Source organism: Capra hircus, chromosome 12 (genome assembly GCF_001704415.2).
Source record: "Capra hircus breed San Clemente chromosome 12, ASM170441v1, whole genome shotgun sequence".
Classification (NCBI taxonomy): Eukaryota; Metazoa; Chordata; class Mammalia; order Artiodactyla; family Bovidae; genus Capra; species Capra hircus.
The window spans coordinates 33,096,692-33,220,407 of NC_030819.1; the positions used below are offsets into that span (position 1 = coordinate 33,096,692).

General features: G+C 41.0%; 1 protein-coding gene across 2 annotated transcripts; it reads right to left on the reverse strand.

The window, feature by feature from the left end:
• Window positions 68,927-121,230, reverse strand: SLAIN1 (SLAIN motif family member 1). Of its 2 annotated transcripts, none has more exons than XM_018056478.1 (7): window positions 120,322-121,230; window positions 106,286-106,425; window positions 82,335-82,484; window positions 79,680-80,024; window positions 74,981-75,136; window positions 71,307-71,589; window positions 68,927-70,023 (listed from the first exon to the last, which is right to left on the reverse strand). In XM_018056478.1, exons 1-7 carry the CDS (start codon window positions 120,933-120,935, stop codon window positions 69,948-69,950), a joined length of 1,764 nt encoding a protein of 587 aa, XP_017911967.1. In that variant the 5' UTR covers window positions 120,936-121,230; the 3' UTR covers window positions 68,927-69,947. The 2 variants fall into 2 exon arrangements, with proteins under 2 accessions (XP_017911967.1, XP_017911968.1); XM_018056479.1 differs by lacking the exon at window positions 120,322-121,230 and adding an exon at window positions 83,737-83,886 and having other exon boundaries at window positions 106,286-106,417.

The window sequence follows — 123,716 nt, forward strand, 5'->3', positions numbered from 1 at the left end:
TACCCATACTGAAGCATGGAGACAGCACCAAGATGCTAGTGGCTATAATATGATATCAATTCAAACAGAATATTCTCCCCCCACCCCCAATGGAATTTCATTTTGTCTTCCAATGGCAGAATGCAGATTAAAAATCTAGTTGTCTTCCTGCATCTCGTTACTGACTTTAGTCACAGAAAAACCAGCTCTCCTGAAAATCACTGAATGTGATCAACAAGGACTCAAGCATGTGGGAGATAGTATTCTGCGTGACAGAATACAGAGTATTTTTCCTTAAGCTAAAGAACTTTACCAAACATCATTTCCAGGTTAAAACAGCATACATTTTGATAGAAGCTGCAAAGAACATATTTTGTTTGCAATCTGGCTGGCAGAAAGGGGGTACCGACTGCCCATCACTGGGAAGAAAATGACGGGAAAGTTTTCATTAAGACTGAACCTGCAAACAGCTGTCAACCAGGAGGTGAAGCAGAACAGTCATAAATTATGAGGAAGATGGAATTACTGGGCCCCAGCTAATCCTTAAAGAAGATATACTTGTTTTAAAAAGGAAACAGTAATTAATAGGAATCAAAATTATTACCCAAAAGAAAGCTTAATTCCAAAAGGAAAATAGCTTTTTATCATGAATCCAATATTCTAATAGTTAAAACATATATTAAACTAGCATTTGTCTACAAATGCCTCTCGCTCAATACTCCCGTATCATCCCCCACATAAGCCCGTCACCAGACTTACACATACATCAGCAACCAAAAACCTGTTATTCTTTCTGTCTTCCTCATTTTTCATGATGGACAAATGGAATGTGGAGAGTTTGAAATGCTGATGGTTTATCCAATGGAAGTGTTTAGAGGTAGAGAGAGACATGGATTTGTTGTTCTGGCTCTCTGTAGGTCCCTGAGATGGATCAACAGGTATCTTCATCCAGATCCTTGGTTGGTCATTGTTCCCAGATTCTGAGCCATCAGTGGCCTAGATTTAACTTTTTCTGTTTCTGTAGATTCTGGTCGACATCCTCACGTACTTTGTCCACAGCCTGTGTCTGTTTTCTCCCAGCATGTATAAGCCAGAGCCATTTAGAATGCCCTCAACTATAAGGATTTCTAAATTTCTCAGGAATCTACAGAGAAGTTTCTAGGATTTTGGAAAAGATGTTTTGGGAGTGGACTATACTTTGCTGCACACTGTAGTAGTTCATTATCCCTAAAGGAAATTATTCTTTGTGATTTATGAACAGAACCAAGATGTCATCATTTCACTACTGACCCTTCAACTAAGCTATTATCTTGTCCATGGAACGATACCCAGGCCTGTGGTTATACAGAAATAGCTTATCCGTTTCTTCTTAGAGTCAACATTCAGCAAATATTGATAGCAGCTGTTGCTGCTGATGTTTAGTTGCTCAGGCCTGTCAAACTCTTTTGTGACCCCCATGGACTGTGGCCCGCCAGGCTCCTCTGTCCATGGGATTTCCCAGGCAAGAACACGAGTGGGTTGCCATTACCTTCTCCAGGGGATGCTTCCAACCCAGGCACTGAACCAATGAATCCTACATTGGCAGGTGGATTCTTTACTGCTGAGCCATCAGGAAAGCCCATTGGCCAGGCTATTTGGGTTTAACTTTCCTAATCTCCCTTACAGAAAAGATCCCTTCCCAGAATTCAAATTTCTTATAATTAAAAAGATACTAAACAAACTGTCAAACAAAAATAGGAGTTTTTCAGATAATTGTGCAAAGAGTTTTTCTTTGACTTGTATAGGACAAACATCAGTAGCTGTTATTCTGTATTTCTAAACACAGCCAGCATTTCCTGTCTTTCAGACAGTTCAGACCACAGTACTGAGTGGTTTGACTATAGCTCGAGTAGAAGGCTTTTCTGATTTAGAAAACTGCTACTCGTATTTGAATATTCACTTGTCCATCCTCACCTGATTCATTTATTTACTTGATCTATCCCCACCGGCTTCCCTAGAGCAATTCTGGTGGCTAGGTGATTTTTTTAATTTAAATAAAAAACAGAATGAGCTAGCCACGCATCTTCTCTTGTTTTCATTTACAAGATGTGCTTGCTTAATAAAGTAGAAATGCTAGGAGAGATGACAAGTTCAAACTGGGTGGCAATTTGGCCAAACCTGAACTGCAGGGGGAAGGTGTAAAATGGTGGATGAATGAATAAAGTGGACGGGCAATTTGGGGTGAGTGCTTTGGGGACACCACCTGCTAAACACTGAAACCTTTAGAAACATTGCTCATGTGGAGAATGAAGGGTAACTGTGGGCAAGAATTAAGAATTGTAGATGAGTCCACTGGATGGAGACCGTTAACAGGGGGAATACACTGAAGTTACCAAAGTGAGGACAACTGTCTTGTTAGCACTTAATTAGGATGATAGGTGTATCCCTGGTACCCTATCAGGCCTCTTTCTTACTTTTAAATTGTAAGAGTTGGGTTATTAGGCATGGTCTCTTTAATTACCTTTATATTCACTTGTCCAATAAAACTGATAACAGTCATAGTGTCCTTCAGACTCAAAACATTAACTCTACCAGCAGTGCAGATGAATAAGAGAGAGAGGACCCTGTCCACCTCTAATGGGGCTTTTCAACCAGCCCTCTAATCAAGCTTATTGCTGTGAGCCCTGAAGATCCATACAATTACATGAATATTGGAAGGAAGGCTTTACTCTTTCCCTCTAGCGTCCATATGAAAGCTCAATCTCACCCAACACAGCACATGTAAACTACTCAAGAGACTTCTAGGAAAAGAACACCTGGCTGGACTTGGATTCAGTACCCAACATCCAGTCTATGCGATAATATGTACCTGACATCAAAGTCATTGGTTATTTTAGGAAATCCGCATTTTGGGGCTTCACTGTGAAAGTGTTAGCTGCTCAGTCATGTCCAACTCTTTGCAACCCTTTGGACTGTAGCCCACCAGACTCTTCTGTCCATGGGGATTCTCCAGGCAAGAATACTGGGGTGGGTTGCCATTCCCTCCTCCAGGGGATCTCCCTGACCCAGGGATTGAACCCAGGTCTCCCACATTGCAGGGGGATTCTTTACCATCTGAGCCACTAGGGAAGCCCAGATGCTCTTGAGCGCTTCATTATATTAATGCACAGAATTCAGAACATTATTCCACAATGGTTATTATAAAAAATTTATTCATCTTACTTGATCTAATAAAATGTTTCCTCCATAGAATTACAGACAGGAGCCTAACTGACTGAATTTCCACATTGGCACTTATTTGGGCTTTACTGAAATTTGACATATGTGAATGACTGGAGGAAGAAGTGAACACAGCCCCTCTGGGCTGGCCAGAACTAGGAAATGTTTGGCTTGCCTTTTCAACACAAAAGAAGCCTGAATTCTAACTCAGGCAAGATGGTTTTTTGGGTTCAAAATCTTCTCAGTCTGCTGGCTTTCCAAATAAAATCGCTATTCCTTGTCCCAATAACTCATCTCGACTTATTGGCTTGTTGCTTATTGTGCAGTGAACAGTAAAAGCTTGGACTCAGAACAAATATTCTAATAAAGTGAAAGTCTCTCAGTTGTGTCCAACTGTTTGTGACCCCATGGACTATACAGTCCATGAAATTCTCCAGGCCAGAATACTGGAGTGGATAGCTGTTGCCTTCTCCAAGGGATCTTCTCAACCCCGGGATCAAACCTAGATGCCCCATATTGCTTTACCAGCTAGGCCACGAGGGAAGCCCAAGAATACTGGAGTGGGTAGTCTTTCCCTTCTCCAGCAGATCTTCCCAGCCCAGGAATCACACTATGGTCTCCTGCATTGCAGGCAGATTCTTTACCAACTGAGCTATCAGGGAAGCCTATTCGAATAAAAGGATTTTAATAAAGGGAATAACTACAGGGGTGAGTGCTGGGTTAAAGGAACCAACAAGAGATACCAAGGCACGGAGATATTAACAACAAAAGGAAGTCAAGGCTATCACTTTGGTTAAAGAAGCAAGGAGAGGAAATAGTGTCATCAGAGCACAATGAAGTCTGGAGCCACAGAGGAGGATCTGCCAGGGAAGAGCTGTAGTACTCAGCTACTCCCAAAGACAATCAAAGAAGAAAGAGAGAGGACATGAAATACACTGATTATCTTTCTTCTAGCCCTTTCATCTTCTGTCAGTGTTTCCCTTTGGCTGAGACCAATCAGAATTCAGAAAGGGAGCAATCTTCTGGGGCACAAAGCAGAGAGGATAATAGATTGCAGAGAGGGCAACAGAAAAACCATAACCACCAAGACTCAGGAAAACACAAGAGAAGGCATAAAAAAAAAAAAAAAAAAACCCACAAAACTGTATAGAGTCTTCTAATCATCTCCTCAAATTCCTAGAATCTTCTGAGTAAGTTCCTAAAAAAAACATTAACACCTACAGTTTTTATCAGAAAATTCATGTGCCTGTGCCAAATGGCTCTGGTTTGTACATGCTGGGAGAAAACAGCCACAAACTGGGGACAGAGTACTTGAGGATGTTGTCCAGAACCCACAGAAACAGAAAAAGCCAATGCATTTGGTGGCTCAGAATCCACCCTTGAGTCCTCTTCCAGTCACTACCAGCCTCCTCAAGGACAACCACGCTCATGAATTCTATAAACAAACATTAGATTTAAGTGATTCAAACTGTATACAAGTGGAAAAAGACATTTTGTGTGTCTGCTTTCTTTCATTCAATATTCTGTTTCTAAAATTCTCCTATGTTGTTGCATGTAGATGGAGCATATTCATTCTCACTGAAAGAAGTAGGGACTTCCCTGGTGGTCGAGTGGTTAAGAACTCGCTTAAGAACCCACCTTCCAATGCAGGGAAACATGCCCACAGGGAGACTAAGCCCATGTGCCACAACTACTGAGCCGATTTACAGCAATGAATGTTCTGAGTGCCCGCAGCTAATACCTGATGCAGTCAAACAAAATAAATATTTCTTTAAAGAAAGAAGTATACGAAGTATATGAAGATACTTCAACTTATTATTGATTCTACTATTGAGCAGGCTTCCCTGGTGGTTCAGATGGTTAAGAATCTGCCTACAATGCAAAAGACCTGGGTTTAACCCCTGGGTCAGGAAGATCCCCTGGAGAAGGGAATGGCTACCCACTCCAGTATTCTTAGCTGGAGAATCCCATGGTCAGAGGAGCCTGGTGGGCTACACTCCATGGGGTGGCAAAGAGTCAAACAGAACTGAGCGACTAACATTTTCTCTTTACTTGCTTTCTTTTCATGAACAATTTTGTACATATGAATTTTGAATATGTATTTGCATTTCTTTAGGGAATGTAAGCAGGGGTAGAATTATGGGGACATAGATATACATATTAATATGTCAAACATTTCCCCCAGATAGTCCAGTGATTGTTCCTATTTATAGTCCAACTAACAGTGCACAAGCATTCTGATTACTTTACTTCCTTACCAGTATTTTGCATTTTTTTTTCTTTTTTTATTTTAGCCACTCTAGTAGATATATATTCAGTCACATTGCGGATTTAACTTGCATTTTTCTGATGACTAATAAAAGTAAACCATGTTTTATATACATATTGATCACTTGGATGTTCTCTTCTTAGGCATTCCGAAAGTAATTAACAGAATCAATTATTACAGAATTAAAGATAACTAATACTGGCATAATTACCAGTGAAGTGTCTATTCCAATATTTTGTCCATTTTTTCTATTGATTTTTATATTTGTTTCCTTTTAACTGGTAAAAGTTCTTAGCACGTGATTGCAAATATTTTCACCCACTCTGTGAGTTGTATTTTTTTACTACCTTGGTGATATCGTCTGATGAACAGAAGTTCTCAATTTTAATATCCAATTTACCATTTTCTCTTTCGTGTTTTAGAGGGTTTTTGTCCCTGTCTAAGACATTTTCACCTGCTCTGGGATCGAAGATGTAGTTCTAAAAATTTTGTTTTTGTTTCTTTCATATTTACACCTTGATGTGGATGTTGATTTTTGTGAGGTAGAGTCAAGTTAACTTATTTTTCATATCAATATCATATTGACTCTGAAATATTTATTCAAAAGATCATTCTTTGTCTATTATATGGCAGTGTCAACTTTGTCAAATCAGATAAGCATTTACAGGCAGATCTGTTTATAAACTTTATCTTGTTTCATTGTTCCTTTTCTTTTCATACTTAAGCCAGTATTGCATGCATGCATGCTAAGTCACCTCAGTCATGTCCTGCTCTTTGCAACCCTGTGAACTGTAGCCCACCAGGGTCCTCAGTCCATGGGATCCTCCAGGCAAGAATACTAGAGTGGGTTGCTATGCCCTCCTCCAGGGGCTCTTCCAGACCCAGGGATGGAACCTGTGTCTCTTATGTCTCTTGTATTGGCAGGCAGGTTCTTTACCACTAGTGCCATGCCCTTTAATTAATGCTGTAGTTATTAATTATTAATTCTGTTAATTACTTTTGGAAAGAGGTAGGTAGGTAGAATAGGGAAAAGGAGTCCAAAATGGCGGTGGCTAAAAGACAAGGAAGGGAAAAGCCCGCAAAAAATAGGACAAAAGAAGGTCCGAGGAGTGAGGACCTCAGGTAAAACAAACAACACTCCTGCCTGGCCCAATTTACATAGGACAGGCCCAGGGAGAGATAAACATATAAATAGAGGAGCCAAAGCTAGCTCTCTCCCTCTCTCCCCTGGGCGCTGGGGCGCTCTTCTCCTCCTGTCTTTGGACGACGTGCCCTCACACCTCGAAGATGGATTTTCCTGCTCTCTTCTAAATATAATAGAGCTGTAACACTGATTTGTCTAAGAGCTATAACACGGTCTATCCAAGAACTGAGAGCTATGACCCGCCGAGGGGACTTTAATGTCTGTCACTCCAAATCTTTGTTGTGACAAGACCAAGAACCAAGGAACATATACTCGCGTGACAGAAAGCCTGAATATTTTCATCTGGAGTGGGGACTGCTCAACCTACTACTGGTGCCCTGAAACTATTTGTTGAATTATCAGGTAGATATTTTATATTTTTATTTCAACAGATAGAGTTTAGTAATTTTAAAAGTTTGAGAAAAGTTGAGAAATACATGGTGTGCCTGTTTTTTATACAGACTGTAAGAGTATATGAAATTTCTACATGAAGATGACCCCCACTAACACTAGATAACACGTTCCTATTTTTTTTGTTTTTCCACAAGGACTTTTTATGGAACAAAGATGGGGGAAATGGCATTATAAAAGTTTCAGAAAAATTAATTTGGTAAAGTTCAATACTCATTAGTGATAAAAATTAACCAAACTAAAAAGAAAAGGAAAATTCTTCAACCTAATAAAGGTCACTTATGAAAACCCTAGACCTAATGTCATATTTAAAAAAAACAATGTTTTCCCCCTAGGATCTGGAACAAGGCATGGATTCCGCTCTCTTTACTTCTATTCAACAATGTTCTAGCCAGAGAAATGAGACAAGAAAACAAAAGGAAAGGAAAAAATAAAACTGTATTTTTCCACAAAAACACTGCTATAGGTAGGTAGAAAAAACTACAGACAGAATCTATAATAAAAAATACACAAGAACTAATAAATGAAGTTAGGAAAGCTGCAGGATAAAGATCAACATATAAAAACCCATTGTATTTCTGTATATGTATATTATGATATTGTATAGTCACTTCAGAAAATAATAAACACTTAGAAAATTTTAAAAATTTAAATACCACTTTTAAAATTTTTCTGAAACATAAACTGCTTGGGGATAAGTTTTTAAAATATGTGTAAATTCTTTTCAATGAAAAGCATTGTTGAGAGAAACTGTGTGCTTAGTCACTCAGTGGTGTGCAACTTTGCAATGCCATGGACTGTAGCCCACCAGGCTCCTCTGTCCATGGAATTCTCCAGGCAAGAATACTGGGGTGGGTTGCCATGCCCTCCTCCAGGGGATCTTCCTAACCCAGGGATCGAACCCATGTCTCCTGTACTACAGGCGGATTCTTTACCAACTGAGCCACCAGGGAAGGCCTGAGAAAAACTGAGTTGGACCTAAATAAATGCAGAGTATACTCTATATATATGGATTGGAACATTCGATATGGTTAATGTCAATCCTTCTGGAAACTAGCTATAGACTTGATGGAATCAAAATCAAAATCCTAGCAGTTTCTTTTCTAAGAACTGACAACTTGATTCTAAAATATATATGGAAATACAAATAGCCAAAACAACTGTGATAGAAAGGAGAGCCAACTTGGAAGAGTTATCGTTCTGACTTCAAGATGTACTATAAAGTTATCAGACATGACAGTGTGGTATCCGCAGAAAAAAAGAAATTTAGAGCCATGGAACAGAAAAGAAAGTTCACAAATCCATATATATAAGGTCAATAATTTTTCAAAGAGATAGTAAAATAACTCAATGGAGAAGGACAGAATATTCTAACAAATAATTTTGGAATGATTGGATACTCATGAACAACAATTAAACTTGACTGTTAGCTCACAACATATGCAAAATTAAATTAACAGAATATGTACCTCTACGTAAAAGCAAAAGTTATAAAACTTCTAGAAGAAACATTGAGAGGGTAACAGGCAGGAAGGCCAGGGGTCTCCAAACGGAGGAAATAGCCTGCAAGTGTCAGACATTTTTATCTCTCTTATTAAGCCGCAGGAGGAAACAAACTAGCGATATATTTTTCCTTCTTTATACAAATTTAAAAGGAGGTTTCTCTTAACATACTGTGTTGCAATAATGACACCTGGTTTCACCTGAAGTTAACTATTCTCAAACCTAAAGATAACCAACGCCTTTTTCTTATGGAAATGTTTGTCTTAAGCTAAAAAGCAGAGACATTACTTTGCCGACTAAGGTCCGTCTAGTCAAGGCTATGGTTTTTCCTGTGGTCATGTATGGATGTGAGAGTTGGACTGTGAAGAAGGCTGAGTGCCGAAGAATTGATGCTTTTGAACTGTGGTGTTAGAGAAGACTCTTGAGAGTCCCTTGGACTGCAAGGAGATCCAACCAGTCCATTCTGAAGGAGATCAACCCTGGCATTTCTTTGGAAAGAATGATGCTAAAGCTGAAACTCCAGTACTTTGGCCACTTCATGCGAAGAGTTGTCTCATTGGAAAAGACTCTGATGCTGGGAGGGATTGGGGGCAGGAGGAGAAGGGGACGACAGAGGATGAGATGGCTGGATGGTATCACGGACTTGATGGACGTGGGTCTGAGTGAACTCCGGGAGATGGTCATGGACACGGAGGCCTGGGGTGCTGCGATTCATGGGGTCGCAAAGAGTCGGACACGACTGAGCGACTGAACTGAACTGAACTGATGCTAATGTACTATGCATTTACCCCAAACTCTGTCTTCAAGTCGGTTCTGCCTCTTGGCTCAGAACCTACTTGACCAACCAGTATGTTATACTCAGATACTGTTCCTCTAATCTATGTAAATGAAATTATTTGTATGGTGATCTGCCCTTCTTCAATATCAAGTTAATCATTTTATGGCCCAGGATGATCCATTTGGTGCCAAGATTATCCCAAAATGCATCTTATGGGTGAGGGGCCTGGTGCCATTCTGAGTTTCAAAACATTCCTTTCCTTCATTAACAGACTGCTAGTGACTAGATAACATCCAGCTGAAGACGAGCAGGGGGGTACTCTTTCTGCTCTCTTCTGATGCCTATGTCAGAAGCTTTCTCTATCTCCTTTATACTTTAATAAAACTTTATTACACAAAAGCTCTGAGTGATCAAGCCTCATCTCTGGCCCCGGATTGAATTCTTTTCCTCTGGGGGCCAAGAATCCCGGCATCTTTACTTAATTTAACAACAACCTTTCAACATGGGAGAAACATTGTTAACTTTAGGATGGGAAAAGATTTGTAAGAAATGACCCAAAAATGAACAATTAAAAATGATAATTAGGCACCATCAAAATAAAAAACTTCTCTTTGAGATCAAGAGAAAACAGATAAACCACCAACAGGGGGAACATATTATGCATTATATGTGAAAATGAATTTTAACAAGGTTTTGCACCTGAAATCCGAAATTTATATGACTATTTTCCTATTCTTCCAAGGTATTCTCCCAAGAATGGCACATAATTTATGCCATAATGAAGCAATGGACAGCAGATAATATATATAGTAGATGCCTTTGGGCATAAGTGGTTAATTCTTTCACAGAAATTCCACTGAGAAAGAATGTCAACTCAATAATAAGACAATTAACCTAATTGTAAAATAGTTTATGAGTCAAACACACTTCATGAAAGAATATATGTGAATCATCAATATTACTATGAGAAAATTTTCAACATCATTAATCATTAGAAAAAAGTACATTCAAACTACAGTGAGATCTCACACACAGCCATTAAGTGGATAAAATTGAAGACCCTGGCCATACCAAGTATTTGCAAGGAGGTTGAATGGTTCGAATTCTCATATATTGTTTTTATTTTATTTATTGATTTGGCTGTGCCAGGTCTTAGTTGTGGCCCACAGGATCTTTGATCTTCACTGCAGCATCTAGGATCTTCAGTTGCAGCATGCAGGATCTTTAGTTGAGGCGTGCAAATTCTTAGTTTTAGCATGTGGGATCTAGTTTCCTGCCCAAAAATCAAACCTGAACCCCTTGCATTGGGAGCACAGAGACTTAGCCACTGGGCCACCACGGAAATCCCTCTTATATATTGTTGATGGGAACATACATCAGTTTGGAAAGCAGTTTTTTATCAAGTTAAACATACTCCTACCATGTTACCAAGCATATCTATTCCTAGGTGTTTACCCAACAGAAATGAAAACACACATCTACATAAAGATTTGTACACAGATGTTCCCAACAGCTTGATTCATAAACAGCCAAAACACCAGAAACAAGCCAAATCCAATTACATGTTGACAGGAACACATAATCCTGGACACAACCAACTCAAAACCTAACCTGGAAACAACCCTTCTAAAGCTTCTGATTTAAAGTATCAATTTTAAGAGTTCCTTTTCTATCCTATTAGAATATGAAGATGAGAGTCCATAGAAAGTAAACACTTAAATGAATGAGTTTGCTCTTGGATTTGCTCTCACACTTCCCTCTGTGAAGCAGACAGAGCAGGGAAAGGAGACCATTCTTTGTGTCAGTGGTTCTCAATCTGGCCTGCTCATTGGCTCCATCAGCAGAACATTAAAAACAAAAACAAAAAAAAACCAGTATCTGGGTTGGGTTCTACCCCTACAGATTCTGATTCCATTGCGCTAAATATTGTCTAGGCAAAAGGATTTTTTTAAGTTCCTCTCAAATGCAGGCGATTCTCATACGTAGCCAAGGTTAAGTACTATTGCTGTTTTTGAGGATAGTCATTCTGACAAGCATGAGGTGATATCTCACTGTGGTTTTGATTTTCGTCACCCTGATGATTAATGATGTTCAGCATCTTTTCATGTGCCTGTTAGCCCTTGGATGCTTTCTTTGGAATACTTTAAGTCAGCTATAGCTCATGTTTGTTAAATAAAGAAGCATTGCTGTTGACAGCATCTCTAGCTCTTCTGCAGTGAGTGTGATGAATTAGAAGAATGCATGGGATTATTGTGACAACCAATTACGATCACACATATAACAGACTTGCACAGTACCTGGTATATGGGAGATGTCCAAAAATTTTTTCCCGCATTCCTACTTCCATTCCAGTTTCCCCTCTAAAACTGTATCTCTCAGGGAGGCCATATTCCTTTCAGATGACAGCTTCACTATCAAAATGGGCTTCCCTGCTGGCTCAGCAGTAAAGAATCTTCTTGCCAATCAATACAGCAAACAGGGGTTTGACCCCTGAGTTGGGAAGAGTCCCTGGAGTAGAAAAACAGCAACCCACTCCAGTATTCTTGCCTAGGAAATCCCATGGACAGAAATCCATGGGATCTCTGGAAATCCCAGAGGAGCCTGGCAGGCTATAGTCCAGGGGATCACAAAAGAGTCAGACATAACTTAACAACTAAACAACAGCAACAAGAATCAACCACCAGAATCATAAACCCTTTAGGAGTTAGGAAAAAAGCAACAGTAGGAATGAGAAGAGGGCTGTTCATAGGCAGGATGGATAGATATCCAAATGTGGTATTGCCTAATTAAGACTCTTACTGTCTGTCCCTCAAAGGAAGCCAAAACTGTGATAAACAGAGATCCTTCCTTGGTAGTCAATTTGTTTCTCAAAGATTCTAAAAAGAAAGTTAAAGTAAAGAAAGTAAAAGTAAAGTAAAATGATGGTGTGAAGTTATGATCTCTTTTTAAAATATAATTTAGGCAAATCACTTAGACTTGTTCCACCGTCCCTTAGCACTCTCTCCAGAGGGGATAATATGATGTCTCCTTACCAGACAGGTGCAATGGGAAGACTGGATAACTTTCCACAGGCCCCTGAAGATGAAAGTCATTCTGACAAACTGAGGAATGGACTTTTATAAACTTCAGAACAAAGTTATATTCTTTGTTAATCAAAGAGTGAGCTTGGTCAACAGATATGTTTGTCCTTTTGGGGATAAGTTTAAAAGTTGAGTAAATGTCAGCATCTCTATATAAGGTACATCCAGCATTGTTTAAAGATAAATAGCAGGTCATCCAGGGGGCAGTGTGGCTGTGTTATCCATACAGACCACTGAAGCAACCTGAAGCAATTTGCTTCTTACCGACTTGGACTATAGTTTAATAATGCCATATTTGCCTTTTAGAACATGTGTCAAGGAGGCAACTTCATTTTCCTTCACATAGGAAATGAACTGATGCTCCCACAAAATGACTTGCAGCAAAAGACATTAATGGCTCTTCTAGTCTATTTTATCAGAAGAAAGTAAAGGACCACATGAATACCACATGAGATCAGTCATTTCCTGACACACTGGCTTAGATTAATAAATAATAAAATGGGAAGTAACTATGTTGTCATTTAAGGGCTATAATAAGCTTATTTGTATAAAACAATGTTTTATTATATGATAGGTATTTACCATCCACCAGGAGCTTATTTCCTACCAAAAGGTGTGAAGGTTCTAATGGTCCTGCTTTCTACTTGTTGAAAACGGAGTGTTTCAACAACTAGATATTGCTATATATTCATTCCATATTTCTGAGACACACATTCTGTTTTCCCAAACAAACTTGGAAATTTTATATTGACTCCTAAAATCTTGTACTGATGTACCTTGCAGAAGGTATTAACTTTGGTGCTTTAAATGGCTGTATAGTCAATATGTCTGTATTATAACTTTTATGGAAGTCTTTACTGATTTCATAGAGAACTATAGTGTATTAGCAAATCATTATTTTGTGCTTACAAAGCGTTCTACTTTATCTGCACAATAGCCACATGTATTAGGTAATTATTCTTGTTTCACAGGTAAGGAAACTGAGGCACAAAGCAGTTAAGTAATGTGCTCAAAGTCCAAAAGTGAAAATTGTTGAAACTGATGTCTGAAACTAGGCAGTCTACCTCCCGAGTTTATGTCTTTTACTCCTATGCTATAGTGCCCCCGTATTCATTCTTTTATAACATCTTACTAACCTTATTTAAAGAAAGAAACAAATCTTTTTGTTGCCAATTCAGGATCCCAACCATAGCTCCAAATCAACTTAACTTGGTTTTGCATCCAAACCCACCTATCTTTACCTCTTCTTGCACACGCTTTAATTTTTAGAGCTCTTGTTTCCTCTGCATTTTAGTTGATTTTGGTGATTAAAGAGAACTGTTCATCTGAAACAAAAGCAAAGACATTTCTGCCGATAGCAAAAAATGACAGCTGAAACAGCATTTAAAGTACATCTTGAATAAATGTTCAAAAGCATGCCCTTAGGGCAATTTCCTGTTTTACTGGAAAATCTACTTTGCTAGTGTCTGATAAAATTGTATGAACAGTGGAAGCTTAATTCTCCAAGGCATGTTCTATGAAGCATTTGACAGCTTATCTGATGAAATCCACTCTCCTACCAGTTCAGAGACCATGAGCCCCTCATGGAGGAAGCCCAGTATGAATGGCTCTTGTAGCCTCAGGGCTGATGTTATTAGTTCCTAAATGAACTGATTAGTGTTTCGTTGACTTAGTTCCCAGCATCTCATATGCTTGACATGCCAAAGATTTCCCATTTTGTATAATCAAACCACTGTTGGAAATTACTTGCTTGTGTGTGGAAATCTTATTACATCTATTTAATATTTTGAGCCATCTAGGTGATTCAATAAATTTAGACAAAATTAAATAACAACTTACAAGAGATAAGATGAGGTGTCAGTCCAGAGCCACAATTAAATGTTTCACTTCCTAAAACTATGGCAAGAATAAGTAAGAACAAGCATTCAGAGTGTCGAGTGGATGCCCCAGTGCCTCAGAACTAACACTAGGTGGTAGAAAAGGGTATGACACAGAAATGTGCCTTATTAATAAAATACTCCCCATCACACAAGTCAAAAATACATCAACAACTCTTAAAATTCAAGTACATGTCCTTAAAATTTTCAACCACAGATCCAATGATCTATACCAAGGTGATTAGCCTATTCTGATCAGTAATTCTGAGCTTATGAGTACACACCTAACCAGTATCAGAGTCTTTGAACTCTAAGTATTTGCCAGAATTTACATATGTGTGTGTGGGCACGCATCTCCCACCCTCCTTGGATCAAGTGCTAATTAGTACTGATCAGCCTGCATAGAGAACAGTATTTATGACCTGATGTAAACCAAAGTGATCTAACATGTATCTTTCAGGAAGCCATCCCAGCAACAAGCTGGATAACCATTAGCATCATTTTGGGATCTCCACAGAATTATTTTGGGGGTCCTCATGGAACTGTTTTTACTTTGGTGTGCTGTCATAAAGGACTGGGCTGTGCTTAGTCACTCAGTCGTGTTTCGACTTCATGGACTGAAGCCTGCCAGGCTCCTCTGTCCATGAGGATTCTCCAGGCAAGAATACTGGAGTGGGTTACCATGCCCTCCTCCAGGGGATCTTCCCAAACAGGGATCAGATCCAGGTCTCCCACATTGCAGGCAGATTCTTTACCGACTGAGCCACCAGGGAGACAAACATGAGAATTTGGGGTTTATTTCCCATATAGATGCTGTAGAAGGAAATGGCACTCCACTCCAGTATTCTTGCCTGGAGAGTTACATGCACAGAGGAGCCTGGCGGGCTACAGTCCACTGAGTCACAAAGAGTCAGGCAAGACTGAGATACTAACATAAGCACACCATATAGATGCAACAGAGAAAGTTATTTCTCATGCTGTATTGCATCTTTTATGAGAAAAGCCCAGGATACTTTTCTGGGGTTTCAAAATTGCTCTACTTTAGAATAATTGGTTAATTTTTGCCTTATGAACACTGTAAAGAATGCTTTTCTTTTTCTCTTCTAGACAGTGTAAAACCAAAGTTGCAGCTCATTCAAGAATATGCACCAGTTTCTGATGAGCATTGCATGTATTTATCTGAGATTCATCCTACATTTTTTTATTGACCTACAGTGGAATTGACCTGCATTTTGTACTCCAAGGCCAAATTTGCCTGTTACTCCAGATATCTCTTGATTTCCTATTTTTGTATTCCAGTCCCCTATAATGAAAAGGATACCCTTTTGGGGTGTTATTTCTAGAAGGTCTTATAGGTCTTCATAGAACTGTTCAACTTCTTCTGCATTACTGGTCAGGACATAGACTTGGATTACTGCGATATTGAATGGTTTGCCTTGGAAATGAACAGAGATCATACTGTTGTTTTTGAGACTGCATCAAAGTACTGCATTTTGGACTCTTTTGTTGACTATGATAGTACTCCATTTCTTCTAAGGGATTCTTGTCCACAGAAGTAGATATAATGGTCATCTGAGTTAAATTCACCCATTCCAGTACATTTTAGTTCACTGGTTCCTAAAATGTCAGTGTTCACTCTTGCCATCTCCTGTTGGACGACTTCCGATTTGCCTTGATTCAAGCAAACACCCTCTTCCAACAACAGAAGAGAAGACTCTACACATGGACATCACCAGATGGTCAATACTGAAATCAGATTGATTATATACTTTGCAGCCTAAGATGGAAAAGCTTTATACAGTCAGCAAAAACAAGACCAAGAGCTGACTGTGGCTCAGATCATGAACTCCTTATTGCCAAATTCAGACTTAAATTGAAGAAAGTAGAGAAAACCACTAGACCATTCAGATATGACCTAAATCAAATCCCTTACAATTACACAGTGGAAGTGACAAATAGATTCAAGGGATTAGATCTGATAGGCAGAGTGCCTGAAGAACTATGGACAGAGGTTCGTGACATTGTATAGGAGACAGGGATCAAGACATCCCTAAGAAAAAGAAATGCAAAAAGGCAAAATGGTTGTCTGATGAGGCCTTACAAATAGCTGAGATAAGAAGAGAAGCTAAAGGCAAAAGAGAAAAGGAAAGATATACCCATTTGAATGCAGAGTTCCAAAGAACAGCAAAGAGAGATAAGATCAATGCAAAGAATGAGGAAAGATAAGATCAATGCAAAGAAATAGAGGTAAACAATAGAATGGGAAAGACTAGAGATCTCTTCAAGAAAATTAGAGCTACCAAGGGAACATTTCATGCAAACATGGGTACAATAAAGGGCAGAGATGGTATGGACCTAACAGAAGCAGAAGATATTAAGAAGAGGTGGCAAGAATACACAGAAGAACTAAACAAAAAAAGATATTCATGACCCAGATAACCACGACGGTGTGATCACTCACCTAGAGCCAGACATCCTGGAATGTGAAGTCAAGTGGTCCTTAGGAAGCAAAACTATGAACAAAGCTAGTGGAGGTGATGGAATTCCCATTGAGCTATTTCAAATCCTGAAAGATGATGCTGTGAAAGTGCTGTACTCAAAATGCCAGCAAATCTGGAAAACTCAGCAGGGGCCACAGGACTGACAAAGGTAAATTTTCATTCCAATCCCAGAAAAAAAAAAACAATGTCAAAGAATGTTCAAACTACCACACAATTGCACTCATCTCACAAGCTAGCAAAGTGATGCTAAAAATTCTCCAAGCCAGACTTCAACAGTACATGAACCATGAACTTCCATATGTTCAAGCTGGATTTAGAAAAGGCCAAGGAACCAGAGATCAAATTGCCAACATCTCCTGGATCATTGAAAAAATAAACATGTCTTTCTGCTTTATTGACTATGACAAAGCCTTTGACTGTGTGGATCACAACAAACAGTGAAAATTTCCTAAAGAGATGGGAATACCAGACCACATGACCTGCCTCCTGAGAAATGGATATACAGGTCAAGAAGCAACAGCTAGAACTAGACATGGAACACAGACTGGTTCCAAATCAGTAAAGGAGTACGTCAAGGCTGCATATTGTCATTCTGCTTATTTAATTTATATGCAGAGTACATCATGCAAAACGCTGGGCTGGATGAAGCACAAGCTGGAATCAAGATTGCCAGGAGAAATATCAATAACTTCAGATACATAGATGACACCACCTTTATGGCAGAAAGTGAAGAAGAACTAAAGATCCTCTTGATGAAAATGAAAGAGGAGAGTGAAAAAGTTGGCTTAAAATTCAACATTCAGAAAACTAAGATCATGGCATCTGGTCCCATCACTTCATGGCAAATAGATGGAGAAACAGTGGAAATAGTGAAACACTTTATTTTCTTGGGCTCCAAAATCACTGCAGATGGTGACTGCAGCCATGAAATTAAAAGATGTTTACTCCTTGGAAGGAAAGCTATGACCAACCTAGACAGTATATTAAAAAGCAGAGACATTACTTTGCCAACAAAGATCCATCTAGTCAAAGCTATGGTTTTTCCAGTAGTCATGTATGGATGTGAGAGTTGGACTATAAAGAAAGCTGAGCACTGAAGAACTGATGCTTTTGAGCTGTGGTTTTGGAGAAGACTCTTGAGAGTCCCTTGGACTGCAAGGAGATCAACCAATCAGTCCTAAAGGAAATAAGTCCTGAGTATCCATTGGAAGGACTGATGTTGAAGCTGAAACTCCAATACTTTGGCCATTTGATGTGAAGAACTTACTCACTGGGAAAGATCCTGATGCTGGGAAAGACTGAAGGCGGGAGGAGAAGGGGACAACAGAGGATGAGATGGTTGGATGGCATCACTGGCGCAATGGACATGAGTCTGAGTAAACTCTGGGAGTTGGTGATAGATAGGGAAGCCTGGAGTGCTGCAATCCGTCGGGTCGCAAAGAATCCGACACGACTAAGCAACTGAACTGAACTGAGAGTGGATTTACAGTGTTATGTTAGTTTCTGGTGTACAGCATAACATTTTTATGGATTATTCAGTCCATTAAAAGTTATTTAAAAAATAATCGCTATATTTCCCTGTGCTGTACAATATATCCTTATTGCTTATCTATTTTATACATAGTAATACACATTTCTTAATCTCATACCCCTATCTTGCAACTCCCCCTTCTGTCTCCCGACTAGTAACCTCTAGCTTGTTTTCTACATCTGTCAGGCTGTTTCTTCTTTGCTATATTAATTTATTTGTTGTAATTTTTAGATTCCATGCATAAATGATATCATATAGTATTTGTCATTGTCCGGCTTATTTCACCAAGCATAATATTCTCTAGGTCTAACAATGTTGGCACAAATGGAAAAATTGCATTCATTTTATGGCTGAGTAATATTCCATTGTGAAGAGGAACTAAAAAGCCTCTTGATGAAAGTGAATGTGGAGAGTGAAAAAGTTGGCTTAAAGCTCAACATTCAGAAAACGAAGATCATGGCATCTGGTCCCATCACTTCATGGGAAATAGATGGGGAAACAGTGGAAACAGTGTCAGACTTTATTTTGAGGGGCTCCAAAATCACTGCAGATGGTGATTGCAGCCATGAAATTAAAAGACCCTTACTCCTTGGAAGGAAAGTAATGACCAACCTAGATAGCATATTCAAAAACAGAGACATTACTTTGCCAACAAAGGTCCGTCTAGTCAAGGCTATGGTTTTTCCGGTAGTCATGTATGGATGTGAGAGTTAGACTGTGAAGAAGGCTGAGCGCCAAAGAATTGATGCTTTTGAACTGTGGTGTTGGAGAAGACTCTTGAGAGTCCTTTGGACTGCAAGGAGATCCAACCCCTGGGATTTCTTTGGAAGGAATGATGCTAAAGCTGAAACTCCAGTACTTTGGCCACCTCATGTGAAGAGCTGACTCATTGGAAAAGACTCTGATGCTGGGAGGGATTGGGGGCAGGAGGAGAAGGGGACGACAGAGGATGAGATGGCTGGATGGCATCACTGACTCCATGAATGTGAGTCTGAGTGAACTCCAGGAGTTGGTGATGGACAGGGAGGCCTGGCGTGCTGCGATTCATGGTGTCTCAAAGAGTCAGACACGACTGAGCGACTGAACTGAACTGAACTGGATATTCCATTGTATATGTACATACTACACATTCTTTAGCCATTCACCTGATGATAGATATCTGGGTTGCTTCCATATGTTGGCTATTTAAATAGTGCTGCTAAACAGTGCTGGGAAAACTGGACAAATACATAAAGAATGAGGTTATAACATTTGCTCGCACCATATACAAAAATAAGGAGGATTGAACACTTAAATATAAGACCTGAAACTATAGAACTCCTAGAGGAAAACATAGGCAGAACACTCTGACATAAATCATAGCAATATTTTTCTAGATCCGTCTCTTAAGGCAAGACCAAAACTAAGCAAATAAGACTAATTCAAATTAAAAGTTTTTAAACAGCAAAGGAAACCATTAACAAAACAAAAATACAACCTACTGAATGGGAAAATATTCACAAATGATATGAGCAGCAAGGGGTTAATATTCTAAAATATATAAACAGTGTATACAACTCAGTATCATGAAAACAACCCAGTCAAAAAATGGGCAAAATACTTGAACAGGCATTTTCTCAAAGACATGCAGATGGTTAACAGGCACTTGCAAAGATGTTTAATATTGCTAATCATTAGAAAAATGCAAATCAAAGCAACAGTGAGATATTATTTCATACCTGTCAGAATGGCTAGCAGGAAAAAGATTGCAAATAACAAATGTGGTGAAAATGTGGAGTAAAGGGAGCCCTTGTACACTGTTGATGGGAATGTAAATTGGTGCAGCCACTGTGAAAAATAAAACAGAAGTTCCTCAAAAAACTAAAAATAAAATATATGATCCAGGAATTCCACTCCTGGGTATAAAGCCAGAAAAAAATTAAAACACTATTTTAAAAAGATACATGCACCCCAATGTACATCCTACATTTTAAATCTCATCTATTCTTGGGATGTTTATCTTCTTGCACTGATTTGATCACAAACATCATCTAGATTCAGAGTGTGTATTCCGGTCACTTGAAATTTCACTGGAGTTTATCAAGGCATAAATAGATGAATGAATGTCCTGGGGTTAAGCACATTATTTACATTTCAAGGTGATTCTTGTGATTGTGTGACAAGGCTGAAAATGGGAACAAAGATACAGTTACTGATGATCATGAAAATCTGACAAATTCAGTAATAAAACATTCCATTTGCTGGCTCTACAATACCAAGATAATTACTTAATTTCCCCAAGTCTCATTTTTTCTTAATGAGAAAGGTGATATTTCATACAGTTGTTACAAACTATTATTCATTATCTAATCATGAGATCATTTATTCATTAATTCAACCAGTAGAGTAGGTTGTGTACATACTACAAAGTGCTCTGCATACTAGGAACAGAGCAGAAAATAAGACAGGCAAGGTTCCTTCTTTATTCTTATGAGAGGAGATGGAAAATAAGAATATAAGCCAATAAACAAGATCATTCCAATAGAGTAAGTGCGGTGAATGCTGACAGAGAAGTTGGTCATAGGAGTCTTCTTAAGAAAGTGACACTGAGCTGAGACCCAAGTGATGAGCAGCATCAGTTATACGAGACAGAGGGAGGAGCAGTTCAGGCCAAAGCATCAGCAGATTTAAAGGCCACGAGATAGAAACTCACTTGTTTCCATCAAAGAAAAGGAAGAAGGTCACCATGCTGATTATGGTGGGTGAGAACAGAAGGATTGGGAAGAACCGAGAACACATACACCACCTTCTCTGTACTTGGCATACAGTCAGTCTTATGTGGTAGGTGTCAATTACTGTGTTTCAATATGTTTAAACACAGACTGGAAAGCAAAGATTGTTTGAAGTTATTTTTGCCACTCTCAGGAGTAAAACAAACAAACAGAAAATACTTCATCTAGTTCTGCCACGAGCCAAGCCATAAAGCAGAAAGTAAGAAAGATGATGGGCAAAGTGGGACAACGTCAGTTCCCTGAAGAGGCACCCAGGATTTGTCTTCTGAGCATGGGCATAAAACAAGAGCTGTGTAAAGGTGTATAAAATGTCATCATCACACCTCCAGGGTCCTCACAAAGTCCTGACTCTTGATGAGGGTACAAAACAAGGACTGAGAGCCACGGTGGGTTAGTCCTCAGCCCCTCTCCTCCAGTAGCAGATACCCCAGAATGGAGCCTCCGTTTCCCCTCTAGAAAAGGTAAATTTAAAAAACCCATAATAGAGCCTCTGCTTTTCAGGTGCTTGATAACTACTAAGACAAGGTTATTTTGTTGTTGTTCAGTTGCTAAGTCATGTCTAACTCTATGCGACCCCATGGATTACAGCATGCCAGGCTTCCCTGTCCTTCACTATTTCCTGGAGTTTGCTGAGATTCATGTCCATTGAATCGGTGATGCTATCTAACCATCTCATCCTCTGTCACCCCCTTCTCCTCCTGCCTTCAGTCTTTCCCAGCATTAGGGTCCTTTCCAATGAGTTAGTTCTTCTTATCAGGTGGCCAAAGTACTATGCGCACACTCTGTGCACACAAGACTATACACACACATAAAGAGAGAAATGACTATGGTGCAATAGGAACAATTACTACTCTCTGCAAAAACTGACCACTAATACGCAGTATATGCCATGTTTTACCAACATTCCATCTTTGAGGATTTATGAAAAATACCCTGGAAATTTTTGTATAAAATCGTCCTTTAGAAAAACAATAGCTCTTTATTACATGAGTTAACACAATTGTATAGGAATTTTGGGAAAACATGAAGCCTTTTGATCATTTTAAACCTGTGACACTATAGCCAGCATCCTGAACAGCCTTAAACTCTCATATGGTTTGTTTTGTTAAAGAGATAAATCCAGAAGCCAAACTCATATAGCTGAATTATCTTCAGCATCTAGAATCAGGTAGAATTTTTTCTAACTTTTTTTTTTTTTTTTGCACGCCCAGTTGCTAAATCATGTCTAGCTCTTTGCAACCCAATGGACTATAGCCCGCCAGGCTCCTCTATTCATAGGATTTCCCAGGCAAGAATACTTCTCCAGGGTATCGTCCCAGACCAGGAATCAAACCCGTGTCTCATGCTTGGCAGGCAGATTCTTTACCACTGAACCACCAGGGAAGTCCCACCATCAACACAATGGGCTTTCACAATGGTGAACATGTTCCATGTAAGAAAACTTCTGATCTCAACCCAGAGAAACAAAGCAACTACTGAAGTGTCACTGCTCAAATGCAGTTCTGCAGGAGCTTGTATTTTCCCAAGGGCCCCAGGAACTTCACAGTAGAGAACATTCCAAACTCTGTGCCCTCCAGAGTGTCTTGGGGACCAAAGAGGCTGGTGTTTAGTTGAATCTGATGCCCTGCAACTGAGCACTTTTCATCAACCATCACAGTTCATAAACTCATGAGAAAAGATGGTAGGATCCCCCTTAATTCCTAAAGTAGATACCAAATGTAGAAGGAAGGATTCTATTTAATTCCCACTCTGGGGAAAATTTATAGATAAGATAACAAATGGTAGAAACACCACACAAAAACAAAAATACAGAAGATCTGATGTGACTTCTTGATATCTATGTGAGTTTTTATAAGAACCATCTGGCAGTTGTCTGCAGTTGGGGTTGGAATTTTGGTCTTGTTCCTCTGTCGCTGTTATTGTAGTTCATTTTATGTGGAAAAACAGCAGCTAGAGTGGCCTTTGAGATTTTACTTTTACCCTTCTCTTCTAAGATTTTAGAACTTTCACATGGTGGACATAAAGCTGATTTATGGGGTTCTGAAATCTGTCATAGGCTTGGGGCTTTCAAGCCTTTCCCAGATGATAAAGAATCTGCCTGCAATGCAGGAGACCCAGGTTCAATCCCCAAGTTGGGAAGATCCCCTGGAGAAGGGCATGGCAACCCACTCCAGTATTTTTGCCTGGAGAATTCCATGAACAGAGGAGTCTGGCAGGCTACAGTTCATGGACTCGCAAAAGAGTCAGACACAACTGAGTGACTTTCATTTTCTGAAAACAGTCAAGTCTTTGTAGATAAGCATTCTGTAGCAAGTTGGGTGAATTTGCTTTTGCTATTTAAAACTATTGATACTTCCTTAAAAAGAAAACCAAAACTAGCCTTGAAACATTTCCTGTAACCCAGTGATTCACCTAGAACAGCAAATACACTCATCTGGCTCTTTTATAAGATGTTGGGATATTAACACTCCAAGTTCAAGTTCATAAAAGACTGCAACTTTTCTAAAATGCAAAATATTTCCCTCAGTTATTGGCTGTGGGAATTTTTTCCAGTTTATTTTTTCCAAATGCATGGTTCAGTTTGTAAAGATGAATCTTTCTAAGAGGACTTGATTGAAATCATGAGACCCACATTTGACACTCTGCTTCTCAACCCACCTTGAGCTTCAAGATTCAGTAACGATGATGGGCCTCTGTGGTTTATGTAACAGACGCTTCTTTGTGAAGCATAAGTGCAAACTGAAATGTGGGTAGCAAGGCTTTTCAGAGTTCACACGGATTTCCCATCCCCATCTGTTCTTAGCCAAGAACCTCCACACTGGCTCTGAGTACATGTTTCTAGAAGTTCTTATTTACTCCATTTAAAAACAACTCAGAGCAGTTGCACCTCAACTTACATCATTTGGTTTTCAGGCAGCCTTCTCAGTGTCAGCTCAAAATGTCCCCCACAGTCTAAACCAAAAGTTCACTGTACAAACTTGGGCAAGATTCAAAATATAAATCACAGGTGCTTGTCAAGTTCATGTAAGCACTTGAAGGCTCCCCAAGGACACATGCACAGAAAATCTGACTACCTACAAGAGACAGAGAAAGGCCAGCTCGGGTCAGTGTGTGGGTCCCCTTTCCTCCTGCACCTCTCAATGAGTCCAGAGCAAAGCCTGCCTCGCCTTCCTCTTTGTGAGCAGCAGGGGAGTGTGACAGACACAACCTAGGCAAAAACCAGAGCTGTAACCTTGTTCCGGGGATGTCTTGGAGCACATCTTGTCTCTGCAGGCTCACTCACTTCCACGAAATAAACAAAAGAGGCAGCAGAACTCAAACTCTCCGGAGAGTAATCCCTTCCAGGACTCAGCTTTCTGAAATGCCATTATTTGTCACTCGGCACGAAAGTCTTCCATGTCCTGAGCAGTGACTGTGCAGGAACAGTCCTACCTACACAGGAGGACCAGGACCCGCTGCCAGAAAGCATCTCAGAGACAGGCAGGGAGGACTATGAGAGCAAAGGGACAGCCTGGTGAATCATGCACAGAGGGTAGGAATTCTGCAGCTCCACGAGCTGCTGAGGACGCAGATTCCCCAACTAAGAAGATACTTCACAGAAAGAGGAAAAGTCTGGGGAAAAGGGAGGAGTCTGAGACAGATCACAGATAAGATCCATAGAAGTTTCCACGGAGGTCTTCTGTGATGCTATGTGCAACACAAGAACAGGAATGGGTCCTCTCTGTCCTCAGCCACACGGAAGCAGAAGAGCCAGAGGAGAGTCGGGGAATCACCTGGTGGGAATTCCTAGAGAAAATGCCAGTGACGCGGCCATCACTGGTGTCAACCGTGTCTTTACAAATTAAGACCTCCCCTTCCCCCCAACACACATTTGTTGTTCAGTCACTAAGTCTTGTCTGACTCTTTGTGACCCCATGGACTGCAGCGCACCAGGCTCCCCTGTCCTTCACTACCTCCTGGAGTTTGCTCAGCCTGATGTCCCCTGAGTCGATGATGCCATCTAACCATTTCATCCTTTGTTTCCCCCATTTTCCTCCTGCCCTCCATCTTTCCCAGCATCTTCACATCATCTGTAAAATCAGAAAACCAAGTGAAGTAGACAGAAGAAAGTAGAAATGTACAGAAAAATTAAGAGAATGTTGAGAGAGATGAGAGATGGAGCAAGGTGAGAGGGAGAGAGAGAAGCATGGAGGTTGGGGGCAGGGCACAGAGACTGCTTCTCTTTTTTGTTGGAGTCTAGTTGACTTACAATGCTGTGTTTCTGCTGTGCAGCAAAGTGGTTCAGTTATGCATATATATTCTTCTCCATTATGGTTGATCACAGGATATGGAATATATTTCCCTGTGCTATACAGTAGGATCTTGTTGTTTATCCAGACATTGCTTCTCTTTAAAAAGAAAACAACAGGATCGCTTCTCCCAGGGAAAGTGTTCTAAGCATGGGGACTACTAACTTTACCCACACTTGGATGAAGCTAACATTTTCAATTGAACTATTTTTATTTCTCCAGAATAAGAGAAATCCAAGGAGATAGATGCCCCTTTTGACATAAGCTTCAGCACACAGTGGTGCAGGTGGTGTTTGTATGACTTTTCTAAAACTTCTTAGAAAGGGAAGGTAAAGGACTCTGCTACTAGACCCTTTGCATATGTTATTCCAGTAAATTCTAGTAGCAATTTCTTGATCTTGCCAATATTATTCCTACTTTGTGTAAAGAAATAAAAACTCAAGAGGTTGACTGAGTGAAGTTTGGACAGATGGAAATCAAGGATTTGAACTCAGACTGTTTGGCCCTGGAAATTATGTACAATCACTTTATCCCACACTGCCTGTGAGTCTGAGCACCTATCACTGAAGAACTCACCTCCTGTACTCATTTATTTTATGAAATCGAAGTTTCATGCACCTTCACAAAGACCTTGAACTCTGGCAACCGCAGCTATTTTAATCTTAACATTAATGTATTACTAAACAAAAACAATATTGCTTTATTTTTTAATTCAATGTATTTCTTGAAAGTCACTCTGTCGTGTCCAACTCTTTGATACAATCCATGGAATTCTCCAGGCCAGAATACTGTAGTGGGTAGCCTTTCCCTTCTCCAGGGGATCTTCCTAACCTAGGGATCAAACCCAGGTCTCCTGCATTACAGGAGGATTCTTAACCAGCTGAGCCACAAGGGAAGCCCAAGAATACTGGAGTGGGTAGCCTATCCCGTCTCCAGCGGATCTTCATGACCCAGGAATTGAACCGAGGTTTCCTGCATTGCAGGTGGATTTTTTACCAACTGAGCTATCAGGGAAGCCCAAGCCAGCTACTAAATTGCTGCTGCTGCTGCTGCTGCTGCTGCTGCTGCTGCTGCTGCTAAATCGCTTCAGCCGTGTCTGACTGTGCGACGCCGTAGACGGCAACCCACCAGGCTCCCCCATCCCTGGGATTCTCCAGGCAAGGACACTGGAGTGGGTTGCCATTTCCTTCTCCAATGCATGAAAGTGAAAAGTGAAAGTGAAGTTGCTTAGTCGTGTCCGACCCTTCGCAACCCCATGGACTGCAGCCTACCAGGCTCCTCCGTCCATGGGATTTTCCAGGCAAGAGTACTGGAGTGGGGTTGCCATCGCCCTCTCCATTAAATTGCTAAATAATATCAATTTGCTAAATTCCACCCCACTGCTGCACATCAGTGACTCTTGTCAAGGTGACCAGTGGTTCTCTCCTGCCAAATCCAGTTGTCCAGACAGTCCTCACCTCACAGGACCTGGTTGATAGGATTTGACACTGTTGATTATTTCCTCCATTTGAAAGTCTTTAGTAACTTAGTTTTCAGAAAATTACACAGTCCGGTTTTCCTTCTGCCTCAACTAATGGCCCTCTACAACCTCTCTTGCAGGCAATTTCTCCTCTTCTTCCCCCTTTTTTAGCCACATTAACTCCCTAATTTATTTTATCTGCTGTTTCAGTTTCAAATACCATCTGGATATCCCAGACACAAATTCTGCCATAAGCTTCAGATTTACATTTTGAATTGCCTAGACATCTTCCAATGAATCTCTAACAGGCAGCTCAGATTCCGTGTATCCAAAAAAAAAAACAACAAAATCCTTGCTTTCCCCTCAAATCATGATACTCTCTCAATCTTTCCACTTTTAGTAAATGGAGCCTTCACTAACCCAGTTGCTTCGGCTAAAACTGCAGGAGTCATCCTTAAATTCATTGACCTCTTACATAGTGTATCGAATCCAACAGTAATACTTTTGATGTAATCTTAAAAAAAACCGCTGAAACTGCTAAGAGAGGAGAATTTAAATGTTCTCACCCGAAACAAAACAAAATCCAGCAAATACATGAATTGATTAATGCATCAATAGTAATTAACTTTTTGAGGGGAATATTTTCACAGTGTATACAAATATAAAATCAGCACATTGTACATTTTTAAATCTTGCAATTTCTTTAATCATATCTCAATGAAAAAATGTATAAAATAAAATAATAAATTTTATGGTAAAAAGTCTAAAATCCAGACATTTCTTCACAATCTATTGCCATTTTCCTAATCCCAGATTCCATCATCTCTCACCTATACACTTCCCAGGTGGCACTAGGCATAATGAACCCACCTGCCAACAGAGGAGACATAAGAGATGCAGGTTTGAGCCCTGGACCAGAAAGATCGCCTGGAGAAGGGCATGGCAACCCACTCCAGTATTCTTGCCTGGAGAATCCCATGGACAGAAGAGCCTGGCGGTCTACACTCCATAGAGTCACAAAGATCAAACACGACTGGAGTGACTTAGCCTGCATGCACACTCACCTATACCATTGCAGTAACCCCCCCAACCCCCAACCCTAGCTTCTTCTCTTACGCTTTGAAAATATATTCCTAACACACTCAGAATAAAAGCCAGCTTTTCATCTACAAGTTCTTACGTGACCTGGTTCTGCCAGTCTCTATGAACTCGTAGCCCATTCTTCCCTCACTCATTCTTTTCCACCCCCTTCTCTTGGTTCATCGAACACCCAAACTTACTTCTACCTCAAGCCTTTGCATTCACTGTTTCCTCTGCCTAGAATGCTCTTTCTCCAAACCTCCTCATTCATCCATCCTCTCATTCCATTCACTTCTTTTAAAATGTTACCGTCTTAAAGAGGACTCCCTTACTACCCAACCAGAGATCTTCCTCCATCTTTGCCCTGAAGTGTACACTGTATTTTGGAAAAGGCAATGGCACCCCACTCCAGTACTCTTGCCTGGAAAATCCCATGGACGGAGGAGCCTGGTAGGCGACAGTCCATGGGGTCGCTAAGAGTCAGACACAACTGAGCGACTTCACTTTCACTTTTCACTTTTATGCATTGGAGAAGGAAATGGCAACCCACTCCAGTGTTCTTGCCTGGAGAATCCCAGGGGTGGGGGAGCCTGTTGGGGTCACAGAGTCAGACAAGACTGAAACGATTTAGCAGCAGCAGCAGTACACTGTATTTAGTTTCACTGGATGTCCTAACATTTAACATATTGTGTTTATTATTTGCCACCCAAGTTACTAATTCCATATGAGGAAAGACTGTTGCATTTGTTCTAAGTGGTATTTATAGTGTATAGAACAGTGTGCATGCATGCTCAGTCATAACTGACTCTTTGCAACACCATGGGTTATATAGCCCACCAAGCCCATGGGATTGTTCTGGCAAGAACACTGGAGTGGGTTGCCATTTCCTCCTCCAGGGGATCTTTCTGACCCAAGGATCGGACCCATATCTCCTGCATCGCCTGCACTGCACGCAGATTCTTTACCCCTGAGCCACCAGGAAGCCGCATATATCAGTACCTAACACATATTAGGCCCTCAAAAAATACTTGTCAAGTGAATAAATGAATCAATGAGTTAGTATTGGGGAATAAAGTGGAAGGAAATGGAGAAAAAAAATTGTGCAGAAGAGGCCTGGGTCAAGTGACATTGGGCCTCAAAGGCCACAGGAAGGAGTTTGGGTTCTGTTCTAAATACAGTAGAAAATCTACATTGTACCTTAATGAGAGATGAGGCATTATTTAAATAATGTTTTAAAAGATGACTGCTTTGTGGAGAATGACATGTATGATTTCATGCAATTTTTGAAAATGTATGTACAAACCAGATTTTGGTAAACTGAATAATATTCTCAAGGCATCACAGTAATCCTTAGTCTCATAAGATAAAGAATCCATGGCAACGGAACTACTGTTTATTTTATGGAAACAGATTTTCCTATGAAGGTGGAATAAGAGCAGAAACTACTTCAGATATGCCGTACATAGATGCAAAACATCTTAATTTAAAAGAAAAACAATTATTTCAAAATATCTTAATTTTATCCTCTACAACCTTATGGACCTAGACCTTTTTTTTATAGTCTATTTGAACAAGGAGAAAATTTATTCGCACTGTTAGACTTCTTAAAGTTACTTTTACTTTAATCAGGCAAAAATAACATATGGATATAGAAGAAAAGGCATAATGTGAAGAAAATGAAGACAAGGAATTATAAGGCGTGGAAAAATTTATCTTCACAAGTTAGACACATTTAAGCTTATTTTATCTCATCAGAACAATATAGCTTCCCCCAAACAAGAAAGGAGGCTTGCAACTGATTAATAAACTCAAAACAAACTTTGAACTACACAGAGGAAATATTAAACATTATACATCTTTGCTTTGTGCTGGGGCAATGGGAAGCCATATTTTTTGATATTCCAGTCTCAAAAGTGGTTTAAACAGAAAGTATGTTTCATGCCTGTTCATGAGAACTTTTTCTTATCAACAACATTCATGAAATAAACAGCCATTACTCTAAAGGCAATTCCCAGGATTGGGAAACCGAGGCAAAAAATGTGCCTGAACAGCATGGGAAATGCAGCCAATTAATAATAAAAAGAGGCCTCGAACTAAGGGTCCTAGTCTACCCTTGCACAATTCACATTTCCTTTTAAAATGTTTACATGTAGAAGATGGATTCAATTAAGATAATGGAAGAAACCAATTCTAATCTCATGAGTCGTGCACATAGAAATATGAAACAGATGAGAAGTTCGTTTGCAACCAGTTTTATTTCAGGAGAAGGGAAGGGGGACACCCCTCCCACAAAAAGGATGGGTGAGTTTGAGGCAGACTTCTTCATTAAGAACTAACAAATCCAAACCAAAGACACATCCTTCTGTGAAAAAACAATTGGGCAAATGTGGGTCACATGTGAGTTAACCATGCAAAATTGGAAGGCTTGCACATCATGTTGACAATGCATCTGCATAGACACAAAGTGTAGCAGAGAATGAGAATGAAGGTTTTTAAAATTTATTTATTTGTAATTGGAGGATAATTGCTTCACAATATTGTGTTGCTTCAGCCACACATTAACATGAATCATCCATAGGCATATGTATGTCCCCTCCCTCCTGAATCTCCCTCCCACTCCAACCCTATCCAACCCTCTAGATTGTCACAGAGCACCAGGTTAAAGAAAAAAGAAAATGGAAAATGAAAATCTGATTCTTTTTGGAATTTTATCTCCTCTTCTTAACTGAGGGCTTTCCAGGTGACTCAATGGTAAATAATCGACCTGTCAATGCAGGAGACATAGGTTTGATCCCTGGATTGGGAAGATCCCCTGGAGAAGGAAGTGGCAGACCATTCCATTCTTCTTGCCTGGAAAAACCCATGGACAGAGGAGCCTGGCCAGGTACAGTCCATGGAGTCACAAAAGAGTCAGACATGACTGAGCTCGTCTTAACTGAATACCAGTCCCAAAGTGCAATGTTCTTGTATTGATGGTAAGCTCCTTGAAGGCAAGAGATATGTCTTACTACTCTTTTTAATCTCCAATATCCACAACTCAATGAGTGTTGTGATGTGTTTGTGCTTAGTTGCTCAGTTGGGTTCAACTCTTTGCAACCCCATGGACTGTAGCCCACCAGGCTCCCCTGTCCACAGGATTTCCCAGGCAAGAATACTAGAGTGGATAGCCTATCCCTTCTCCATGGGATCCTCCCAACCAGGGATAGAACTGGGGTCTCTTGCATTACAGGCAGGTTCTTTACCAGTTGAGCTTCCAGGGAATGAATGTTAAATAATAATAATTGAAGAGAAGAAGCAGAGGAGGCAGAAGAAAAAGAAAGTGGAGGAAAATAAATGTGTTATTATCAGAAGGCTTTGAGCTTGCAATAAGAAGTATTAACAAAGAAGCCAAAACCAGGGCTTGCAGAATAGGGGACTATCTTCCTTTAAGTATTTAACTTTAATTGCTGTGTCAAAGGTGATGCTAAAGGTAAAGAATGCTTCTGGCAATGCAGGAGACATAAGAGGTGCAGGTTCGATTCCTGCATCGGGAATATCCCCTGGAGAAGGAAACGGCAATCAACTCCCATATTCTTGCCTGGAGAATCCCATGGACAGAGGAGCATGGGGTGCTATAGTCCATAGGGTCACAAAAGGTCATATACCAGTGAAGGGACTTCGCACACTTGCATGCACACTGTGTTAAAACCACTCTTCTAGCATTAGTAGAGAGCACTGTCTAAATCCAAGTACACATTCCAAATGCAGCTTTACAAATTGGCTCAGGATCATAATTCCTTCTGGATCTCAACAAAATTGAGATTGTGGTGGGGGATGGGAAAATGACCTCCCCGCACCCCTCATTCCACAGGCAAAACTTCCCAGGGTCTCTTCCAATGCCCTGGCTTCTTCTTTTGCTGGCTTCCCTCTCCACCAGCTCTACAAGGTGGACAGAGGGGAGCTATCATCACCTCTGGAAGCTTGCCACTCACTTATGTTTCACATACTAAAAATGACCAGAAGGAACCTTTGATCCCTATAAGAAAAGGACAACCCCTTTTACTGAACCTATTAATGGACACAGCTGAACTCGCAGAGCTGCTGTTTTCAAGCAGGATTTGACACTGTAAGCTTCCAGAAGGTAGAATTCTCCCGGTTTCTGCTTGTAAAGTACACATCAGTGTCTCTTCCACAGTGTGTCTTGATACTTCTGATGGTAATGATCACTCTGAGTGATTTGGTTAAGCTAGATAATAATTCTATCCAAGGAAGCATTACTTGTGTCTGGAGAGACTGTACTGATCAAAAGATTCTAAAAGTAGGAATCTGGTTCAGCAGGTGAGCCTGGCAAATACTGCAAGTCCAGGCGGGCATGGTTCAAAATATTCAGCCAGTTAATATAGGAGGAAGAAGGGTAGAGCCACACAAGACACCAGAAATGAGTCCTGTGAAAATAAAGGGAGGCAATGATCTGGGCTGACAGGCTCAAGCAGGGATTTTCAGCTAAAGGGATCGGATTAAACAAATGCGCTTATCTCTAGCTCCCTCTCAGCCCTAAAATTTGGAATGAAGGATAAAAATGATGCTAATTAATAAAAACAAAAAGCATTATAGATGGGATGATAGGAAACAATATATGTCAATATCATTTTGGAAGTTGGAAATTCCAAGAACTAATTATAATTGATTTAATGGAGCCAAAAACTGAAGTCAGTTCTCAAAAGAATGTGAGAGGGGGCTGATACAACAGAATTCATTCAAATCTTTGTAAGAAACAGACTTCCAAGTCCACTTCCTGGCTTTCACAGCTGGGTGACCAACACAGACATGAGGCATGAGATTTATTCTCTCTAAAACTGGACCAGAAAGGCTCTGCCAGAAGAGGGGCTGAGAGAGGTCAAGGGTGAAACATCTCACTTAAAACAGGGGATTGTATTACGTTTTGCATATTGAATAATGTCTTGCTGTGTGAGTGAACAAACATTCCCAGGTCTGGAACTGCAACCAGAAGGTTGGAGCTTGGGAGAATAATTTATGAGGATCAGTAGGTATAAATTATCATATGGGCAGAGGGCTCTGTCTCCCTGGAGATCTTATAATGAAGGCACCTCATTTTTCTTAGTCAATAATAAAATGAGAAAAAACAAAATGCGATAACCAAAACTCTTTGGCAAGCAACTGTTTTCATAAATACTTTACCTTGGAGAATTTCAAACATATACATAAGTAGAGGGAATGGTGAAACAAACCCATTACCCACATTCAACAATTATGAACCTCAGCAATTGTCAATTTATTTTCTATTGTATTTCTTATTTACTCCCTTCCTTCCCTGGCACTTCCTTCTTTCCCTTATTATTTTGAAGCAAGTCGCACACATCATGTCATTTCATCCACAAAGAGTTCAGTATTTCTATCTGAAAAAATACCTATTATAAAACTTCATAGATTTAGAACTAGAATATAGGTATGAACATTGATCAAAGATCATTTTGATTGGTTGAGTTTTCTATATTCAGTTCTTTTAAATTAAAATATAAGAAGACTAGACTTACCTGCTGGTCTGTTGGTTAAGCATCCGCCTGCCGATGTAAGGGACATGGGTTCAATCCCTAGTCCGGGAGGATCCCAGGGTAACCAAGCCGCTGCACCGCAGATACTGAGCCTGTTCTCTAGAGCCTGGGAGCCAGAACAAGAGAAGCCACAGCAATGAGAAGCCAGCACACCTCAAGGAAGAGTAGCCTGTGCTCACCACAACTAGAGCAGGCCTGCAGGCAGCAAGGAAGACCCAGTGCAGCCAAAAATAAACAAATCTTCAAAAGGAAAAGGTAGATCACAGAGTCAGGACATAATGGCATAAAAGCCAGTTATCGACATCATCAAAATGCCCTTAATTAGCCAGTGCAATATTTAAGTGACTTCCTAAAAGTGAGGCACTGCTTGGAAGTAAAGTGTAAATGAGGACCCAGAATGATATGGAATCAATGAGCTTCAAAGAAGTAGGCATTTATGACTGTGTGGATGGTAGGGTTTTATAAGATCTGCTACTTTCTACGGTGACTTGGGGTTGTGTAAGAGCAGCTAAGACAGGAACATTTTTCCTTGAATGATTCGAGCTGGAATTGGCTGAAAGAAAAATGCATTCAAGATTTAGAAGGTGAAAGGGCAGCAGCAGCCATGTTTACGCTGGGAAGACTGGTCATGAGTCAAGCGCTATTGTGCCTCCCATCATGCACATTGTCACAGATAGGCTGGCTCACCTTGGCAGTGTAGGGCAACATCCAGGCCTCAGTTCTTTCAGCTCCTTTCAGATCTTACCCTTCAGCTCCCACACAGTAAAGAGCAAAGAGCATCAGTTCTTTTGCAGTCACCCATACCATCAAAGTAGAAAGCATGGAAGCAATCAAGGAAGACCACCATGAGTTCCAGCAAGAGACCGACACAAGTACCCGCTAACCTTCACTGGGTTTCACTTTGTCCTTCATCTTCCACACTTCATGCCCTTCTTCCCTCCGGCTTCTCCCACCTGACCTAGGCCCAGTACTAACCATGAAGGCAGCGTTTTTACATAATGACTTAACAAGCTCCCATAATTACACAAAGTCAAATCTCTATAATATATCTTTTTTTTAACCACTTCTGCTTTTCTGATCAAATTCTTGCTGATACACCTGCATGAAATCGATTAAAAAATGTATGGTCTAAAGACATTTGAGGAATTGCTATTGGCTTCCATTTTGCATCTGGGCTCTTTTAAGATAGCACATCTCTCAAAATCAATAAGACATAATGTCTCTGAAATGCACGTGTAATCTTAATTGGCACAATATGTTAAACTTCCCACAGCCTGCTCAACTTCCATTATTTAATTTGATAAATTTATGAGAATATGTGAGCATTTAGCAGACGGGGTTTGGGGGCCTTCTTGTTAATAATTGTGGGTAGGCTTAATGGGGTGGAAGTCAAAGGAGCTACTGTTAACACTTTAGAAATAGAGATGTTCAGTTGAGTTTCCTATTTGTCTACAGGGATGAGGTAAACCTTGACTTCAAAGTCAGTTTAGGGGTTTCTAGAAGGTATTTGTGAAATATGGGGCCTGGTTGAGAGGATGCACATGAGAATTTCATGGAAATGAAACACTGGAAGAAGATAAATGATGCAAGAAGCAGAGAAAGCTACCCTGTTGCTTCATTTGTCCCTTTAATCCTTTGCCCAAAAATATTTACTAAGAACAGACTACTATTCTCTGAATATAAGCTGGACAACTGGACAAATGACATTCTGCCTACATGAAATTTCTTGAATGTGGACTTAAATGAATAAATGGATGAATGATAAAAAAAAAAGCAAGCAAAGAAAGTGACATAAACAATACAACATAAATCCATACAGTGATAAGTGCTATGAAGACGGTAAAATAGGGTAACTGGGGAAGAAAGTAAGAGGGAGGAAGAGTATCTATCTTGTTAGGGTAGTCAGGGAAGACTTCTCTGAGGAGGTGACATTCGTGCTAAGACAAGGTGATAATATTGAGGTGATCACACAAAGATCTTGGGGAAGAGCATTCCTGGCAGGGAAACTAGTAATCACAAAGGCTCTAAGGTTGAAATGAGCAGAGAAGTTGGACATGGCTTAAGCATGAGGAGGGTGAAGATTTGCAGGGCTTTGTGAGTCTTACTCATTTCTGTGGGAAACCATGAGAAATTTGAATCAGGGACGAAATCTAATCTGATTTATATGCTGAAGAATCTGTCTGCCTAGAGGGATGAGAGTAAAGGACCAGATCCCAAAGGATCATTAGTTTTATCTTAAGGTTACCCAAATAAAAGCAAGGTAACAATCTGTGAGCATCCGTAACAACTAGGTAGTGAATGGCTGGTGTGCTGCGGTCCATGGGGTTGCTAAGAGTCGAACACGACTTGGTAACTGAACAACAGCAGCAGTGAGTGGCAGCTGGGTCATCCCACCACCAAGTAATATCATATAGCAATTCGGTATTAATACTAAGTTTTGCTTAACTGACTCAGGAGGTTAAGTGGACATTCTCCAGTTCTGAGACTGGGGACCCTGATGAGAGCCTCTGAGGCCTCGAGTGGTACTGCAACCACAATCTCCACTGAGGATAGGAGTCATGGCTAGAGGGAATTATTCATCTCTGATCACTGTCAAGTTAGAGGGTTCAGACCTCACGCCAACTCTTCTGACCTGAAAGGGGTTGAAAAGGCTGTTAGGAATTCAACATGAAGAACTAGGCTTACAGGCAAGATGCTTAATCACTTGAGAAACATCTCAGTTGTGACTTATTTATCTCCTAAGTGACTTTGTTCTGTTGCCCTGTTTATTTCAAATATTTGAAGCTCGAATTTTACTGCTCAGGAAGACTGAAGACAAAACCCTTATGTTCTTATTTGCAAAGCATGCTCGGGCCTCCAAATGGGCTGTCAGAGGAGGGCAACAAGCATGGGTGTGCATGGAATGTGCCAGAGAGGCTAACCTAGTTCTGAGGCTAAGAACAGCCAGCAGCCCAAAGCATGGTGTCTAAGTTCAAGCAGAGATGCGGTTGTGATCCAGGCTCTTTAACTGAGAAGAGGTCTGAACCTGTGACTTATTAATAAATAAGGCATAGGTTCAGGGCTTCCCAGGTGGTACTAGTGGTAAAGAACCCTCCTGCCAATGCAGGAGATGTAAGAGATATGGGTTCAATCCCTGGATCAGGAAGATCCCTTGGAGGAGGGCATGGCAACCCACTCCAGTATTCTTGCCTGGAAAATCCCATGGACAGAGGAGGCTGGCAGGCTTCAGTCCATGGGTCACAAGAGTTGGACATGACTGAAGCAACTTAGCCTGTGCACAAGGCATTGATTCAGATCCTGTTGTGGAGACATGAGAATCCTGAAAAGTTTTGAGTGAGGAGGGAAGAAAACCATTTTTGTAGGTATAAGGGCAGGTAGGGGTTAAAATGGCACCCCACTCTAGTACTCTTACCTGGAGAATCCCATGGATGGAGGAGTAGGCTGTAGTCCATGGGGTTGCTAAGAGTCAAACACGACTGAACGACTTCACTTTCACTTTTCACTTTCATGCATTGGAGAAGGAAATGGCAACCCACTCCAGTGTTCTTGCCTAGAGAATCCCAGGGATGGGGGAGCCTGGTGGACTTCCGTCTATGGGATCGCACAGAGTCAGACACGACTGAAGCAACTTCGCAGAAGCAGCAGCAGGGGTTAAAATGTAGTTGCAACCCTAACTCAGTAGCTTGTGGCTGGGTTGCAACCCTAACTCAGTAGCTCATCCCAATGAGACCATAAACAGGAAAACTGAGCCCCAGGCAGAACAAATCCTAGAATTACTCCAGAAACAACCTGCTTGCTGAGGCCAAGCTGATCTGTACACTGACCAAGCACCAAGCAAGACTGAGCTTCCAGCTATAATTCTGTAGCTCCTGCAGCTGAGGAAGATGAGTGGAGGTGTGCTGGGGAGCCAGGTTGCAGGCAGGTAGATTAATCCTGGCTTTCATAGAAAGTATCCTTTGTTGTTCCTTGTTGTACATTTCTCTTTACTTTTTCTGTGCTAACACTTTTGCCTGCTCATCATAACCTGCTTTGCACAGAATAGGTTTATAAGATGCTAGGATTTTAGGTAATGAGATATCAAGTACTAATTAAAAAGTTGACTTCTGATTGTTGAGATGAGGCATTAGGTTTTAGCCACTTCTGTTAGGCTCTACTGTGCTTCCAGGTGGCACTAGTGGTAAAGAACCCGCCTGGCAATGCAGGAGATATAAGAGACGCGGGTTCGATCCCTGGATTGGGAAAATTCCCTGGAGGAGGGCATGGCAACCCACTCCAGTATTCGTGCTGGGAGAATTCCATGGACAGAAGAGCCTGGTGGGCTACAGCACATGGGGTCACAAAGAGTCAGACAGGACTAAGTTACACACACACCCATTACACTCCACTAATCTTCTAGGAAGGACAGTGATGGAAAATCAATTTATGTTTTGGGCAAAGCTTTTGCTTCAACCCTTATACTGTCTACTTCGACTGCACAAATCTGGGGGTGGCTAACATTTTCTGTAAAAGGCCACCTGGGAAACATTCTAGGCTTTGCAGGCCGTGTGGTCTGTTTCGCAACTACTTGACGCAGCTACAGACAATATGTAAACAAATGAACATGACTGTGATCCATTAAAACTTTATTTACAAAATCAGGTAGTGGGTTGGATTTGGTCCACGAGCTGTAATTTCTAACCCCTGGTCTATATCATCACTCGCCAAACATTTCTGATCACACATCATATGTATATATATAAGCAGACACAGGCATACATGCACACATACTTATATGTGTAAAAATAATGTACATAATATAGTATTTATATTATAACATGCACAGAGAGTAGTCATTTTAAAAACCCAAGATGAAAATGTAAATGAAAGTTCTAATATTTTCTTCCCATCCTTTCAGCTGATCAGCCTGTGTTACTGGGGGACACACACTCAGTTGTCACCTCTGTAAACACAATGTAAGCATATGAGTGAGTGAATGTGTGTGTTGTATTTGTGCACACAGATGCCTTCATTTGCATTACGATCCACTCCATGGTCCAAATAGTGAGTAATAAATAGAATAAATATGGCTTTGAAGTCAAGTACAAACCTAGACTTAAATTCCACCTCTCCCATTTGCTACATGACCTTGGAGAAGTAAATTTCTCTAAGCTTAGTTTTCTCTTCTGAAAAGATTAACCTAAAAAATATATAATTACGTTTGACACGTGGATTAAAATTTATTTTCAAGTGTTCAGTGAAGTGCCCAGAACACAGTAAGAACTCAAATCTGTGTCTTTCTCTTGCTTTTCCAGCAAAATCAGAAGTCAAGTCTAGCTGACATGTCACGTCTGAAGCCATAAGCAATACTAGAGTTTTCCCATCTTCCTCCTTCAAATCACACCTCTTCTTCCTTCCCATTATGACCCAACCTGTTACCTGACTCCACCCGTTCGAGTAGACACCACGCAGTGGTGTGCCCATGAGAAGAAGGGCTTCCCTGGTGGTCTAGAGGTGAAATCTACCTGCCAATGTGGGAGACATGGGTTCGATCCCTGGTCGGGAAGATCCCACATGTCTCAGAGTAACTAAGTCCGCACATCACAACGACTGAGCCTGTGCTCTAAAAACTGTGCTCTGCAAAAGGAGAAGTCCCCACCCCACCCTTGCTGCAGCTAGAGAAAAGCCTCCACAGCCACAAAGACACAGCACAGCCAAAAATTTAAAAATGAATTAAAAAATAAAATTATAAAATAAAAAAATTATTGATCAAATTTCCTTGTGAATAAAAATATAAAAATAAAATTTTTTAAAGGGCTCTGGGATTCCACACTTCACTTCTGCCTCCTTTGCCCTCACAGAGATCACTGCCTACATCATAATTTGCTACCTACCAACCCCCAAGAGATTGGCTGATGTCTTTACTTTCTCTGCATTCTTTAAAATCATTTTTCTTGGTGAGGCAGCTGGGCCTAGAGTGGAACCCACACCCACTTGACTGCGCTCACCAGCCTAAAGGAGCTATCAGACTTTCATTCTATTGTCCAGGGTTTTTTCTTAATCCTTTGGAAACAATCAAACCATCTTCTGTGAATCAAAAGAGCATTAACAGAAATTAGGATGTTAATGGCAGAAAGATTTCTGCAGAGTAACACACACACAGCATTCTGGTCCTCTCTGGCCGTCTCATGGCTAACCTGTGATATAAAAATCAGATCCAATGGACTGTGCCAAGCATGTCACCCTGTGTTCTCTTGCCTAGAGAGTGACTAACTTGGGCCCAGTAAGCACAGACATGTCATTTTCCTGAATCACCTTGATGTTACTCTTACTCGAAGGAGAAGGGGACGACAGAGGATGAGATGGTTGGATGGCATCACTGACTCAATGGACATGAGTTTGAGCAAACTCAGGGAGACAGTGAAAGGGAAGCCTGGCGTGCTGCAGTCCATGGAGTCTCGAAGAGTCAGACACGACTGAACAACAGCAACTCTTACTACATCTTTCATGCAGAGAATTTTCAAAATGCTGGTTTATACACAGAAACCATGAAAACTCTCAGAAAGTGTAAGGCAGGCACTGAGACAAGATGCTAAGGCTCTGTCACAGCCAGAAGAATTGGATGCAAGATCCTTTCAATAAAACCCAACAGAGAAACACACGGTCATTGTTCTGGACGTTTATCAGTCCTGTAACAAGACCAGCCAAACACAATCCAGACCAATTTATCTCAGCAGGATATCCCAGGTCATCTCTCTTAGAACAAAGCCCTCCTGATTCCATATTGGACAGGACAAGCCCGTCCTGATTAGACAGAGAAGCGCTGGTAATGTGATCTGAATCAGGTTCCCAGGACCCCAGTGAGGCAACAGGAGGGAATCCATGTGAACCTGCCCTGAATGCTCAGAAGCACAACCAGAAGCTTTGTTATTGATATTTTTAGCTGCCTTTGTGTTCCTAGCACTTGGCTGGATATACTGGATGGATATAGGAAGATCAAAGACTGTCCTTCCCTTCAAAGAGTCCCCATTTGGGAGAAAATAAAAACCTCCTGGCTGCTGAAGACTTGCTTCAGTTTGCATTTCCACACCCTCTGGAAGCCTCTCCTTTCCCCCAGTGGTTTCAGAGGCACAGCATCAGCTGGGCACAATGGAATGAAACGGAGTTTCTATCTCAAGAGGCTGGGAACAGATACACCAAGTCTTTTAACAGTAATTCTGAGACTTCCCTGGTGATACAGTGGCTAAGAATCTACCTGCCAGCGCACGGTACACGAGTTTGATCCCAGGTTGGGAAAGATCCCACCTGCTGAGGAGCCGCTAAAGTCGTGAACTGCAACTACTGAGCTTGTGCTCTAGAGCCCGGGAGAAACAAGAGAAGCCACCGCCCCTGCATCGTAACTAGAGAGTAGCCTTTGCTCACCGCAACTAGAGAGAGCCCGTGCTCAGCAGTGAAGACCCCGCACAACCAAAGATAAAGAAATAGAAAACCATAATCCCTATCTGAGGCTTACTTTTTAGATGCATCTCAATTTGATGACTGTAGTTCCAAACCACCAAAAAGAACAAAATATAATGCAAGATATAATACAATAGACATCTGTGTATCTATCCCCCCCAATTTAATACACTTTAACATGTTACCATTTTGGCTTCAGAAATTTATTTTAAAAAGTATGACAATTATAGTTTTAACTACAATCCCAATCCCCCATCTCCTTCCCCTCCTAGCCCCAGGACAATCAGAATCCTGAGTGTGGGATTTATCCTTCCTTGTGAGTAGTTGCAAGTTTAGTTATAAACATATACACATGATACAGCGTATCACTTTCAAATTAAAATTTTATCATTTTGCATAAATCCTTTGCCACTTTCTTTCTTCATTCAAAACTATGTTTTCATTCTATACTGATTGGATTTCAGTATAGTTGAAAAGATACATTTCCAAGATTTTTCCATGTTATTTCATAGACTACAGCCCATTCACTTTAGCTACCATAGTTCTCCAGTGTCCCAGGGCTTTTTTTAATCCACATTTCTACTGATGCTATTCTAGATTATTTCCTATTTTTTTATTATTATAAAAATTACCTCAGTGAGTGTTTTTCTCCTTGAATCTTTTTACTATATTAGGCATGCACGTTGCAAAGTTGCTTTAGTCGTGTCCGAATCTTTGCAGCCCTATGGACTGCCAGGTTCCTCTGTCCATGGGATTCTCCAGGCAAGGATACTGGAGTCAGTGCCATGCCCTCTTCCAAGGGATCTTCAGACTCAGGAGTCAAACCCACGCCTCTTATGTCTCTTGTATTGGTAGGCAGGTTCTTTACCACTAGCGCCACATGGGAAGCCCCATATCATACATCTGTCTTACCTTTTAGTTATTTTAACCATCTCCTCCTTTTGGGTATAGTTATGAAATAAATAAATAAAGGACAAATGTTCAACGTACCCCTTCACCTAATCTTTACATGTGCGTCTGTAACAACCTTATGTGCCTTCCCAGACATTTATTCTGAATTAAGAAAAACTAAGTTTGTTGACAGCAACTAAAAATATCTCTAATAGCAGCAAAGCACGTAGAAGGCAATGGCACCCCACTCCAGTACTCTTGCGATGGAGGAGCCTGGTAGGCTGCAGTCCATGGGGTCACGAAGAGTCGGACACGGCTGAGCGACTTCACTTTCACATTTCACTTTCATGCATTGGAGAAGGAAATGGCAACCCACTCCAGTGTTCTTGCCTGGAGAATCCCAGGGATGGGGGAGCCTGGTGGGCTGCTCTCTATGGGGTCGCACAGAGTCGGACACAACTGAAGCACCTTAGCAGCAGCAGCAGCAAAGCAATCAAGCATTCATTTATTAACTTTCTGAGGGTTGTTTTTTCCTAAGGGCTTGCCTTTCCATGACCAAACGGAGAAGATCTACATTCAGAAAAGCAATCTAATTTCCAAAATATGGTTCTTTCTAGGCCATAATAAGAGAGTTTTTTTCCAAGGTATCTTCAAACTGCGGTTTAAAATGGTTGATTCTGGAATTCCCTTACTATGGAAACATACACCATTCTATGTTCCTCACATGCCCGTCCTGAACTGCTCTCCTTCAAACAATTGCCCATTTCCATTTCAAGCACTGAAATGCCCGTCTTACCAGGGCGGTGACTCAGACACCCTGGGCCACAACAACCCTAGGGGCCAAGTTCACTTCCAGGAAAGAGAAGAAAATGAGCTCAGCATGGCTAGGCTGTTCCTGGAAACTGGTGTCTGAGCCTTTGAGGACATGAGTGTTGGTGATGTCTTTTTAGGTTCTAGGACTTGGGAGATGGGGAAGAGTGGGGTGGGATGATGAAGAATTACAGTAAGAGGTGTTTGCTTTCTTTTTTGTTTTTTAAGACTTTTTTCCGCTTTATTTCTCCTCAGCATTTTATTTATTTATTCATTATGTTGAGCTGCGCTGGGTCTTCCTTGCTGCATGCAGGCTTCTGCTAGTTGTGGCGATGGGGTCCCTCTCTGGTTGCGGTGTGCAGGCTTCTCCGTGGTGGCTTCCCTTGTTGCGGAGCACGGGCGCTGTGGCACAAGAGTTTCAGCAGCTGCAGCTCCCGGACTCTAGAGCACAGGCTCAATAGCTGTGGTTCCCGCGCCCAGCTGCCTGGTGGCACGTGGGATCGTCCCAGATCGGGGATCGAACCAGTGTCTCTGGCATGGGCAGGTGCATCCTTTGCCACTGAGCCACCAGAGAAGCCCCTATTTTATTTTTTGGGGAGGACTTGGAGTTTTATAATGAGATATTTAAAAGAATGATTAAAAAAAAAAAAAGGAGGCTGCATTTTGGAGCAAATCCAAAACCGGGAACGCCCAGCTCCAGCAATTTTGTAGTTTGGGGATTTTTCACTAGGCGGTGTGTTACTCCCCCTCTGCTCCAGAATATCAGGCTCCTACTATCCAAATGCCACTCAGGGTCCAGGTCAAGTGCCCAGAGTCCAGAGCGTGACCCTCTTCCAGTGCTGCCCATCTGAGAGATGCCTCCTGCCCAACCCCATGCAGCCAGTAGGCCTCCTGCATTGCCTACTGGTCCCAGCAGCCAAAAAAAAAAAAAAAAAAAAGGCCACCAAGCTGAAGGCCTGTTACCTGTCCCTTCCAGAACCAAAGCATTCAGCTGCATGTGTGACCCACACCCCCAGACCTCGTCAGACTCTTCATGTGTCCACCCTCATCAGCTTAGCTTTCCCATCTCCACAGTTTCTTGATCTCATCCCACCCCATGCTGGACACTTCTTCCATCCAAATACATCTAAGCCCCTGGACTCCTGGCCTGTCTACCTACAAGTTTGACTATGCACCAACCTATCTGTCAAGCACCTTGTCTATCACCTCAAGGTCAACCAGAGCATCAGCAGTTATTTTTCACTTCATTCATACAACAGGTTTTGTTGTGCACCTACTAGGTGCCTGGCACCACAACAGGTCTAGTAAGAGGGCATGGCCTTCTTCTTGGCGGGGGTGGGGGTGGGGGCTACCATCTATTGTGAGAGACCAAGAAGTCAACAGGCACCTATGATGCCAGCTGATGAAGGGCTATGAGATCCACCAGCCACAGGCCACCCCTCTCAAAAGTGGTTTCAGGTAACTCCTGAAGCAGGACGTGGAGATAAGGAGAGGGTTGAGGAATGTGAGCTAGAGCAGAGCAGCACAGAGGCAGAGGCTCAAAGGCAAGAGAAAGCAGAGCAAGTGAAAAACTTTCTACGTGACCCTGGTAAGAAGAAGGGAGATGAACTCTACACATGGGTGGCTGCTCTTGATGAGCTTCAGGCCCTTTAGAAACGTGGAAACAGGATCTGGTTAACCCAACCCCTCCCCAGACAGAAGGGTCAGGGTTAGCACCTGTGACGATACAGCCCTAAGTGAAACAAAAGGCAGGGAATTCATTCCACACCCAACTAGAATGTTCAGGCCCTCCTGCTTACTTCCTAGTGACGGAGCCACAGGGTCAGGTCAAATCCAACAACAATGTTAAATGGTCATGATGGGTCGCCACAAGATCGTAGTGTGTCCAGGGTAAAGACAAGAAGGGATTCAAAATACTACGGACCTTTCCCTATTCATCATTACCTTCAAGCCTTAAAAGGCCTACAGTCTAAGAATGTTTTTTACATGTGCTGACTCACTCCAGGCAGGACTCCACTCTTACACTAGTTAAGAGAGTGACATCGGTCCACCCAAGTGGTACCACAAGAGCCTCTGGTTATTAGCACATGTAGCGAGCCAGGTGATCGAGGTTCAAGTTCAGCTTGGAAACTCAGAATGGCACTTCACAAAGAATCTGAGTCAGCGTCTGGACTTGATGACTCCATTTCCTCAGGGCCCGTGGCAATTTGGCTTTCCATGGATCACCTGTGCAAGAACATAGGCCAGAGATGGACAGAAAGGACAAAAAAGAAAAGGAAAATGGAATAAGAGAAATCCAAGAGAAAAGAGAATTCCAACTGATTCTATTGGATCCGACCCCAAAATAAATGGCAGCTCTTTTGGTATTGATGGGATTGATTCTCAATAACCAAGCATAAACCACTTTTTACTTACACCACCAGTACACTATAAATAATTCACTTAACAGAATTACTGTTCTCTGCAAAACATCATGTTTACAGTTAATCCGAAAATATAACTAAAACAGATGTTGCCCTCCTGTGGACTGAACTGGTATTGCTAATTATCTTGTAAGAATTTTAAGTGAACTTCTGAGGATTACATGTTTGTAATCTGCACCTATAATTCAGTCTGTATTTATTCACTCAAAAATAATTATTTTTTTCATAAGTATATTTGTGTTTCTTTCTAACATGAAAATGTTTCCAGATGGCCTATTTAAACAAAATGTGTCCCTTCACAATGTTTTTCAAACCGTGGATCATGAAATCAATTTTTTGAAATTCATTTTGTGAGTCATGATAAATTTTTTTAAAGAGTTATAAAATGGAACAGAAAAGAATGAGTAGAAAATATTAGAAAGGATTGAAAAGATAAAAATCCTCAGCAAGACCAGGGCTCATTAAGAAACGGGCATTGTGAAGTGTAATTGGTGCAAGACTCAAGTGACGGAACAACGTAGCACATGCTATCTTAGCTGTTGCTGTCTAGTCTCTAAGTCATGTCCGATTCTTTGCCATCTTATGGACTACAGACCACCAGGCTCCTCTCTCCAGGCAAGAATACTGGAGTAGGTTGCCATTTCCTCCTCCAAGGGATCTTGCCCACCCAGCGATGAACCTGCCTCTCCTGCATAGCAGGCGGACTCTTGACCACTGAGCCACCAGGGAAGCCCATATCTTAGCTGGAGGAGGTCTTTTGCTCTTTTCTTCACTAGTATCTCACTCGATTTTCTGACACAGGGTGGTGAATTTGACCGTCAACCTAACAGCAAGGGACTGCCCTGGTGGTCCAGAGGCTGATTCCAAGCTCCCAATCCAGGAGGCCTGGATTCAATCCCTGGTCATGGAACTAGATCCCACAAGTCACAACTAAAGATCCCATATGAAGATTCCCTCCTGCTGCAACTAAAATCCAGCACAGCCAAATAAATATTTTTTTAGAAAAACGTAGCGGACCAATGGATGTGGAAGATAGAATTCTAAGGTGGCCCTAAGATTACTGCCCCCTCGTGGACAGTTTCGGTATAATCCCACTTGCGTGCGTTCCCTGCAGGAAACTAAGAGAATCCCTCCTCTGATTAGATTACTAACCTATTGACTTTTGAGCTAATCAAGAGAGATTATTCAGGTGGGCCAAATCTAATTAAGTCAGCCTTTAAGAGGACTGGAAAGTGAAAGTCGCTCAGCCGTGTCCGACTCTTTGCGACCCATGGAATTCTCCAGGCCAGAATACTGAAGTGGGTAGCCTTTCCCTTCTCCAGGGGATCTTCCCAACCCAGGGATGGAAGCCAGGTCTCCCTCATAGCAGACGGATTCTTTACCAGCTAACTCGCAAGGGAATCCCTAACAGGACTGGGCCTCCCATTAAAAGGACGGGAGCCATGTAGCCAGGTAGGACCTTTAGGAGCTGAGCCTAAGCCAGGCTGACGGCCACCAGAACAGGGCCCTTGGGGCCACCATTGTTAAGGACGTGAATTCAACCAACAGCACGAACGAGGATAAAGGAAGAACCCGAGCTTCAGAAAGCGAGGCATCCCGTGAGACGCCTCCATTTCAGCTCTGAGAAACCCTGAGCAGACAGCCCAGTTCAGCTGAACCTGGACTTCTGACCTATGCAAACCATAAGATAATAATCTTGTGCTGTTCTAAGCCACTAAGTTTATGACAGTTTGTCAGGTGCAGCAATAGAAAAATAATAGAGTTAATGTTCCACAATTTAATGTTATACTTGACAATCCATCGTGAAGCAAAATACAGCTAGTTTTATCCTTTGCAAAAATGTGGGGCCTTTTCACTGAGTATGAGTTAAGAACTTTCAGTGTTACTTCAGGGTGCTTGTCACGTGCTCTGAATTCTTAACCATAACTGTGTCATTACAGTAGTCCAGTTGTCCTTCAAATCGATGTTATTAGAAGGTAAAGAGAAATTCATGCAAAATTCAGAGATATGCTCAATTTTAGGTTTAACTACTGGATCTAAAAATGTGAACTGTATAAAAAATATTTCTCTAATCATCAAACTTTGATTTTATTTGCATCTCATTCTAAAAAGGACAGGATTTTATAATATCATCTTATGTTTGTTTAATTGTGCAATGAAAATAATAAACCAAACAGTATACTCTTTCAAATAGTCTTAAGAACAAAAGTTTACACACTTCAAAATTAATGAGACACCCAGAAACACAAAATGTGAATTTATTAATGTCCCTTGAATATTATTTAAGTAGTGAAGCAATTGGTAGTTTCTTAGCCATTCTACGACTATTAGCCTCATATTTGCTGTGTTTAGAAGTTTATCATGTAACAAAGGAAGAGATAGCAGCCAGCAAAATGAAATTCTTCCTACACATATAGATATGTTTTATGAGACTTTCATGCTAAATATGCTAATGTGTGAAAAGCTCTTTTTTGTTTGATTTTTAAACCTTTTGAACCCCTTCACTCATTTCTCTCACCCACATCCCCCCATTCCCATTTCTGGTAACCACCAGTCTCTAAGAGCTTGGTTATTATTTTTTTATTTCATGTATAAAAGAACATACATTATTTCTCTTTTTCTCTGACTTAGTTCACTTTACACAATAGCTTCCGGGTCTACCCATAATATATAATATTCTACTGTGCGTGGGTGTTTCCTTCGTGATATACACATGTCACATTTTTTTATCCATTTATACTTCCACGGACACTGAGGTTGTTTGCATATCTTAGCTTTTGTAACTAATGCTGCAATGAACATGGAGTGCATGGAACTTTTTGATTAGTGTTTTCATTTTCTTAGGATAAATATCCAGAAGTTGAATTGCTGGATCGTATGGTAGTTCTATTTGTAATATTTTGAGGAACTGCCATGAAAGTGAAATGTATTAGTCACTCAGTCATGTCCAATTCTTTGAGATTCCATCGACAATAGCCCACCAGGCTCCTCTGTCCATGGAATTCTCCAGGGAAGGATATTGGAATGGGTAGCCATCCCCTCCTCCAGGGGATATTCCCTACCCAGGGATTGGACCTGGGTATCCAGCATTGCAGGCAGGTTCTTTACAGTCTGAGCCACCAGAGAAACCACCATACTATTTCATATTAGCTGATATTCTCAACAATAGTGCACAAGGGTTTCCTTTTCAACACATCCTCACCAACACTTATTTCTTGTCTTTTTGCTAGTAGCCATTCCAGCAGGTGTGAGATACCTCACTGTGGCTGTGATTTGCATTTCCCTGATAATTAGTGATGTTGAGCCAGCTTTCATGTACCTGTCAACCATCTGTATGTCTTCTATGGAAAAATGTCTATGCAGATATTCTACCCATTATTAAATCAGATTGTTTGGGGTTTTGCTATTGAGTTGTATGAGCTCTTTATATATTTTGAATATTAACCCATTTATCAGATGAAAATGAAAGTGTTAGCCAATCGGTCATGCCTGACTCTGACCCCATGGACTGTAGCCTGCCAGGGTTCTCTGTCTGTAGAATTTTCCAGGCAAGAATACTGGGAGCAGTTTGCCATTTCCTTCTCCAGGGGATCTTCCCAACCCAGGGATTGAACCTGGTCTCCTGCCTTGCAGACAGATTCTTTACTATCTGAGCCACCAGGGAAGCCTGTTTATCAGACAATTTGAAAACGTTTTCTCCCAGCCAGTAGGTTGCCATTTTATTGATGGTTTCCATTGATGTGGTGCAGAAGTCTTTTCATTTGAGCTAGTCCCACTGATTTATTTTTGCTTTTGTTACTTTTCTGGTTGGATTCAAAAAATTCTTTGCCAAGATTGATGTCAAGGAGCTTACTTCCTCTAGGAGTTTTAGGATTTCAGATGTTATGTTCAAGTCTGTAATCCATTTTGAGTTAAAGTTAATTTTTGTGCTTGGGTAAGATAGTGATCCTCTTTCTTTTGCATGTAGCTCTCCAGTTTTCCAATACCACCTATTGAAGAAACTGTCCTTTCCCCCTTGTACGTTCTTAGTTTCTCTGTGCTAATGTATGTGAGTTTATTTCTGGGCTCTCTATTCTGCACCATTGATCTAGGTATTGTTTTCATGCCACTATCACACTGTTTGAATTGCTGTAGTTTTGTAGTAGAGTTTAAAATCAAGGAGTGTGCTGTTTCCAGCTTTGCTCTTCTTGCTCATGGCTCCATACAAATTTTGGAAGAGGAACTTAAAAGCCTCTTGATGAAGGTGAAAGAGGGGAATGAAAAAGCTGACTTAAAACTCAACATTCAAAATACTAAGATCATGGCATCCAGTCCCATCACTTCATGGCAAATAGATGGGGAAACAATGGAAGCCGTGACAGACTTTACTTTCCTGGGCTCCAAAATCATTGTGGATGGTGACCGCAGCCATGAAATTAAAAGATGCTTGCTCCTTGGAAGAAAAACTATGACAAACCTACACAGCTTATTAAAAAGCAGAGATGTTACTTTCCCAAAAAAGATCCATATAGTCAAAGCTATGATTTTTCCAGTAGTCATATATGAATGTGAGCGTTGGACCATAAAGAAGGCTGAGCGCCAAAGAGTTGATCCTTTTGAACTGTGGTACTGAAGAAGACTCTTGAGAGTCCCTTGAACTGCAAGGAGATCAAACCAGTCAATCCTAAAGGAAACCAACCTATTCATCCAATCAACCAATATTCATCAGAAGGACTGATGCTGAAATTGAAGCTCCAATACTCTGGCTACCTGATGTGAAGAGTCTACTCATTGGAAAAGACCCTGATGCTGGGAAAGACTGAAGGCAGGGGGAGAAAGGGATGACAGGACTATATGGTTGGATGGCATCACTGACTCAATGGACATGAGCAAGCTCCTGGATCTGGTGAAGGAGAGGGAAGCCTGGCGTGCTGCAGTCCATGGGGTTGCAAAGAGTTGGACACGACTGAGCGACTGAACAACAACAATACAAATTTGGGGATTGTTTGTGCCATTTCTATAACAAATACCACTGGAATTTTGATAGAGATTGCATTGAATCTATAGATTGCTTTGGATAGTGTGGACATTTTAACAATATTAATTCTTCCAACACATGAGCGCAGAATATATATTTCCATTTATTTGCGTCCTTTTCATTTTTTTTCTTTAATGTCTTATAGTTTCAGTGTACAGGTATTTAACCTCCTTGGTTAATTTTATTCCTGGGTATTTTATTCTTTTTGATGCAATTGTAAATGGGATTTTAAAAATTTATCTGACAGTTCATTATTAGTGTATAGAAATGCAGCAGATTATTAAGTATTGATTTTGCATCCTAAAACAAATTCACTTATTCTAACAATTTTGGATGGCATCTTAAAGGTTTTCTATGTGTAATATCATGTCATCTGCAAATAATGACAGTTTTACTTCTTCCTTTCCAATTTGACTGCCTTTTCTTTTTCTTGCCTAACTGCCATGGCTAGAGCTTCCAATACTTTGTTGAATAAAACTGTTGAAAGTGGGCATCTTTATCTTGTTCTTGATCTTAGAGGAAAAGCTTTCAGCTTTTCATTGTTGAGTATGATGTTAGCTGTGATCTTGTCATATACGGCTGTTATTATGTTGAGCATGTTTCCTTCATACCTGCTTTGTTGAAGAGTTTTTGTCATAAATGGATGCTGAATTTTGTCAAATATTTTCTCTGCATCTGTTGAGGTGATTATATGATTTTTACCCTTCATTATGTTAATGTAATGTTTCACATTGATTTGTAGATGTTGAACCAGCCCTGCATCACTGGAATAAATCCTACTTGACCTGGATATATGATGCTTTTAATGCACTGTTGAATTCAACTGGCTAATTTTTTCCCAATCTTATGAGAAATAATTGACATATATCACTGAATAAGTTTCAGGCACAGGGCATGATGGTTTGATTTACATATATTGTGAATGATTACCACAATAGATTCAGCTAACATCCATCTTCTCATATAGATATAATTTTAAAAAGGGAAAAAAATTTTTCCTGTGATAAGAACTCTTAAGATTTACTCTTAGCGTATCTATCTGTGTCAGTTTCTGTGTCAGTCATCGTGTTAAACATTACATCCCTAGTATGTATTTACTTTAAAACTTTCCTTTGTAACTCTGGACCAGCCCCCTCCAATTTTCCCTCCCCCACCCACACTGCAAGCCTGACCTATTTTCCTATGAGTTTGGTGTTTTGGGTTTTGTTTTTTTTTTTAATTCCACAGAGTAAGATCATACAGTATTTACCTTTCTCTAACTGACTTGTTCAATTTGCACAATGCCTTCAATGAGATTCATCAATGTTGTCACAAGTGGTGATATGTTCTCAATTTTATCACTGAATTACACACACACACACACACACACATATATATCGCAACTTCTTTTTCCATTCATCCATCTATGGACACTCAGGTTGTTTCCATGTACTGGCTACTATAAATAATGTTGCTATGAACATGGGGATACAGATATCTTCTCAAATTACTGTTTTTGTTTCCTTTGGATATATTCCCAGAAGTGGAATTGCTGGATCATATGGGAGTTCTAGTCATAATTTTTTAAAGCTCTTCCATAGTGTTTCCATAGTAGTTGTATCAATTTACAATCCCACCAACAGTGCATTACTTTCCCCCCATATTCATGCTAGCATTTGTTGTCTTTTTTCTTATGATGGTCATTCTAACAAGTGTGAGGTGATATCTCATTATGGTTTAATTTGCATTTCCCTAATGGCTAATGATGTTGAGATTCTCTTCATATACCTGTTTGCCTTTCATATATCATATTTGGAGAAATGTTTATTTGACTCTTTACTCATTTTTTAATTGGTTTGATTTTTTTTTGTTATTGAGTTGTGTGAGTTCTTTATATATTTTTGATATTAACTCCCTGTCAGATATGAGGTTTGCAAATACATCTTCTCATTCTGTAGGATGTCCCTGCCAAAAATATTTAGAGCATGTCTGCCCTGCAGACACCAGCAAGAATCAAGAAGACTAAGTTTGCAGAACCCCAGACCATAGAGGAGAAGGTGGGGAGGGAACAGAATCTGAAAACAGGAAGATTATTTAAAAGATGACAGACAAAGCAATTAATTTCTTAGGTCCTTACCTTCACTATATGCAATCAAGGGACTAACCGTAGCCTACACTTTTAAGAGATGGGGTGTTTACTTTTGGATAAAATGAATAATGATTCACCTCCAGGGCCACCAGACACAAAGGAGAGGGATGGTGAGAAGCTATCCTGAAGTCAGGGGATTCAAGAAGATTCAGCATCCTCCTCACACAATGGAGGACCTACCATCAAGCTTATTTCCCCAAAGCAAGAAGTCAGAGGGTCCCTCTTTGGAGATACTAAACCACCCTAGAGTTCTGACACTTGGGAGTCATCACAAGATCACAAAAAGCCACTGATCAAACATTCAGCATTCAAAGAATCCATTGATCAACAAGCCCCATAGACACGTCTGTCTTTCCATCAAGCTTAAGTGCCTCACTGCTAAATATCATCAGTCTCCACATGCCAGAGAAAGACCGAAAGAAACAAAAAGAAGCTTTGAAGGAACTGAGAAAATAAAAGAAATGGAAGAAAATTTCAAACAACTCTATTAACTTTCTCAGAAAGGGAAAAGAACATACTGCTTCCATGAAAAAATAAAACAGAATACTATGAAAAAGGAATAACAGAACACTAAAAGGAGGTCATAGGAATTCAAAATAGCCTAAATTAAAAAAAAAAAAAAACTGTTTGAAACATATTAGAGGAGATTCCAGGAGAGAAATGCAAAAGGATGGATAATGGAAGAGGAAAGATAGGAAAAGTCATAGTAGTAACAGCAGCTACAACACAAAAATAGAAAATAGGCATGAGTTTCATACAATAAAATTCACAGTCTATGGCAAGACCAAAAAAAATACAAACATAAATTTTTTTCTCTGCCCTTTGGCTTCTTCCTTCCTCTCTGTTGTGCACTGTGTATCTTGCAGTTAGGCATCAGCGAAACCTCCTTCATGGGAAGAAATACCTGCTCCGCTGTAAAGCACAGCATTCTCCTAGCGCCCATAAGACAGCTCCTTAAAAGAGAACATTCCTTCTTGATCTTGCCCACCACCTTGTACTTGCAAATCTGGATTTTGTAACTGTCAGTAATACTTCATTTAAAGTACAGTCCTGCTTAACACACACACACACACACACACACACACACACACACACACACGGAACTTTCCGAGATGGTGTTCCTCTGTCATAATCCTCAGTTTGGCTCCAGTAAAATTTTCCATTTCTTCTTAAATCAACTGAGTAATATTTCGCTGACAGTTTTCAGATTTCCAGACCCCTTTGGGCACCAAGTACAATGAAACTGGTACACCAAAGGGTCAGAAAATAAAAGGGGAAATATAAAGGACTGAGAAGAACAGCATGGGATTTCTGAGTACTGACACTGGGATCCAGACGACAATAAAATGCTGACATCAAAATTCTAAATGTAAATGATTTTCAAGTTGGAATTCTATGTGACCCGTCAAGTCACCTTAACAAAAGCATACTTAAACCTGATATGTCTTCAAAGCATTATATCTTCTGTACACCCTTTTTCAAGGAAGCTATTGTTGTTTTTCAGTTGCTAAGTCGTGTCCAACTCTGTGACCCCATGGACTGCAACACTCCAGGCTTTCCTGTCCTTCATTGCCCCCTGAAGTTTGCCCAAACTCATGTCTATTGAGTCAGTGATACCATCCAACCATCTCATTCTCTGTTGTCCCCTTCTCCTGCCCTCAGTCTTGGGTTGACCCAAAAGTTCACTCAGGTCTTTCTGTAACATCTCTAAAAAAATCCGAATGAACTTTTGGGCCAACCCAATACTAATAAGTGTGCTCCATGAAAATGTGGAATATACTGAGAGTGATCTGGTGTTAGGAAACAGGAGAGCCAGTCCAGGAGAGAAGCAAAGGAAACTCAGCTGTGCAGCAGGCTCAGGTAACAACAGAAGGGAAGAGGCTCCAGAGCAATGTCTGCAGGGAAAATAAAGAAAAATTGGGATTGATAAATCATTGACATTTTTTGACTATCAGAGCTGTGTGGAATGTACAGCAGTTTTTTTAATGAAATGGTTATTGCATAGCACAGGGAACTCTGCTCTATGTTAATGTAACAACCTGGCTGGGAGCGGAGTTTGGGGGAGAATGGATACAGGAATATGCATGGCTGAGTCCCTTTGCTGTCCACTTGAACCTATTAGTATCACAACACTGTCAATCAGCTATACTCTAATACAAAATAAAAAAGGTTAAAATAAAGAAATAGACATTATCTCCTGGAAAATATAGTATATGAAGTCAATATTGCTGAGGTTAAAAGCTTGTTTAATTATATTGGGGAAATGGAGGGAAGACGTGAAAGAACGTGGGTAGCCGTGAGCAGTGCTCACCAATATTCCAAATCGCTTCTGCTTCCTGGACACAGAAGATCATGTTTCCTACTTCCTGTGCAGCTAGAGAGGCCGTGTGGGCAGCTCTGGTTACATGCAGTGGAGATGGCCCACATCCCTCTCGCTTTGGGGTACTCGGGGCTTGGTCTCTGACTGTTTTCTCTGCTCTGATGGGCCCTGCCGCTCCCTGTTGAGAAAGTCCTGTTATTAGAAGGGGTAGCATGACTACTGTGTAGCAAAGCCTCCTCTGATTCCACTGGACCCCAGGCAGTGGTCCCCAACCTTTCTGGCACCAGGGACCAATTTCGTGGAAGACACTTTCTCCACAGAACTGGGCAAGGGGCATGGTTTGGGGATGATTTGAGTGCATTATATTTATTATGCACTTTATTTCTATCATTATTATTATTATCAGCTCCACCTCAGATCATCAGGCATTAGATCCTGGAGGTTCAGGACACCTGCCCTAGAGCACACAAGAGAAATGGCTGTTTTTAGCCTGAAATGTGGAGATTCCTTGTTACTGCAAGATAATCCACATCAGGGGTTAGGAAAACTTTTCTGTACAGGGTCACAAAGTAAACATTTTAGGCGTTGCAGGCCATGCATCGTCTCTCTCACATATGCGCTACACAATTCTATAAAAATGTAAAAATCACTATTAGCTTGTATGAAGATTGTGGGAAGATGGGCTGTGGGCCGGCATCAGTAGTGTGCACTGCCAGCCAGCCAGTTGTGTCTTTTTTGTTGTTGTTAATTAATTTTTATTCTAATTGGAGGCTAATTACTTTACAATATTGTAGTGGTTTTCGCCATACATTCACATGAATCAGCCAAGGGTGTCCATGTGTTCCCCATCCTGAATCCCCCCGTCCACTTCCCTCCCCATCCCGTCCCTCAGGGTCAACCCAGTGCACCAGCCCTGAGCGCCCTGTCTCATGCATCGAGCCTGGACTGGCGATCTATTTCACATATGATATACATGTTTCAATGCTATTCTCTCAAATCAACCCACCCTCGCCTTCTCCCACAGAGTCCAAAAGTCTGTTCTATACATCTGTGTCTCTTTCGCTGTCGCATACAGGGTCATCGTTACCATCTTTCTAAATTCCATATATATGTGTTAATATACTGTACTGGTGTTTTTCTTTCTGGCTTACTTCACTCTGTATAATAGGCTCCAGTTTCTTTGAAGCTGGAGAAGGCAAAGCTTTGTCACCCAACATAGCAGATGGGGAGATCTGGGGACTTAACACCCTTTTGTCTGCCAGAAGCCGCTGAACAAACATGTCAGCTCTGAGTGGGAGACCCTCTGGGGTGTGCTCACTCTTTCCCAGAGTATAGTTATGGGCTTCAGTTTTGGCAGGTGGCCGAATAAACCCCCTTGAGTGCCCCCTTTCCTGGTTCTCCCGATTCCCACTCACCTGTGGCACGTCCCACACCTCCCAGTTAAACTGCTGACCATTGTCTCAGAATCTGACTCTGTTGTCATTTTTCATTCACTCAGTCATGTCCAACTCTTTGCAGCCCCATGGACTGGAGCACACCAGGCTTCCCTGTCCTTCACCATTTCCCGGAGTTTGCTCAAACTAGTCCACTGAGTTGGTGATGCCATCTAACTGTGGCATCCTCTGTCCTTCTCTTCTCCTCCTGCCTTCAAACTTTCCCAGCATCAGGGTCTTTTCCAGTGAGTCGACTCTTTGCATCAGGTGGCCAAAGTACTGGAGCTTCAGGATCAGTCCTTCCAGTGAATATTCAGAGTTGACTGCCTCTGGGAAAAGTCAGATGAATAGATCTGTGCGTAGCAGCCCAGCTGTTAGTGCAGGAATGGAGCCCTTCTGTGCTACTGACTTAACTGTCAAGCGGTGAGAGATAAGGAAAACGACAACAGAGTGGTGACCCACGTCACGCCCCTGTCACAGCAACACACCTGTGATAGCTTCTCATCTGGGAGGCTGCGGAGAACGGACCACAGCCCCTACTCACATCTCATCACTGGACATGACGTTCACCGAAATGGCTCTGCCTAGCCCCTGTGTTAAACTGGCTTAGCTCTGGTTAAACACTCTTCTAGTAAGGGACCAAACTCTGCCTGTCTTATCTCCTCCAGGTCTCCTATGTCTTTCCCTTCCCTATCCACAGTCTGAAGGCAAGCACAGTCATCTCTGTGGTGGGTATGATGCGGTAGTCCAATGGGGGTGGCTCCCTCCCCTGCAGAGAATAGCTGAAACCCTTATCCCTCAGACTTTCTTGCTGTAAGGATTCCAGATGCATCCCAGGGTCCACTGGTCAGATGCTCTTGCAGGCGTGTAATTACCCTGGGCGTGTGCGTGCTCTGTCGTGTCTGACTCTTTAATGTTGTTCAGTCACTAAGTCGTGTCTGACTTTTTGGGTCCCCATGGAGTATAGACCTCCAGGCTCATCTGTCCGTGGAATTTTCCAAGCAAGAAATACCAGAGTGGGTGGCCAATTTCCTACTCTAGGGGATCTTCCCAGCCCAGGGATCGAACATGCGTCCTTGTGTCTCCTGGGTTGACAGTTGGACCCTTTACCAAACATCTGACGTTTTGTGGGCAAACATGGAGGCGCTGGCTTTATTCTGTGGCAACATCAGCAGGAGTCCCTTATCTGATCAGTGCTTTCATGGGTGGGACACGTGGGCACATGATCCATCTGCTTTTTGTTGCTGTAGATCTGGAGGGCACGGTGATGAAGCCTGGATGCAGCATGTCCTGGTCCCTGGACCAGAGCATGGACAGTGCATTAGTGGAGCCAAGGATTCCGGGGCAGCTTCTGATTCTGTCTGCCCCATCTCTCGTACCATTAGCCCGTCTCCTGGTCTGCAATGCGGCATAAGGAGCTGTTCTCAGAGGCCTACCTGTCTTTTCAGTGATCTTATAGGCGTTCATTTCCTACATCAAATTCCTTCTGCTTCAAAACAGCTAGTCTGTGGCCCCTGCACTGAACCCAAGCTGATGCCGTCTTAGATGGCATTCTTGCCTTCCAGTCTTCTCTCGGCAGGAGTTGGCTCCCTTCTGTACTCTGCATGGGTTCCAAGTCCCCCTAAATTAGCCCTTGCCCACGCCTTCAGCTGAGTCTCTTCCAGCGCTCCACTGCATGCAGCAGGCTGCTAAATGGGACAGCTCACCAGACTGACCAAGCATTTTAGCATCTGTTCTTGCACATGCCATTTCCCTGCTCATGTACTGGCCCCTCCACAAGGAATGACCACCCCACTCTGTGCTCACTTCCACACTTGGCTCTCTGTAGTCCCTTCTCCATGTAAAATGAATTTTAACTTCACATTTGTACAAGTTACTTTTTGGCTGAAAGCCAGGGTTCACATCTGAGCTCTGACACCCAATAGCTCTGTGACATTGTTTAAATTGTCTAATAGGTAACAGAAAGACACATGGCATATGAGCTCATGTATACGGTGACTCTAAACAGGAACAACAAGAATGAGCTCCTAAATTCAGAGAACAAACTGCTGGTTCCCAGAGGCTGGTGGAGAGTAGGTAAAAATGGGTGAAGAGGGTCAAAAAGTATCCATTTCCTGGTATAAAATTAATCCTAGGGATGTAGAAAAACAAAATAAAGTGGGGATGCTAATAGTATTTAGAGGCTTCCCCAGTGGCTCAGCAGTAAAGAATCCACTTGCAATGCAGGAGATGTCAGAGACTCTGGGTTCAGTTCCTGAGTCGGGAAGATCCCCTGGAGGAGGCAACCTACTCCAATATTCTTGCCTGAGAAATCCCATGGACAGAACAGCCTGGAGGGCTACTGTCCATGAAATCGAAAGAGTCATATAATACAACTGAGTATATGACTGAACATGCACACACACTCAATAGTATTTACATCAGTGGGTGTTTTAACTGTGCTTTCTTAGATTTGTTATGTCTGTGTGGCATCCGTTCATCACAGAGTCAAACTATCAACCAAGTGTTGACCTCTCTCCTGAGTGGGCAGACTGGCTGCTTCAAGGCCGGGTCCCCAACCCCTTCTTATCCAGTTCTCACACACCAAACCCATACTCCCCGGTCCTCATCAAACCAGGGCCAAGTACTAAGCAACTAGAAACACCTTATAGCAAGCCCCCGCCACCCTGCCCCTGGAACTATTTAGATCAGCCAGTTCTAGACTGTTTATTCTGCCTGGCTATTCTTCCTTGCAGAGAACCCAGCTAGAGACTCCAGCCTAGACTTCCACCTCCTGACCACAGCCTGGCTCTGCGTGCTGTGACCTGGCCCTTCCTCTCCGGAAATGTGAGTCATAAAAGTCTTCTTTCAGTGGATCAACCTCCTGATGTCATCACTCAGTCACTTCCACAAATTAAAATCGCACAGGTGTAATTTTAGAACAAACTGTGTGAAGATTAAATTAGGAGAAAACTTCTAAAGAGCTTCGTGGAGTGTCGGGCACATAGGAAGAAAAGTGTTAGTGTTACTATTAATAAATAGCTTCCCACTGAACTTGGAGTAAAATTCAAAGCGCTTCCTTATTTGAGGTTCCACCAGCTCACGCTCCTGCCTCTCTCCAGCCAGGGCTGCCTTTGTGGGCCGGGACCTGTGCAGTGGCACGTAGCCCGGTGCTCAGAAGGGCCCCGCGGTTGGTTTAATGCTGGACTGCTGCCATCCTGTAATTCTTAGTGTGTTTTCACACTGTTCATTGTGAACTGGGCCCACAAAAGACGGAGCCAGTTGGGCCATTAAGGTTCAGCCCCACCAGCGTTTTTTTGGCCCTGTATACACTCCCAAATTTTTCATCTTTACCAAAAATAACCATCCCGTTTGTCTTCATTTGATGAATTCATATGCACCCTCAGCTTAAATCTCTAAAGGCCTTTCTGGAGCATCCTCCCCACTCCTCCCATCCGTTATTCTGTATCTTAGCTCCTTGCTTGTCCCTTTATAGGAAAGACATGGTATTCGTTAGATTTGAATTTCTCTCTTACTAGAATCAAGAGTGTCACTTCCATGAAGGCAGAGACCACAACTGACTTGCTGTCTGGGTCACCCTGGGAGCCTCTCAGAACAAAACCTGACAGCCTCAGAGATTTGTTGGCTGAGTGAACTCAGAACCTGTTTTAAGATCAAACTGCTGACCTTACAGAAGCTGGTCATTCCCTTGGTCCGGTCACCACTCTTTCTCTAAATATCTTTTATCATACAGTATTGCACTGTTTACATGGCTAAGTCTGATTTCTCTGAATTTTAGGGAGTCCCCAAAATCTAAATATTGTCTCTTCTCCCTAGTCCCTGGCTGAATCATGAATTTCACATACAATTAAAGAGTTAGATGTAAGGTGATTTGGGGGTCCTTTTGTTACCTAGGAGGATGATAAAGGTAAATTATTATTTGATAGGTTAAGAGCGCAAATTGTCATTTTGGGGGTTAACCACTAAAAGAAGAGCAAAGGAGGATTAGGGTATAATTTTCAAACAGGAGACAAAGGTAGAATGAAAATACGATCTAAAGGAAGACAAAAATGGGGCAGAAGGAATAGATTTAACAAACAAAACTCATTAAGAAGGTGACAGATTTCTATCTAAATATGTCAGTAATATTTTATATACAATGGCTTAAATGATCAAGTTCAAGGACAAAGACTTTCATTATAGGTTTTAAAAAGTACTGAACCGTATGCTGTTTAACCTAATAATAGAAGTTTGAAAGCAAAGGTTTAAAAATATATGTCATACAAACACTAAAAGAAAGATGTAGTTATTTAAGATCTGAAAAGTAGATTTTTAAGACATTTTAAAAAAAAGATAAAGACTAGTTCAAAGATAACAGGTTCACTTTGCCAGGAAGATGAAAGATACTAAATATGTACACACCAAATCCTGTGGCATAAGAAGACATACAGCAAAATCTGACAAACTATAAAGAGTATATACGTAATCCACCGATAAAGTAAGAGGTTTAATCATGCTTTTGGAAGCAGAAAAAACACAACATCAGATTTTTAAAACATGACTTGACTGGACTCCAGGCCCCAGTCAGTGACTTTACCACTAAGATTTATCACATACATAAGGGAGAAATAACTCCAATATTAAATAAATCCTCCCAGCTACAAAAACACAAAATACTCCCCAATTCATTTTATGAGACTAACACCATCTTCATTCCAAAACCTAATAGGGACAGTTTGAGATGGAAAAAGTATAGAACTATTCCAAAAATTGGACAAAACTTCTAAATATTAGTAAATCAAATTAATCTATTTTTAAAAAGAATAATGCATTATGACCAAGTTGGATTTATCTCAATAATTCAAGGTTGATTCAACATTAGAAAAATCCATCACAAAGTCATCACATTAATAGATTAAATGAGATAATCAAAAAGCCAATGCTCTGTGGCAACCTAGAGGGGTGGGATGGGAAGGCAAGTGGGAGGGAGGTTCAGAAGGAAGAGGATGCGTGTAGCCCTGTGGCAGATTCATGCGTTATATAGCAGAAACCATTACAATATTGTAAGTTAATTATCCTCCAATTAAAAATAAAATTTTTTTAAATGAGAATCACATTTTAATAGATGCAGGAAATTTGTTAAAATTCACATTCTTTTATGATAAACAGCTCTTTAGCAAATTTGAAACCTAATGGTAAAACCAGAAAGCTTTTCAGTTAGCAGAAAGATGGGTATCTGTTATCATTTATATGTAATACTTCATTGAAGATCATAGGCAAGCTATAAGAAAGAAAGAAATATAACATTCATACATTTGACTGTGTATATGAAGATTCTAAATATAAATTAACATAACTTACATACATTTAAGGTGAATAAAACATTTGAAACCAACCATTAGGAATGAAATTTTTAAAATATCATAAGTATAACATCACATAAAGAAGTATCACAGACCTAGAAATTAATCTTGCAAAAGGCATTTCAGTCCTCTGGGGAGAACCTGCATATTTTTATTGAAAGAGAAATTAAAGAATACCTCAGTCCGTAAAAGAAGAGGTAGACCATATTTGAGGATTTTAAAATTTAGTATGTAAACAGTCAATTTCCAACATTGAATTATAACTTCAATGCAATCCCATCAAAATTCCAACAGGGTGTTTTTCTGGCTAGTTTATTTAAAAATACATATGGCATTTAATACCCCACTCACACCTATGGACAGATCAACTAAACAGAAAATTAACAAAGAAACGCAAACTTTAAATGATACATTAGATCAGTTAGACCTAATTGATATCTATAGGACATTTCACCCCAAAACAATGAATTTCACCTTTTTTTCAAGTGCTCATGGAACCTTCTCCAGGATAGATCACATCCTGGGCCATAAATCTAAACTTGATAAATTCAAAAAAATCGAAATCATTCCAAGCATCTTTTCTGACCATAATGCATTAAGATTAGATCTCAATTACAGGAGAAAAACTATTAAAAATTCCAACATATGGAGGTTGAACAACACACTTCTGAATAACCAACAAATCACAGAAGAAATCAAAAAAGAAATCAAAATATGCATAGAAACTAATGAAAATGAAAACACAACAACCCAAAACCTGTGGGACACTATAAAAGCAGTGCTAAGAGGAAAGTTCATAGCAATACAGGCATACCTCAAGAAACAAGAAAAAAGTCAAATAAATAACCTAACTCTACAACTAAAGCAATTAGAAAAGGAAGAGTTGGAGAACCCCAGAGTTAGTAGAAGGAAAGAAATCTTAAAAATTAGGGCAGAAATAAATGCAAAAGAAACAAAAGAGACCATAGCAAAAATCAACAAAGCCAAAAGCTGGTTCTTTGAAAGGATAAATAAAATTGACAAACCATTAGCCAGACTCATCAAGAAGCAAAGAGAGAAAAATCAAATCAATAAAATTAGAAATGAAAATGGAGAGATCACAACAGACAACACAGAAATACAAAGGATCATAAGAGACTACTATCAGCAATTGTATGCCAATAAAATGGACAACGTGGAAGAAATGGACAAATTCTTAGAAAAGTACAATTTTCCAAAACTGAACCAGGAAGAAATAGAAAATCTTAACAGACCCATCACAAGCACGGAAATTAAAACTGTAATCAGAAATCTTCCAGTAAACAAAAGCCCAGGTCCAGACGGCTTCACAGCTGAATTCTACCAAAAATTTCGAGAAGAGCTAACACCTATCCTCCTCAAACTCTTCCAGAAAATTGCAGAGGAAGGTAAACTTCCAAACTCATTCTATGAGGCCACCATCACCCTAATACCAAAACCTGACAAAGATGTCACAAAAAAAGAAAACTACAGGCCAATATCACTGATGAACATAGATGCAAAAATCCTCAACAAAATTCTAGCAATCAGAATCCAACAACACATTAAAAAGATCATACACCATGACCAAGTGGGCTTTATCCCAGGGATGCAAGGATTCTTCAATATCCGCAAATCAATCAATGTAATTCACCACATTAACAAATTGAAAAATAAAAACCATATGATTATCTCAATAGATGCAGAGAAGGCCTTTGACAAAATTCAACATCCATTTATGATAAAAAACTCTCCAGAAAGCAGGAATAGAAGGAACATACCTCAACATAATAAAAGCTATCTATGACAAACCCACAGCAAACATTATCCTCAATGGTGAAAAATTGAAAGCATTTCCCCTAAAGTCAGGAACAAGACAAGGGTGTCCACTTTCACCGCTACTATTCAACATAGTTCTGGAAGTTTTGGCCACAGCAATTAGAGCAGAAAAAGAAATAAAAGGAATCCAAATTGGAAAAGAACAAGTAAAACTCTCACTGTTTGCAGATGACATGATCCTCTACATGGAAAACCCTAAAGACTCCACCAGAAAATTACTAGAGCTAATCAATGAATATAGTAAAGTTGCAGGATATAAAATCAACACACAGAAATCCCTTGCATTCCTATACACGAATAATGAGAAAGTAGAAAAAGAAATTAAGGAAACAATTCCATTCACCATTGCAACGAAAAGAATAAAATACTTAGGAATATATCTACCTAAAGAAACTAAAGACCTATATATAGAAAACTATAAAACACTGATGAAAGAAATCAAAGAGGACACTAATAGATGGAGAAATATACCATGTTCATGGATAGGAAGAATCAATATAGTGAAAATGAGTATACTACCCAAAGCAATTTACAAATTCAATGCAATCCCTATCAAGCTACCAGCAACATTTTTCACAGAACTAGAACAAATAATTTCAAGATTTGTATGGAAATACAAAAAACCTCGAATAGCCAAAGCAATCTTGAGAAAGAAGAATGGAACTGGAGGAATCAACTTGCCTGACTTCAGGCTCTACTACAAAGCCACAGTCATCAAGACAGTATGGTATTGGCATAAAGACAGACATATAGATCAATGGAACAAAATAGAAAGCCCAGAGATAAATCCACACACACATGGACACCTTATCTTTGACAAAGGAGGCAAGAATATACAATGGAGTAAAGACAATCTCTTTAACAAGTGGTGCTGGGAAAACTGGTCAACCACTTGTAAAAGAATGAAACTAGATCACTTTCTAACACCGCACACAAAAATAAACTCAAAATGGATTAAAGATCTAAATGTAAGACCAGAAACTATAAAACTCCTAGAGGAGAACATAGGCAAAACACTCTCCGACATAAATCACAGCAGGATCCTCTATGATCCACCTCCCAGAATTCTGGAAATAAAAGCAAAAATAAACAAATGGGATCTAATTAAAATTAAAAGCTTCTGCACAACAAAGGAAAATATAAGCAAGGTGAAAAGACAGCCTTCTGAATGGGAGAAAATAATAGCAAATGAAGCAACTGACAAACAACTAATCTCAAAAATATACAAACAACTTCTGCAGCTCAATTCCAGAAAAATAAATGACCCAATCAAAAAATGGGCCAAAGAACTAAACAGACATTTCTCCAAAGAAGACATACGGATGGCTAACAAACACATGAAAAGATGCTCAACATCACTCATTATTAGAGAAATGCAAATCAAAACCACAATGAGGTACCACTTCACACCAGTCAGAATGGCTGTGATCCAAAAATCTGCAAGCAATAAATGCTGGAGAGGGTGTGGAGAAAAGGGAACCCTCCTACACTGTTGGTGGGAATGCAAACTAGTACAGCCACTATGGAGAACAGTGTGGAGATTCCTTAAAAAATTGCAAATAGAACTACCTTATGACCCAGCAATCCCACTTCTGGGCATACACACCGAGGAAACCAGAATTGAAAGAGACACATGTACCCCAATGTTCATCGCAGCACTGTTTATAATAGCCAGGACATGGAAACAACCTAGATGTCCATCAGCAGATGAATGGATAAGAAAGCTGTGGTACATATACACAATGGAGTATTACTCAGCCGTAAAAAAGAATTCATTTGAATCAGTTCTGATGAGATGGATGAAACTGGAGCCTATTATACAGAGTGAAGTAAGCCAGAAAGAAAAACACCAATACAGTATACTAACACATATATATGGAATTTAGGAAGATGGCAATGACGACCCTGTATGCAAGACAGGGAAAGAGACACAGATGTGTATAATGGACTTTTGGACTCAGAGGGAGGGAGAGGGTGGGATGATTTGGGAGAATGACATTCTAACATGTATACTCTCATGTAAGAATTGAATCGCCAGTCTATGTCTGATGCAGGATACAGCATGCTTGGGGCTGGTGCATGGGGATGACCCAGAGAGATGTTATGGGGAGGGAGGTGGGAGGGGGGTTCATGTTTGGGAACGCATGTAAGAATTAAAGATTTTAAAATTTTAAAAATAAATTAAAAAAAATAAAATAAAATCAAAAAAAAAACAAAAAATAAAGAAAAAAAAAATACATATGGCAATGCAAAGGAACAAGAATATCCATGACACTCTTGAAGGAAAAGATACCAAAACTACTCTAGTTAGCAAAACCTAAGTATAAGGCTGTTTTGTGTTTAGTTGCTTAATCGTGTCATACTCTTTGGGGCCCCATCGACTGTGGCCCACCAGGCTCCTCTGTCCATGGAATTCTCCAGGCAAGAACACTGGAGTGTGTTGCCATTTCCTTCTCCAGGGGATCTTCCCAACCCAGCAATCGAACCTGTGTTTCTTGCATTGGCAGGCAGATTCTTTACCACAGAGCCATGACGGAAGCCTGTTATGTAGCAATAGCTAACTAGTACAGACGTCAGCTGGGCTAGATTGGCTGAGTTCACTCAGCACCACAGTTCCCTTCTGTGTTGGAGAACTGAGCTTCTCAGGACCCCTTTTCCTGTGTGAGTTCTGGTTTATTACCCAGTGTGAGGACTGCACGTGAGACAGAGGGTGTCCGTGAGCTCAGCCAAAGGACCATAGTTTTCAAACCTTCCCCACCCACAGCTTCCTCATCTTTGTTGGAGAACTCCATCCCTCTAGTGGCCAGCCCAAACACGTGCGGTTTTTCTTTTGGTTTCTAACAGTACATCCAATCCACAAAGAAATCCTGATAGCTACAGTTTTAAAAGGCAGCCTGAATCTGACCATTTTATCTCCTCCATTGCCGGGGTCCAGCCCCGGTGGATCCAGGGAATTCGAAGGGTGGACGGCGTTGGCGTGGAAAGACTTGTTTGTTTATTAATGTAAGATTAGATTAAGAAACTATAGTGTAGTAAGAAGATTAAGTGGAGGAAGAGGGCTGAATAGCTTGGTTTACGCGGAAGGCCAATAAAATTCCAGACAAGGAATTTGCACCATCTACGTTGGGCCACCGGCGCCCGCTTGAATATCTAAGGGTGCCTCGCCTTAAGCTCCCTTTCGTGCGGGTCTTAACAGCCAAGGCAAGTAGACCTGGCGAGCCTCCGCGCCCCAGGTGGAGATTCAGCCTGAAGTTAAAGTAAAGAGCAGAGAGAGGGAAAGGGAGAGAAGAAAGAGAGAGAAAGATATGGGGGGAGCCAGAGTCCCAAGAAACCAGGCCGAGAGACTAGTTCGAGAAACTGGTCCGAGAAACTGGCCCCCTCCTTTATTGTTCAGAAGGCCTTTTATACTTTTGATAAAACACGGAGATCAATGGGTAACACAAAATTATGTAGCGTTCGCAACCCAGATTCTTTTTATACATCATTTTGTATACAAAAGGTCTCAGGTGATTTACATTATCTTCTGGCCAAGAGGCTTGTTAACACTTTTTGGCTCTCTTTCTTAATGAATGTTAATTTTGTTTCCCCTGACGTGTTTTTCTTTAATCTGCATCTCCTTAAAGCATTAAAGTTACATCTCTACAGAACAAAGGTGCAGTGGGATATAACAAAGAAGGTACTTAACTCAAAGATCTAATGTTGCTAATACCAGGTCTACTACTTGTTTTTCTATATACCAACTATATCTAAAAATAAAGGATATGAAAATTTGGCAGCAAGCATTGACTCAACAAATGAAACTTTTAATCAGTCCTATTCTAAAGATTTTGACTCTTCAGAAGCCCCTACATTCCTAGGATGTTTTAAGCTTCCTGTGCCTCCTGCAGTCAGGAGGCCTCAAACAATCACTCGCGCAGCTGTACGAGTCCTGCAGGCAGGCTAGAAAGCCATCAGAGGGTTTTTTTAGGATTGAAACACTCTTTCAAATGCAGAAGACTAAAGCCCTGAATTGACTTTTTCCAGAAAATGTCAGAAGAGTGGAAAAGCAGAGCACAAAAGCCGGCAGATTTTTGTTGGGGTACATGCTTAGGAATTTCCAGAGGGGTCCCTGAAGTCTGAGCACGCCTTGCGTATGTCAGCTTCCTTCCTCATGACCTTGTCACGGGCGGGATTCCTCACACTGGCTCCCGGCACTCCATCACTATCCTGCTGGCCTAGCTCATCCTCTCTTGCCTAAATCGAACAGTTCATCTTTATGCATCTCCATTTTTTAGTCTGTTCCCACCAAATATGAGTGATACTTTTAAAAAGTCAAATCATGAGTGCTGCTGCTCAAAACCACGAACAGCTCCCATTCCAGAGTAGAGTCAAAGCCTCGCTGTGGCCCACATGCCCTCCACAGGCCTTTCCCTGTCTCCTTTCTGCCCTCATCTCTACCGCTTCCCTTGTGTTCCTTCTGCCTGCAGCCACACTGGCCTCTCTGCTCTTCCTCAGACATCCCAGACAGATGTACACTGTCCCAAGCCCTCGCCTAGGTGGCTTCCTCCTTTCCAGCAGCTCTTCTCAAAGATGGCTCTTCAAACCACCTAGAGGGCCCCTAGAGAGTCAATAGGTCTGGGGCGAGCTTAAAGATCTGCATTTTTAGTAAGCTTCCAAGAAATGCTGATTCTAATGCTGCTAGTGTGAGGACCACGTTTTGAGAAGCTGTACCCTAGGGCCTCTATTGATGTAATAAATTAAATTCTCTTCTATGCATCTGGAATAAATGGTCTATACCACGCTAGAGAGAAGTGTGAAAATGACCACCAACATCATTTTGTGTTCAGTAGAATTCCAGGTGAAAGAGGCTGTGAAATAGCTTTAGGGCTGGCCCTCCAGCTCTGTCTTTGTTCAGGTGTCAACTTCTTAGTGAGATCTACCCAGATGACCCCACTTAATAGTGTGATCCCTCCCCATCTCCATTCTCTCAACTCTCCGTAAGTTCAGCTCTTTCCTTTTCCGTTTTTGCCATAGCACTGAAGACCTAATGTATTGCAATTTACTTACTTGTAAGTGGTTTAGTATCTCTCTCCTAACTGGAATGTAAATTCCAAGGTGCAGGGATCTTTGGTTTTTATTGCAAGGGCTGAACAGACTCTTTTGAATATAAATGAAATAGTTGATTTGCAAATGAGTTAAATTCTTTCATCTTCTCAGCAGAATATAAACTCGTTTTTTATTAAATGTACTGACTTGACTACGTATGTTCACAGCAAGACTGCAGTAATGGTAAAAACAGACTTCTGAGATCAGATACACCTGGATTCAAAAGTCAGCTTCACTGTTTTTCTCCACGGAACTATGTAGAAAAGCACACTTTCTAAAAATAAAAATCTCAAATAATCTCAGAAAAACTCTTATTTTAAAACTTAGCATTAAAACCTTCACCTAACCTTCCCATAGCACCTTCTGGCAAAAAGTTTTCCAATATATATCAAATAAAGTGTAGACTAATAACACCTTGCTGTTTCACTGACACTGAGAAAGTACTTCAAGTTCAACCCCCATAAAATACTGGCATCTCCACTGACAGTATTCATCCAGGAATGGGTTTCTGGTTCTTTGGGTTCTAGTGACCTTCCTATGTGGGACCCAAATCCCACTACAAAACTAAAATCTCACATCTCTCATCCCAAGCATTTGAGAGAAAAGAGTTGTTTACAAATGTGAATACTCTGCCTACCCACTTTAGGTCTGACCGACCTGTATAAGAGCATCGCAACGCTTTCACGATTGCGGTGAAACATAGGTGTGGGGCTGGTATCATTTATGCTGCACATCCATGCGTGACCTGATATTGCCGAAATAGTCTTTATTTCTGAACATTCCAAAACAGCGGTGTACACAGTAACAAATATTCAGTCATATCCCGTAAGAAAGCATTCATTAGTGCAAATGGATTTTGTAAAAGGTCTATCAAAAAGATTTATTTGCTTTAAAATGCATTCATTTCCAGAAGCATTGTTAATAAAACATTACAGTTTCATCCTCTGTAAAAGTATTGAAAATCAGTTGTGGTACAGTAGCAAACATTGCAGGTATTAAGTGCAATGAGCTCGTGATGCCATTATAAATGTCAAAGCCAGGAATGACAATAAATTAACAATGAAAACAACAAGACCCATTTCACACTGCTGTCTGGCTGTCTCCTTGCAATGCTTCAGCTTACATTGTGCTCATTCAACAGAAAATTATGTATCAATTGTGTGATGGATTTTTGCTGATATATCCCTAGAGCTAAAAAAATAGTACCTTACCACAAAAATATTTTTATGGCACAAAATTTAAGTTGTTCCATAGTGGTTCACATAGGTGTAAGAAGAAATAGGCACAAAAAATAAAACTCCTGTAAACTATAAAAAAGTAAATTTCAAAGCATACGTTATATAACCTAGTTGTAAATATGCAATGTATTAAAATACAGAACATGTAATGGGAAGATGTTTAGAACATGTAAGTAAATTGAACAGGTTAAAAAAAAAAAACAAAAACCTCAGATGGCAAGGAAAGCATTATGGATACACCTCAATTCTCTCAAAAAGGATTCAGGTACATTATCAGTTCTACAAAAACTTCCTAGCTCTAAGTGTCACAATACTGCAACCGTGGATCTGTGACCACTGCAGTATCTCAGGCAAATATTTAAGTGCAATAATTAGTCTCTGGTGATTGGTCCACTGAAAAACAATGCAGTAGATGTGTTAAAATGCAGAAGGGAAAGAATATCCTGACACCCGCTGTTACCCAGCCAGCTGGGTAACACGACCCTCATTTCCAGTTCTTTCCCACTCCTTAAGGGTACAGAAAACGGCATCAGTAGCAACCGTCTCTCCAGTTTCCATCCCTCAGCGTGCTGAGTGAAGACAGAGGCTTTGGAGGCTGAAGGAAACTGTGAAGGGATTAAAAAAGGAAATGGCTTGTAAGTAACCCCACAAGTCCCGTCACTCTCTCTGGTCTCCCCGCCCCCACCCCAGCAGTGACAGCGTGCTGGCACTTTCCCACGTGTGCCTTGGGGCTCTGGCCGTCAACAGGCGCACTGCAGGAAAACCCAGTTCTCAGCATGTGCCACGAGTGTCGTATGTGCACAGGCAGATGTGCAATGTAAGTGGAAAATGACCAACATCCTTAACGTGCAGTAAGTGCATTTTAAAATCAGAGAAAGATAAACATGACAGAAAAATGGCCTGTAAATATCAGCGGTTGCTTCACTGAAAATTTCTTCATGTAATTCTATTTGTATTCAATCTTACAAATAATCAAGAGACTTGCCTATTATGTTGGCAGCGAATTTTTAAATGTGTTAAAACCAATGTTTGCCTAAGTTTGGGGAACCAGACCCTCTATCTGGCAACGATGGCCTATCCAGGAGATTAGTTCGAAGACAGACATCCAAGGACAAACGTACTGTCCACAGTTAACATAAGCATCAAACAATGTGATTCTATTCAGTCATGAATGAAACACAGCCTTGCACTGAGCTAACACGCATGAAAGTGATTTCCATCTGGACAGTAAGATTATTTATCTTGTTTTGCAATAGTTTCTAAATTTGCTTTTGATCTGAGCACCTATTATGCATCAGAAAATAAAAACTATACATACCTAATGCATAAATAAAGAAAAATTTCTTGTTCCCACATCTTTTGCGAACTGTCACCATGGTTCCCCCTCCCTCTCCTCCTTCAAATACTAATTTCTTGTAAGATTTGTATGTATTTACTGCCTCCATTGTTGCATCATCTAATCTGTCAACTCACTTTTATGGAATTGTTTTTTAACCATAAAACACTCCAGCAGATCCACTTCAGAAAGGGCACAACGTGACTGTGAGCTCACTGAACATGTGCCTGGCAAGCAATGTGGAATTTAAAAAATTCTACCTGGAACATACCAAAGTTCCCAACATAAGCTAATAAAGCCCCAACTAAACATCACTACGATGCTTTTTAAATCAAGACTGTGGGAGGAGGGTGTGTTGTGTACATGCCTAATATCATTTGTGACCATTCTGATTAAAAAAAAAGATTGAAAAGTATTAAATCCAGAGGCAGGAGGTCATGAGTCAGGGCACAAGGGGAAGAGTAACCGACCAGGGTTAGACAGAGGAAACGTCAGCGTGGTGCCTGCAGACCACAAACAGGGCTACAAGGAAGAACGGACCAAGGCTCTCACCTTCTGACAGGCTGTGCAATTTTGCTTCGAGGCAGGTTACTCCCATTTATTGCCAGTGAAGGTCTTGGAAGTGCACTGCGGCCCATGACGCCGGAAGCTGCAGCTTTGGTGGGGGTGGGGATCCCAGTGTTGGAGTATAACTGTAAGCTGTTGGATAAGGGCGCGTTACTGCTGCCCTGGACGGTTGGGCTCACGTAGGCCGTGGCTTTAAGAGGCTGCCGCACTGACGCTGGGAAATGTCCCACGCTGTGCATCCTGTGCTGGAGCTGCCCTGGGGACGGAACTAGGAGGAAAACGAACATTGCACATTCACCACTGCCTGCACAGGTGCCCTGTTCAAAGACACTGATGCTGTCTGAAAGGGTTTTAAGTGCACATACAAAGGTGTCTACATACTGGGCCCAGCTTCTTCTGAAACACAATATATATAAAGTGTTATCGTTCAGCAGCTAAGTTGTGCTAATCCAACTCTTTGCAACCCCATGGACTGTAGCATGCCAGGCTAAAGGCACCCAAACGCTAAGCCTAGAGAGAAATGAAAGTGTGATATGAACACACTCATGTAACCATACCCACATCAAGACAGCAAATACTGCCGGCGCTTCAGCAGCTTCTCACATATCCTCTCCCAGTCAACATGCCCCCCAAGTGACTGTTACTTTCACTTTTATCACCACAGATTTGTTATTCCTATTTTGATCTTCATGTAAATGGAATTACAGAGTATGTTCTCTTCCGTGACTGGCTTCTTTGACTCAACATTATGTTTCTGAAATTTATCCACATATTTGCATTGAGGTGAGGTATTCCATGGGATGTATTTTATAATCCATTCTCCTGATGATGCAAAGCTTGGTTACTTCTAAGTCTGGGGTTTTATGAACATTCTTGAATATGTGTTGGTGTTCAGATGTATTATATTACAAGCATATTCCAAATTTATAACTATTAGGATAAATGAAGTTGGCAAAGCTGCTGAACAGAACATCAAAACAGAAAAAAATCAGTGGTATTTCTAAATTATCAGTGAACTAAAATTTGAAAAAAATATTACTTATAAAAGCATTTTTAAGATAAAATACTTAGGAATAAACTGAACTACACCTGTATTAAACCTCTATATAGGAAGCTACATAACTTTGACAGATAAGAAGATCTAAGTAAATGAGGGGATATTCCATGTTAATGAATTAGAAAACTAATATTGTTAAGACACCAATTCTAAAATTTATCTACAGATTAAATGAAATTTCAAAAAGGCTAACATTTGAAATGAAACTCCGGAAGAGTTACTTCAGGAAGGCAGTCCTATTAGTCCCTTTAACTCTGCTACACACAAGACAGATAACTACATTAAGTTTAAAAAGAAATACTAGAGAAACTAGTCAAGATTAATAGACACAATCCTAATTTTACAAATGAGAAAACAAGGATCAGAAAGGATACATAGTTTCCCATGAACTTATGCCCAAGCAAAGACCCAGACTCCAGCTGCAGACCTAGTGCCCTCCTTCCGGAGTCGCCTCTCCAACCTTCTCTGTTCACTCCAGAAGGCACACCAGTCCAGAACTTGCTCTTCATGAAACACAAGCGTGATGTTTATATACACACACGATGTATAAAGGATATTTGCTTAGGGATCAAAGTCAATGAGAACAGAGTCTTGAGATCTGAAACAAGTTCACGACTGACCTCCTCTTACACATTAACACTCAAGTTCTTTTGTTTTCTCTCATTATTATGCTTGAGTTACACACAATGATTTTTCTATTTCCTTCATTTCTTTATGTTTATTAATTGCAATTCTTCTATAAAGAAGAATTTCCTCTCTTCTCCATTTATTCAATTAAGTATGAACCTATGATTATTTAATCTATGGGTTATAATCTTTTAATATAATCATTTATTCTGTGGCTCAATCTGTGGCAGGTTTGGTCTCTGGTAGTTTCATTAAGTTGTTTCCTATATCCTTTTGACATGCTCTCTCATTATTTTTTCAGGACTTCCATCAAGACTTTCCATTGTTTGTAGGGTATGTTCTATTTTGAGTTACTTTGATTTTTCTGGCACTCAAACTGTACTACTGATCCACATTGAATTAGAGTTCACAAAAACTCCTAAGCATTACCCTAGTTGCTACTGTGACTACTGTATTTCCCTCTTCTATGTTTATACTGTTGACTTTTATACTCAAGCACAGAACTTCTAACTCAGTTAAATTTCATCATGATGTATCTGGCCACCTGTCCTAACCTCCTGACATAAAATTAGAAAGCAGTCCTCAGTTTCCCACCATTAGTTCCTAGGCTATCTTCTGTGTCTTTACACAGGCCTTTAATTCAAATATTAACAGATGAAGCCCTAAGATCCAGCCCTACAGCGTTCATTTACACATTTGTTCAAACATCTCCTGAGAGCTCGATGTGCCAAGCAGCAAGTCAGGTGCTGGGGACAGAAACTCAGATGAACTACGGTCCACGCCCAGGAAACGCCAGTAAGCTAGTATGGAAGATAAACATAATGGCAGTCAAGTGTGACACACGGAGTGACGCAAGCAGCGACTGGAAACCTGACCCGTTCTCAGCATGTTCTGGAGGCACCTGGGGTAGTGTATCAGGGGCACCAAGGCGTCTGCTGGGTGCAAGCTGAAGATATCTGGTTGACAGTGCTTGGCCACACACTTGGCCTTCCAGGTCTGGGCACATCCGTACTGGGCCTGTGGCCTTGAATCTGCCTCCCAGGGGTCAGTCTTGGACTTAACCCTGACTACCCATACAAGTCGGAGAAGGCAATGGCACTCCACTCCAGTACTCTTGCCTGGAAAATCCCATGGGCGGAGGAGCATGGTAGGCTGCAGTCCATGGGGTGGCTAAGAGTCGGACACGACTGAATGACTTCACTTTCACTTTTCACTTTCATGCATTGGAGAAAGAAATGGCACCCCACTCCAGTGTTCTTGCCTGGAGAATCCCAGGGATGGCAGAGCCTGGTGGGCTGCCGTCTATGGGGCTGCACAGAGTTGGACACGACTGAAGCGACTTAGCAGTAGCAGCAGCAGCAGCAACCCATACAGGCAGCATTAGTTGGAGGTGGGGAACCTGGAGCCAAGACATCCCCACACAAAGTGAGAATACAAAAACACTAGACTGTACTCTCACCATGCTCATCACTGGGTAAACCATACAGAGAATGAAAGGCTGTGGGCAAACTGCAATGGAGCAGGTGAATCCTACTCTTCAGTCACACTAGAACAGAACTGCATTTGCCCTGGGAAAGCTATGGACTGATGCAAAACAAGACCACGGTAAGAGCTGGACAGAAGAGCTGTGCTTTCCTCTGAGTAAACATATCAAGTGCACAGCTAGAAAGAGGCAGGACTGCGCAGAAAACATTTTTGTATGATGAGCAGAGAGATCAATCACCATTCAGGGCTTCTACTTCTATCCTTAGGTATAAAGGCTAACATAATTTGCTAATTATTAATTGGTAACATATAATTTGCTAATTATTAACAGGCACCAGCGAAAATACTTAATGGTGAAATACAAAATAAAAGTCACAAGGATAAAGGTTTCCTATAGTGTTCAGAGAGAGAAAAAAAAATGAAATAGTAAGATATTTTCCTAATGGTGTTATAACTAACTGAAAATTACCAAAAAATCTGTCATACTTACTACAAGACTGTATTCTTGAAAGTCCATTTGCAGCTCCATGCAAGCTTGAGTCAAAACTCTGACTATTCCGCACGGTGACTGGAGAACTCCCATTGCTACTAACAGTGGTTGTACTTGGCATCCGAGCTAGGTTAGGCATACTTCTTCGGAGCTTGTCTAGAAAAGTATTTTACTGTGTTAAAAAAAAATCACTACTTTTATGCTGATTAAGACACTAGATTTCAAAAGTAAATACAAAGAGAAATCATATTTTGTTCAATGACAAACAAATTATCACACGTGTTATGAACTCTAAGAAGCTAACTGATTATCCCTCGTATAGGGAGACACTTAATGTCTTCAGAAAGGCTCCACCAAACAAACAGCTAATGGAAAGCATTTGTTCTTTAAAAAAGGGAGGGATTAGCTAGTCAATTAGCTGTCTGTTCTTAGATAAAATTATATCAAAATGAGGTTAGACAATAATCTTACAGCCATTAACATAAAAAAACCTACAAATTGTTACATTAAAAAAAAAAAAACCACCTAGAGGTGTCAAACCAACTATTACTGAAACTTCTGCTAGAAGATCAAAAAGGAAGAAATTCTTAAAATTCTACCTTGAGATGTTTTGAGATAACCACTCATCACATCAACATGATCACATTAACTTCTGGGAAGTTTTAAGGGTCACGAGTATGCCACCAAATCTTTGGAGACTTCAAACACTTCCCTTTCTTTTTCTTGCTGAATACACCTTCTACCACCAAGAGGCAGCAGAGGGTAAGCCACGCACAGACCTCAGTGAATTTTAATTCAGCCACGAAGCATCTTAGCCTGTACGCACACACAAGACTGTAGCTCTACAATGTAGACAGTTTCCTCTTTATTAATACCATGCCCACAAGCTAACGTATATATATCAGGTCATTCAAGCTCAGAAAACAGATATATTTGAATACTAAGCAAAAACTCATTCAAGGACAAACCTGATTCCTTTTTCTCTCCTTCACACAGACACAGCTCCATCTTCATCACTTAGATCCCTGAAGTCACCTATCTAAAAAGAGGTGTTATCTTCCAAGTTTCACCTCCCTTCCTCCTCCTCAACTCCAAGTCCCGTCAATTCTGCCTCGTAAATATTTAGCACATCTCCCTCTAGCACCTTAGCACAGACCTCATTATCTGTCATCCACATTTTCACAAAATCCTCTTAACGGGTTTCTGTGCACCCTGTCTGTTCCTCCCCACCGTCCATACACCTGGTGACTTCCAGCCACTTCCTAAAACCGTCCAATCACTCCCCTTCCCCTTCCTCTGAAAGCCCAAGCTCCTGGGTTGAGCAAAGACCCTTCCAAGGTGTGGTCCCTGCAGACCTCTCCACCCTCACCTCCTGCTGCCCCTGCCTCACAGCCTGCTCGCCAACCAGAGTGAACCACAGAGTTTCCAAATACTTCACGTGTTCCTGCATCCGTGAGCATGCTGGTCCTTCCTCTTGGACACCATTCCTCACTTCGTAGAATGAATGAATGAATGAATGAATGCATATTCATGCCATACAGTGGGCTTCCCTTATGGCTCAGCTGGTAAAGAACATGCCTGCAATGTGGGAGACCTGGTTCGATCCCTGCGTTATGAAGAGCCCCTGGAGAAGGAAACGCTATCCACTCCCCATTCTGACCTGGAAAATTTCATGGACTGTATAGTGCATGGGGTCACGAAGAGTCAGACATGACTGAGCAACTTTCACTGACTCGTGGTATACAGTGTGTTAGACAGGTGAGTTTCCAACTCTCAATGGGACTATAGTCTAGACCATTGTTTCTCAATCCTTTATTCTATTATCCATCTTTAGGGATCCATTAAGGAATAAAGGCAGCAGCCAGTTACCCACCAAACATCTAAAGCTAGCCTTCCCGTCAATACAGGTCCTCAGACTAACACCACCATGTAGCTGATCGCCCTCCTCCCCCCACAAAATCCTAAAAATTACAGTTAGCAAATGTTCTGTAAGATTTAATTATTTCTCATACCTAGCAAACTACTCCAAATACAGTAGTCCCTCCCTTTCTTATCAGCAGGTGATACGTTTCAAGACCCTCGGGAATGCCTGAATCCATCAATAGTATTAATACATAGTACTGAACTTTGTAAAGCTTCCCTGGTGGCTCAGATGGTAAAGTATATGCCTGCAGTGCAGGAGACCCAGATTCAATCCCTGGGTTGGGAAGATCCCCTGGAGAAGGGAATGGCAACCCACTCCAGCATTCTTGCCTAGAGAATCCCATGGACAGAAGAGTCTGGCCGGCACAGTCATGGAGTCGCAAAGAGTCAGACACAACTGAGTGGCTAACACACACACTGAACCTTAGGGTGCTTTTCCTACACAGGCACTGACAGGCAGGTAGTATACAGAGCCTGGATACACCTGACAAAGGGAGGACTCGCGTCCCACCTGGGACACAGCAGGAAGGCCCAAGATTTCCGCACAGTACTCAGGACAACGCACACTTTAAAACTTACAACTGTGTATTTCTGGAATTTTCCATTTAACATTTTCAGACTGCAGATGACCATGGGTGACCGAAGTCACAGGTAAAGAGGGACTACTGAGTGCTCCTTTTAATCCCATGAACCCCAGAAATATTCCAAGGACTTTGAAGAGCCATCCCTTTTGAACCCAGGCAGTGTAGGAGCTATGGAAATAGTGAAGTATTAACACACACTTCTGTTTTATTTTTAATTAAATTAGATCAGTATTATAACGACTGTTTTCTTCCATCTATATTATTTTAATAATTTAGAAAAATAATTGATAGATTAGTTTCCAAGTTACAACTCTTATTCTACAGTTTTGTTTAAATAATACTGTGGTAACAAATGAAGGTTCAGATATCTGAGCCATATCAATAAAAGTTTAAAGAAAAAAGTAGAGATGAGGAAACAACCTTTACCTTTTTAGCACTTTTAACTTTTTCAGAAATTTTTGTTCCGGGTGAAACAGTCATAGTTTCATTGATTCCTTATAACAAACTTAGGTTAAAGGATTACATGTTACATAAAGGAGAACGTATATCAGATGACTTGATGTCCAACTATACCTGAGTTATTTGTCTACATTTTGCAACCAAATGAATGAAAACTCAGAGACATGGAAAGACAGGGAAAAGGTATAAGTGGTAGGCCAGGCTGGCAACTCAGCATCTACCAGCCTTCAGGGCTTGTGTGCTCAGCCATCAAGTTGATCAGCCAGAAGTTCAATCCAGAGAACTGCTGTTATCTTCCATTTCCTTTGCATGCAGAGACCAGCCCTTTTAGAGAAATAAAACTACCACAGTCAGACACTAGGCTGAGATATGTTTCCATTTTCCTAATAGGAACCATCGTAACACATGTTTAGGTAAACCCAATCGGTTTCATAATGGTGTTGAATATAAGTTAACACCACTTTTCTAAGGGGGAACAATGATCCCACTGATAATACTAATCAAGATGCAGGGAGCATCTGCTGGATAGGCAGGATGTGACCAAAAAAAAAAAAAAACCCCTTCACGGGAACAACTCTGGGTGCGCTCTCCCACAGTTTTAATGATCCAGTAGTTACTGTCTTTGATAAAAGCTTAAATAAATTGGTCATCAGTGGCAGTCACTTTACCTGCCACAGTTTTCTTTTAGATTTGAAATCTGAAAATTAAGAGATAAGCTCTAACTATTAAACCTTAAATATGTTCAAATGATCTCTCAATTCGCATGAATAATTACAAGTACAGAGGAAGATAAAGTAAAAACTTAGTACACGCTGGCAGGTGATGACTAGTACAATTTGTATCTGCCCTTGCAATATTTTTAAATAACTTGCTTAAGTTATTTCTGGGCCCAGGTGTGAGAAATGGTGCTATATAATAATTCAAAAATATTAGTTTATAAATACGGCTTGTTTCTCCATATGCTATAGGATCATTATCGTAAAAACATACCAGGCTAAAATATCACATGATTATTCTCCATATAGTTCTTGGAAGTCATGATCTAACTCCTGGGAGTGGGGAAGGAAGATAAATGATGAAGAGGGAGGTAGAAAAAAAAATACAAAAGAGAATAACATATATTCCAACCCTCTGTGCTGACATCAGGACACATACCTTGCTGTCACCACACACAACCTCAGCCTCCATATCCACACTGCTGTGCAGACTTAATTCTAGATGTCAAGAGGTCAGGGGAAAGCACACCCCACCATCCCCTAGGTCTCCACGTGCATGAGCAGCATCCTCGCCAAGCACGGTCGTCCAAGCTCACCATCCAGCACTCTGAGCCAGAGGCAGGCGGGGAGAGACGCGGGGTTTCGAGAAAGACAAGGGAGGGTGCAGCTCTGTGTCTCCAACTCTATGAAGCTCTTCCATGAGCCCCTCAACTCCCGCAACCCTGCCACACTATACTTGGACCAGGCGCAACATAAAGATGCTTCCCATTTCTGACTCCATCTGTTACATCACAGAGGTTTTCTTGAAGCTGTAAATCTCTAAGTCTGGGACACGGAATCAGAAGCTGATCCATCAGAGACTTAAGTGTACACCAACTGAACTGGTAAGGTCTTGAGGCTGTACTTAAGGTCACCTCGGAAACATTTACCCATTATTTATACTGACCTTAAAACCCATTTCTTGGCCACATAGGAAAGATCTAAGCATATCAGATACCAAAGCAGCATACAACCTACCTCCTCCGTTGGTCCTATTTGGCTGCTGATCTGGAGTCTGGACTTGAGGTGAATAATACTGTTGCTGCTGGTAATTATTCGAAGGAAAATACTGGGAACTGGGGCTCCTCCTACACTCCCGAATGCTGGAGAAAGTCTGTGAATGGGGTATTCCTCTTTGGAAAGGGGAACATCTTGGAAGACGGGGCTGAGGTGGTGGCAAATGATCAAACTCCTCCTCATCCTCCAGGCTGAATCGATCATATTCTTGATCACTACATGTCCCTTTTTTTCCTGAATTCAGTGACACACTGGAACTGTGTCTCGACACGGATGCTGAAGTAGAAGCATAATCTTGCCTGAGACCTATAAGAACAACAGGAAATGCTATTACCTTAGGAGGCACCGCAGTTTGGCTTAATTATTGAGTTCTAGTTCATCAAATACTGCAGGAAAATTCATGCCAAGCACACGATTCAAACGGAGACCCTCTGTCTTGCTCTTAGTTTACTAAAACCCAAGAAAGCAGACACATTTACCTACCAAACAGACAGCTAATACTAGACTATCCTGTTTTAGGGGGAAAAAAACCTGACCTAATTCCAGGGATGATTAAATACATGGCTCTCGTTCATCAATCAGTGTCTGTCAATATCCCTAAGCAATTCCTGATGAAATCTGGAGAGATGCTTAGGAAGGGTGCTTAGGAAAACCTATTCATCATCATTAGGAGCAGTTAACTCTGAGTTAAGACAATTCAAAGAATCAACTCTCTGCCCAGGTAGGAGCTCCTTCTGCTCCCCACCCCAGCTTTCAAAGTCAAAGGAAAGTTCATAACCTAAGGCACAATATTTTCTTAACAAGGTCACTTCTCTTGTTCTTTTTGTTACTAATATTACCTTTTTTAAAGCATGCTGACACTTCAAAACTTCAATCATTTGGGGTCATCCTCAATGACAGTCATCTAAAAATAGTCAACCTGCAAGTCTCTGCTTATTTATCTCACTGCCAACTCACAACTTTTTTTAAAGTGGTCTGTGCCTGACTACTTAACTTCTGAGGCTGACATCTCATCTCTCAGCTACCTATTTTTTTGAAAGAGTTACTGTCAGTTTACTGTTACAAAATATAAAATGATCACTTTTCCTCTCAAAATTTTATCTTATTAAATCCTGCACAAGCAATACAGGGTTTCTCATAGTAGCCTTGCTCAATTCTAAAAGCAGGAATCTGTTTTTGCTCAAATGATACTTGGCTATTTCTATTTATGTTGGCCTGAGAAGCTAACTCCAAAATAAGCTGAGCCCAGTTCTGTGATCTACATCTTCTTCTGCCTTTTGATACCATTAATACCATGGAAGTCGTTCACTCTCAGATTACTTGCTGTAACTTTATTGCACAACCGTTTCCAATTACCCCCTAAACTGTCCCATTTCTAATTATCTCCTCTTCCATAATTATCTATCTTTAGAAATGTATGTTTTTTATTGAAATATAGTTAACTTACAATGTTTTGTTAATTTCTACTGCATGGCAAAGTGATTCAGTTATACATGCATATATACATTCTTTTTCATTAGGGTTCATCTCAGGGTACTGAGATAGTGCCCTCTGCTATCCAGCAGGTTCTTGTTGTTTATCCACTCTATATATATTAAAAAGTCTGCATCTGAGAAGGCATTTTTAGTTGAATTTTTATTAAGATAACTGCACACTCACATGTAGTTCTTGGGAATAATAGAGATTTTTTTGTGCATTTTGCCCACTTTCCTTTGATGGTATCATTGTGCAAAATCATAGAACTAAAATACTGGCAGTATACAAACCCCTCTGATTTAGATTTTCCCAGTATTATTTATATGTATACACATATGTTCGTATTAAATTCTATACAATTTTATCACCTGTAGACTGGTATAACTACCACCACAGTCAAAACTGCGACAGGCTCCCCAAATCCCTCATGCTGCCCTCTTATAACCATGCCCACCTCCCTCCTGAGAGCCCACATCATGTCCCATGTCCCTGAGCCCAACAGCCACTACTATGCCATCCATTTCTAAATTGTCATTCCAAAATGTTATCGAAAGGGAATTATACAGTATGCAACCTGGGGCATCTTTTTCACTCAGCATAATTCCCTGGAGATACACCCAAAATGGTACGTCTAACAGAATTTCTTCTTTCTTCTTGCTTAGCAGTACTCCACAGTATGGAGGTATCCCAGCTTGACGGACCACTTATTATTGAAGGACATCAGAGATCATTCTGGTTTTTAGCTATTATTATAAATAAAGCTGCTAGGAGCATTCATGTACATGTTTTGTGTTTTTGAACACAAGTTTCCATCGTTCTAGAATAAATGCCCAAGAATACGATGTGCTGGGCCTTATAGAAATGACAGTTACTCTAAGAAACTGGCCAACTAGTTTCCACAGTGGCTACACTGGCAATGTTTTTACATCCACGTATTTTGGCTGCAGTATATCTCAATACTGTACAATGGTCATGAGGCTGAGAAGCACTTAATTAATTGCTCCTCCTCCAGAGTAGGGTGGTATAAGAGAAAGAACAGAACTGTTTGCCCATTACCTGGGGGAGAAATGCCTGAAATCTTAGATTTCAAGTAGAAGCCTCTAGTGTAAGACATTTTCTAGTTTAAAAAGAAGGACATACTTTCTTCTTGCAGACGAGCCATGATCTGAACATCTGTGAGGTCCTGTAACTTGTATCCCATGGAGATAGAATCATCTTCCAGCTCGGAAGTACTCAGCTCACTGTCTATGGATGACTGGGGACTGAGAGGGGAGCCCCTGGATGTGTAACCTGAAAATAAGGAAACATGTTTGTTATTAACTCTAAAGAATGGATATCTGTATGTGCTTTACATTACAGTTCATACATCAACAGTCAGCAAATCAAGGCATTCTCCAATCAAAGGACACAGAGTGGCTGACGGACATATTAAAAAAGAAAAAAAAAAAGACTCCTTTGTATTTTTCCTGTTTTCATAAGTCACCAAAAAAATGACCAGCATACCACTGTGACAAGACAATGGCAAGGCAATATGCATGTTTTCACATGTTTGTAATTCACATACACAAAACCACTCATTTTCTGTTTTGTTTTTTTTTTCAAAGTGAGTTTTCACAGTTCAAAAACCACTCTCTGCTGTACACTACAAAAAACTGTCAAGAAGGCAGATTTCAGTGGATTTCACATACGTGTATTTTTTACCACCATAAGACAAGAAAATTCAATACTGCTAAACCTGCATCCTATTAGCTTAAGTATATACCTACAGGCATTAAGATGCACATGCTGTACACTTCCAACTAATAATCAGACACGCTTGTTGCTGGTAACAATGGATTATATATTTTAAAATAAATTTTAATCTGGTACATTTTTTAAACAGGTGCAAACAGTAGTGCCATACATGGATAAGAATATCACACATAAAAGGCACATGTCCATACAAAAGCACATACAAAACCTGCATAAACCTTTATCACTCTATCTGTGATGATAGAGTCCTCACAGGAGACTACAAGTCACTCAGGAAAGTAAGTAGTGACTTGAGATAAGACAACCAAGGAAGGAAGGACCCAAGAGAGAAAATTGTAAGAATGGAGTCACACCAGTGCTCAAACAATGAAGGAAATGTTGAGACGGCCATCACATAAAACTGTGACTAGTCTTTCTACAGAACCTTGACTTAAAAAGCGATCAAAAAGTTTTTAAACAAGATATAAAAGTCTTACAATCTTCAACCATAATGAAAGTACCTCTAATTTTGTTCAACATTTAATTTTAAAAGCACATTTGGAAATACATATATGTAATATATACATTTGATAAGGAGGGAAAGCTGCCTGCTATACACAATGAAGAACAGATTAATGATACCAGTATAAATTAATGCTAGCCTTTTTCGTACCCAGTGTAGGTGTACAGCAAACTCCCCATTGTGACAAAATTACCCTCAAGCTTTTCAATGAAAGGTGGATTATTTTTTAAGCTGTGTTTGGTGACTGATTCACAAAGTAAGCAGCTAATCAAGAAGTTGAAATATTACCTGTTCTTTCAGGTGTTAGTATTGCTTTATTTGAGGTTTTAGAGAAGCTGGGAGTATTAATGCCATTGCTATAAGGGCTGAGTCTTGCCACAGGACTATAAGGAAAAGCCAGTGAGACATTTGAAGGGAAGAGACTTCGCCATCGGCTGGCTGTCACAGAAGCAGAAAATAAACAGCAGCAGTTAGCTATACAGAAGCAAACATGGACTGGTCAGAGAGAAAGAGAAGAGGTTAAAAAAAAATAAAGAGACAAAGCAACTTTTCACTCTTAACTGACTCATTTATCTTAGGGAAAAATGTGTAAAAATGGGCTATTTGTGAATAAGGGTCCTATTTCTACCACCGTGAAGAACAAATCAATCAGAAGCACCTTGATCACAGTCAGTATGTCTACATAACAATGAAAATTTGTCTTTCATTTCCTCATTATGAATGTTTTGTTTTTCTATTTCTGCACAAAAAACTTAAATGTTTTAATAATATAAAATGTTAAGGTCAAAAGAAAAACTCAAAGCAATTTATCTTTATAATTACAGAAACAGTTCTTTTAACTGTTAATGGTCCTATAGTTTTTTCCTCAAGGTTTATTTTCAATCCATTTAATATTAACAAATGTTGATCAAAATATTTTTATGAAAACTTGTTCGTGGATTATGGAAGAAACTTAAAATGACTACCACATTTCTGAATGGGCTTGAGGCCAAAACAAATTTTATGGAAAAATGATCTCTAAAAATAACACAAGGGTGTATATACACCAAAACTTACTGATAGTTATTTTAGATAGCAGGCGTAGAGATAATTGATAATCTGTTGGATTTTTTTTTTTTTTTCATAAAAAAAATTTTCCAAATTTTCTGTACTGAACATGTTATTTACATAACTTTTAAAGGTAGGATTACACATATTATTAATTTAATACTATAAAATAAGGAAGAAAGGAAATGGTAACCCACTCCAGTATTCTTGCCTGGGAAACCTCACGGACAAAGAAGCTGGGCGGGCTACAGTCCACGGGATTGTGGAGAGTCGGACATAATTTAGCAGCTGAACAAACAAATAAGATACAGAAAGGAATGTACCTGCATGGGCAGGTGATGTAACTGTACATTAACTCACATGTCCTAACTAACATATTTCCCTCCTCCAAAATTCCCAGGACCTTAGGATCATAAAAACACTCTAAATAGTTAAAAAAAAAAAACAAAACAAAACAAAACAAGTCACATCTAAAATCACTCCCTCTCTCTTCATGGAGTACAGATTCCTCAGCTAGTCAAAACACACTTTCCTAAAAAGCAGTCACTTAGATGTATACTAAGTGGATACTTAGTATATATAAAAGCAGGATAGGAGGGAAGAAATAAAAAATATAAATTATATTAAGTTTCACTTTGAGCAGTAACTTGGTTATATTTGCTGGAAATTTGACAAAACTTGACGAAACATGTATAAAAAGGACTGCTCTGAAATGCACTCCCCAGGACACTTTTAATGAGCAATGCTAATGAGCAAATAGCTGAAAAGTGTTCAAAAATGGGAGGCAGTGGGGTGGAAAGGAAGAAGCTGTGGGCAGGCAAGAAAGTTAACGAGCTTCAATCCCAGGGCTGGTGAGGTCCTTGCAAAATATCACCAAGGTTATTTACAAGAGCAAAATGTTTCCTGTTACTTCAGCAAGAATTCTTGAGAAATAGTAACATCCCATATGAACAACTACAGAAGTACCTGTTCCCTATGTAGATGAAAGAACTAGCAGAGGAATCTGCATTCAGCAATTCTGTTTTCAAAATCCACACTTTTCAAGAACTGGACTCTGCCAGGAAGCCACGTTCCTGGTTGACACCAGTCATGACCCTTATCTAACATGCAATTCTCTGGGGGTTAAGGAGTCCTTCCCAACCTGCCCAGAGCAGAGATGTGCAGAGCTGGTTGGTATTCCCTGCCCTAAACCACCAGATATGTACACTGAGCCCTAGATACACTGAGAAATAGCAGTTAAGATGCAATACCCACTATGTAGTTTGTCTCATACCTTCAAAGTTTCTCATTAACAATTCTGTATTAAAGAAGAAAGAAATGCCCAACTGCTCTTTGTGACTGCTCACTTGCTTAACAGATGATGTTACATCACACCAGTCTGATCACTCACCAGATTACAGTGACTGCGTGTTCTCACCCACAGATGCAAGCGACAACGCATCACAACTAAACAGCATTCATTACTCTGCACAATGACTTCTGTGACCCAGCCACCCAGCATAATGGCACAGTGATTGTGGCTATGACAGCAAGATCCCAACTAAGAACACAACTAGCCATCTATTGCGAGAAAGAAAGCTCTGCATTGTCCTCTTGGCATGGAGGATTTTAAGAAAAGGGAGGAGAACTGTTGCGGAGGCAAGCAAACAAAACAATGATGTTGTATTCGTGCCCCAGGTTGTGGTGCAGGAGGAGAGGGGAGTTGAGTGGAAGCCGCTGCTTCCTAGTTATTCTTCACTCTGTAGCTGAAGAACTGGAACAACTTTAACGGGAAGCATTTTCATAGAGATTAAAAACAAACAAAAGAACTTTTCATAAGGCAGTTTTGCTTTTCCCAATTAATTAATGGATTTTCTGCATATAAGGATGTCAAATTATTTGAGAGGCTTGCTATGATGATCAGAATGACCCTAAGAATCTATGTTTGGAAGTGAGAGTTGGATGGTAAAAAAACCCAAGTGTCCAAGAACTGATGCTTTTGAACTGTGATTTTGGAGAAGACTCTTGAGGGTCCCTTGGACCGCAAGGAGATCAAACCAGTCAATCCTAAAGGAAATCAGTCCTAAAAGCTACCACACTTTGGCCACCTGATGCGAAGAACTGATTCATGGGAAAAGACCCTGATGCTGGGAAAGATTGAAGGCAGGAGGAGGAGGAGATGACAGATGATGAGATGGCTGGATGGCATCACCAACTCAATGGACATGAGTTTGAGCTAGCTCTGGGAGTTGGTGATGGACAGGGAAGCCTGGTGTGCTGCAGTTCATGGGGTCGCAGAGAGTCAGACATGACTGAGTGACTGAAGTGAAGAAAGGAGCAAGACAATTTTTTGATGAAGGCCAAAGTAAGTGATAATTTGGCCTTCTGAACAGCTAATTTTCCTATCTTCCTACTCCAGAGTTTTAAGTAAAGGGCTTCTTCAAGTCAGATTAAACAGACTTGTTTGGCAAGTCTTGACTTGGCAAGTCGTTCATCCCTAAATGCCTAAGTTCAACTTTCCGCCAGAACACTTCTGTCTGCACCCGTGTGGTCCTATAGCCACTTCCTTGATCAATACCCTGGCCATCTCTTGCTAAAGCAGCACATCTATTCCTCTACAAACTTCCAGCCATCCACGCCGCCCTCAGCCAGCCTGCCCTGAGCATCACCCGCAGGCTTGTGGCGGTCACCGACCACTTTAACCGCTCTCCTCCTTTCTCACGTAGTGCAGTGGCTTTTCACCAAATACAACATCTGGAAGGTAGTACAGATCATCTCACTCGTACCCTTATCCACTCTCCTGCACCCCATGGCCCACATCTAAAGAGTTTCTAAAGCTTTCTTGTTAAGAATACAATTGGTGTTGGTTAACCTTTCAACTTTGCCACCTTCTATCTAATAAGCATTTTCTATTGAAATAAACGTGACAAAGTATCAATACTAAATTGTGGATGGATCCCTCATCTTCCTAGAGAGAAGCTAGTTTGAGTGTCTAATGGCCTATCAGGTTATTTTATGTACACCTTCAAAGTTATCTAACTTCAAAAAATAAATTACACTCTATCTGTGAAGCTATTTTTTATACATCATTAAGCAAAGTATGACTTCCTCTGCAAAAATCAATTTGATAAATGCTCCAGTGGTGATAATGTCAAGAAAAATCATAACAGATAGGTAATGGGACAGGTTTAAAAAAGAATGTAAAGATTTTAATTTTCCACACTAAATATTCCTAACAAAAATTTTTCCAGAAACAATGACACTCCATATCTTGATCATCTTTGCTTAGATTCATTGTAAATATTTGAATTTTTGTTGAATATATATATATATCTATGCATATAATCAAAATCTAAGAATTCAGCATGGCTTAATTCACATAAAAAGAATAACTGATCTAATGTGAAAATCGTAGTGATAATCCTCAAAAGGACAGTACACATCAACCTAAAAAAGTTCAAAATAAAGTAATGCTCTACTGTGGAAACCGTCATTTTCACACTTTCCCCTCATTATAGACAGAGCCAGCTGAGTACCTAATACAATGTCCAACACATAAACGTTGACTGTGGTTAAAATCTTGGCAACTTCACTAATATTCCCCTATTTCAAACCATTCTACCATTCCTCCTTTCACATCTAAATGATTCTGCCAACTTTCTTAAACCTACTATAACTACAATTTAGTGTATCTTTGAAGACAAAGGTGAGTTGAGACATGTCAGTCCAGATTGAGACCGGCTGAAGCTATACCTGTAAGAGCACTTCCTAGTAACTGCTTAACTGCATCACACGTGCAAAGCCAAGGAGACATGAACAAGAGATGCATATTCAGGGAATGGCCAGTGTTAGGACAGAAGCAAAGGGAATGTGGAGAAGAATCGGGGCTTGAGACATTGGAAGGATCTACTTACATCCTGTCACAGGCAGCAGGGTTCCCCAGCCTCCAGGATCTAATGCCTGGTGATCTGAGGCAGAACTGATGTAATAACAGAAATAAAGTGCACAATAAAGGTAAGGCACTTGAATCAAACTGAAACCATCCCCCCATTTCCAGCCTGTGGAAGACAAAAAGGTTGGGGACTACTGGTATATAGTATTGGCCTTAATATTCAACTAGTGTTTTGACTTTGTAAAGGAGAAAGTCATGACCAGCTATGCTCTTTTATGATGGCATAAACAGCCATACAGATGATGCACTAATTGGGTAGAGACTGATGACTGCGAGACGGGTTAGGAGGCTTCATAGCGGAGCTGGTAGAGACCTCACAAGGTACAGTGACATCTAAGCTCAAGTGGAGATACCTGGTGGCTCAATGAATACAGGGAGCAGAGCAAAGAAGGAAGGCAAGGCCAACACCATGGATTCTAAGACACAGATGTCATCCACTAAAATGGGAGAGATGAGATAAGCATGCTTAAGAAAAAATGAACTGAATTCAAGGACATGCCTACATGCTGGTGCTCAGTAGAGTCAGAATTCAGCAGAGAGGGCTAGAGACAAAGAGACCAGAGGACATCAACAAGTAACTTAGGTGAAGCCACAGGCATGAATGAAAGCACCCAAGGAGACTGTAAGGAAGGAAAAGAGAAGAGGCTTAAGGAAGGAGCATTTAAGTGTGAGAAAGGGAGAATGAGCAGAGGAGGCAGGAGACGAAGGTGGGTTTTGTGGCCTCTTATCTGTAAATCAGAAGGCAACAACGTGCTGAGAAGGCAGAGGCTGGAATAAAGAATCTGTGAAGTAGTAATGACCTGGGACAAGTATAAGCTATTATGTAGGCGAGTCTGGACAGCATCTCTCTGGAAGAAAACTAATCTCAACAGGCAATCCTAAATAGAACACATGACATTAGCAAGTGTCCTCTTCATGATTCTCTAAAGGGCATTTATGTCCTATTGGGTTAAGATAGTTGAACTGTGGTGGCTGTATTATTCACAGAAATGTCAGAGTGACCACTTGTTATAAATAGTAAGGGAAAAAATAAAAACTCTAGTGACTAAAGGTTATTTGCCACTAGGGAATTTGAGAGATCCAGGATACAATCTTAGTAAGAGGAGTTAGATGTGAGTCTGGAAGGGCTAGATGGCTGTGTTCAATTCCAACAAAAGTCAGGGATCACAGCAACAGGCCAACACAAGAACTGGCAAACGTTTTCTGTGAAGGGCCAGGCAGTAAACATTTCAGGCTTTGCCACCATGAGGTCTGTGCTGCAACCACTCACCTCTGCCCACTCTACCATCATGGCATTAAGCTAATCACAGAGAAAACACATATGAGCGACTATGGCTATGCACCAAAGAAACTTCATATATACCAAGGGCTGAATTTAATAGAAAATATGGGTCATGAAATACTATTAATTTCTTTCAACCATTTAAAAATGTGAAAGAGGCCATACAAATACAGGTAGGAAGCCAGATATGGCCATTATCTACCAACCCTTGGGCTAATAATACACATACCAGTTTTTTAATATTCCCTCTGATAAATACATAGGATTAATATTCCAGTGCAAGGGTATGTCAGAGGTTGAGATGTAACAGTGAGGGCCGATAGCATGCTTCTTCACTGTCATCTTTTCCTAAGATGTTGTAGTAAAGACACACAAAAGGCTGAAAGACACTGGACACCAGAGCTCCAGTCTCCATTTTGCCAGATGCTAGTTCTCAGATCTGGAGCGAATCTGTGTAGCATCCTTGTCTTCCTGTGTTCTCGTTGGAAGAGAAGGTGTGATCGTCGGAGGGTAACAGGCAGGGCTGTGGTGAGTGTGAGACAGAAGTTTGCAGCATGTGTTCACAAACCGCAGAGCATTTTTTTAAGGAAGACTACAGAAAAGGAGGGGTGGCCTGTGAAGAAGGCTGAGCACCAAGGAATTGATGCTTTTGAACTGTGGTGTTGGAGAAGACTCTTGAGAGTCCCTTGGACTGCAAGGAGATCCAACCAGTCCATTCTGAAGGAGATCAACCCTGGGCTTTCTTTGGAGGGAATGATGCTGAAGCTGAAACTCCAGTACTTTGGCCACCTCATGTGAAGAGTTAACTCACTGGGAAAGACTTTGATGCTGGGAGGGATTGGGGGCAGGAGGAGAAGGGAACGACCAAGGATGAGGTGGCTGGATGGCATCACGGACTCGATGGACGTGAGTCTGAGTGAACTCCGGGAGTTGGTGATGGACAGGGAGGCCTGGCGTGCTGTGATTCATGGGGTCACAAAGAGTCAGACACGACTGAACTGAACTGAACTGACAGAAAAGTGACAGCGAGTTGGGGCAAAAACATTTTATTAAATTCTGAGGGAAAATGTCCTAGAAGCTAGGTGGAAGAAAGGAAGAAGGCAGAAATGATCCACTTTTCCTAATACTTAGGCAGTTTAGCCTCTCTTCTCAAAATGATACGTATGCTTTTTACATTATAGCTCATTTAAATGAGTCCCCAGGCTTAATCTTTCCTCAGCTGTTACCAACTCAAACAAAGTACTGAATCCTGAACCTTCAACAGTTTGGCCAGGATAGGTCAACAGTTCTCACTTATTTATCCAAAGACTATCTCAGAGGAAACAAACGTCCCAAATGACACATTTTCTAAGAAATACTGTTTCTTCAAAACCACAGGCTCCTAAGTCATATCTCTGACTCTTAAATAATGTTGTTCTTTCCCACAGAGTCTCAGAAGGCAGAGGAAAAGGAAGCAAGGAGAGATTAACACACACTCAATCCTTCCTATTTTATTCTTTCTTTTATGCAACAGGTAGGCAGCCCTCAGGGCTTCCCAGATGGAGACAGTGGTAAAGAACCCCCGTGCCAGTGCAGATGCAACAGGCACGGGTTGGACCCTGGGTTTGGGAAGATCCCCTGGAGGAGGGCATGGCAACTCACTCCAGCATTCTTGCCTGGAGAATCCCCACAGTCAGAGGCACCTGGCGGGCTACAGTCCATAGGGTTGTAAAGAGTCAGGCACGAGTGAAGCGAGTGAACACACAGGCAGCCCTCGGTTTTAAGCCAGGCTGAGGAATTCAGCTCTACAGCCCTTACAACACCAGTTACAGGGGGCTCCAGGATCACTGAAGGGCGGGCGACAGAACTCTTCTCGTATTGGCAACAGACCACAGCATTTTGATCCAAGCCCACACGTCACTGGGGCAGGAAAAGCTCTGTTTTCACAAATCATTCTCTCCGGAATAAACTTCCTAGGTGATCGTATTACAGCTTTATGTATCCACAGTCCACAGAAATGCTTGGCACACAGATGTACTCAAGTGTTTGGACCAAGCTTAAACATGGGAATTAAAAACCCTGGGCAAATGCAGCATTTTACAGGTTCACTATTACAAACTGACTGCGCAGACAGAGGTAAAGGTTTTCTGGACTTAAGTTAACAGGATGTAAGCATTGCCGACTTGGCTCCCACCTGCGCCAGGCCCCTGGAGTAGTAACATATGGCGTGTGGCTTATCTGATCCACTGTTATTACTTGGTGGACTTCAGTAGCATTCATTTCTCCATGGCCTGATAAACAAGCACATGGGATCTAGGGGGTCCTATTGCTACTCTGCAATAAGTGATCATTAGGGCTCTTTCCCAAATACAAAGTAAAGAGGATCCAACTCATATGCATGTGCCAGGGATTCACAGAGAGGTTAAAGACCTAGACGATGAGGTCCTTAACTGGTGCACTCTCACAGGCTGCCTCATCAGAGTCAGTTGCTCCTCACACCCAAGTCTCTCCCTCTTCCAATTACACCTAGAAAAACCTACTAGGTTAATTTACAAGTTCAATTCATTCAACCTATGATGACAGATGTAATGATTTAAAATTATATGTTTTATACATAAATATATATACCTATGACCCCAGAGCATGCTGATACTCAGTAGTTAAACTTCTAATTATATTCAAGTGTAATAGTTTATAAATAATTAATAAAAACATGACTGCCACCACTAAGTAACATCTAATGAAAGAGTTCATTTAAGCATATAAATAATCCCTAAAGATAGTCAAGAAAGTAATTTCAACATTAAGATTTAAAATGTGTTAGATTTGAAAGGAACTAAAAGATGGTGTATATTCCCAAAGATTGGCAGATAAACGTTTAATACTTGTTGAATACGAGTTACAAAATTTCACCACGAAGGAGCATTAGTTAATATTTATTCTGTAAGGACCAGTTTCATAATCACTCTTAATCTGAACTTCAGAGATAAACTAACGTTGCTGGTTAAAGGATTCATCATCATGATTCAGGCATTAGGCCTTTGCTACTTCTCAGACCCTCACCAGTCCCAAGACCACATGCTGAACACTCTTGTCTCGCAGCTACTACTAGGTCCTTCTCAGGTCTTCCCTAACCAGGACAATGGTCTACAAGTCAAGCTGGCAAATGAGGGCTGGGAAGAGAAATTCTGCGGACTGTCAACTTGTTTCCACTTAATCATTGGTCAGAACTGAAGATAAGCTGCCAGCTTTAAGTGCACATGGACCAAATCCAGTGTTATCCGGGGCTGGAGTGACCTCTACAGCTTCACAAGTCATCATCATCATCAGACTTTCCATCTGCAATTAACAAGGGAGATTAAAAACAAATCTAAACTTGGTAGTAACTAGACTTCAAAGGCATGTTTAAAAATTCCCTTGCAGAGAAGTCATTTCCCTCCCCAGGTCTGATTGCTATGGCTTACATCAAATTTAAGGACAGTGAAGATGGCCACAAAATGTGAGAAGAGGGCCTATGTGAAAGTAATAACGGAACCGCGAAGAACAAGGGGAAAGAGTGACTGAAGGCTCTGTCAGTGACGCACTGTTGGCACGCGGACTGCACACAGCTATTCTCAATTTTGAGGAGAGCCAAATCATTCTGACAGCTGGTCAGAACAATTCGCAAGTTCTACACGGCAGTGATGAGCAGGGAAGATGTTACAGATTCTGAGGCTATGAAGAAACAGGCTACATGACCTCACGTCTGAATATGGTGGGTTCCCCCCAACCAACACTAAGGACAGACTGAAAAGAAAGTGTGAGTCGCTGAGTCATGTCTGACTCTTTGTGATCCTATGGACTGTCAGCCCACCAGGCTCCTCTATCCATGGAATTCTCCAAGTAAGAATACCAGAGTGGGTAGCCTTTCACTTCTCCACAGGATCTTCCCCACCCAGGGACCAAACCCAGGTCTCCTGAACTGCAGGTGGAGTCTCTACCACTGAGCCACCTGGGGGAGCCCAGATAACCAGTAAGAGTCTTTCTGGCCATGAACACGTACAGTCTGCTGAGAATCCAAGCCCAGGAGGCCAACAGATAGCACATAGACGTTCCTAGAGAGAAGAGTGCTAGAAATGGGTTCTGGACCATCCTGCCTGTCTAGTGTCTCATGAGCTGGGGTACTCTTCTGTCAGGAAGGGGCACAAAACATGTGGCCAACATTCCAGGGGCAGAAAAGGCCTCTGACCTACTAATCTGGAGTGGTGGTAGAAATTAAACCTAAACAGCCAAGTTTTGACAAAGCAGAAACATTTTTCGGCCCTAAAACCTACCACCTCCATGATTTTATTAAAATATCTGCATGGAGAAGAACATTAAAATATACATAAAGGTAAAAAACAGATCCCTTTTCCAGGACTGTTGCTTTGGAATTCGCAAGAACTATGTAATTCACATGTAAGTACAACTTTAAGTAGACAAACCACCAGCTTGCTTGTACCTGACTCCCTGCAGTGAGAAGTTTCGACATGTAGAGCATGCTCACCCTCTCCAACCTTCTATCCACAGATTTGATGCTTCTATCTCAATGTTGTCAAGGTTTCCTGTGAATTCGTTCTGTGCTAAAGCTGGGTTTAAGGTGACCACTGGCTGTTAAGCCACATAAATGTGGCATTACAGTGTTTTGGTGTAGTAAGTACCATTAACTGGAGAACTGAGCATTGTGAAAGGCCCCAAGAGAAAAGGCAAAAAGAGAAGTAATTGTTTGGCACTAGACCCGAACATCGCCAGCCTGCAGAGTCAATTCGTTTTCTTATATCTCTTGCCTTCTTCTAGGTCATCTCAGTGGCCAATGTGTTTGAGAGCTGATGCATCTTTTTCCTGGTACTTTTTCCATCATGAAAATACGGTGCATAAAGTAAAATTTTCTATGTCTTCACAGATCGAAAAACTTCTTCCACTTGTCTCCATAACTTATCATTTGCCTGGGTACAAAATTACAGTTTGAAATGAACTTTCCCTCAAAACTTTAAAGATATGTTGAAGAGAACTTATTTCTTCCTTAGCACATCTTCAGGATTTTCTACTTAACCCTGGAAAATCTGAATTAAACCAGGATGTCAAGATCTTTTTTCATCTATCCTAGTGTATACTGACGGCCTGTCTTTTTTCAGCTCAAAGAGAATTTCTTCCATTATTTACTGATTCTTTCTTCCTTTAAACTATCTGTTCCTGTTTCTACAACTGTTAAAGATGAGAGATTCTGGGTCTGTCCTCCAAGTGCCCTCAGTTCAGTCGCTCAGTCGTGTCCAACTCTTTGCGACCCCAAGAACTGCAGCACGCCAGGCCTCCCTCTCCATCACCAACTCCAGGTGTTTACCGAAACTCATGTCCATCGAGTCGGTGATACCATCCAGCCATTTCATCCTCTGTCGTCCCCTTCTCCTCCTGTAACTTCTCTCAATTTTCTCTTTTGGGGAGATTCCTTTGCCTAATTCAGATAAGTGGCTTGGTTCTTAGCCCTCTCCATTTGTACTTCAGTACTTTTGAGAAATTAAAATGGCTAAAAATAGTAATACTTTGACCACTGCTCTTCTGAGCAAGCTGTTCTTGTTTGAAAATTGTATTACCCTCTTAAATAGGAACGCACTGAGCTCTCAATTCCCATAGTTACTTCCTCCTACAAAGTCATTGATCTATTTTGTTCATGCTCTTAAGTTTTCTCAAAACACAAGTGAGACTTGACTGCTGGTTCATTATTTATGAATAAAGACTAAGTTAATCTGAATACGTAACTAGCAGGAGTTTCTTCTGCACTAGTATAGGTATTACCCCAAGCTGCCTCTAAGAAAACAGACAACAGCCACTATGTAAACAGGTGGATTGTTCCATAAGCAAGCTCCCCACAGGTGCCTGGACAGAGAGCAGCAGAGGGGCTGAGATTCCCAACCACACAAAGGAAAGAGGTCTCTCTCTGAGGGGAGGAAGGTGGAAGGCTTTCAGAGTTCCTCCAACACTCCTCCTACCCGCTTCCTCAGTCTAACACCTGGCGTCGCCTCGAGCTCTGCTTCTCAATCAGATCTCTCTGCTTCCTGTAAGAATACATACCTGGTTTTACCCTGAAGATGAGACACCCCACCACTTGTGATCATCAGCTTCAGCACACACTAGCAACTCCTACCGCGAGAGTATCCTCTTCCTGATTCCACTTCATTATCCAAAAAAAAAATGCAATGAAAATGGAAGATCATACATGGTCACACCACATGTGCACAGTTACACATGTATATGAACACACCAGCACACACAAGATGACTAAAACCTGAATGTCATACGATTTATACTTTTAAACACTCACCCCAGTTCACTGAGCTACACTCTTACAGCTGTAAGGAGTGGAAAAAAAACTACACTCAAGTATTCAACACACAGTGGCAGGAGCTCCAAAAATCAAACACATGATACTTGCCATTATATACTAGTTTAAAGCACCATGTATTATAAATACATGAGACTATCAATGCCTTATATTTTCAAAGTCAATTAAGCACAATGCAGTGTTTGGCCACATTTTAAACTCCTGCTTCTCACAGGAGGTCACACAAGAAATTCAGGATGTTAATGAGAGAAGCAGGAGGAAACATTTTTAAGTTTAAGCTAAAGGGACAGGGAGGCCTGGTATGCTGCAGTCCATGGGGTCACAAAGAATCAGACACAACTCAGCGACTGAACAAGTTAAAGAATTATCTGAAGAAAATGCTAAAGCCTAACTTTAACATGCCAAAGAAATTTCAAAAGTCGCTATTTCAACTTTCCAAATCTCGCCAGATTTCACGAAACGCTCAGTCGTGTAAGCCAATTTAGACAATACCTTGAAGATTTCCTGCCTGTCCAAAGTCATGCCACTCCTTTGCCTAAACTATTCAAACGCTTCCCGACCATCTCGAGAGAGTCCAGAGTCCTCGACCCTAGTTTCTTGAGTCACTCAGCTCACGTGTTCTCTCTTCACTTCCCTGAGCTCCACTCCCACCACGAGGGTCTGCCAGCGCCTCTTACATCACGAGCCTCGTCCCGCCGCAGGGCCTTCCTACAGCAGCTCTTGTGGTCTGGGCTGCTCCCTGCCCTCCTCCCCTACTATCACCAGCAGAACTTTTGCTGAGCCTCTGACATGTCACATCCCCAGGGAAGCATTTCCTGGCCACACCCCCTCAGGGCCCTGAACATCACGATGCTTGTTTTAAGGCAGGGGCCCCTACCTCTGGGATCTAACGCCTGATCATCTGAGGTGGGGCTGATAATAAAGTGCACAATAAATGCCGTGTGCTTGAATCACCCCAGAACGCCCCCAGCCCGGTCTGTGGAAAAACTCTTCCATGACACTAGTCCCTGGTGCCAAAAGGGTTGGGGAACAGTGGTTAAGGGAAAGGAAACAAAGAGAACGAGAGCTGTTATCTGTGTCAGCGGTCCCTTGTACAGGATCACATCTCCAAAGGCCAGGCGGAGAGCTCATCCCACTACTGCACCCTCAGCCCTCAGCACTGCGCCTGCACCGAGCAAGTGCTCCATACATTTCGTTCACGATTCAGCGTCTGAATCATCTCTGATCAAGGCCTAGTGTCTCAAGAAAGGGGTCTACAAATTCTTCCAGAAATTGGCTGTCTCATAAGCGGTCCCAGGGCTTTCCTGGTGGCTCAGTGGGTAAAGAATCTGTCTGCGATGCAAAAGATGCAGGTTCAATCTGAGGCGGGAAAGATCCCCTGAAGGAGGAAATGGCAACCCACTCCAGTATTCTTGCCTGTGAGACCCCATGGACAGAAGAGCATGGCAGGCTACAGTCCACAGGGTCGCAAAGAGACACAAAGGAGGGGCTAAACACACAGAGGCCCCAAGAGACAAGTATGAGCACCTACCAAAAGAAAATTCTCTTGCCATGAAGACAAGTGCAATCAGTCATCAAGAGCTGCGCGAAAAGCAGTCAACAACTGCTTTGGGAGGATCTGTTTTGTTTTTTCTCATTAGGGTAGATAACAAAATAGCATATCAATTATGTCTTCATTAGAACAAGTGTTATGTACTGTCATGTAAGTTATTGCTTATTTTAATAAATAAGCTTATTTCTAATCATGGTAGAAATGCAAAACTAAACTAAACCAAACAGAAACACACGCATAATTGGCAAAATAAAAGCAAGGGCGACTGTTTAGGAATGTGTGGCAAATGACATATCCATGTTGCTGGATATAAAGGGACGGAAACTGAATTTCATGGGAACACAGTCCCTATTAGTGTGTTACTTCCTGTACTCAACATCCTTCCCAATAACGAGGCACACACACTGGAGCTATCCCGAGTCCCGAAGCAGAGCGAGGCTGTGATGGAAGCACGTGGCCGTGATGATGCAGCTTCGATCTCCAGCACACAGAGATAACAGCAAATGTCAAGAGACCCTGTCTCCATAGAAACATTTTAGTGCGATTCCAGATTACTTCTCCAACAAGAAAGGGAACCCTTTACGAAGCTTACCTAAAATGAACTGTATGGACTCAGTTTTAATTTTGTCTTCTGAATCCGACAGAGCACCTCAAGACTGGAAACATGAGCTGATGGAGATAGCATCTCAGGCCACGCAAGGAGAAACTGGACAGGCTCCGGGAGACAGACACTCGATAAGGTTCTTAACGTCCAATTTGTGTGGCTTTTGCTAATGAAAAAGGCCACCTTCAGAGCACTGGGTTAGCTGACAACTTCCTTCATTGGCTAAACTTAGAAACACTCCATCGTAACAACTAAGAATGGGAACTGATGTCATATGAAGATAAGAGGAAAAACTCTATAGAGACGCAATATCTCTTCCCTCTTCACATTTGCTTAGGACATCTTCCCAGGGGAAATGAGAGACAGTCACAGGGAAACATGACCCAAGGTGGCTAGGTGTGCAGGGTGACACTGTTGGTGAAAACTATACCCATGCTCCTCAAGTGTGACCTGTCCTGATTCAATAGCTGTGGACATTCAAGAATCTTAAGGCAAGATAAGCTTTTATTAACTGGCCCCAAATTAACTGAGCCACATTATTGGGTGTTTCATATTACTTAGATAGACTTTTTGATCATTACTTGGTTATTTAACGTCCCAGTCTCATGACATAGACTTAACAAAAGACTCTAGATTAGCCTTATTCCAATTTAGGATATCATGTGAGTTAATGCTATCCGTGAAAGTTCTATGAGTATTTGTTGTTTATATTCTAAGGGGTGGGGGAAGTGGGCAAGAATGAAGACAAGTGTGTCAGAAATGGAATAGAGATCTAAGAAAAGGAATAAAGAGGCCTCTTGAATTTCCTACTATTACTGAATAAACTATACTTGTAAAACTTCCATTTGAGACCCCTAGCTGTACCAAGTATCTTTATTTATAGGTAGAGAAAACAGTCTCACCCCCAAAGGAGAGGGAAAAAAAAAAAAAAACACTATTCACAGTCTATCAATAGCCAAACCAAGAGGATTCCCTGTATTTTTTGTTTCACTCTCTAAAGAAAGAACTACATATTAGGAATGTGTCCATACATTTACATAGCACTTCCCATTTTTCAAACTAAGTTCCCATTCAACATCTCCTGAAGTCTCTCTAACAGCCCTGTGAAATCTGTTAGATGGCCCCACTTATAAGCAAGACACTAGAAACGCACGACGGGCCTGACTACGGAGTTAGGTAGGGCTGCTGCACTGGGAAGCGCTATACCCGCTGGACCAGCAACTCTTCCACACATCCCTTCATTCAGCCATGAACAGTGTCTATTACACGCCAGGTTCCCTTCTACAGTTGGTAAGACCAACAGAACAGAGTCCTGTCCTTGGGCAATTTAGATACAACCCTGGTCTCAAAGAAGATGGTCAGTGATGTTTGTTACGTGAAGATGCTGATGGTTCAAGAGAAAGAAGTCTAAACAAAAAGAAAAACACGTTATGACTGAATTACTTGAGACTTCTAGAATACATGGCATACACTACTCCATTTGACCATGCATGCTATTTTATAAAGTTTAAGTTAAAACTGTAATTTCTGATGCCAGTTAATTAGCTGTAATGATTAGCTATAATTACTCCAATAAGAATTCTTCAGTATGGAGGATTAATTATGATTTCTTCTCTATTCTCTTACAAAACCACCATAAAACTGCAGCTAACCCAAGTCTAAATCCACATGGAGAATAGGAGAGGAAATATTATCAGACTAAGAAGAATCGTTTTATTTAGAAGTTTAAAAACCAGACAAACATTAGGTGATGGACCCAGTGGGTTTCAACATTCTGACGGTCCACAATGGAGGATAAGTGAACAAGGGCCTGGAAAAGCTCTGAAACTGAAGGTACGGGTCCCAGAGGGTACGGCATTCTACCCTACCCTACCCACAGGGAGTCTGTGGTAGCAGACACAAGATGACTGAGGCAAAGTGTATGGGAAAAGCACCAAAACCCTTGGGCTCCCTTTCTGGCTCATGCAGCTGCTCCTCTCCTGCTTTATCAAAGACAGGTTTCATCACTCAACCTGAAACACAAAGCTGCTAGATTTACAATACTTCACACAAACAAGTGTGCCTTACGAAAAGACAGGGGGCTCAAGAGACTGTCTGTGAACTAGCTTGTAAACTCCATGAGGACAGACTTCAAATGTGTTATGGGCACTTCTGGATCCCCATCACCTACAATGGTGCCCAACACATAGCAGGTCCATAATAAATACGTGGCAAGAGTTTAGCAGATGCACTTTTTAAATCTTCCAAGAAAGTAGAATACGCCCTGCAAAAAAAAAAAAATCAAGAGTAAAAAAAAAAGGAGAAAAATATAAAATCTGAACACCAGTCTAGGAAATTCAGCATCTGACTAAAGGAGTAGCTAGAAAGAAACAACAGAAAAAACTGGAGGGGAGGGGTGATTACAAAGCAGCAACACATGAGATTTTGCAGAACTAAAGTTTCCAGATTAGAAGTGCCCACTGCCTAGCACCAAAAAAATAAAAAAATAAAAAAAGCAATTTCAAAATACCAGGAAGAAAAGATTTTAAATATCCAGTGTACTTTACAGAGAGATCAAAAATGAGAACGGTATAGGACTGTGACAGCAATCCTCAAGCTAAAACATAATGTGATACTACCTTCTCAACTGCTGGAAAGGGTTTCTAACCAAGAAATCTAAATGCAGCCCAGAGAACAATCAAGTGTAAAAGACAGGTCCAACAGAGTAATTTTCAGACATATGACATTTTCAGCGTTTACCCCCCACATATCCTCTATCCTCTCCTGCTCCCCACAAAAGCCAACAGCAGAGTACACTTCACTAAACTAGGGAAGTTAAGGAAAAGGGAGTCTCCACTATTAGCAATATGATGCAGAAGACACGATGCGGAATTCCCAGGATGAGGGCAAAGGAAGTCACACCATGACAGATGCGCACAGGCCTACGGAGAACAGGTAAGGCTGCGGGGAGAACGGAGGCCGCTACCCGGAGAAGAGTTAAACCTCATGTAAACCCTTGGTGGGCGTCCACATCTAACCGCACTGGGAAGGTTTCATTTGGAGAGTCGGAGGATAAATTAATTACAAAGGTCACTAACTCTAGGAAAAACAAAGTTAAATAAAACAAAAAAGAAACAATGATAAAATACTACATGGCTTAGATATGACTCTTGCTATCATAATCAGTATCCATGTATCCTAAGATTGGTAAAAGCTACATGGGAGAATATGCCGAGAAAAGAAAACAGCTGGGGAGGGTGAGAGGTGGGAGTTAAAAATGAAACCGTCACCACTCAAAGTAGAAAGCCAACCGATAAGGACTAAATTGGATAACTCAGGCAATAGCCATAAAATCATGGAATTTAAAAAGTGGGTAGACAACAAAACCAGAAAAGCTTTTAAGAAATTGCATCTGGGTGATAAAATGGGCATGGGACAATGCGGTGGGAACTTGCTATTTTCCTTATTACATCTAGAGGACTAATACTCACTAAACTATAGACGTATTGTGCTATATAACATATTAAGCTTCAAAAATTGTTTTTCATCCTTTGGACCACCTATTCTAATCCATTTCTTCTTCTCCCATAATGGGATTATGGATCATGGATCTTTGGAACAAGAGCATTTAATGTCACAGCAAAAGAGGATTTAGATTTATATACAAATTTAGTAAAGGACTAATTTTGGATTTGAAAAGCTAGTTCCCTGCTCGAACACTTTCATATGAAAGTTAAAATTACACTATGAATTAGACTGTAATTCATGTCCTCCTGACCTCACAATTCTGCCTGAGCCCCTTGCCAATGAAATGAAAACTAGATAATAAGGCACTAGATAAAATTTAGATAATATCTAGATAAAATATCTAGAGTAAAAAACTAGATGAAAAACTAGATAATAAGTCTAAAGTCTCAAAAATAACCGATTAGGATTATTTTTCAGCTACAATATGTTACATTGTGTTAAATCACCTTGTGTGCGAGTGAACTAAAGCAGGGGTCAGCAAACCTATGACCTGGGTGGCCCAAATCCATCCTGCCTCTTTTTATAATACCACCAACTATGAATATTTTTAACCATTAAAAATGATAAAAAGCAAAAATTTAAAAAACAGTGTATTTATTGACACATGAAAAAACAATCCCATGGAAACTCAATTCTCTGTCCACAGCCTTGTCCATCAATGTTTGTATATACAGCTGTTTTCTAGGGATGGCAGAATTGGATGGCCCACAAAGCCTAAAATATTTCCTGTCTGATCTCTTTCATATTGTTGATCCTTTACTTAAAGGATTCTAACTGAATTTTATTTTTATTTCAAATGAAACTGAGCCAAATGCATAGGTGAAAACATACACAAAAGAAGTCCTTGAATCAGAGGTGTCTGAATAAGGAAACTTAAGGATACAACCCTTGAAAGAGAAAAGCCCAGAGAGTTTGCTGATCTGCTTAGGGCCATTCAGGGAACTGGGACCAGAATCAAGAGCAGAGTCTTGGCCATCCTCTTACACATGCATCTGTCACCAAAGTTTTAACCCTAAGAAAAAGAAATGCAAAAAGCCAAATTGGTTGTCTGAGGAGGCCTTACAAACTGCTGAGAAAAGGAGAAGTGAAAGAGAGGGGGAAAGGAAAGATATTTCCATTTGAATACAAATTTCAAAGAAGAGCAAGGCAAGATAAGAAAGCCCTTCTCAGTGATCAATGCAAAGAAATAGAGGAAAACAACAGAATGGGAAAGACTAGAGATCTCTTCAAGAAAATTAGAGATACCAAGGGAACATTTCTTGCAAAGATGGGCTCAATAAAGGACAGAAATGGTATGGACCTAACAGAAGCAGAAGATATTAAGAAGAGGAGGCAAGAATACACAGAAGAACTGTACAAAAAAGATCTTCACAACCCAGATAATCATGAAGATTATCTCATGAGATAATCACTCACCTAGAGCCAGACATCCTGGAATGTGAAGTCAAGTGGGCCTTAGAAAGCACCACTATGAACAAAGCTAGTGGAGGTGATGAAATTCCAGTGGAGCTACTTCAAATCCTAAAAGACGATGCTGTGAAAGTGCTACACTCAATATGCCAGCAAATTTGGAAAACTCAGCAGTGGCCACAGGACTGGAAAAAATCAGTTTTCATTCGAATCCCAAAGAAAAGCAATGCCAAAGAATATTCAAACTACGGCACAATTGCACTCATCTCACACACTAGTAAAGTAATGCTCAAAATTCTCCAAGCCAGGCTTCAATAGTACATGAACCATGAACTTCCAGATGTTCAAGCTGGATTTAGAAAAGGCCAAGGAACCAGAGATCAAATTGCCAACATCCACTGGATCATCAAAAAAGCAAGACAGTTCCAGAAAAGCATCTACTTCTGCTTTATTGACTATGCCAAAGCCTTTGACTGTGTAGATCACAAGAAACTGTAGAAAATTCTGAAAGGGATGGGAATACCAGACCACCTGACCTGCCTCCTGAGAAATCTGTACGCAGGTCAGGAAGCAAATCAGGAAAGGAGTACGTCAAGGCTATATACTGTCACTCTGCTTATTTAACTTATATGCAGAGTACATCATGCGAAATGCTGGGGTGGATGAAGCACAAGCTGGAATCAAGATTGCCGGGAGAAATATCAATAACCTCAGATATGCAGATGACACCACCCTTACAGCAGAAGGCAAAGAAGAACTAAAGAGCCACTTGATGAAAGTGAAAGAGGAGAGTGAAAAAGTTGGCTTAAAGCTCAACATTCAGAAAACCAAGATCATGGCATCCAGTCCCATCACTCAAATAGATGGGGAAACAATGGAAACAGTAACAGATTTTATTTTCTTCTCCAAAATCACTGCAGATGGTGACTGCAGCCATAAAATTAAAAAACGCTTGCTCCTTGGAAGAAAAGCTATAACCAACCTGATGCTACTGCTAAGTCGCTTCAGTCGTGTCTGACTCTGTGCAACCCCACAGATGGCCTCCTACCAGGCTCCCCCAACCCTGGGAATCTCCAGGCAAGAACAACACTGGAGTGGGTTGCCATTTCTTTCTCCAATGCATGAAAGTGAAAAGTGAAAGTGAAGTTGCTCAGTCGTGTCCGACTCCTAGCGACCCCATGGACTGCAGCCTACCAGGCTCCTCTGTCCATGAGATTTTCCAGGCAAGAGTACTGGACAGAGACACGACTTGGCCAACAAACGTCCATCTAGTCAAAGCTATGGTTTTTCCAATAGTCATGTACGGATGTAAGAGTTGGACTATAAAGAAAGCTGAGTGCCAAAGAATTGATGTTTTTGAACTGTGGTGTTGGAGAAGACTCTTGAGAGTCCCTTGGACTGCAAGGAGATCCAACCAATCAATACTAAAGGAAATCAGTCCTGAATAGTCACTGGAAGGACTGATGCTGAAGCTGAAACTCCAATACTTTGGCCACCTGATGCGAAGAACTAAATCACTGGAAAAAACCCTGATGCAGGGAAACATTGAAGGCAGGAGGAGAGGGGACGACAGAGAATGAGATGGTTGGATGGCATCACCGACTCGATGGACATGAGTTTGAGTAAGCTCCAAAAGTTTGTGATGGACAGGGAAGCCTGGCATGCTGCAGTCCATGGGGTCACAAAGAGTCAGACACGACTGAGCAACTGAACTGAAATCCTTTGTTCCTACTCCACTCTTCAAACTTTCTATTACTACATCACTTATTTCGTTTTAGTTAAAATGCTAGTGAACCTTGCTGATTTCTAATTTGGCCTTCCCCATAGGTGGCTCGTGGTAAAGAATCTACCTGCCAATGCAGGAGACTCGGGTTCAATCCCTGATTTGAAAAGATCCCCTGGATGAGGAAACGGCAACCCACTCCAGTATTCTTGCCTGGAGAAACCCATGGACAGAGGAGCCCTAGCGGGCTACATTTCATGGGATCACAGACAGTAGGACGTGACTGAGCATGATACACTTAAAACGGATATCTGTCCCCATTTTCTGCTAACTACGCCAGAAAGCAGTGTGGAATACTACTTAAGACCAGTCTTCAGTGTCGGGGAGACCCAGGCCCTGGCTCTGCTTCCAAGGACCACTGTGTCCTCATTAATACTTTAAACTTCTCTAACCATCCCTTTTCTCACCCCTGAAAGTGAGTGGAGTCACTGCCTCAGATAAGCACAGTTAGAACACAACGAAAGATGTCAAGAACTTAATGTTCTGACTGTCCAAATTAAGAGCTCGAGAAATGCTGTCTTATCATGTCCACATTTTATAAACATTTGTTACCCTTCAAGAGTTTCATAGGCCGTGTTCTCAAACCTCAACGTGCTTAGGAATTGCACTGGTGACCTTGTCAATGTAGATTCTCTTGGCCCTACTCCCAACTACACTGATTCTTTCATCTGGAGGGTTAAGATTAACACTTAACCCCATTTTCAACCTCCAGTGTGATCTGGACATGACTGATCCATGGAATAAAGTGTTCCTCAATAATGAAACAGATACCAAGAGCATAGGAAACAAACAAAAGTCTCAGTAATCACAGCCGTAAGTACTAGCCCCCTTTATCAAAACAGCCAAGAGCTGAGTACTGCTCAGTCCTTTTGCTTTTTCTTTCCCTGCTACAACTGTCCTGATTTTTTTTTTAATGTATGTTGGGCTCCATAATTAATGTTACATAGAATATGAGACTATCTCATAGTTTATAAAGGTTAGGACTTCCAGTTACACATCCAAGTAAACATTTAGGGAACTCAAAAGGTCTGCACCCAGATCTCAGTGGAACCCCAGTTTGCTATCTTGGAATTCAGCCACACAATCTTATAACCATCTGAAGAGAATGTAAGACTGATCCATTTTATTTAGTGGTATGTTTGTAAACAAAGAAAAAAATAGAAAAATATGTATTCCTACAACACTCAAAGGAGCTGAAAACAAGCACAGAACTAAACATACTCTACACTGAGAAACCCTCTTGTGTAAACATGTGCAGTGAATTGCATGCAACACCCCTCCTCAGGGTAAGGTGCTTCAGTTAAGTGTCTACTCCAAAACCAGCAACAAGACCCAGTGGAAAGTGGCAGGAGTTTGAGAAGGTGGGTAGACGGGTCGCGGTTACCTTGCTCCAGTCTAAAGCACAGGGAACGCCTTGCCGCTTCCATCTCCGGAGTCGGGTTATCTAGGACATGTCTACACCACTGCAAAGGGCTCAGGGATTTCTCTGATGACGGGAATGTCTTTGAAGAGCCAACGTACAACCTTAAAAAAAGAAATCTACATTATAGGGATTATATAGCTATATCGAGATTACCTCTCTTCTACTTGAGAAAACAACATGTATTTAACAGTTTCTATAACTTAACATTTAATTATTTCAAAATACCAAAGTTATTTTTAACAGACAAACATCCCCGAGTAGAAGATGACACCTTCTGTAGCTTGGTGGCAATGAGGACTTCAAAAAACTACAGAACATTGTCTCAGCGGGTCAGAGATCTGAGGCTTTTGTTACTGTACTGACCTCGAAGGGGCCACCATGAGGATTTGACCAGTCACTTGTATTTCTGGAAATGAACATTTCCAACGCATCTCTTTGATGACAGCATTTTCTGTGACCTTGGGCTAATGCATATAAACATGATGTGGCAAACTAGGCGAATTTGATTTGCATTAAAAAAAAATAAGTCTAAAAACAAATAAAAGTCAGCTATGCGTTGATTCCCTCAACCCTTAAATATATCAGGTATGTCCCCTGTCTCAGATCTATGCTAAATTTGGCAGGTCCTTACTTCTCAATTAAAACCTGACCACTTTCAAAAATCTGTTTTGGGAAGGGCTCACCCCAGCACACTATTACACAGAAGTGGGCAGGATAACCACCCCAGAGGCATTACAAGTCATAACATGGATTTTTCTCTCTTGGATGTACTGTTCAAAGGTACATTTTAGAATATTTTCCAGTGACAGGGCAATACAAAAAGCTTTCTCTTCAGGCTTAACCAGCAGTTGACTAAAAAAGGGAAGAAAGAAAATTACAATCACAGGCTCCAGTAATTGACCTTGCTATATAAAGCTGTACTCTAATTACAAATCTCATTAAAGTAAAACTCTTTCAAGCAAAGTTACCATAATTCTAATGCGGTGGTATTCCTGAAATAACATACTTTGTTATTCATTCTTTTATGTTACAGTCTGGTCCACCACCTATCAGAGTAATTTATCTCGGATGGTTGAAGAATGTACTATTTAGCAAATTTCCCTTATAGTTCATGGTTGGCAAGCTTTCTTCTATAAAAGACCAGCTAGTAAATATACAGGCTTTGGGGCCACGGTTTCTGTTGTAACTACTTAATTCTGCCTCTGCAACCCCAAAATATCACAGATGATAAATAACAAGTATGGCTGTGTTCCTATAAACTTTATAGATACGGAATGCTGAATCCCCCATAATTTTCACATGTCACAAAACAGTATTCTTTTGATTTTTCCCAATCATTTAAAAATGTAAAAATCTAAGCTGATCGGCTAGATTTTAAACCAGGCAGTAGGTCCAATATGCCCATGGGACACGGTTTGCTGACTCCTGTTTGTCAGGAAGGTTCTAAAATACCTCTTTTAATCAATTTAATAGTACTCCTTATATATTCTTCTTCCCTTAGAATGTGGCCCACAGTCCTGCCTTCATTGACAGTATATTGGTTAGTTCCAAATTCTTATTCCTGAGTCCCACCTTGGCCTGCTACGGCAAGATGATTAGCAAGCTATGTGGATCCCTGCCTTTCACCATTCCTTGCTGTCAGACCCCTAAACTATTACCACAAAGCTCTCTCTATACCCCTAGGTAAACATTAGTCTAGGCCAGTTGTTTTCAATCTTTGACGTATCAAAATCTGAGGATTTGTTAAAACACAAACTGCTAACACCTGATCATTGCAGGCAGCTCCAACCTACCTGATTCAGTAGGTCTGGAGTGAGATCAAAGAATCTCAACATCTAACAAGTTCCCAAGTAATGCTGATACTGCCATCTGGAGACTCTACCTTGAGAGGGATGTGCTGGGCTGAGCCAACTGTGCCAATTCCATTAATCCCATCTGCCCAATGATCAGTTTAAGCACACACTAGACACACTGAGCAATAAAAACTAAGGGGAAATACTTTGATGGGCATGTGAGCAAGTTTCTCCTCGTGTTTAAAGGGGTCACAAAAGACCCAATTATGTTTCCTACAAGTGCACTTTAAAAATAAATACACGTGTTAAAAGAATAACAGAAAGACAAACAAAACCTACCCATAAAGTAAGTCAAGGCTCAGAAAGTTTCATTATCTAATTCTACCAAATATTTGAAGAACAACAATTCTTCACAAATTCTTTCAAAATAATAGGAGAGCCACATCCTAACAGTCTATGAAACCAGCATAACTATGAAACCTAATACCCAAACCAGATACAGACATACAAAGTAAGAAACTAAAGACCAACACCCTTTATGAACACAGAACCAAAAGGTCTAAATGTTTTAGCAAATTCAGTACAACCATATGTAAAAGGAATACATCATTACCAAGTGAGATTTATCCCAGGAATGAAAGGTTGGCTTAACATTCAAATATCAGTGTAACTTACCACATACACTAAAATAGAAAAACCATATGATAAATCTCAAAATACAAAGAAAAACATATGACATCCATTCCTGATCAAAACTCAGTAAATTGGAAACAGGAGGAAACATCATCAGTCTTACTAAAGACGTCTACAAAAAAAGCTTGGAGAAGGAAATGGCAACCCACTCCAGTATTCTTGCCTGGAGAATCCCATGGATAAAGGAGCCTGGCAGGCTACAGTCCATGGGGTCGCAAGAGCGGATACGATTTCGCAACTAAACCACCACATAAAAAGGCTCCTTAAGGGTGAAAGGCTGAACACTTCCCCCTTAATATCAAGAACAATACAAGGTCTGCAGGTTCTGGCCACTGCAATCAGGCAACAATTTGGCTTGGATAGAAACAAGTATATCTGTTTTATGACATGACCATCTATGTAAAACACTGAGGAATAAATAAAGTGAAGTGAACGTTGCTTAGTCATGTCCGACTCTTTGTAACTCCAGGCCAGAATACTGAAGTGGGTAGCCTTTCCCTTCTCCAGGGGATCTTCCCAACCCAGGGATTGAACCCAGGTCTCCTGCATTGCAGGCGGATTCTTTACCAGCTGAGCCACTAGGAAAGCCCAAGAATACTGGAGTGGGTAGCCTATCCCTTCTCCAAGGGATCCTCCTAACCCAGGAGGTGAACCAGGGTCTCCTGCATTGAAGGTGGATTCTTTACCAACTGAGCTTATCAGGGAAGCCCGGAATATACAAAAAAATACTAGAATAAGTGAGCTTAGCAGCAAAAGTGTAGGATAACAGATCAAAGTACAAAAGAAAGGAGCAACTAAAAAAAAAAAAAATTAGTAACTATCAGTATTTTTGAGATTTCACTTCCCATTTACAATAGCATAAAAAAACCGTAAGATGCCTAAGGATAAATCTGACGAAAGATGCAAAGACCTTTTCCTTGAAAACTACAACCGTCCTGAGAGAAATTTTAAAAGATATATATAGACAGGCCATGTTCATAGATCAGAAAACTAAACATTGTGAAGATGTCACTTAGCCCTAAATTGATCCATTTAACAAACTTCCAATCAAAATCTCAGCAGGCTTTTTGTAAAAGCTGATTCTAAAATTCATATGTAAGTGCAAAGATCCTAGAATAGCCAAAACAATGGATTCAGAGAGCTGCTGCTAACTAATTAGGACTTATTACAAGGCTACAGTAAATGAAGACAATTTATCAATAGGACGACATGAAGATAAATAGATCAATGGAAAAAAAAAGATGGTTCATAAATAGAAATGCAAATATATGGAAAACTGATTTTTGACAAACTACAATGACAATTCAATGAACAGGAAGGAGTGTTTTGAACCAACAGTGCTGGAACAAATACATGCAAAAAGTGAGCCTTGATCCATACTTGACACAATATCCAAAGTTAACTCAAAACAGATCACAAAAATGTGAAATCTAAACTGTAAAACTTTTAGAAGAAACCATAGACGAAAGTCCTGCTGTCTTTGGATTGGCAAGTATTACTTAGATACATTTTTTAGACTGCAAGCATGATCTAGGAAAAAAAAAACTGGACGTCACCAAAACTAACAAGTCTGTCTGCTCTTTCAAAGAGACTATTAAGAGAATGAATCACAAACCATGGATTGAGAGAAGATACTTACAAATCATTTATCAGATAAAAGAACTTATGAGGGGAATATATGTGAAATTCTGCAAACTCAATAAGCAACCCAGTTTTTAAAAAATTAACAAAAGATTTAAACAGACATTTCACCAAAGATCTATGGATGGCAAACAGATGTTGAAAAGATGCTCACCATTACTCATTAGGGAAAAATGAGAGCCCCAGTGAGACACTGCTACACAGCTATTAGAATGCCTAAGGAGAAGACTAGCCATAGCAAGCCTTGGTGACAATCTGGTGCAAACAAAACTCTGCTACACTGCCAGCGGAAATATAAAATTCTGGCAGCTTCTTTAAAAATTAACATACACCTACTCTCTGATCCAGCCACTCAAAAGTCATAAAGTATTTACCAGAAAGACACAAATGCTGTGTGTCCACACAAAGACTTAATAGCCCCAAACTGAAAACCTAAATGTTCACAAAAAGATGAACGGATAAGACAAACCATTATTGTGTCCCTATCATCTAAAACCCTCACAATAAAAAGAAATGAACTAGTGATTCATACAACACATGAATTTCAAAATGATTAAATAAAGTCCCCTACATCAAAACCCTCAATTCACAAACTTTCAAAGCTGCAAACATGCATTCACATCTAACTAATCACGTTAAGTTATAATAGTTCACGTGACTGGCATAAGCTGTCAGTGAACGTGCACTCATCCTCTATAATTGGTTGTTCTTTTGTGTACTTTTCTGTGTAGGACTGTATAGAGGACACTATCTTTAAACCCATGATGTATGGAAGCAAGTGTAAAAGCAGCAGTGATGTAGTGGGTACTACTAAGAAGTGACAAGCAATAACAATGGAAACAAAAGTTAAAATAATAGAGTGAAGCAAGGCGAAACAGTGGTAGAGCTGTTGTACTGTACTACGGTACTTTTTAAGGTACTCTACTTAAAGTCTAAAAGTGTATTTTCCTTGTTTATGTATTAATTGTGTTAAAAGTATTATAAACCTATTACAGCACAGTACTATATAGCTGATTATGTTAGTTGAGCACCCGGGCTAACTGCTGGACTTAAAACAAATGCACTCTCAGAAAGAACTCATTTATATGCAAGGGACTTGTCATATCTTGATTTAAAGAAGCCAGACCAAACAAAAAAAGGACATGCTCTGTGATTTCACTGATAAAAAAAAGTGCAGAAAATGCAAACTAACCTAGACTGATAGAAAACAGTCCAGTGGCTGAGTTGGAGGTGGTCAGGATCAGGATAGAATGAAATATAAGGGGCCACGAGGAAGTTTGGAGTGTTGGAATATATTCAGTATCTTGACTGTGGTGATAGTTTTATGGATTATACATATGTCAATATATACAAAATAGTACATTTTAAATATATGCACTTTGCAGTTCACTTACACAGTAATGAATCTTTATTAAAAATGTCACAAGACAACAAGCAGCTGACTGCATCCTGTCCTTCAGTGAGCCCGGAGCTGCCATCTCTCAGGCAGGTGCCACAGCCCCCACAGACATGAGCCACAACACTAGCCACTGTGCAACTTCCTTCTATTTCAGTTTCTTTTAATAAAATTTCCTCACTGCTTAATACACAAGTTCATGCCCTGCCTGAGCCTTGGCTTGTTTACAAACCTCTCTCAGCACCCAAGTGAAATGCTGCTCTGCCCATCACCTCCAGCCTCTCCCGGGACAACTGCTCCTTCCTCCTGCCGCTAGAAACCTCCACCAACCAGCCTGCCTCGGCATTTCACACACTCCCACCAGTCTGGGGTTTTTTTTTTGGTAGTGTGTTTTGCTTTTAGCTTGCAGGGATCCCCTTAGAAAGACGTCCTTAATCGCTCCACGCCCGCGTAATCTGGTTCTCTCATCTGACCACATGGCTTTACAGCACAGTGAGAAGCAGCACTCACGTCCCAGAGGCATTTGTGACTGCTCTGGGACCCGCTCTGCCATGCTCACGTACAGGGAGTTATCTCTTTCGTCTTCCGTTGTCCATTCATGCTTTCTGCTACTATGTCTCACCCTTATTCCGCAGTTCATAGAATATGGAGGTGAGCCTATGACTGAAAGCAAAGAATTCACTTGAAAGTCTGCATAAGGAATAACTGGGACCTCAGATCACCTCCTCTACTGCATACGCACAGTCCCACCACTCCTCCACCACAACCTAAGACCAGAGGCTTACTATGTGGCTAAGGGTGACCCAGAGAAACTCTGACTTCAGGCACACCAAACTTAGCTGAAAGAGAGAGGAAGCACCTCACTGAACCAGAGGGATGAACTGAAAATCCTCTTGCTAACTTGCCCTGTTTCCCTCTTTACATTCCTAAAGCTGACTGCCTTCTATCTGCCAGGAGTACTGAAAGTTTATGTTTGGAGACCCAGATGAACTCAAGAGAAGACCTAGAGGTAATGAAACCTAAACTGACCACCTAGCCCATGTCTAGTGAAGTCAGCCAAAGAGCTCCACCCAGAGAGCCTTGACAGATCCATTTCAATACCACCTTTGGGTATGAACAGACAACAAAAGACATCAGATACGTGGGACATTCCTTTTAAGTAAAACCATGAGACTAAAAGTAGAAGCGGAAAAAAGAACTGAAGAAAAAAACGCACGTAACAGATGAAAAGTCCAAGACAATCATAACTGACATCATCTGAGAAAAAAATGTATTCACAAGACAAAACCAGGATATTTACAAAGAAGTAGTTCCTTCTTTCTTGGCAAATGAAACTATTAAACTTGTTAATAGAAGAAACAAAACATTCAATAAGTGAGCTTGAAAGATCAAGTTGAGGAAGTCTTCCAGGAGCAAAACGTAAGGATTAACAACAGGAGAAGAGGGATAAGAAAATTAAATTGATTGTACCAGGCAGGGCCCATCGGACTATTTTAAGTTCTAAACAACATGAAAGTGAAGAAAGTTTTTGTAAAGGCCAAAAATTGTCCAAAGTTGAAGGCAGGCCATCAAGTTCTAGACTGAAGGCACCCACAAATGCCCAGTGCAACAAGTGAACAGACAGACCCATACAAGGTACACAATGACACTTAAGAGCCTTAGGGATAAAGAAAGAAAACTAAAGAAAAAGTCACAAAGAATTTACCATCCAAATCACAGTGCACTTCAACAGCTGTAAAACAATAAAAACTGATACAATGGAACAGGGCCTTTAAACATGAGGAAAAATAACCGACTTAGACTTTTATAGCCAGCCCAACTACGAATCTTGCATGAGAATAGAATATGGACATTTTCAAATACACAAGATTTCAAAGTCCTTCTCATGCATGTCCTTAGAAAGCTATTGAGGCTGCACCCCACCCACAAGAATAAATGAAATTCTGAGACAAAGGTTTATGAAATAGGAGATCAGTACTACCAAGAAACCTAAGGAATTACCAATGCCAACAGCACTGTGCCTCTAGTCTAAGGAGCCAGCAGTAAAGGATGGAGCGATGGGATTAAGGGTTCTAGAAGGGATGGCACTACAAAGCAAATTTTTAAAACCAGATTTAAGGTATTATCAAATATTTCTGAACTTCTTGAGAAACGTTATGACTCCAGGAGCATGTTTAGAAAAATAATTAGTAACAAGGGATTAAAGAAAGTGAAAAGAAAAGAGAGGCTGTTACTAACTCTTGGGAAGAACAAAGAGATTAGAGAAAATGAATTAACAGGGCTCAGCTAGTAACAGTCGTAACTAACGATTTAAGGGAAAAAACTATGAAAACACTTATGAAAAAGAAAAGAACATGGCAGATGAAGGGAAGAGTGCTTAGTCTTTATTTTCTAAAACAAGTCTATAGCTTTTGAAGATCATGTAGTATAAAGACTTTAGAAATAAAGAATGAAGAAACTGCTAAAGGAGTATACAGCAGTATCTATATGGAAGACTCAGGGGTACGAGACAGTTGAAGACTGTTGCTTTCTGCAATAGGTCTCTGTATAGATGAGTTTTTTGTATTTACATCCTATTTATTGTATTACTTTGACAGAACTTTAGAAGCACTATGAAAATATATGGCATGAAGACAAAGGATCATTTTTAAGTCAGCCTCTAAAACAAAGTTCCCAGGATAGTTTTGAGCCTACTCTTTCTCTGGCTAGGCCTAGAACTGGATTTAAAAGGAAGTAAAGGGCAATTAGTTATGAAGACCATGTGGTTACAAACTCCCCGAGTATGACTCCAAAATTACATAAGCAAGGTAAAACCTGTGTTTCTCATAAATGGCTATCTCAGCAATATTTACAATATCCTAACTTGCCACTGTTAATACAACATACCTCCTACCAATTGCTCTTTGACCTTCTACTGTTTCATTGATGGTATGTTAGAATCTGGCAAGAATATCTAAAAAGCCTTAGTCTAAAACTTGAGGATCCTACAAATATTAGAAAAGCTATCATTTAAAATGTCACACTCTAATTTTCCTTCCCCTCTCTTCAAACCTTCCAAAAGTTAATATTCAAAGCCTACCATAATAACCCTTAATGCTTCAAATGTATTTCAAAATGTCTAGAAAAATTGTCTTGGCTAATCTCAACGTTTGGTTCTAAAAACAACCTTTTTACAGATAATCAAAAATAAATGTTACCGCAAAACAATTATATGCGTATCACAGACCTGTCACGGAAGAGGAAAATGTGTCAATTTTCAGACAAGCCATTTTAAGAGGCTTCAATCGCTAGAAGTTTTATATTAAGGAAAGGTAAAACATGGTAGCTGATAAGCACAAGCAATCAATCTTTAGTCAGATTAGATTCACTAGCACATGCTAGGGTTAAGCCTGTCAGAAATCTACCCCCACTAAACTATTTAAAAGGATACATCAAGTCGAAATTTTTGTTATTGAAGGGTCCAAAAGCAGATACTCCCTCTCGTTTACATTTAGATCTAAACTCTATTTCAACCTCTCCCTGCAGGGTTTTCAAAGTTATTCATTTAAGAAGGCACATCAGCACAGACTTCAGTCAACTCCCCTTGCTCTGAGAAAACACTGCGTATTTTCAATTAACATTGTCAGAAAGTGAAGTACCCTCTGGTCTTTTCACTGAAAATCAATTATGAAAAAAAAAAAAAACAGTTTAGGTGGTCTAATTTAGCTGTGCCATATGTATAGCACAAGGTGTTCAACAGCTTTGATGCAAAACTGGCAATGATTTTAGCCAGCTGTCCAGCTGTCTTGATGTTATACAGGAGGACGAATATCTCATTCACTAAGCTTTCCGTAATTTGTATATGCCACCGTTTTACCCTTGTATCATTAAGAACTTTTCTGTCCTTCCCAACTGAGCAAGTTAAAATCCCTGCCACATCCCTTTTACATAAACCCCAATACTCTGCTAATTGCCACTCCACTAAAATAAATGCTTCCTTATATGGTTATCTTTTATATCAGCTGGCATGTTTTAATCTTGGCATTGTCTGAATATGCTCGTCTTTTGGTTGAGGTGTGCAGGCCCTGAGATGCCCCAGCACTACAGTATCCTCAAGGGAATTGTGCTCCTCTACTTGTTTTTCCAAATCCATTTTGCTTTAAAACAGAACAAATCGGAGTTAGGAAAATCTAACTTTAGCCATAATGCACAAGTGCATGTACTATTTCAACGCAGGACACATACACATAAAACTGAAATAAGCTTAATCAAGCCATGTTTGCATTATAAGATACAGACACTCTGATCCTAATTTTATAGTCTATTGCACTTCATTAAAAAGTAATACAGGTCAGTCCATGAAATAGACTTCACAGCCTACTAATGGGTCACAACCATGCCTGGAGGAAAAAAAATAATCAATGGTGTAAACGCTTTTGAATCCACATAATCTGATTTTTAGTCAATTCTTTCAGTAAATAACTGAAGAAGTTCACATAAGTTATTTTTCCTTGGTGCTTCTGTCCCTTAACACTGAAATAGGTCAGAGAAAGGTCTAGTATGCACTGTTCCCATCACCACTCCATACCCGTCTGATTCCCTCTCCTGGTCCTAAGAAGGACCCTGGTCCTTTTTAGCCTGGTGACACTGGGCAGAGCCCTTTAAAACATTCTTTTGTACAGACCAGCAAATCATCCATGTGTGAACTGGGACTTTAGTCCTTTCGAGCTCTTAATTTGCTGCTGATGATCAGTTTCTCTGCTGTACTTTCCAGTCTGTGGTCTCCTGGAGAGCTAAGGCTGTCAAGTTCGTAATATGATGGCATCAACTGTAGAGTAGGATGTAAAGTTTACTATGGGATTATAATAACTGGACTTAAGAAATGGGATTATAATAACTGGACTTAAGAAGATTCTGAAACCACCATCAACTTAATTTTCACAAATTTAATTCTAGCAGAACTGTGCTAAAATAACCAGACTATACTGAGGCAAAGTTAAACACTTTAAAATTCAACTAAGATAACAATTTGAAGAAATAAGACAATTGTTTTGCTTCAAAGCTTTTCTTCAAAACAAAAAGCAGAACACATCGTTCTTACATCCAGTTTTTTTTTTAATCAGAAGATGCTTTTAGGTTAAACAACTTGTTTGGGAAAAAAAAGGCCTATGAGATCTGACTGATTAATAAACTATCACCAAGCAAATATTATTCTGTTATTCACTGTTTTCTACGCATAACTCTTGAGCCAAATTTTGCCTAGGTTGTAACAGAAGACGAACAGTTATATTCTAAGATTTTATTTGAAGAAGTAGACTTACATAAAAGAAATTCTATACTGTTCAATGATTAACCTACATTTGTGAACATTCTTTCCAGGACTATCCTTCTCTATGACATTTAAGCAGGAAGTACTATTCTAAATAATCAATTTGTTTAACCCATTAGGAGAAAGTCATGATAAAAACGCATGAAAAATTGTAGGTAATAAAAGTTAACAGTAACTTATTCCTTAACAGTGTTACTTTAATAACGAACCTAAAAAGAAAAGATACAAATGAACTTACAAAACAGGAAGAGACTTATAGACTTAGAAAACCACCTTATGCTTGCCAGGACAAAGGGATGGTTAGGGAGTCTGGGAAGGTCATGTACACACTGCTATATTCAAAACGGATAACCAACAAGGACCTGTTGTGTAAGACACAGAAATCTACTCAATGTTATGTGTCAGCCTGGACAGGAAGTGGGTTTGGGGGAGAAAGGATTCATGTATATGTATGGCAGAGCCCCTTCACTTGTATACCCGAAACTACCACAAGATGTTAATCAGCTATAATCCAATATAAAAATAAAAAGTTTAAAGTTTGGGGAAAAAAATGATCCAACTGTTTGCACAGGGGGACAAATTGGCAAGATACATCCAATGAAAGCTAAGTGTGAAAGTACTGATGTGTACATTTGCATGTTAATTTGTATAATTATCTTGAAGGTAACAGGGTTAACTGAGTCACAGGAGTAAATTAAGGACAAAACGGAAGACCTTTGTGACTTTATATTCACTTCTGTGTTTTGTCTTTTGCCATGAATATGTAAAAATTTTAAATATTTTTAAAATAATCAAGTACATATTTTGTCAGCTTCAATTGTTTCTTAATAAATAGGGGTGGGAAGTAAAGCTGCTCTCCTGCAAACATATCAGGGAAGCCAAATGACATCACCAGGGTGGGACATGAGGTTTATAGGGATGAAGAACATCAGAGAAGCTTCAAGCATCAACAAGTGGGCTTAGTTTTGAAAAGTAAATCCCGTTGACTGCTTGTTCAGCAATAAACCAAGTACTGCAATACAAAAATCTCAACATATAAAAGTGCTATGATAGAAGTTTTCTATGAATCAGGCGACTTAAAAAAAAATTTAAGTGCATCCCACTAAGATTAAAAACCTCTCCCTGTTTTTCCACTTGGGATTCTAACCTTGGTTTGTTCTGAGGAAGATAACTCTAAACAGTGTGCCATTTGTCTGTAGAAACATCTGTAAAGCGTCAAGGCACTGATTTATTCATTCACCTATATATTTGATGAGGGAAATTAGTAAATCCTGCTACAACTCAAACCTGGTTAGATTTGCTTCAAATCATCTGAAGTGCTAATTGGCTAATCTCACTAAGTAGGTGGTTTTTTAAGTTACTTTAATGCTGTTTTGACAAAAATTTAACTACAAAAAGAAACCCTAGGTATCAAAATACTAGCAACAGTTGGAGGATAACAAAATATAGCTGAAATCCATTTAATAAAAGAAAATATTACAATTATATTCACAACGTGTGTGCTAGTAAATCTAATACATTTGTAAAATAGTAAGTGTATCATAATAAGTTTTAAAATGCTAATAGTTCTAAAGCACAGGATCGATCCCCATCCAAAACACAGTAAGTTTCCCTCTATTATTTAAGTACACATCTCCAGAAAAGGCCAAGTGGGGACTAAATCAATCTAAAATAATTTGAAAGTGGCGAAAGGGCTTACACTTACTAGGTAAGAACCACCATGAGGGCATTTTCTGGTGCCATATTCAGGCTAAATTTGAGGTTGCAATACAGCCTGGACTTTACAAAAATGAAACTGTTTAAGTTCCAGAAAGCAGTGAGTGGCTTCAATATTTACACCCTGCGCGCCCAGCCCAGCTGCCTGAACGTACTCATAAGAAGGATGACTACCCCTATTTATAGAAAGAGTTCCAAGTATTTTGACTCTCAGAATCACGTCAATTGGTGAACCTTACAGTCACAGTTCTCACCTTAAGAATGTGCAAAAAAAAAAAAAAGGAACCAAAAAGGTCTCCATCTTTCATTCCCTCCTGAGCAATCATGGAACAGAAACACAAAGAAAGTGAGGAAAACCCAACTTGAAGACAGGAAGAGGACCTGAGATTAAAGAGAAAAGGACTACAACTGTTCATGCCACTGCTAAGTAGAGGTGAATGCCGTTCACTTACCAGGCCTGAACCTAAGTCCCACCTGATCTGAAGGGTCTACTCATCTGACCACATCACACTGCCTCTAGTGACCGAGGACAACATGAACCAACCAAAAGGCATGAAGTGACTACCCCATGAGCAAGCACCATTAAAAATAAAGAAATCAGAACTATAACCACTACCGCCCCCAGGTACTCACTCAACTGTGAAAATAGAGCTAACAGATTTCAACTGAATAAGGGCTGCCAGCCTCAAGTTTTCTGATAACTTAAAGTTCCTAAAAAAAATTAAATAAAAGCAGCTTCTCTAAACTCACTTTTCTTCAGTCACCATTTTTTTTATTTAAGCAAGTTCCTCGGGTCCTAGGTAACAGTGCCTTCAAGCTGCTCACACCATTCCCCGAAAAGATTAAAAAAAAAAAAAAAAAAGACACCATTACTGATAGGAAAGCGAGTTCAGCACACTGCGAAAAGCAAGTCAGTCTCTGAAATGAGAAGCTATCAAACGATGCTGAGAATGAAGACAACCAACAGATAGAACGAACCTCTTCAAGAGAGAACCATCACTAGGTGGCTTAGGGTACCAAGGAGGTAGGGACAGCACGCCAATGCTGCCCAGCCTTGCTTTGGGAGGACAGAACAGTATCAGCGGAGATAGAGGCCAACCCCTACCCATCCCCCAAGACTGACAAAAAAAAAAAAAAAAGCAGGACTGAGTGACAAAAAGACAGCGTGGATTTTGCAGTTAACGCTAACGAGGAGCTTCGTACCCAATCACCAGCAAAGAAGACAAAACAAGGAGATGAAAAGGACCAGCTCATCCCCAGACAACGGGTTAGCCTGGTGATGGATCAGCCTGAGCTATGAGAAAATAGGTTTCCACCCTGGTCAACAGCCTCTGCTTATCGCCCAGCTCAGCATCAGCCAGGTCACCCCGTCTACGGACGATGGCTGTTGTCCCCCTTCTCCCGCCCAGCCCTCGCCCTCCCCGGGGGTCGCAGCAAAGCTCGGCAATACCAGGTGTAGTCGTCCTCGTCCCGCCAAGCGGCCAAGCTCTCCAGGTCCAGCGGCTCCACCTCGTCCAGCAGCGTGGGGGGCGGCGAGGAGGGCGCGGCGGCGGCCCCCGGCGGTGTCCCCGCGCCCCCGGGCTCCGGGCCGCCGCCGCCACCGCCCGCGCCGAAAAAGCCCGCCGCAGGCTTGAAGTAGACGAAGGGCGCCTCGGGGGGCTGCGCCAGGCTGCAGAGCAGGGAGGGCGCCGGGCTGGGCAGGCAGTAGGTCCCCGGGAAAGCGGAGCTGGAGCCGCCGCTGCCGCCGCCGCCCCCCGCAGCCAAGGCCAGCCCCAGCCCCAGGCCCCCCGAGGCGGCGGCGGCGGCCGGAGGGCTCCGTGGGGCCAAGGGGCTACAGGCCCCGGCGGGCGGTGGCGCGGCGGGCGGCGGCGGCGGCGACAGGAGCAGCAGGTGCGGGGCGGCGGACGCGGTGGCCGTCTGGCTACGCAGCTGCTCGTTCTGCTTCTCCAGCATGCGCACCAGCTCCTTCAGCTTCTTCACCTCCAGCTCGGTGTTCACCACCTGCCCGGAGCCCGCTCCGGAGCCGCCCCCTGCCGAAGCGCATTTCACCTGCTCCGCCATCATCTTGGGCCCAGAGGGCGCCTCGGACACCCGGGGAGGGGGTGGGGCTGTGCCGAAGCGCCGGCTCCTCGCGCCGCAGGGAGAAACTACGGCTCCTTCCCTACCGCCCCGGCCCTGACGGCCGACCACGCTAGGCGGAGGCCGAGCGGGCGATTCGCATCAGCACCCGGGCCCAGCCTCCCGCCGAAGCAGCAGCCGCCGAGGCGCTCTGCACATGCTCAGAGCGTCCCTCCAGTCCCCTGGGCGCCGTGGAGGCTCCGGGTTTTAGCCGCGGCCCCCGGGCGGGGCGGGGCGCGGGCGCCGGGTGGGCGGGGCCGGGGTGTAGGACGAGCCTTTGAGGTGGGGGCCCGCGGCGCTCGCGAGGGGCGGGGCGCGGGCCGGGGTCCTTGGGCCACCGCCCCCGCCCACGCTACCCAACCCCAGGTGCCTGATTGGACCCGGCCAACACTTTCCCGCCACCGGCACTTCCTCTAGCCGCGGCCGAGGAGCGAGCTGCGCCGACTTGAGAGCCAGGGGCGGTGTTCCAAAAAAGCGGGCGCTGCAGGTGCCTGCCTTGGCGGGATGCAGCGAATGCCCGCAGGTTTGCTCTTCTGCCAGAGCGCTTGTGCTGAACGACAGCATCTACTAGCCACTAGCTGGTTAAACCAATAGAAATCCAAAAGGCCAGGGAACGTTGAGTACCAAAAAGTAAAAACGCGGAGCGGAAAGGCTTTGAGATGATGCTGCTAAGCCCCTAATTGGTAATGGAAAAACAGAGTGGCGAGAGAGCGAAGAGTCCAGGAGAAAGAAAATCGCCCTCTCACTAAGAGGGGGAGAGTGACCAGTTGGTAAAGAGCCAAGTGTTCAGCTTATTCTAAAGTCGTCCGATTTGAACTGTTCTGCTACCACCAGTGTTTAACACGAAAAAGAGCATTTTTATACCATGTATATATTCATACATTCATTAAACAAAAGATCTTTGAGCTCCTAACTCTGTGCCAGATACCGTTCTAAGAGTTGGCCAAGCATTCAAGTGAACAAAACAGACAAAAAATCATTGTGGGAGAAACATGAGTAAAATTGAATGATGTTCCATCTGTTAAATAATTTACAAGCTCTTAGGTCAGACTTGCTGGGGTGGGGTGGGGGTGGGGTGGGGAAGAAAAGCAGAAAACCTAGGAACTCTGAGCCGGGTACCCCTGCGAACTGCCTTTTCTTCCATCTTCCGGAAATTATTGATAGATCTGCTTTTAAACGGGGTTGGGGGAGGGTTCTTAAGCAGAAGAACTGAGTCAAGTTTCATTCCATTAATATTGACGTAGCATTTGCGGGTGTTTAACACGGAGAAAAGTCTGACGGCTTTATTATAAGACACTTCCGCACAACTGGCTCTCATCCTCAGATGATACACTATCTAGTAAAGCTCTGGGACTTTTCCATACCAGTCTGTGTGACCATGTACCACATCCCTCTGGAACTGCTCCCATATTGTTTCTGTTGGTTTTATGACAGACACAGCTCTGTGCCTTCCTGCTCAGAAACACTTGTGTCTTGTCAGTTGCCCATTTATATCTCCAACTTGTGTGTGTAGGGAGCGTGATCTCCATTTCACTTGCTTGGTGAGATATTCCGTAAATCAGATAAATATGTGTAATTGGTTCCCTGAGTCTTCCTACCAAGCGTCCCAGCTTGCTAGACCACCGGAACCACCTGTATCACCCATCACCTTTCCAAGTTTCAGTCTAGCGGCTAGATATTCTGGTTATTACTAAAACCTGGAGAAGTGGAGTAATTCTACTGAAAGTCCTAAAGTAAAGAATCTATGGAAGGATTTTCCGCATGCTCAGTGGCAGATGCAGAGAGCAGTATCCTTGCAACACAAAGAAAGGGAGACAACAGATACAATGAGAACAAAGAGCTGCTGGGTTCCACAGTAGCAAAAGAAATTGGGAATAGGCGCAGAAGAGCGAAGGCAGTGAGAATTAAGACCTAAAGAAAAGGAGTCATTTTTCTGCAAAATTTATATACCCTGGAGAAGGAGAGAAAAAAATCTCGCTCCTCCCCCATATACTTAGTAAGGTGTATAGAATATATCCAAGCAACCAGTAGTCAATCCTGAGAACTGTTTTCTAAGTAGCAATTAGTATTTTTAAAAATCTTTGTTGTTTCCAAAGAGAGCATTCCTTGAAATTTAGACCTCGGAGAGATGAAACGGTCCCATCCTAAGTTTCTATACTGCATTTCTTCTTCCAAAAAGAAAAATTTGCCCTCTTCCTAACTGTTTTTTAATTGTGAAGAAATTCAGGTCTAGAGAAATTTTAAATCTTCTCTTTCTTTACTATAAATCACCTCTTTTTTTTCCCCTTCTGGGAATTACATATGTACACACCCAGAAACACTCAAAATGCACACTGATTTTAAGTTGCTTATCTCCAGGATGCCTGTCTCTTTAACTCGTAATTAAAGAGGTTGATGGTGTCAAGGTTTCAATTAAGCAGTCTTGATTTTTTTATTTTGATGCAAATTTGTAAGCTGTGTGCGTTGAAAGAAATTGCATGCCTAGCTTCTCAATTTTAAAATATTTTTGTTTTAAATGGAATACATGGGGTGATTGCAGAGATTTACAAACAAGATATGGAAAATAAAGGTGCATATTTCATTAAAAACTTTATACTTTAAGGATACATTTGAAACATCATAAATTGATGAGAATTATCCATCTATCGCACATTCAAAATCAGATAAAGAACCAGTGCTCCCCATTCCTTACACTCCAGAACTGTGGTCACTGGGTCACTCTAATGA

Coding starts and splice junctions, on each gene's coding strand:
- SLAIN1 (XM_018056478.1), bottom strand. CDS start 120,935: ATGATGGCGGAGCAGGTGAAATGCGCTTCGGCAGGGGGCGGCTCCGGA. Junction 106,426..120,321: donor GACGAGGACGACTACACCTG/GTATTGCCGAGC, acceptor TCTTTTTTTAAG/GTTGTACGTTGGCTCTTCAA. Junction 75,137..79,679: donor AAATAGGACCAACGGAGGAG/GTAGGTTGTATG, acceptor ATACTTTTCTAG/ACAAGCTCCGAAGAAGTATG.